The sequence below is a fragment of the Sciurus vulgaris genome (assembly GCF_902686455.1).
Source record: "Sciurus vulgaris genome assembly, chromosome: 16".
Classification (NCBI taxonomy): domain Eukaryota; kingdom Metazoa; phylum Chordata; class Mammalia; order Rodentia; family Sciuridae; genus Sciurus; species Sciurus vulgaris.
Window position 1 is genome coordinate 7,691,942 of NC_136477.1, and position 144,179 is coordinate 7,836,120.

Consider the following 144,179-nt stretch of genomic DNA (forward strand, 5'->3'; position numbering starts at 1 on the left):
ATGAATCAAACATCATTAGTCTATGTAAATGTATGAATATGCAAATGTTATGCTCTTACTCCATGTACAAACAGAAACAATATGTATTCCATTTGTTTACAATAAAAAGAAACTTTAAAAAAAGTGAAGAGAATGTATGAGGAGGTGGAGTTGGGCAGCAGAGTCCAGGGACCTGCTTCTCCTCATCCTCTGCCTGTACTTCCCTCACTGCTTCCCTGGGAGGAAACTGGAGCAGAGCCCCTGTCCTGTGTCCAAAGCCTTAACCAAGGGACTTTGAGCTCCCTGGCTGGCTTCCCAGGGAATGACCCAGTGCCTCACCTGGACATGGAGGCAGAAGTGTGTCTCAGGGTGGAAAACACACTCTGAGCCTGTGGACTCCAGCTCAGGAAGACCATCTCTGGTTGAAGGCACAGCTGCTGCTTCCTGGTTTCCTGGGCTTCTGATGAGGTTCTCACTAGCTGACGCCTCCAGTCTCTCTGTCCCTTGGGGCTCAATACCCACAGTTCCTCCTTATACCAGAAATGATACATCCTTCTAATCCCAGGAGTGCATGTCCTAAAAGACCAAATATGTAGAGCAGAGGAAGTCAGGGTGGCTGGTCTCCAGACCTGGGAGGCCAGGTTTACCTCACCCAGTTCTCTGCATTCTTTCTGCTCACCTCCATTTTATTACCTAGTATGAACACATTGAGCTTCAAAATAAACACCCATCTTCCATTTTATGTGTTTATAACCATTTTATCATATCAGGAAACATAACTGAATTTTACATGTGAAAACTTAGCTTACCTGTATACAAACATACATAATAGAACAGTAAATTTATCTAAGACATTATAAAAATACAATCAAGGATATCTCCTCCTAAGTGTATTAACATTTCTCAGACCTTAATTTTGATTTTAATTTTTAGTCTCTCTTCTGTATCATAACTACAAGTGAATGACAACATTCTTCCCTCTGCTTCTATTTCCTTCCACCCTTTCCTCCCATGCCCTCACCTGAACTGACTTATTCAGCTCAGTGAACATTAAGCCGTTAGTTGGGCCCATTTTGTGCCAAGTGCAGAAGGTAATTAACCAACATGGCTCTTTTCTTTCAGAACTGTTCCACACCTTCAAACAAACAGAAATATTATAATAAACTCACTAGGTTACTCTGGGTCTTACAGAGGATCTTTCCCTTAGGTGTTGGTTGGCATATGACTTAGAATGAAATAATCACCACCAAAAAACACAACTGAATGTAAGAAGAAGATAAAAGCATAGGATCCAGAAATGATGCTTCAGATTTCATCAATCAATCTCTTGGTGCTCAGGAGACAGAGACATAGAAGATAATGTAGCACCAGGTGTCTCACAGGAACATCCCTGTGGAACATGGATCTCCCTCCTCTGAGAGGCACAGCAGGGAGTCCTTTGGGGTAATTCCCAGGCTCACACATGCTGAATTGAATTCTGCCCTGGCTTTGTCAATGGAAAAAGATGATTTTACTATTTTACTCTATGGCAGGGACTTTCATAAAACTCATGAGGTTGTTGAAATGGTGAGAAATGGATGGACCAGAATCCATTGGCACAATGCTCAAAGGTTTGGACCCACTCAGTGACATTTCCTATTGATTTATTATTCATTTCATGAAAAAATGTACAGGAATTTTCAGACAAGGAAAGAAGTTCTTTGTGGTGCAAAATGAGAAACGAAAACAGTAAGAGAGACCACCACTAGCATTGTAACTGCAGATTTCCTGGGCAGTGAATTTCACGTGCTCACCCTCCTCATGGGAAACTTGGGTCATGTAGAGAGGAAAGGAAAGAAATCTCAGTGACATCACTGTTCATCTATCATGGACACTACAATTAACATGAGTTAGCTGTTAAACAAAGGAATATGAATCAGTACAAGAATTGAAAACCTAAATCATGTGACCTAAAGGGTATTCTGTGAGAAACATTTAAACATCTATTCCAACCCCCATGTGATGGTCTGTTCATTATGTGATGGGCTGACAGATCTGACTCCATGAGAATGTTATAGGCCAGACTGTAAGGAAATGACTAAACAGATTCCATTTTGCTCTGAGACTCCATGTTATGTAGGAAATAAGCTTCTCCCATGGGAACACCCAGCCTCTGTACCCATCCTCAGTTACTTAGTGTGACATGTTTAGCAATACACAATGACAATTCTTATGTAATAAAAATTGCTCTCTTTTGATCCCTATTGCTCCTAACCAATGTACCATGTAAACGGTAATTGTGTGGATGTTAGTAACCATTCTTTAGTTTGTACCTAGGTGACACAATTCCCCCTCTGTTGGTGATCTCATGATGTTAGTTTGTAATTTTGAATCATATCAACAGACACTTATGATTGATGTGATTTTTGGTATAAGAACCCCTACAACCCTTTGGTTGGGGCTCTTCTCCCAATAGCCATGTTTTGGGGCATTGTGTGAGGCAGTCAGCCGGCCGGCTTAATAAAGGCTCTCAAATTTGGACTTCTCAGTGGTGATTGGTCTGTTCTTAAGTTGTGCCCCATAACAATCATATGAATCATTCAAACATATCAAAAGCACAGCTGATAACAAGAGGCTGAGTTCTCACCACCCAGCATTAGCAAATCAGCAACATCACAATTCTGACTCCAGTCACTATGATTTCAGCAAATAATACACATATGCCCAAAGACATGCTCGTTGTATGACCTTGTTTCTTCTCATTTCCTCAGGGTATCAGGACACTAATGTGAAAAATATAAATACCCTGTAGTTTTTATAGTTTTTGGTATTATTCTTCTTAAATAATTGCTTTTTCCATTTTAAAAAGAAGCTGCATATAAACAGGATTATACCGTGCATGCCATTTCATTTGAACTTTCTATGTAACATAGATTTAATTCATGCTTACCTTAATTTCTTTTTAGCTGTTTTTAATTACCACAGTGATGAGCTGTATTATTATAGCATAATGCATTTCTCCATTTTTATTTAAACAATATGATGGTGTTATCCTTCCTCCATTTGTGTACAAAGGAATCTGTGGTGATGTGAACTGAGGCACTGGGCAACATTCCCTGATCCTGCCTCTGAGAAGGGAAGGAGGGGAATGGGGATGTGAGGGCTCCTTCTGCACCTGTGCTGCTTGTGCAGGAAGTAGGACTTGAACCTGTTACCACACAACGTGGATGCTTGTAATTCTGGAACAGGGTTAATGGTGCTATTTGGAAAACTATTATTATTATATTTTGGTACTGAGCATTGAACTTGGGGTGCTAACCACAGAGTCACATCCCCACACTTTTATGTACTTTTGTTTTGACATAAGTCCTCTGTGAGTTGCTCAGGGTCTTGCTAGGCTGCTGAGGCTGGATTTGAACATGCAATCTTCCTGCCTCAATTTTCCAAGCCACTGGGATTATTGGCGTGCACCACCATGCTCAGCTGGAAAATTATTATCACACTCTTTCTGCTGTTGTTACAACTTAAAATATTTTGTAGTTTTAGAAAGGAGGACAATATGTGAGGCATGTCATCTCCTGGGTCTTCACTTCCTCCCCAGGATCCTCAGTCAGCTACCAGAGATGACACCTAGCTCATCTCAATGAAGATCTGGGGGAGATAACAGAAAGCGAGGTGGATCTGAGTGATGTGTCTCCCTTCTGCCTCCACAAGGTGCAAGGCAATGACGGACGGTGTTGTGACACACATCCTGTTTGCAAAGAGAGGATTTATGCTCAAGAGGAAAATGGTGGCTGCCACCATGCACCGAGAGCAGAAGGCCAGCTGCAGGACAGCTGCACTGAGAGGGTTTTCAAAGCTCCCCAAAAACATGGCTCAGTGATGATGGACAGGCAGGAGGAGCCCTGGGGGCTTGGGGTCCACCATCTTCTGCATGAGTTCTCCTGACAGCTTCCATGGGATGTAACGGTGGGGGACTCCAGATTCATGTCCAAAGCAGGTTCTAGGAGACTTGAATTACTGGACAGGCATCATTGTGGAAAGATGCTGGTCACTTCCTCTGGGTGTTGGATGGACACATAGGACTGTCCTCTTAAGGGTAGAGGGACCTAGTGGGGCACTGAGCTCTGTGGCAAAGTCAGTCTCTGAAGGACCCTTGCTGTTATTTTCTGACTGTGTGCAGTTCCTGTGTCCCTGGGGGCTCAGACTCCAACACCGTTCATTAGCAAACATTGATCTTGCTCTTTGACCCTAAGACAGCTCTAAGTCCTTAGGGACCAAGCCTCTAGAGAGACCAGTCAGGTGGCCCAGGCCCTTACTCTGCAGAGCCAAATTGCACATCCTCTGTCCCCGTCCTTCCTTCCCCATGCTTCATCTATCTTGCACACATGCATGAGCCACCCTTCTCTACCTGGGATCCAGCCTTCCTTTAGCTACAACAATGAAAGTTCTGGAGTCTGATTCTAGCTTCATGTTGGAAGAATAGATTTTTTTTGCTGTGGGTAAATGAAGCATATTTTTAATATAACTAATACATTGCAAAATGCATTTGATGCATTTAGAAGACTTTCACTCTGAGAGTCACAGAAAGTTGCCTGAAGCTTAATCTTTATGTGTTTAATTCAGTAGATTCTAGTCTATAATTTACAATTAGTTATGACTGATCAATAGAGACATAGTCATCAATCCCTTTTTAGAGTTTTATAGTTGCAGTTTCAAATATGATCAAGTATGGTTCCGGGGTATATTTTTCTCCGTATGAGGGGATCTTGGGCTGAAATTATGATTGATTCTTAATAGACTCTTGAGAAATTGCCTCATTGGCAAATAGTGCTGTGCTGGTTTATTGATCCTCCCAGGAGTCACAGTGAGATTTCAACCACAATGAATAGGTGGAGACAGTGTCTGGGTTAGTGGCTAATTACAGACATTTTATCATTAGTGAACTGAATATTTTCATGTGTTCATCAATATATTTCACTGAATCTTAACTCATTTGGCATGAACTTTTCTTTTAAATCCATAGTGATTTTGTACATTATTTTATATCAATGAATCAAGATGGCATTGTTACTTCATCCTACCATGCTTTATTCCCAGTAAGTTCAAACATATGAAATAACAGAAATATGAAAACACATGAATGATTGTAGAAAATTGCAAATAATCAGACAAAAGAAATGTTAGCTCTGGACAGGGTACCTTTGTGATGGTAACTCAAAACTTTCATTTCTATAAGAAATGTACTTTAACTGACTTGTGAGGTACTATCTCTAAGACAGATGATATTAGGGCAAAGATAGAAACAGCAGTTATTGTGTTTAGAAAAAAGAAGACAGAAAACATGAACCCACAAGGGTGTTGCTTCTTTATTTCCAAATTGGCTTTATAGCAAATGGTTAGTGGATTTAAAATGTGTTAAGTAATGAAATGATTTTGATAACTTTCTCACATAAAAGGCAAAAACAAATCTCATTTGGAACCAGCTTCCATTGGGAAAGGCAATATTGTGAATCCTAATGATCCTCCAAAATAGAGGTTTCAGTGTCCAAACAATTGAGAGGGACTGTGAGGGTGAAACGGAGTCATTAAATGACATGATAATGCAAACATTTGAGGACATCTTCTAAATACCACGAAACATGTGCCAAAGGTTAATCGTGAATGAAGAATTAATTTACAACTTTTATAAGAAAGAATGACATTACAATCATATAAAGCCCTATTAGATGTTTGGAAATGTGAAATATTTAAAACACACATGTTTCAGAAAAGAGAAAACAAAGATTGATATTATATGAAATGACTCTGAAATTCATAAGAGAAATGTAAAGTAAGTGAGTTCTACTTCACAGACTTTAGTTGGTCAGGGTATGTGAAAAGGTGTGGGGATGATGTGGAACACCAGAAACATGTACTGGAAAGGTACAAGGGAGGAGTGGGAATTACATCTCTTTGGAGCTTCCCAAGTAGGAAGTTACCTTGCTATAGCCAGTGATTCCACCCCAAGTGTGTAACTAAATTTTATTTCTTTCCAAAGAATATTCAAAAAATATTCAATTCACAATAACAGATAAGGATACCAGTATAGCATCAACATCAGAAATGCTTTTTATTTTTAATATCACAATATATAATTTAAAAATCTGGAGTTTGAAATTGAATAATTCCTGAGCACAACATAATTGATACTGAAGGATGTCATGAGAATAACACTAACACATGGAATTTCCTTATAAAATTTAAATTTTTCCAAAGAAGTAAAAAAGAAATACATTTATGTAATATATAACCCTACAGAGTAAATAAAATACACTGTAGTCTTATAAAATGGCAGTTTCTTAGGACAATGAAGATCAAATATTGGGTGCATCAATGAGATTTCTATCTCCATGGTTACTACATATCCTCTTCTCTAGTGTCTTCTTCAAATCCTCCTCTCTCATGAAGCATGTGATTACATTCAATTCCCACCCAGGAAAAACACCTCAGCAGATCCTCATTTCTCAAACAATTAATATTCATGCATTTATAGAATAAGTTAATCAGAAGTTCTTGGGACAGAATCTGGACATACTTTGAGGCCACTCTTTAGGCCACTACAGAGATGCAGTCTGATAGATTCATGGAAAAGCTAGATGTCCATTGACCTAAGAAAGGGCACTCAGTTTTCTATCTGCAGCATCAAGTCCAGGAACAATACCTGTGGCTTGGTAGGCAGCTAGCCCTAAGAAAAAAGTCACCTCATGGAGGACAGGTACAATCTGACTGGGGTGTACACAGTTTTTATCTCAGAAGATTACGTTTTGCAAAGAACTGGTCTTTCAATTTCTTCCAATGTTATGACAGTCCATCACTCAGTCAGACAACAGGGGCATATGAAGATGAAATTCTCATGGCTTCAATCAAAGAATAAGCTGGAAACTATTAGCTAATGTCAGCACAGATTTGCTTAAATACCTTCCTGTCCCATTCACCTTCACCTTTTGTAAGAGTGAACCTGAACCAAGTTTGCTAAAACTAGTACCCCTCCCTTAGGCACATTCTGTGAAATCCAGGAAAGAAACTGTTTCAACAAGGAAATAATGGGTCCAAACCAAAGAGCTACAAAAAAAGCAAAGTCAGATTTCATGTTACGTTAAAACATGCATTGTCATTACATTGTTTCATGATTTAAGATGAAGGTTGGGCCAGAGTATCAGACATTCATGGCTCGATAGGAATCCTGTCACTTCAGCTTACTCTAGAAATCACCTACAAAGCAAATGACTAACTATAAAAGAGAAGCTAGCCTACTGATGAGCTTCCTCAAGGCCTCCTTCGTGTCTCTGTTCCTCAGGCTGTAGATGAAGGGGTTCAGCATTGAAGGGACCACAGTGTACATCACTGAGGCCACTGCAGTCTTCCTGGAGGAGTCAATCACTGCAGAGCTAATGTACACACCTGCACCTGTCCCATAGAACAAGGAGACAACAGACAGGTGGGACCCACAGGTGGAAAAGGCTTTATGTTTCCCTTCTGATGAGGGCATTCTCAAGACAGAGGATACAATGTGAATGTAAGAGAAAATGATCCCAGAGAGAGGAAAGCCACCAAATATGCAAGTTTCAACAAATATCAGTTTGTTATCAATGAGGGTATCAGAACAGGCCAGGTTGATAACCTGAGCAAGTTCACAGAAGAAGGTGGGGATCTCCAGGGCTGTGCAGAAGGACAGCCGCAGCAGCATCAGGGTGTTGAACAGGGCATCCACAATGCCAATGGAGAGAGATATCAGAAGCAGCAGGACACAGACGGTGGGGGTGATGATAGTTGTATAACTCAGGGGGTGACAAATGGCCACATAACGGTCATAGGCCATAACTGCAAGGAGAAAATTTTCCAAGACTACAAAAACTATAACAAAGCAGACCTGGGAGAGGCAGCCTGTGTAAGTAATGCTCTGGTCCTGTGTTTGGATATTTAGCAGCATCTTTGGGATGGTGCTTGTAATGAAGCAGATGTCATTAAAGGACAGGCTGCAGAGGAAGAAGTACATGGGGGTGTGGAGGTGGGGGTCAGAGCTGATGGCCAGGATGATGAGCAGGTTTGCCAGGATGGTAACCAGGTACATGGACAGGAAGAGGCTGAAGATGAGGGGCTGCAGTGCTGGGTCCTCTGTCAGTCCCAGAAGGAGGAATACTGAAATAGCTGTATCATTTCTGGATTCCATGTTGCTGATGAAGATTCTGATGGAAGGAATGGGGTGAAAAGATAATAAAATATTTGGATAGCTGCAGTCTCATTTGAGTTAATGATAGGAATGCAAGTATGGAGGAAGGAAGTACTGTATAGAGGGTAAAGACGGGTGGGAGGGGTGGGGGGAAGGGAAAAAATAACAGAATGAATCAAACAACATTACTCTATGTAAATTTATGATTACACAAATGGTATGCCTTTACGCCATGTACAAACAGAGAAACAACATGTATCCCATTTGTTTACAATAAAAAAAAAAGAAAGAAAGAAAGAAAGAAAGAAATGCAGATTCTTGATCCTTAATTGAGAGGAAAAAGTGGGGTGGACGACCAGTGGTCTCTGCCTCAGCAAGTCCTCTGGATGGCTCTGATGTATGCTGTGTTGAAAACCCATCCATTATACACAAAACATCCCTTGTGATTGGTTGTGGAATCAAGTGAATATTCGGATCTTTTCCTCTGTTTCTTTTTCCCCAGTCCTTCTCCACTCACATTCCCTTTGCTTCCCCTCCTTTTATATAAAATATTTCCGGTGAATGCAAAATCTGTTTCATGTGCTGTGCTAAGTGCTTACATGGAAACAATTTCAAAGACATACAATTCAGTCAGAATCATCCCCTGACTTAAAAAATTCGTGAATGCAGGTTTGAAATCTGTCTTTTTCTAAAGCAATGGCTCCCTAACTTTGGTTTCCTTCAGAATCACAGTCTTTCCAAATTGCGTATGTGCTTGTTCCTATGATCATCCCCATTTACTCATGAGGACACCTAGGTAAGGTGAGGTTATGCCATGGGTGTGAGCTCTGCAGTGAGTACTTGGCCCAGTCAGGGTTTGAGCCCTGATATTCTCAATGTTACCTTGATTCTGAACCAAGCTCTCTAAATACCTCTGAATAGCACAGAACTAGCACTGTTTTATGATCACTCAGATCTCATAATACCCCTTTGTAATAGTAATATTGTCTTTCTGACCAAAGCTTCTAGTCTTTCCCTGCCCTTCAAAGTGTGTCCCTTTCAGCCTGACCAGCAGAGCAAGACCCAGTCTCAAACACTCATGTTTCTTAACTATATTTTTAAAAAATGCCTTCATCCCTACTCATGAAATTTCTTGTAGCAGATGGACTGCATCCATTACGGTGGATCTGAGAAAACACCAGAGGGCTTCCTCCATGCTTGAAGATGAACAGACCTGCCTATGGAGGTTAAGTCCTCCTGTAGAGCAATGGATTCTGAGGGAAGCTTGCAACTCTGCATGTGACGTTCTCTTTCAACCTCGGGAGTTCTTCCCTTAAGATGGCAGGTGGCATTACTGATTTGTAAAGAAAAAAAAATTGACTCAATAAGAGGAAAAAGTGAAATATATAGACTTCGAAGAAAACATGAAAATAGAAACATTTTCCTCATCTTCATCAAATATGTACTTATAAGAAAACACACCCACCCTTACAAGACAGGGTCCTGCTAGGAGTGTCCCTGTAGTACAGTGGCCTTTGTCACAGGGAGAGACAGAAGATGCTGTGACAGAATTCACCTCTTGGTGGGATACTGGTGTCAAGCACCCTTAATCTCTTCCAGACTCCACCACATGCTTTGTGAAAGGAACAAATATCTAGTTCAAGAGAAGCCTGGATGTTCTATTTCTACCACTGGAACTACAGGATTAATATTTTAACTAACACAATTGGGGTTTTCACTTGGTAATATACACATAGATCCCACCATCACATTGAGCACTTTGAATATATGTGGATTTCATTCAATTTCAAATCAGTGAACTTGAGAATACTTAGAGACATTTCATGTTGAGAAGTGTATAAAACAAAGATACCCATCACAGAGCTGGTCTATGGGACCCTAATTTTCTGTCTCTCTTTACTGTCATGGACTGTGACATGTAGCCCTATCCATTCCTCTAAAAGAAAGAATATACCAGGGCAACTTAGGAAAGACAAAGAAAGAACACAAATATCAAGGAACTGTTGAGTACAGAGAAACAACTTCTCGAAACAATGGTTATGTAGAAAAATAAGGGAATATCAGTGTGACCAATATTCTTCTGGTTTGGGCATGTGATAAAACATACCAGAATTAAATTGAATTCAATAACAAAGTAATAATAAATGAATTAGGTTTATATATAAGTAACACTTGCAGTATGCTAATATGGACTTTAGTTTACCTGATTGGATTTAAGAGGACTGTTATTCAACATCTCACTAGGATATTGAAGATGGAAGATGTGGTCTCAGGAAATGCAGGCAGACTGAATGAGTCAGAGGAACCTGGTCAGGAAGGCTCATCACAGAGAGGAGGCCCACGTGCTGCTTCCTGGCTGGGGCAGGGCTGCTGAGTGAGGTGGTCCCAGGCTGACTCTTGCAGTCTCTGTGTCCCTGGGGCTCAATATCCAGAGCTCCTCATTAGATCAGCTATTTTACTACCATTCTGACTCCAGAGTGCACGTCCTTGAAGACCAACTCTTCAGAAGTGAGGGATCCAGAGTGGCTGATTCCTGACCCCTGAGGCCATGTCTGCACCACTCAGTTCTCTGCATGTCTCTGCTCAGCTGCACTGCATGGGCCCTGCTCACACAACAGGGGACACTTCTAATAAATTGCAGTGTTCCTTTTAAGTTATAAACAAAGCCATCTCTTTTTAGTCAACAATTTTAGGAAGACTGATTTAATTTTAAATGTGAATTTTGTCCTATATATATGGGTATAAAAACACAATTTTTAAAATATTATCTAAGATATCATGTTAATCATCTCTCTGTTGGTGCAACCAATACTTTATAGAGGTTCATTTTGGTTCATGATTTCAAAGGTTTCATTCCAAGGCATTCCAAGGTCACTTGGCTAGTTGCTTTCACTCAGTGACAGCACAATCCATCATAGAAGGAGAACATGGCAGAGCGGTCCTGTCCACTCACAGCAGCCAGGATGTAAAAAGAGGGAAAGAAGAGGGGCCAGAACCCCATTATTATCATTATTATTATTATTATTATTATTATTATTTAAATTTGCACATGATATTTGTATAAAACGTTTTTGCAGATGTATATTCATACATGGGTATAGCATAATTTGGTAGATTTTGTTCTTTAGTTTTTCCCATGCCTTCCTCTTCCTTCCCTCTCAATTCCGTTATTCTACCCTGTTTGTTTCCTTTCTATTTTCATGGGATCACGATTTTATTTCTTCCTTTTTCTGCTCCACATTCTACATATGACAGAAAACATTCAATCTTGAGTTTCTGCACCTGTATTATTTCACTTAGCATGATCTTCTCCAGTTCCATTCATTTACAAGAAAATTACATTATTTCATTCTTCTTTATATCTGAGTAAAACTCCACTGCATATAAATATATATTGCTTTCTTTATTCTTTCTTCTGTTGATGGACACGTGGACTGGTCCCATAACTTAGCTACTGTGAATTACACAGCTGTGAACATTGGTATGCATGTATTACTATACTAACTAAGCTGATTTCAGTTCTTTCCGATAAACTTCATGATGTGGAAGAGCTGGGTCCTATGGTGGTTCCATTCCAAGTCTTTTGAGAAATCTCCATTCTGGTTTCCAAAGTGGTTGTACTAATTTGCAGTTCCACCAACAATGTGTGATATATCTTTTTCTTCACATTCTCACCAGCAATCATTGCTATTTGTATTGTTTATGACTGTCATTCTATCTGAAGTGAAATTAAATGTCAGTACAGTCTTGATTTGCATCTCCCTGGCTGTTAAGGAATTTGAACATTCCCGTGTATCTGTTGGTTACTTGTATTTCTTCATTTGGGAACTGTCTGTTTAGTTCCTTTCCCCATTTATGGATTGGGTTATTTGTTTTCTAGTGTTAAGTCTTTTGAGTTCTTTACAAATTCCAGATATTAATCCCCTGTTGGAAAAGTAGTTGGAAAAGGTCTTTGTCACTCTCTTGTTTAATTTGCTATCCAGAAATGTCATTTTATTATTGAGATTTAGGAATCTTATTAAGGGCATATGCCTGCACCAATATGTTGGAGTATTGGGACATTTTCAGCCTTTCTGGTCTAATTCTTGAGTCTTCAATTCATCATGAGCAGATTTTTGGTGCAGTGTGAGAGATATATCTAGTTTCATTCTTCTAAATATAGAAATCCAGTTTTCCCAGTACCGTTTGTTAAAAAGATTATCTTTTCTCCAAAATACATTTTTATCACCTTTGTCAAAGACCTTATGACTGTGCCGATGTGGATTTGTTGTATTCTATTCCAGTGGCCTTCATGTCTGCTTTTATGCTAGCTCCATGCTGTTTTTGTTAACACAGCTCTGCAGTATAATTTGAGATTAGGTATTGTGATTCCTTCAACTTTCTCTAATTGCATTGGCTCTTCTGAGTCTTTTAATCTTTCATATGAATTTTAGGAAAGTTTTTTCTAGTTCTGTGAAGAATGTCATTCATATTTTGATGCATATTGCATTGAATCTATAAAAAAGTTTTGGTAGTATGGACATTTTAACATCTCATTTAAAAAAGAAGAAACAGAATTTTATCTCATGGTCCCCTAATAAGAATGAAAAGTCTCCTTTGAATTATTGTAATGCAATTGGAAAAGGTTTTTGCAAAGCAGTAATATGGAATAACATTCTCACTGGTCAGCCTCTTAGTCTCCTTTGATTACAGGACACCACAAAGACTTTGGAGGTGAACCTGAGTGATGGAGAACTTTGCTTTGGCTGATTTTGTCACCTAGAGAAACCCAGTAGATGCCTACTTTTCACTCACATACATTTCAAATATCTCCTTCATTTCAGCCCCTATCATTTCTTTAATCAAGTCTCTTCTTCCTTTGGGATTTTTTGGTAGTGCTTTTATTGGTGCATTGTAGTTATACTTAATGGTGGGGTTCATTTTGACACAATCATGCATGGATGGAATACAATTTGATCCACTTCAGTCCCCAGTACTCTGTTGTTCTTCCTTCTACTTATTTATTTATTGTTTTTAATTGATGCTTTAAAGCAACTCAAGCCTAACAAAAACATCAGAAAGACAGACTCCATCTAAATGTGTAACTGTAGTTCTTTACATTACCACTACAAATACATGTGAAAATATAAGAAATGCATTGTAACAAGTCAAACACCGAGGGTTAATTCTACAAATGGCTGGAGAAACACTGATTCTTATTCTGATTGTGCATATTACATTTAATGTTCACTAATATTTTCAAATAATCAAATGCAAAAAGGAAATTTGTTATTGTTAACAGCTCTTTGGAGGCATAATTGACATAAAGTAAGCAGAACCTCTTTAAATTCTGCAATTTTCATTGTTTGGGAAAAAAGTAAAAGGTGAATGATTAGTATGTTTGAAAATATATCCACATTATTTCCTTATATATATGAATATATACATGAAGAATATATAGGTTATGATTTCTAATTGATTTTAATGCATCTAAGTAAATTTCATTGAATAATTTATGTAATTGAAAACTTGGGATTTAATGGATTGGTAGATGGAATTTAAACAACTAAAATTGAGTTAAGACCTTGCATATTCCTTATGTGTGTATTTATATGTTCCTTTTGCTCTTGGAATGTTAAACCATGATTCTCAGACTTCAGTTATCATCAGGAACCCACAGAGTCAATTGTCCCTTAGACATCTCTCCAAACATGAAAGTCAATAGTTCTTGCATAGGATCAAAGGACCTGCACCAGGAACAGTGGTCTCAAGTGACTTGTCTCTGCAGGTGCTCTGTGGACACCAATGGAGGAAGCTCTGCTCTAGAAGACACCATGGGGTCAGCAGGGAGCAATACACCGATTGTGGGTCTGAACACAGTCAATATCTCCTGCTCAAATGATGATCACACCCATTTCTCCTGTGAATATTTCATTGTTCCCACTTCCACACCTGGAGAGACGATTCTGACTTAGGGACAGTCTTTCCTCTCCTGCTGTTGTAAAGTGATACCCCTTAGTCCTGCCTGCTCTCTTCTTCTCTCTCCCACAAAAGTATAGTATTTCTAAACAGACAAATGCTCTTCCTCATAAAGACACTTTAAAAAGCTTTACTTGAGGGCCCAGAACAGTCACTTGCAAGAATTCTAATACCTTCCTTAAATACGTTGATAATCACAGTTTATATGCTGTGCTGGATCATCGCTCGGTCCCAGAAGGAGGAATTCTGAAACAGCTGGTTGGTTATGGGGTTCCATGGTAGTGATGAATCTCATGGAAAAGACAGAGTGAGAAGACCATCAGATGTGTGGACAGCAGCTGGCAGTACTGGGAGGATGTGAGAAATGCAGATCCTTGGTCCCCACTCCAGAGAGACTCCTAATGCACCCTGGGGATGAGTCCTGTGCATCAGCAACTGCTCTGGATGACTTTAGTGTGTGCTGAGTTTTGAGAAAAGTTCAATAAAAACCAAACCTGGGTACTGTGAACTCAAATGAATATTCAGATAACTTCCTCTGCTAATTTTCCTCTTTCCATCCTCCCTAGTTCTTTCCTTTTTCCTTCCAACCCCCTTATGGAATTAATTTTAACTGAATGGTCATTCAGTTCCATTCATTGTGCTAAGAGGTGAGCAATAAATATCTTTTCAATAAGAGTTATTCTGTCATTAAAAAAAAAAAAGCAGAATGAAGTTTTGAAATGTTTTGCCTATTGTGTGTGGGGCCCTGGTTGGATCCCTAGCATAGCCAAAAAAATAAAAAATAAAATAAAATAAGGAAAAAGAAAGAACAAATTGCCTGTCTGGACTTGGCACTTCCTTCTTCCTACAGTCACTTTTTCTCCTCCTTTACAGCAAAACCTCTGAGTAGAACTCTCTACAGTTGCATCCCCAATTCTTCTCCCTTCATATTTTCTAGAGGGCAAGCCCCTGAGGTTCTGGCCTGATTTCTCAACTGGCAAGCTCACGGTTGTTCTTATCCATCACCAGTTTGGTCTCTATCATTGAATTTAGCTTACTGATTTCTGCTGCTCCCTGATGTGGAAAGTATCACAAATCCATGCACCAAGCCATCAGCAGACTTGGCTAAGTTCTTCCCTGGAGATGTCCTGAGCCTTTAAGGTGTTGTACTTCCCACCTCCTGGGTCCAGACAGTGCTCAGTCTTGAGTTCAACAATGTTGCTCAAGTAAGCAGGCTCTACTTCCGCCCTCAGCCACTATCTCCCAGAGTCCTACATCTTAGTCACTGGAAGGTGGAAGTATGTTCTTGCTCATGGAGCTGAATCCATTCAGTCTCTTGGTATCAGCTCTCTCACCCTATCATCTGAGTCCCCTCTCTGGAACAAGGTAAAGCTTATCTTCCTTTTAAATGTTACTGGTCTCTTTCTGTGGAATATGGTACCTTGCTTATAGTCCCGAATATTTCTTTGTAGTTTCACCATTGTTCCTCTTTTTAAAGAGAATATGGTTAACATGCTGAAGAAAGTCATTATGATGCTATCTTCCCATATATTTCAAATGATTGTCTTATAAATAACAAATTCATATGGAAAGAATTTGTACATTGCATTATTATTCATATAATACATGTTTGAATAGTGAATTTGGAAGTATTTTTTTCTCTTCTAGATTTATTTGCACAGGACTTATGAGCATTGGGAGTAAAACCTTAAATTGGAAAAATCAATATCCATTCCCAATCTATTAGAAATGTTAAGAGAATTTAGAACCCTTGCCAGCAAAAAGAAAAATCTACAAAAGTGAATAGCATTGTCCTATGTATGCCAGCCACAACTCACTGGAAAATCTAATTTTAAAAGGAAGAAAGCATTCACAAGGGCAAGAAAGCCACAGCAGGTTTAAAAATTAGAAGGAGCAAAAACACATAAGATCTTTATGAAGAAATCTTAAAACCTCTATTAAAGATCTAGGCGTGGTGGCACACACCTGTACTCCCAGTAGTCAGAGAGGCTGAGGCAGGAGGATTGCAAGTTCAAGGCAAGCCTCAACAACTTATTGAGATCCTAAGCAACTTGGTGAGATCCTGTCTCTAAAGAAATATAAAAAAGGACTGGGGATGTGGCTCAGTGGTTAAGTGCCCCTGGGTTTAATCCCTAGTATCAAACAAAAACAGTAACAACAACAAAATGTTTCCTCTATGAAAGTACACAGAAGATGCTCAGGTAAAGGGGAGAAATTCCATGTTCTTGGACTGAAACATGCATATTAACCTCATTCATGAATACACGCATAGACATTCTAAGGAAATATAATCAGAAAATACACTTAAAATTACACCAGGAACAACACTATTCCAGGCATGTAAGGCAATTTCAATGTGCTTCCTTGTATTCATACATCAAAGAAGAAAATAGGATGTTGAACATTGATTATTGACACTAACTTAAAAGAAAGGCATAGTAAAATAGACAGATGGCTAATGTCCAAAAATGATATTAGACTAATCACCAGCTAGTCATTCTCACCATCAAAGCATTAAAAGAGATCCTACTAAGATCAAGGAAAAAATAAGCATGACCACTAGCATCATTTTTTAATAACTTTCTGGAAGAACTAGCCATTACAGCTGGATAATAAAAGCAATAAGAGCACAAAATCTGCAAATAAGGAGGCAAAACTATATTATTTATAGTCAATATGGCTGTACACATAGACAGAGGTCTCATGAAACCATCTTCTTCTTTTTTTTTTTTTTTTTCAGTTTAAAAGAGTTCTGGAAATCCTGGTTCAGTCCACTGATAGGATCTGAAAGTGACCTAAGAAATTCAAAGCCAGCTGCCTCTGCCTGAGTCAATTATTGGAAAGGCCAGTGTTTAAAGGACTTTTTACATAGAAGGGAGACCAGCAGAGTAGAGGAAAAGTCCTAGAGGAAAAGCCCTAGTGGAGGGAGGTGGGACAGAAAGAGGAGGTACTAGAGAATGACATTGACCAAATGAAGATGTTACATTGTGTGCAAGTGGAAATATGTAACAGCAATCCCACTGTTACCTATAATTAAAATGCACCTAAGAAAATATGGGAAAAATAAATCTAAAAATAAATAAGTAAAAAATAATTAAATAGAAAAGTAAAGTGCCTTTTCCAAAATAAAAATTTATATGTTTCAAATTATTCAGTCAATTTAAATGCTAAAGCCTTAAAAACTAAAAGAGTTTAAAATGAACACTAACCTGGAAGGCCAACTCCACCAATTACATGAGGGATGAAATCTAACCCAATGTACTGAGTGTCTAAAACATCTCTATAGCCCGCAGTCTCATTGATTTTGTAATTGAAGTATCAGTTAAAAACAAACAAACAAACAAACAAAAAAAAAAACCCACAACTTGACCTCAAGGTTCCCTAATACAAAGCAAAACATAATGAAAATGTTATGATGGAATTGAAATGGTGCTTATTATAATCTATGCAGGAAGTAACAGCTCTGTCTACATTTTGATAATTGGCAGTGATCAATGAGAATATGTTAGAATCTTTGCAAAATATGGGAAAAATATTATAGTTCAACAAGTATTAACAATGATTCACACACACATTAAGTATATCCCCTTGTTACAGGAAATAACTTTACACCTAAAACTGAATCAGGCATCCTGAAATCATTAATTAAAGGGTGGTGGCTTCGTTTCTAGTTTAAAGAAGCCCTGTAATTCTTTAGAGAAATGCCACCTGTTGTGTGAGCAGGGCCCTTGCAGTGCAGCTGAGCAGAGACATGCAGAACACTGAGTGGTGCAGACATGGCCTCAGCGGTCAGGAATCAGCCACCCTGAATCCCTCACTCCTGCAGAGCTGGTCTTCAAGGACGTGCACTTTAGGGTTAGAATGGTAATAAAATAACTGTTCTAATGAGGAGCTCTGGATATTGAGCCCCAGGGACACAGAGGCTATAGAAGTCAGCGTGGGGCACCTCACTCAGCATCCCTGCCCCAGCCAGAAAGCAGCACCTGAGTCCCCTCCCAGAACTGAGCCTTCCTGACCAGGATTCATTGGCTCATTCAGTCTGCCTGCATTTCCTGTGCACACATCTTCCATCTTCAATAGCCAAGTAAGATGTCAAACCGCATTCATACAAAAGCCAAACAGGTATCTAAAGTCTCTTCATGCTTTGGGAGAGTAATCCATCTTTCAGTTCATTCAGTATTTACTTCTTAATACCTGTACATTTAATCACATTCCAGCACCAAACGAATATTGGTCTCATTCGTGTTTCCTTCTCCTTTTGTAACTTGACAATAATTCCCAAAGGGAGTTTTAGAACACTAAATAATTCCCTGATATTTTCATTTGTCATTCTCTTTTCTATTTCTTCATTCACCTTAACACATTGCTTCTTTTTTTATTACATTCCATTTGCTAGAACTCTTAAGCTCTGCTTTTATATAAATGAAACGGTTACTTATTGTGTACATAGGAACGCATCTTTCAAATTTTTCTTTGATTTCTTGTTAGCATCTTCCAGTAATACATAAATAATACACTGAAACCATGACACAAAGTTTAGGTAGATATGTAGATACATATGTGGTCATGTGCTTTTAAAAAAATAAGAAATGATAATTTTTTTTCCTGGTGTTTTTCATTCTTTGCTGTTTTGCTTTTTGTACCTTTTGTACCTGGGATTTAACCCAGGAGTACTTTTCATAATTTTTTTTTTTTTTTGAGACAGAATCTCACTAAACTGCTTAGGGCCTCACTAAGTTGCTGAGACTGGCTTTTAACCTGTGATTCTCCTGCCTCAGCTTCCAAAGTCCCTGGGATGATAGGTGTGTTCCACCATACCTGGCTTCTTTCTGAGGAATGAGGAACACCACTGGTGATAGTTCATTACAGTATAAAAAGAACCAAGAGGAAACGTGAGCATGAGAGTCCCCTAAGATGAGCAGCATGCTGGGTGCTTTTGCTCTAGTCTTCTCTCTTCATGAACTCTCCCCACTATTGTCCTTGTAGCTTCATTGTAGTGCAATTGAAAAAAAATAATATACATGTGAGGTGGACAAGTCATGGTTAGACATATTTATACCCTGGAATGGATGATTGAAAGTGAATTGATTAACACTTCCACCGTGCAGGTTCCAGGGTACAGCTAGAACCTCCAGGGGGTCCACGTGGTCGATGATCGCTACTCCTCACCAAGGACATTCTAGAGCCTCAGTGACATTGAGAGTGTGCGAATGCATTATTGTTCCAAGTGGTAAGTGCTGGCAGGCCCAGTCTCCTCCACATCCTGCAGGCAGAGACTGCTGTACAGGGACATTCCTGGTAAGATCTTTAACAAATGTGTGTTATCTTATGAGTTTCTGAATTCTGAATATCAGGAAATATATTTTATTTTTGCTTATTATATGTCTATGCATTTTACTTTTTCTCTAAAAATGATGTGACTCCTCTCCCTTAATGAGACAGAGAATCTCAAACATAGAGTTCCCCAACGTCCTTAGAATTAATTGCTAAAGGAGATGGCATCTATTTCTGTGGGGAGTCTTCAGAACTTCAGTTGCAGAGGAAACATTTTCTACCCTTGACTCAGGTCCACAGAGTGGCTGCCATCCACCTGCTGTAACTAATATCATGGATACTGATTGACATACTTTAAAAGCAAGGGAAAGACCAAAGCCTTTGGTAAGGAAGAAATAATTAAAATGGCGCAGGAGAATCATGAGATCAGTGAGGAATTCTAGTTCTGAGACATTGCCTAGAATCAACCTGCCGGTCAGAATATCTGAGCTCCAACACAGTTTTGGCCAGCATGCACTGTAAATCTCACATCTGGGATATAACCTAACCTCACCTAAGTGTCCTCATGGGTAAATGAAGATGATAGCAAGAATTAACACATCCTTGGTTTGAAAATATTTTTAGATGATTCTGAAGTAAGACAAAACTAGGGAACCATTGCCTTAGAAAGATTTCAAAAATTCTTTCTTATTTTTACTTCTACTGTCATGGAATAATTTTGAAAACCTACGCCTTCTACATTGGTTCATTCTCTGCACTTGGCACCATGTATGAAACATTTGGTATTCAGTACATTTTATTTCAATAGGGGATGAAGAGAGAAAAAGAGGAATGAATAAGGATACAAGAAGGGAAACACTTTCAGAGGGAGCTATCAAAATAATCACTTTAATTCAAATTGCCCATGAGAAAGTTTTTTAAAATTGGATTTCAAAATTCAACATGCATAAACCATTCATAGAGATTGCTGGTGGTCCTCATCCCTGGAGTGTATAAGCAGTAAGTTTGGAGTGGACAAAGTATCTCTGTTTCTATAATCTTCCCATGTGCTGCTGCTGTCCATAAATTTATTATTTCTCACACATCTATTCAATCAGATTCAACAACTACATGGAACCCAGAAACCAAACAGCTGTTTCAGAATTCCTTCTCCTGGGACTGACAGAGGACCCAGCACTGCAGCCCCTCGTCTTTAGCCTCTTCCTGTCTGTGTACCTGGTCACCATCCTGGGGAACCTGATCATCATCTTGGCCGTCAGCTCTGACTTCCACCTCCACACCCCCATGTACTTCTTCCTATCGAACCTGTCCTTCACTGACATCTGTTTAAGCACAAGCACGATCCCCAAGATGCTGTTGAACATCCTAACACAGAGTCAGAGCATCACCTACACAGGCTGCCTCAGCCAGGTCTGCTTTGTCATAGATTTTGTAGTCTTGGAAAATTTTCTCCTTGCAGTGATGGCCTATGACCACTGTGTGGCCATTTGTCACCCTCTGAGGTACACAGTCATCATGAACCCCTGCCTCTGTGTCCTACTGGTTCTGGTCTCTTTGTTCATTAGTACCATGGATGCCCTATCCCACACTCTGCTGTTGCTGCAGCTGTCCTTCTGCACAGATATAGCAATCCCCCAATTCCTCTGTGAACTTGCTCAGGTCCTCAAGCTCTCCTGTACCAACACCCTCATTGATAACATTCTGATATATGTTTCATCATTCATATTTGGTGGTATCCCCTTCTCTGGGATCATTTTCTCTTATGTTCACATTGTGTCCTTTGTCTTGAGATTGTCCTCATCCAGAAGGGAAGCATAAAGCCTTTTCCACCTGTGGGTCTCAAAGTCTGTCATCTCCTTGTCTATGGGACAGCATTTGGGGTGTACATTAGCTCTGCAGTGACTGACTCCCCCAGGAAGGCTGCAGTGGCTTCAGTGATGTACACTGTGGTCCCTCAGATGCTGAACCACTTTATCTACATTCTGAGGAACAGGGACATGAAGGAGGCCTTGAGGAAGCTCATGGGTAGGACAGCTTCTTTTCTGTGATGTGTCCATGCTTTGGACTTGGGTTTATAGAGTAAATCAATGTGACAGAATTTCTGGTGATCCAGAATGCCTGGCTTTTCCATCACTACTCTGTTTTACTAAAACAATAAGACACAATTATGACCACAGGTGTTTTAAACTACCTTGAAACTTGAATTTTCTTTTTATCTATCTCTACGATGTGTGGCACAAGATTTCAATTACCTGAACACACTTTTTCCTTTTGGGTTTCACATAAACAGAGCCTGAAAGGGAGGTCCTGGATTTTTCAGATTTAGTTGTGGTACACACTTAGAAAAGGGTCATGAGGCTGGAGGTCATGAATGGGTTGGGAAATGATGAAGTGGCCTTGTGGTTGGAGATAGAGTCCACTTCCCCAGATCATGTGGACATGAGGATAATAGGTAAGTGCATTTCTACTTGGACTTCAAACTCGTCTTGGGATTTTATGTAGTTCTGTGATTTTCCAACATGATTCAGCCTCTAACTTCCACATCCTTCCTTTGACTCCATCCAGCAGAGACTGAGTTGGAAGTTTTCTTTTTGTGATATTTTATGGATCAGTCTCAGTGAGCAGAGAGTTGTAGAAGGTGGACAGGGTGGGGAAGGTTTACAGGAGGTCAAGGTCATGTCTGGAGACTGTCTTCAACCTGATCCCATGGATAGGACTGCATGTGTTGCATCTCACAGATAGAGCAAATGTGAGGTAGAGAATTGAACTTTCATAGCCAATTATATCATGACTGAGGCATCCAGGTGAGGTGCTGGGTCATGATCACAGAAGCCAAGAGAACTCAATGTCCCTTAGTTAATATTTGGACAAGAGGTCAGGTGTTTGCTCCAGTTTCCTCCTGGGGAAGCAGTGAGGAAAGTACAGGCAGAGGATGAGGAGAAGCAAGTTCCAGGAGACTGCTGCCTGACTGACACATTCTCTTCACAGTTTCCCCAACATCCAGGCAGCTCCCATTCTGCTGGGCACCTGCTCTCTCTGGACAGCTGCAGGGACCATTTTCCTGTAAAGTGAAATCTGTTCCTTCTCTAATATGATGGCTCTTTAAACAATGTTTTTACTCTTTAATTCTTTTGGTGTGGTCTGTGGGTTTTTGTCTGTATACCAGTTTGCTAGGGCTGCCATAAGAAAGTGCCACAGACTGGGTGGGTGAACAAGAGAGATTTATTTTCTCACAGTTGTGGAAACTAGAAGTTTGAAGATCAGGGTGTCAGCAGGGTTGGTTCCTCCTGAGGCTTCTCTCCTCACCTTGTCGCTGGCTGTCTTCTCCCTGTTTCTGCAAGTGTCTGTGTCCTAATCTGTTAGGAACACACAGGTCATATTGGATTAGGCCCACCATGATGACCTCAGGTTAACTTTTATTTTCAATGAATTTTCTCCAAATATGGTCACATCTTCTCTAAGTGGGGATGAAGATTTCAACATTTGAATTTTAAGGATGCAAAATTCAGCCCCTAGCAATTCATTCCTCCTTTATTCTCTTTGCCGGTTCTTCAATGCACAGAACCTTTGTTCTATCATTCTAGTGGAGCTGTTAGGGCTCTGGGGTCTGAGGTGTAGACACAGAGGGGCTCACCAAGAGGTTTTCTAGTCCTCATGTTCACTTTTGGGAGCTACCAAGAATTTTGAATTAGAATAGCAGAGAGAGTTCAATTAACAACTCCATAAACACGACCACTCCTTTTTCCACAAAAGTCCAATGTCAACATTATGTTCTGTCATCTCATGTCTTTTAAAAAATGAAATAATATAATAAATGTACTGAATTCACCACCTTGGTCCCCACCTTCCTGAGGAGTGCCATCTTCAATGTGGTCATGTCCACCATGCATGGCCTCACAATATACGTGTAGTCATAAATAAAAGGTAGTAACCATACACCTATCAGTTAAGAATGTAGAAGTAAGATCACATTGCAAAATAGAGTGGAATGCTTTGGTAGTTAAAATTAAGGAAAGAGATCTACACAAATCAGCCTTACTCTGGAATTGCCTAAGGACCCCAGTTGTCAATGGTATGCATAGAGAGGGCTCTGGGTATACAAGAATCTTAAATGTAACATAATACAGTTGTTATTTGGCAGAATAGATAAAGCATAATGAAAAGTAGGGGAGAATAATCTATCTCAAATTAATGTGGTGGTTCCCCTGTGGAAGGAAAAATTTTTGCAAAATCACATGAAATGGACTAAATATGCCTTGATTATTCTTGTAACAAAAATATGCAAAGCAAGAGTAGTGAACTATGTGAGTTTTTTATTGTGCACTGACGGGTGCCAACCCTTAACGATACTCTATATTTTCTATCATTCGCTAATAACCCATGATAAAAATTTACATGCCTGCATAGTTTCAAGTAAATTAAAAATTTTATCATGGTGTAGAATTTATTCCTATAAGTTTTACCTATTTGGGTATTCATAATTTTTGACCATGTATGTGTCTAAACCCTTTATTGTTTAATTCATTTCATTACAATAGATGTTGTAATATATCCATGCCAAATGAATATGGGTATCATCAATGCTTCTTTCCTTACATTTAGTTATGTGTAAAGATTCCCAGAGGTAGCATCAGCACACACACTCTTTATTCAAACTAACATTCGCTGTGCTAAAGATTTTCTGTTTCCATCTCCTTCCTCAACTACGCCTACCCCATCAATTCCTTCCCATTGGTAAAACCCACCATGTTCTGATATTTATGGAATTCCTGTGCACATATGCACACACAGACACACACGCACAGGATTGGAGATGTCAGTATGAGAGTCCCACCTGCCCAGAACTGTGCTGGCAGTTTTTTCTCAGTTCATTTCTCATTCTTGAGACATATCCATGAGTTTTTTAGCCCCCAGATCCTTTGAGGTATAAAATTGTAAGATTTAAGGTGTGGAAGGTCATATTTGGAGAAATACACACTGTCAATGACTACTGCAATGTAGTTAATGAGCACATCCATGAAGCAGTTCCCATCATACAAATGAGGATAGCCAGCTCCTCATCCAGTTGAATATTTTCCCCCACTCACAGAGTCACTGCTGGAATCAAATTCTGAGTGTAAGTCTAACATTACACCAGTAGACTGTTGCTGTCACAGCTGCTTTTCTCTTTCCCGGACAGGAAGACCGTTGCTCTCCAGGGACACTCCTCCTATTAGGATGCCTGATCCTCCAAGTCTGTTATATTGTAAGTCTCTGTCTTTTGAAGAGCAAGAAAATGTTTTTACTTCCATCTGTTTTCATAGGAGCCACTGAATTTCATTCTCTCCTTTAACTATTTTTGTTTGCTTGCTTATTTCAGATGGCAACACAGTATGTAACTCCTTAGGGGAAGAAGTTCCCTTAGGTGAGGCAGAGAATGTCAGCAACATGCTCAGCTTCTCTGAGAATTAATTGCTCAATCACACTTGCTTGTAATTCCAGTGGAGAGTCTCACAAGCTCCAAGTTCAGAGGCAACATTTTCTCATTTTTTCTCATGTCCACCTGGATGGACATCCTCTACCCGCTAAAATTAACAATGTGAACAAAATGACACACCTTGAAAGGAAGGATGCTTGGACTTTTATCAACAAGAAATAACTATAATTCTAAAGAATATTTGTGAGACCTGAGTGAGAAATTTGGAATGCTAATCCTATACTGTCCAGGATCACCAGAGAGACTATTTAAGAGCAATCAAATGATTTGAACGCTGAGCCAGTTCCTGTCAAATGTTGTGTACTTTTACATGTCCTCACAGACCCATGGGGCTGAAGCATGAACTAATTCACCTGTAATTTGGTGAGCTGTTTGGATGATTCTGAGGCATGCCCAAGTTAGGGATCATGGCTCTAGAAGATGGACTTGATGTTTATCCTCATCTTCCTTTTTGATTCAATGCATGGACTAATTCTGAAGGAACAACCACGTATTATGGTTGGTTACACTCTTGGCGCTTGGCACATGTGTGAAAAAGTGTTTGTGTTTACTTACGAATGTAGATATTAGAGGAGAAGATGGATGAGGAATGGAGGTAGAAGGAGAACAGAGGAAATCTCAATATCCATGTAGGTTCACAATGTAAATCAGAATTATTTTCTTTACTTTTAAGGCACTGTTTTTTTTTTTTTATTTTTATAGATTGCATTCTGATTCATTGTAACAAATGGGTACACTTTTCCCTATCTATGGTTGTATACAATGTAGATTCATACCATTCATGTAATCATACATGTACATAGAGTAATGATGTCTGTCTCATTCCACCATTTTTCATACTCCCACCCCTTCCTCCCTCTCATTTCCCTCTATGTAATCTAAATTTCCTACATTCTTCTCTCACCCCTACCTCCCCACCCCCATCATATATCATCATCTACTTAAAAACATTTAGAAATATCAAATTCTTCTACAGTATGTGATAAGACAAAAACTATTTCTCATCATTCCCAGATCTTTTCAAACATTATCTCCAGAGTGGCATTGAGAATCTTCATTTCTATCATTTCTATCAGTTCTACCATTTGCCTGGTGGTACCATTTCTGCTCATCCAGAAACTATTCATTTATTCTCACTCATCTTTTCCTTAAGATACATCCCCAACATGGAACCCACAAACCAAACAGTTGTTTCAGAATTCTTTCTCCTGGGACTCACAAATGACCCAGCCCTGCAGCCTATCATCTTCAGCCAGTTCCTGTCCATGTACCTGGTCACCATCCTGGGGAACCTGCTCATCATCCTGGCTGTCAGATCTGACCCCCACCTCCACACCCCCATGTACTTCTTCCTCTCCAACCTGTCCTAAGCTGACATCTGTATAAGCACAACAACCATCCCCAAGATCCTTGTGAACATTCAAACACAGGATCAGAGCATCAGTTACACAGGCTGTCTCTCCCAGGTCTGCTTTGTCTTGATTTTTGGTGGTTTAGAAAACTGTGTCCTTGCAGTAATGGCCTATGACCGCTATGTGGCCATTTGTCACCCCCTGAGGTACATGGCCATCATGAACCCTTACCTCTGTGTCCTGCTGGTTCTAGTCTCCCTGCTCACTAGCATTACATTTGAGCTAGTACACACCCTGATGATACTGCAGCTGTCCTTCTGCACAGCCTTGGAGATTCCCCACTTCTTCTGTGATCTTGTTCAAGTCATTGATCTCGCCTCTTCTGATTCTCTGGTCAATAACCTCCTGATATATTCAGTGGGTAACATATTTTTTGGTGTCCCTCTCTCAGGGATTATTTTCTCTTATTCTCAAATTGTCTCCTCTATCTTGAGGATGCCATCAGGGGGTGGAAGATCTAAAGTTTTTTTCCACCTGTGGGTCTCACCTCTCAGTTGTGTCCTTATTCTATGGGACAGGTTTTGGAGTTTACCTCAGCTCTGCAATTACTGATGCTTCCATTAAGAATGTAGTGGCTTCAATGATGTACAGTGTGGTCCCTCAAATGCTGAACCCTTTTATCTACAGTTTGAGGAACAGGGAAATGAAGGGAGCCCTGAGACATCTCATTACTGGGATACCTTTGCTGTGACTTTGTCATTGGCTTTGGGTTTAGGACTCTAGAATGTGTTAAAGTGACAGGAATACTGTTGAGGCAGTAGTGAGGCAGTATCCTTCCACTACTGCATTCTTCCATGATGACTAGAAAATGCAATGTGTAAGTTCATTTCAACTTGAACTTTGAACCTGACTGATTTTTGTCCGCTTATGTGATTTTGTCAAATGATTTCCATCTCAAGGTTCCATTTTGCTGCTGTGACTTCATAGAAGCCAAGTCCAAGTCTGTGGTTCAATATTAGTTATTTCTGAGGATCAGTCTCATAAAAAAGAATGCCGGAGTAGGTGGGTGGGGCAGGGGTGGGTTTAAGGAAGTCTGTGTTAGTATCTGCAGACTAGCTTCTGCATGAGCTCATGGTCAGGGCCAGGTGGGCCTCATCCCACATGTAGACCTACAGTGTGGCAAAGAACTGACATTTCACACTCTATTAAATAACAACTGAGGCTTGCCCTGGAAAACTGTCTTTTTGATGTAGGGTTACCAGCCTCCCTACTCAGCTTCATTATTTATACAACCAACACAGTTAGGTTATATCAGCGTTTTGAGGTAATTGAGATTTTGGACACTATCTGCCAGTTTACCTTCTGTTGTCATAAGAAAGTGAAACCCTCACTCTCATAAGGTCAGACCATGAAGAGAATTGCTCTTCATTGCAATGACTCCAGATGCAGGGAATGCATCATGTCAGGGATTAGGCCTTCATTGAGTTCTACACGAGGTAGACATTCCCTAGGACTGATCTCCTCAGAGTCACCAGCTGCTATAATTTTGATTCAAAGTGTGCTCCATGGCACATGTAATAAAGGCTTGATCTCCAGACAATGATGCTTTTAGGTGAGCCAGAAACTTTAAGAGGTGGAACCCAGTTGGAAGAAGTTGGGTCACTTAGGTGTGCTCTTGAAGGGAATAGTGGGATGCTACACCTTTTTTCTTTTTGGACTCTTTGTGGACTCCCATGAGGCATGAACACCTTTGCTTTAGCAGATGCTCCCAACATGATGTACAGCCTCACCACAGGTCTGCTTTGTTTTAAATTTTGCTGACTTGGAAAATTGTGTCCTTGCAGTGATGGCCTGTGACTGCCACATGGTCATGTGTCATCCCCTTAGGTACACAGTCATCATGAACACCTATCTATGTGTCCTGCTGGTTCTCACTATCCATCAGCATTGTGGATGCCCTGCTGCACAGTCTGATGGTGCTACAGCTGTCTTTCTGCACAGACCTGGAGATTCTCCACTTCTGTGAACTGCCTCAGGTCATGAAACTGGCCTGTTCTGACACCCTCATTAATAACACCCTGATACATGTTTCATCTTGTGTATTTATTGGCATTCCCCTCTTTGGGATCATCTTATCTTAGATTCACATTGTGTCCTCTGTCTTAAGAATGTTATCAGAGAAGAAACACATATGGCCTTTTACAACTGTGGGTCTCACCTGTCTGTTGTCTCATTGTTCTGTGGAGCAGGTTTTTTTGAGGTTTCATAGCTCTGCAGTGACTGACTCCCCAGGAAGACTGCAGTGGCTTCAGTGATGTGCACTCTGGTCTATCAAACGTCAAATCCCTTTATCTATGGCCTGAGGAACAGGGACATGAAGGAAGCCTTGGAGAAACACATCAGAAGAATTGTTTCTCTTCTGTGATATGCCATTTGTTGGTTTGTAAAAGAAATCCAACGACAAGGTTCCTGATAACCAGAATGTCTGAGTTTTCTTAATGCATTCTTTTAAAATGTTAAGGTAACATAATAACCAGCTTCATTTTAACTTGACTTGAACCCTGGCTTTTCTCTTTATCTCATTTTGTGAAATTAGATGCAAAATTTTAACTATCTAAACATAACTTCTTTCACAGAAGTTTGTCAGCTCTCACAGAAAGGATACCTGCAAAAGGGGTTCTAATTTTAGCAGATATTATATTTTTGCCCTCTTAGAATAAAGAAAGTTGGAGGAGAAGGGCCAGGAAAATACTGAAGCAGAGCTGTGTTCCCATTTAGGGAAGAGACACCATGTGACCATGTGCTTGGGGTTGTGTTCATTAACTCCTAGTTTTAGTCCTATTGTGAAGCAAAAGGGTGGCCATTTCCAGCCTTCAAAACAATTCTGAGACCTCTTCAACTGTTACCTTCTGAGGCAAAAATATCACGTTCATTATCATCTTCTACAAACTCAGCATACGTAGATGATCTCAATGGCTTGAGACCATCATGAAATAGTTGAAATCAACCAATGAAGGTTCCTTCAGTCCTCATCCAAAAAGGGAAGTCTAAGATTAGTGTGCTCTGATGATAAATAAAGTTATTTTTCTTTACAGAGACTTCTGAGGTACGGAATGTACCCAAAGAATTTACGACTTCCATCACTACTCCATGAGTTGGTCTTTTCCTAGGCTTACTACTCTTTCAGGTCAACAACTGGTAGCAGGAAATTCAGGTGTTACACCTGAACCTGATTCTAGAAATAGCAAACCAAGTGCTCTTCCTTGGATCCATGGATGAGTAACATTGCTATTGACCAACCATACTGCATCTTTGCAGGGAACTGAATGTTGACCTTCAAAATATGTTCAGATTCTGTCCTAACAATTCATAATTAACTTATATGATAATGGGCTGAACAGTACTTGTTTGAGAAAAGAAGATTTACTGAGAAGTTTCTCCTGTATTATCTGGATGGGCATTAAGACAGAAGTGGAGAGAACGTGAGCAGAGGGGAGGCATGGTCACCATGGAATTGCATCAGTGCACCCAGGACTCAATTGCTGGGATTAATCACTATTACTCTCTATACTGACATTTGCACAGTTCATTTTGTCACCCCTATAGATCTCCTGGTACAATTTATTACATAAATGTGCTTCTCTTTGACCTTATTAAAGTTCAAATGTATTCCATGTCTACTGTTACTCTCAGAAAATTATATTTAGTATTTATTCATTTTTAAGCACCATATTTTGAGTTATGTATTGTGACATTGAAAATAAGAAGCACGTCTTGTGTTGAGGAAGTTTGGGTAGCTTTTCTAAATTTATTTATTTTTTGCTACAGTGAATCAAGCTGTTTAAATATTCCCCTGTTTGTCTTCTGAAGGAAAGGGAGTTATATACTTGATATGGAATTACTGATGATAGCAGAGTAACTATTCACTTTCATTCAGGTCCAAAGTGGTTGAACCGTTTTACCTTAGAAGTAGTATTTCTGGTGTTCCACATTATCCCCACAACTTTGTCCCTTTTCCTTACCATCTAATGGGTATGCAACGAAACAATTAATTTTCATTTCTCTTTTGATGAAGTTCAGAGTCCCTTTACATTGAAGAGGTCATGTTTCTCCCTTATGAAAACATGCATGTGCATTATTTTTCCACTGAACTTCTTATCCATCTTAAAATTGCTCATGTTTCTTTTATAATTGTAATTATAGTCATTTTTATTTGTATTTATTGAAAATTTATTCTTCATGTACATGTCTCTTTTTGCATGTGTATAGTACATGCTTACAAATGCTTAAATTTATTTCAGGTTCCCAGATACACTGCACATTCACTATTCAGTTTGCCACTCGGAATTAATTTTAATTCTGTTTGTGATGTTAATAATACCATGCATACCATCAATCCAGCCAAGAAGCCAGCACAGGCTTGGCTCCATTGCTTCTGGGTGGCTTTTCTGAAACTTTCAGCTCTTCTAAGTCCACATACCTGAGTCCAGGCAATGTCTATCATCTCTGTTCACCCAAACTTCCCTAATCTTGAAGCAACACTTTGCCTTTAAGCACCTAAGTTCTTCTAGTACTTTTAGCCTTTATTGCCTTAACATGGTAATTTCTTCCTAATGGACATAAATCTGTTGAACTCCTTGGTTTCAACTCAAGCACCCTTTATGTTACAGTTAGTTTTGTGGTATGTAGGAAAATGTATCTTACTTTATAGAAGGAACTTTTACATTTGTCTTATCATGCATTTGGTATCAATGGGGGCAAGACAGTGTAGACTGACATAATAATAGCATTTTGACTCAATTGTTGTGAGATTTATATATATATATATATATATAATATATATATATAAACTATTGAATAACAAATTTCTTATATAAAGATTTAGCTTGCAGTGAAATATAACTATAAATGTTAGATGATATAGAATTCATTTAAGATAAAAATTTTAACTAAGTATTAGCACACAGTACTGCCTTCACTTATTACTTATGATTGAAATCTCATTATGTTGACTGGGAGGAAGGACAAAAGTAGCATACAACTGCCTGGTCAGTGTTGTCATAATTTTTCATAACTACATTGAAAATCTAGTCATAAGTTAAGCTCATGCTCTCTTGATATGAAGAACAACTTTTTTCTGAAACAATTGTGTTGAAATTTGAAAAGGTGGTGATGAAACTCTAAACAGGAACAATGCACATATCTCTATTGATCACTGTCAGGACTGACTACAGAGAGTACACTAGAATCTGCTTCACTAAATACACAGAATGAAGATAAATTATCAGGAAACATTCAGTAACTTATAGGGAGAAATTCCACTGAGTGTTGGAATTTTTACAACCTTCACTGTATTTGTAAATACATTTGCATACCTGCATACAAGACTGTGCTGGTCCATCTGAAGACAGTTTCAGGCTTCAGATATGCCATTTGTAAGGGAATTTCCAGGAAATCATGCTGGACATGGGAAATCACATAAGGGAATTTATTAAGCAAACAGTGTCTCCCTGCAGGGTAAGAGAGAAAATGAGAGGAAAAGAGAAAGGAAAAGAAAGGGTGCACGCTAGAGGGAGTGGAAAGCCAGGAGGATAGAGAAAAGTGTGTAGGATAGACAGAAGAATGTGAAAAAGATGGCGGGGAGCTGCAGTAAAACAGTTGAATTCTGCTGGGCTAACAGGGACCAATATTGGAGAAGGATACTTGCAAGCTCACTGATGAACCAATAGCTAGCCAGGATGTTCACAGATTGACAAGTGGTTGGGAGGCAGGGAAAATTACTGCACCTGATGGGCGAGGGAGCAGCTTTATACATTACGTTCCCCCATTTCTGTTTTTATAAGAAAATCTTTTGTTCTCCAGTTCTTTCTGAAAACTTCTCTCTCCTTCCTGCCTAAGTGACTGGGGCTGGTTTTGCAGGTGAGATGTAAAAAGTCCATTCTCCTTCCAGACTTCCAAAGGCAGATGGTTTTCATGGTCTTCATTTCCTCGATTTGACTGATCCCTTATTTCTACACTAACTGCCTGTCCCCAATTCTGACTTCATTTACCCCTCTGATTCTAGGAACTCCTTCACTGCTGTAGGGAAAGGGGGTGATAACCGATCTGGCTTCTTTGAGCTGGAAGGGGACAGCATGGGGCAAGCAGTTTGGAGTACCCTTTTTAGAAATCAGGTCAATTGAGGGGTTCATGGTAGAAGTCCAGTTGGGAAGAGCAGGTTGTACAGGCATCTGGGGATGGGTGCTTCTATGAGAGAAGAACAAAAAGACATGAGAACTGTAATGAGATTGATAGAATATAAATGTTGCAGAATCTGGAACATGCCAATGAATATCATAAAGATGACAGAAGCCAATAATTCCTCACCAGGGGGTGGAAGAACTGAGAAGTCATTCACATAACAAGGCCTAGCAAAGGCTGGAGAGGATAAGGCCTTTATTTGGGAACTTTAACATTGTCCAGGTTATCAGGAATGTAAACACAACATTTAGTAGAGATCTCTGTACTTCTGTTACTAGCAACATAGATTAAGCCTACTTGTGTCTGTAGGCTTCGAACTGACTAAATCTTTTGACTCTGGCAGTTTCTCTTGATAGTTATCAGGAATATTTGCTTAAGAATCTCTTTTGTAGCTTTTAGTCTTTATTCTAGTGGGCAGACACAAATGTACATCTTAAGTTACATTTAAGTATTATTTCTTTTAAATGCCCAAGAATGGCTATATTTTGGTTTTAACTGTTTTGCTACATGTTTAAGATCAAGTTGGTGAACGTGACCTGTTCCTGTCTGTTAAAGAGTCAGCTGAGTTCCCACAGGGGTCACTCATAGAACTTAAGAGCAGCTTCTTAGCTCCATTAGTGCCATTGGTTAGGCAGGGTCTTCTCGATGAAGTGGCTCCCTTGGAAGCATTAGGGGTGTCTCCCTTTTTCCATGACCCTCCTCTGCAGTAGGTGCACTGAGTGACTTTTCCTCTAATGGCCTCATCAATCTCCTTGGTCAGGAGTTTGTGTGACTCAGAGTTGCAAAGCTCCTTGGAGAAGTCCTCTTGTTCCCTGGGTTCAGGCTGACTTTGAGGGCAAGACCCAAATATGGACTTTTCGTGACCTCTGTATTTAATCTCAATCTCTAAATTTGATCTTAACCGTCAAGCAAGTCAGTCTCACCAGTCATAAAGCAAGAGTACTGGGCTTTAACTTCAATGTCTATGACTTTACAGTTATTTACCTCCTTTTATATAATTGGGGTTTAGATTATCTGTCCTATAGTTGATGGCTTACTATTCCAAGTTAATTTACGGTGTTCTCTCTTGAAGCAGTACTTCTGCAAAATATTGATCAGGCAACAATTAGAGTTTACAAGGAAAATACAAAATGGAATCATCAACAATAAAACATTCAGTTTGTACAATAGCTATCTTGAATTTTGGCTGAGTTCCCATTTGAGATCACAGTAATCTTTACAACAAACATCAGACTTTTGAACACAACTTTAAACGACTTAAAGTCTGGCTTACTTTGGAGCCATTCTGACATGTAGCAGAGTTATGAGGCAGAGCCTTATCTCAGGTAAGGCGGGGCTTTTCCTAAAGCTAATTTTTCCTCTTTTGCTATGACCAGCATGACCAAATTCTCAAGTCAGTAAGGGCCAAAGGAATATTAGAAAATAAAGGTTTATAAACACCCTATTGATGTCAGGTCCTATAATAGAACATTAAATGATAGGTTTACCATTACAGACGAGTTTAATTTGGACAATAGCAGCTTGATAAATTTTCTGCTTTAAAGGCTTGTATACCTGGAAAATATGAACACATTTAATATACAAAGAATAATGTTTTTAAGTATGTTACTCCATGGAATAACTTTATAAATTAATTAGATGTCTCTAACAAACACATTTGAGTAATTCCATACATATTGACTCTAATTCACTCATTTTATTGTGGAAAAACCAAGATATTAGACAAGTGTACCAACAGTATTTGCTGTCTCTTTCCTGTTGAAGAAAAGTCCTAGAAAAACTGATGTTAGACATTTTTATAAACATTAATATTTTGTTAGTGTGACCACCTAGAGACTTGTGAGTTAATTTTAAAGACATTTTACTTCTATTAGTTTACCCAATTTAAATTGAACCTCTTTAAATCACATGAATTAAAAATATTTGGATAAATTTTTAAAATTTTATTTTTATGCATGCTTATATTTAACACAAAAGTAAAGGCCCTGTAGTATTTATCTCCATTGCAATGTAACAGATGTTCAAAAATAACTCTAGAGTTGGATAAAAAGAACTGATCAAAAATTATTAACCTAGGTATGTAGGATCAAAATTGTGAGCTCAAAAATACAGCCTTTAAGAAAAACAAAAGTCCTAGAAGAAAAATGATAATGGTCATTAGCATGAGAAACTGAGAAGGAAAGAAAAGGTGAAAGGGAGAAAAGTATTCTGAGTTGTAGCCCAGGAGAAATTTAAAATGGACACTTTTTTCCCCTTGGGCTTGAGACCGGTTTCCCACAGCGCCTTCCTCCATTTACATTTCAATGTAAGCCTTGACTGAGATCTGATTCTGAAAGTGGCTAAATGTTCTAGCAGAAACTTGATTCTTAGGTCCTTTTAATTCTTTTTCCTGGTTAGTAATTAATATAGGTTTGGACACAGAGGATTGTTAAACAATTATCTCCCACTACTTGGTGAATGGGGCTCCTTATATTACATGGGGGAACAGGGGAAGATGGAGAAGCAGGGTCTGGAGGCACTTGAGCCTGCAGGAAGAGCCAAGAAACAAGAAAGAAGAGACTTGAAGATAAGGAATTCCTTTCCATCTGCCCACTCACTCATGGAAGCTGTGTGCCATTACACAGAAGGATTTTGATGGCTTTAAGTACTGGGGGTTGGGCGAAGCGTTCCCAGGGTGGAATCTGCCAGATTGGAGGACCTAGATTTCATGCTAGGTACTGATACAGCCGAGTCTGTGCCCTGGCATCCTGAGGCCACAGAGTAGTCGACTGGAGACGAGAAGGCGGCTCATAGATGGTGTAGTCACACAAACATCCATGTGGGCCAGGCAAAAGCCGAGAAGGGTTTGAGGACCTGATATCAGGGTTTTTCAGTGTGAATGCGAGTGTGAGATGAGCCTCAACCCTGAGAGGGAATCTCCATCATAAATTCAGGAATCCATCCGGCAGAAAAGATGGACTATAGGGGCCTGCCATAATTATAAATAGGCTTAGGGGAACTGGCCTACTCACCAACCTGAAGTCCGGTGATAAAGGCAGAGCAGAGTGACTGGGCAGAATGGAAGGTGGAGATGTGTCTGGGGGCACTGGGACATCAGATGGGGTTCCAATCTCTTAAAAGACAGTGGAAGATCCCATCCTGAGTCACGGCACCATTGTAAGGGAATTTCCACGAAACCACGCCAGACACGGGACATCACATAAGGAAATTTATTAAGCAAACAGTGTCTCCCTGCAGGGTAAGAGAGGAAAAGAGAAAGGAAAAGAAAGGGTGCACGCTAGAGAGAGTGGAAAGCCAGGAGGATAGAGAAAAGTGTGTAGGATAGACAGAGGAATGTGAAAAAGATGGCGGGGAAGTTACAGTAAAACAGTTGAATTCCGCCGGGCTAACAGGGGACCAATATCGGAGAAGGATACTTGCAAGCTGACTGATGAACCAATAGCTATCCGGGATGATCACAGATTGACAAGTGGTTGGAAGGTGGGGAAAATTACTGCACTTGATGGGCGGGGGAGAAGCTTTATACATTACACCACTGCTTGTATCTAAAACTGATCTCTGTAATCCAGTGAGAGAAGGGAGGACATGTGTGTGTGTGTGAGGGGCAAGAAATGGAAGCCAATAGATAGGTGCAAAGAGGTAGATGAGTCTCCTGGCTTGGCAAAGCAAGGGATCAGCCATCCTAAATTTCCCTTCTAGATTACTGGCCTTGAAGGATTTGCATTTCCTTAGGATCCAAATAAAAGTAACAACAGTTGCCTGACAAGGGGTTTTGGAAATTGAGGACCCAGGGACAAAGGAACTACAGGTACTATGTGCATGACCGGTCAGAAAACAATAGCTGAGTGTCCCTCAGTGATTATGTCTGCAACACAGAGCTCAGCGCTGTACTGTCCCTTTGCCTTTGAGAGGATAGATCTTATGTGTCCATCCAGCATTTAGGGGAGATGGCAGACATCTTCCCACAATGACACCAGGCAGGTAACCCAAGGTCTCTTAGACTAGGCTTTGGAGATGAGGCAAGAGTCCACTACAGTTTCATCCTGGTGAAGCTGTGAGGAAAAGCCACACAGAAGGAGCTGGAAACTGAGTCCCCATAGGGCCCTTTCCCAGCTGCCATCAATGAGACAGCTTATTTGGATCCATCATGAAATTCCTCAGTGAAACTCTGATTAAGCTAGTCTCCTCCCTCTGTATAAGGGCAGCAAACTTTTTGTACTTGAGCAAGAATTCTGCCTCTCTCAAACAGAATTACAATTGTGGTGGCAGAGGGGACAGGTGTGGGTGGGTTTCCCCTTTTCTCTCCTCCTATACCTGCCTGCAGGACTTTGATGTCCTCTCTGTGTGCTGGTGATGAGGGACCTAGTGGAAGGATGCACAGGCCAGGCTGACCCAGCAGTCTTCCTTCTTCATCTTAACAGTTCCTCTTTATGAAAACACAGAATATTTTGAATTAAAACTACAGCACAGAGACTATAAAAATGATTATGATCACTTACTCTTTCCCTGTTTAACCAATTTGAGGTTTTACTACTCAGCTTCATGTATCTTTATGCTATGTGTACATGTTTTGAAGGTACGATTACACATTTCCCCTCACTCCTCTCCTTCACTTCTCTAATGTCAGATCAACCTGATGGATTTCCCTGTACAAGGTTTCCTATAGTATATGTATCTATTTGTGTATGAAGTCTATAAAGGGGAAATGGCAAACACCATTAATATCAATCAGATAGAAAATGGATACATTTAGAGCATTGTGTAACAGTCTTTGGTAGTTAACATTAATGAAGTAAAGAAAACAATCAAAAGAAAATACATATGAAGTAAAAAAAACTACAGTTAAATAAAGTGAACATATGATAGTGTTTATTTGAAGTTTTAACATGAAATATGCGATTACTTTAGAAAGAATAATACCAAAGCCAATGAAAGTCATGGACACCAAGTTGATGCCTTGGTTCTCCTGTGGAGTGGCAAGAAGCAAAATGGTTAAAAAAAAAAAAAAAGAGAGACTTCAGGTCTGCATCTACATCTATTATTGATTTCAACAGCCATACTTAAAGTGAGGATGATGAAGTTGTAAATTTAATAATTTGGTGGGTACCCAGCCAGTCCATATTACTTTCTTTCCTTTCTTATGCCTGAGCAATCCATAATAGACACAGAATACTTGAGCAAGTTTCCTATATACTTAAAAAACACTTCTCAGAAATATAATTTATGTAATTAATTGGTTTCTTCTGTAGATTTTCAACACTTGCAGAGGTGCCTATGCTTAATTTTGTCACAAGACATCCACTGCCCCTTAAAATCTACAGTTCTAATCCTATAGTACTTTTCTCTTTCTTTCCCATTTCTGTTTGCTCCAATGACCACTTCTCTCCTAGTCAGGACACAGAAATTCCCAACAGGAAATGTCACCATGAGGTCCCCAGATGTCCAGCACTGTGCTGGCTGATTGGGTCTGTACATTTCTTTTTTTTTTTTTTTTTTTTTTTTTTGCTTTCAACATACATCTTTTTTTTTTTATTGTAAACAAATGGGATACATGTTGTTTCTCTGTTTGTACATGGCGTAAAGGCATACCATTTGTGTAATCATAAATTTACATAGAGCAATGTTGTTTGATTCATTCTGTTATTTTTTCCCTTCCCCCCACCCCTCCCACCCCTCTTTACCCTGTGACCAGCTTCCTTCCACTGTTTTGATTATCACACCATATTCATGATATATGAATATATGATAGCGATGAATATATGATATATATGATAGCGATGAATATGGTGTGATAATCAAAACAGTGGAAGGAAGCTGGTCACAGGGCACCTGCCCTTGAAGGGGGCATTGAGATTAATTTCTTCTCTTTCCCTCATTTCATGTTCAGGCTGACATGAGTGAACCTCTGCTATGCTCTCTCTCCATGATGTACCATTGTCACTGGCTGAAAGCAACAGGCCAAGTCATCATAAAACAACACCTCTGAAGCCATCAGACAAAATAAACTTCTCAGGTATGTGTTCCAGCAACAGAAAGCTAACTACCACAGTACTCCAGATAATAAAGTGTATTATTTATGCCCTTGTATACAGGACATACCTTCAGGTTTAAAATTGAAGCAAAATTGTCCAAACGTCTTTAGTTAAAAAGTGACAGCTTCGTTTAGAACTTGAAAAGAGCGCTGAAATTTACCAGAAGCATAGTAGATTAGTGAACAAGTCCCAGCAAAGCACCTGGGCAGGAAAAGTGGTGCAAACGTGGCCTCAGGGGTCAGGAATCAGCCACCATGAATCCCTCACTTCTGCAGAGTGGGTCTTCAAGGGCGTGCACTCTTGGGATCCGAAAGTCAGTACAAATAGCTGGTCTAATGAGGAGCTTTGGATATTGAACCCCAGGGACACAAAGACTGCAGGAGTCAGCCTGGGACCACCTCACCCAGCAGCCTGGCCCCAGTCAGGAAGCTACACCTGGCCTCCTCCCAGAGACAAACCTTCCTGAGTAGGAGCTACTGACCCATGACGTCTGCCTACAATTCCTGAAGATGCACCTTCTGTCTTCGATATCCAGCTGAGCTGTTGAACAACAGTCTTCTTGAATCCAGCTAGGTAAATAAGTCCCATATTTAATGCTTTGCATGTGTCATGTATCTATTGAATTCATTTGTAATGAGTTCTATTATTCTGATGTTTTCAAAATATGCCTCGCAAAGAAAATTAGTTTCCTTCCTATTTTTTCACATGACCATCATTCCCAGTGGTCATTTCAGCAAAAGAAACACTACTCAGGTGTTTGCATTAATCACACTCAGAAGGTTCTCTTTCTTTTGTCTTTCCTCAATTGCCCTGACACATCCTTTCCTATCAAGGAATAAATAGTGCTACCTGTGATAATCCACGAGAGTAAAACAAGAGACAAATATTAGGGTCCCACAGGCCAGCGGTGTAACCGGTGTCTTTGTTTTATACAGTTCTCAACATGAAACATCCCCCAAGTTCTTTCCAGGTATCTTGAAGTGTAATTCAAAAAACCCATACAGATTCAAAGTGTTCAATCTGCTGGTGGGATCTATGTAGACATTACCAAATGAAAACTCCAATCATGTTAGTTAAAACATCAATCGTATAGCTCCAACTATAGAAATACAACATTCACACTTCTCTTGAATTGAAGATTTGTTCCATTTGCAAAGCATTTGGTGGAGTCTGGATCAAATTAAGAGTGCTTGACACCAGTATCCCACCAAGAGATAAATTTTGTCACAGCATCTTCTGTCTCTCCCCATGGCAAAGGACACTATACTACAGGGACACTCCTAGCAGGACCCTGTCTTGTAAGTGTGTGTTTCTTCTAAGTTTACATTTTATGAAGATGAGGAAAATGTTTCCATTTTCATGTTTTCTTAGATGTCTGCATATTTCATTTTTTCCTCCTATTTAGCCAAATATTTTTCTTTAAAAATCAGTAATGCCACCTGCCATCTTAAGGGAAGAACTCCTGAGCATGAGAGACAACGCCACAAGCAGAGTTGCAAGCCTCCCTCAGAATCCATTACTCTACAGGAGGACTTAATCTCCATAGGCAGTTCTGTTCATCTTCAAGCATGGAGGAAGGACTTTGGGGTTTTCAGGTCCACCATAATGAATGCAGTCCGTCTGCTAAAGAAATGTCATGATTAGGGATTAAGGCATTTTTTAAAATATATTTAAGAAACATGAGTGCTTGAGACTGGGTCTTGCTGTGCTGGTCATGCTGGCTTCTAGGCTGCAAGCCTCCTGCCCTACCCTGCCACGTAGCCTGGGTCACAAGCAGCTGACACTGCAGCTGGATGAGAGGGTACGAAAGAGTAGAGGCTTTAGTCAGAAATAAAATATTACTACTACAAAGGGGTTTTATGTGATCTGAGTGGTCATTTAACAGTGTTAGTTCTGTAGTATCCAGAGATATTGAGAAAGCTTTGTTCAGAGTGAACTCAGCACTCAGAAAATAGGAGGTCAAACCTCGTCTGGACAAAGCACTCACTGTAGACCTCACATCCATGACATAACCTCACCTTACCTAGGTGTCCTCATGAGTCAATGGGGATGATCATAGGAACTAACACTTCTGCAGTTTGAAAAGATTCCTGGTGATTCTGAAGCAATCTAAGGTTAAGGAACCATTGCATTAGACAAAGATTTCAAAACTGCATTCATGACATTTTTAAAGGCAGAGGATGATTCTGACTGAATGGCATGTCTTTGATCTTGTTTCTTTCTAAGCACTCAGAATAGCAAATGAAACATAGCACATGAAAAATATTTTATATAAAGAGAGTAGAGGCAAAATCGGTGTAAATGAACAAGGACTGAGTAAGACAGTAACAGAGAGAAAGTCTGAAGATTCACTGGATTCTACTACCAGCCACAGAAAAGGTTTGGTGTATAATGAACAGGTTCTCAACACTCAGCGCACATAAGGGTCATTCGGAGGGCTTGCTGAAGCACAGACTGCTGGACCATCACCCAAAGTTTCTCTTCATTTCTATCATTAATGCAAATGAGGTTGCAACAATCCAAACATTTTATTATCTTTTCAACCCCAACATTTCTATTAGACTCTTCAACACCATGGAAATAAGGAACCAAACAGAATTCCTCCTTCTGGGACTGACAGAGGAGCCAGAACTGCAACCCCTAATCTTCAGCCTGTTCCTGTCTATGTACCTGGTCACCATCCTGGGAAACCTGCTCATCATCCTGGCTGTCAGCTCTGACCCCCAACTCCACACCCCCATGTACTTCTTCCTCTGCAATCTCTCCTTAAATGACATCTGCTTCAGTACAAGCACAATCCCAAAGATGCTGCTAAATATCCAAACACAGGTCCAGAGCATCACTTACACAGGCTGCCTCTCCCAGGTCTGCTTTGTCATAATTTTTGCTGTCTTGGAAAATTTTCTCCTTGCAGTTATGGCCTATGACCGCTATGTGGCCATTTGTCACCCCCTGAGTTATACAACCATCATGAACCTCTGCCTCTGTGTCCTTCTGGTCCTGACATCTCTGTCCATAAGCACTGTTGATGCCCTGTTTGACACTCTGATGATACTGAGGCTGTCCTTCTGCACAGACCTGGAGATCCCTAACTTCTTCTGTGAACTACCTCAGATCATCAAACTGGCCTGTTCTGATACTCTCATTGATAACATCTTGATATATGTTGAAACTTGCATATTTGGTGGTCTTCCTCTTTCTGGAATCATTTTCTCTTATATTTACATTGTGTCCTCTATCTTGAGCATTCCATCATCAGAAGGGAAGAAGAAAGCCTTTTCCACCTGTGGGTCTCACCTGTCTGTTGTCTCCTTGTTCTACGGGACAGCTTTTGGGGTGTACATTAGCTCTGCAGTGACTGAATCTCCAGGGAAGACTGTAGTGGCCTCAGTGATGTACACTGTGGTCCCTCCAATGCTGAACCCCTTCATCTACAGCCTGAGGAACAGGGATATGAAGGAGGCCTTGAGGAAACTCATCAGTAGGCTAGCTTCTCTTTTATGATTCATCATTTGCTTTGTATTTTGGATTCTAGAATAAGCTGAAATCTCAGGATTCCTAGGGAGCCATGAATGCCTGATACTCTGGCCCAGGCTTCATCTAAAATTGTGAAACAATGTAATGACAAGGTACATTTTAAGGTGACTGGAAACCCAGTTTTCCTTTTTGTGTAGCTCTTTGGTTTGGACCCATGATTTCCATTGCTAAAACAAGTCCTTTCCTGGAGATTCACAGAAGTAGAACCTGTAGGAGGGATACAGGTTTTAGGAAAGTTTGTTCTGGTACACACTTAGAAAAGCTGGTGATGGATGAAAGGGCCAGAAAAATATTTAATCAAATCTATGGTGATATTAGCTACTAGTTTCCATCTAACTCCTTGATTGAAGCCATGAGAATTTCATCTTTATGGTAGTCTTACTGATGGACTTGCAAAGCCTCAGAAGTATATACAAAGACCAATTCCTTGAAAATCACCTTCCTCTGAGATAAAAACAGTGTCCACCACACTCAGATTCACTGCCTATAAACTTCACATAATTAGATAATATCAGTCTTTTTAGATGATTGGGAGAGAGTTGACACTTATCAGTGAAGATATCATTCAGTCCTACTACAATAAGTACAGTCTAACACTAATGTGATCTCACTTCAAAGAGTCTTACCTTTTCTTACAAGGACTTCTAAGATAGGAAATATAAAGAGCAGAGTAGGACTTGTATATGTCTTCCTCTTTCTATGTGTCCACAGGTGGCCTCCTCCTCGAACTACTTGCCTTCCAAGACACCAGGTGGTAGCAATAAATTCAGGTATTGTTCCTAAACTTGATGTAGAATACAGAAGACTCAGTGTACTTCCTGTTTGTCTGTTGACAAATAGACACGTACCTTTTTCATGAATCTACCAGACATGCATCTCTGTAGTTGGTAAATAGTGGCCTCAAAGTATGTCCAGAATCTGTCCCAAGAACTTATGATTAGCTTATTCTATAAATGCAGGAATATTAATCACTTGAGAAATGAGGATCTTTTCTTGGATGTGTGGGTGGGAATTCAGTGTAATTACAAGCTTCCTGTGAGAGAAGGAATTGGAGAAGGCAGGAGAAAAGGAGAAGGCGTAGTAACCATGGAGATAGAAATCCCATTGATGTACCCAGTATTTCATCATCATTTCCCTAGAAATCTGCCATTTTACAGGACTGTGGTGTATTTTTATCACTCTGTGTGGTTATATATTCCATAAGTGTATTTTCTATAATTCTTTGGAAATTTTTAAATTTTGTAAGGGAATTCCACTTGTAATGTAATTCTCACGTCATACTTCAAATCTGTTCTGTTGTGTTCAGCAATTATTTATTCAATTTAAAACTCCATATTTTAAATTGTGTTTTGCAGCACCAAAAGTAAGCATTTGTGACATTGATGAGATATCAGTATCTTTATCTGATGTTTAAATTGAATATTTTTCTGAATATTCTCTGTGTCTTTGGAAAGAAATGAAATTTAGTCACACACTTGGGGTGGAATCACTGGCTATAGCAGGGTAACTTCCTACCTTGGGGAGCTCCAGAGAGTTATTTCCTAAGTGTCTCCTCCCTTGTACCTTCCCAGTGGCATGTTCCTGTTGTTCCACGTCATCCCCACACGTTTCACTTACCTGACCATCCAAGGCTGTAAAGCATCACTCACTTACTTTACAACTCTCTTAGAAGCTTCAGAGTCATTTCACATAATATTGATCATTTATTTTCTCTTGACTGAAACATTTGTGTTCAAAATATTTCATATTTCCAAACATCTAGTAGCTCTTTATATGATCATAATATCAGTCTTTTTGTATAGATTGTAAATTAATTCTTCATTCATGTTTCTGCTTTATTCACGGATTCTGTGATATTTAAAAGATGCTCTCAAATGTTTGACTTTTCTTATTTTTTAATGACTCCATACCATCACAGTCCTCAATAATTTTTGACACTGCAATCTCAACTTTGCCTCAGTAGGACTGATATAACTTTGGCTTTCCCAGCTGAAGCTGGTTCCACATGAGATTTGTTTTTCCTGTGATGTGAGAATGGGATCAAAATCTTTTTCAGTACTTTGCACATTTTTAAACAAACTATCCATTTAGCTTATTGCCAATTTGGAAATAAAGAAGCAGCTCACTTATGGGTTCTTGTTTTATACACTTTTTCCAGACATTAGAACTATCCTGTCTATCTTTGCACTAATATCATCAGTCTTAGAGATGGTACCTCACAAGTCAGTTAAAGTACATTCCTTGAAGGAATGAAGATTTTTAGTTACAATTCCAAAGGTACCCTGTTCATAGGCTCACTTTTTTCCTGACTATTTGTAATTTTCTGCAATCATCCATGCCTTTTCATATTTTCTTTATTATTTCACATGCTTGAAATTAATGGAGGTAAAGCAGTATAGTAAAATACCACAATGCTACCTTGATTCATGGCTATGAAATAATATATAAAATTGTGATGGTTTTAAGAAAACAAGTTCATGCAGAAGGAGTTAAGATTGAGTGAATGATATTGATGAACATGTGAAAATATTCAATTCAGTAGTGATAAAATGTCTGTAATCAGCCACTAACACAGACACTGTCTCCACGTATTCATTGTGGTTGAAATCTCACTGTGACTCTTGTGAGGATCAATGAACCAGCACAGCACTGTTTACCAGGAAGGCAATCTCTCAAAGCCCTGTTAATAATTAATCATAATTTCAACCCATGATACCCTCTTATGGTGTAAAATGTACCCTGGAACTTTGGTGATATTTGAAATAGCAATCATGGAACTCTTGAAAAAGGATTGATGTATATGTCTCTATTCATCAGTCATAACTAATTGTAAATTACAAATGAGAATCTAATGAGCTACGTACATAGAATAAAGATTAAGATTGATGCAACATTCAGTGACTTTCAGAGTAAAACTGCTCTAAATGCATTTTGGCAATGTATTAGTTATATTAATAAATATTTCACTACAGACAGCAAAAACAAATCTATGATTCAAATATAAAGCTATAATCAGACTCTGGAAGAGCCATTGTTGTAGCTGAAGGAAGGCTGGATCCCAGGTACAGAAGGGTGGCTCATGCATGTGTGCATGATAGGTGAAGCATGGGGAAACAAAATGGGGACACAGGATGTGCAACTTGGCTCTGTAGAGTAAGGGCCTGGGCCTACTGACTGGTCTCTCTAGAGGCTTGGTCCCTAAGTCCTTACAGCTGTATTAGGGTCAAAGAGCAAGATCAATGTTGAATAACAACAGAGAAATGAATTATGATATAATAATACAGCTCATCCTCATTGTGGTAATTAAAATTAGCTAAATGGAAATGAAGCTGAACATGAATTAAATCTATATTACACAGAAAGTTCCAATAAAATGATATGCACAGTATAATGCTGTTTATTAGATATAGATTTTTACATTTGAAAAAGCAATTGTTTGTAGAGGAATAAGCCCTAATACAATAAAAACCACAGGGTAATAATATTTAATCTCATTAGTGTCCTGATTAAGCTGCGGCATGGAAAGAAAGAAGATCATACAACAAACTTGGCTTCAGGTGCATGAGTATCATTTGCTGCAATGACAGTAACTAAAGTCAGGATTGTGAAATTGGGAATTTGATAATGTTGAATGGGGTACCCAGCCCCTCATGTTTGTTTTCTGTAATTTTGTTATGCTTGGATGATCCATAATGAACACAACACAATGTGTGGGTTTGAATATGTATTTAAATGTTTTTCTCAAAATATCGTTTAGATGTCAGAGAATTTATATATCCCATTGTTTTAAGAGATTCGCAAAACCACCTAATAGTACAGGCAGCATTAAGCAAAGTATCTGCACATCTAACTACATAGGCAGAGTTGTTTGCTCAGACACTTATGCTTCCTTATTCTTTCTTCTTTTTAATTTTTATTATTTCATTAGGTTACAATAATGCCCTACAGTGCTGATTACATAACTTGGAACAACCACTTTGGACAACTGGCAAAAAATTCTAAATATACATATGACTAGACACCTAACAGAAATAAATGCTAATGTCCATCAAAAAATGCACATGAGATACATAAAAGACAAGAGTTAGAAACACCTCATGTGCCCATCTCATGTGTATTTAAAGGAGTCAGATACTTTTCAGGGGCTCATAGCAACAAAAAGGCAGAAACAAAATTTAAGCCCAGGTTTGTCAAAAACTATTCATACTGTCCACTGTACTAGAAGGAAATCATGTAATTGGGCAGTAGCATTGGGCTATGCTCAGAGACCCAAGCAGTACACAGACTTTCTCCTCTACTTGTAACAAAATTTCCAAATAAAAAAAGATATTAAAACAACAGAGCAAAATGATCAAGTGGGGTTCACCCTGGGTATGCAAGGTTAGTCGACATAGGAAATCAATAAACATGATTTATCATATCAGTAGACTTAAAGACAAGAAGCATATGATCATCTCAATAGATGCAGAAAAATCACTGGACAGAACACAGCACCCCTTCATGCACAAAACAGTAGAAAATCTAGGGATAGTATGAACATATCTCAACATTATAAAAGTGATATTTGCTAAACCCAAGGCCAGCATCATTATAAATGGAGAAAAATAGAAAGCATTCCCTCTAAGAACTGGAAGAAGACAAGGATGCCCTCTTTCAACACCTTTAATCAACATCTTCCTTGAAACATTAGCCAGAGGAATTAGACAGAAGAAAGAATTAAAGGGAAATTAATAGGAAAAGAACAGCTCATGCTATTTGCTAATGATATGATTCTATATTTTGAATAACCAAGAATTCCACCAGAAAATTTCTAGAACTAATAAATGAATTCAGCAAAACAGCAGGATAAAAAATCAATATCTAAAAATCAAATGCATTTCTGTACTTAAATGATGAATCCACTGCAAGAGAAATTAGGAAAATAACCCCATTCACAGTAACCTAAAAAAAAGTGAAATACTGGGAATCAATCTAACAGAAGAGGTGAAAGACGACTACAATGAAACCTACAGAATACTAAAGAAAGAAATTGAAGAAGACCTTAGAAGATGGAAAGATCTCCCATACTCTTGGATAGGCAGAATTAACATTGTCAAAATGTTCATTCTACCAAAAGTGTTATACAGATTTACTGTAATCCCTATTAAAATCCCAATGACATTTTTCATAGAAATAGGAAAACCAATCATGAAATTCATTTCGAAAAATAAGAGACTCAGCCTCAGCAATCCTTAGCAAAAAAAGTGAAGCAGGAGGAATCACAACACCAGACCTCAAACTACACTACAGACCTATAGTAATAAAACAGCATGGTATTGTCATCAAAACAGACACATAGACCCCTGGTACAGAAGAGCAGACACAGAGAAAAAACACAAAAATACAGTTATGTCTTACTAGACAAAGGCACCAAAAACATATATTGGAGAAAAGATAGCCTGTTCAACAAATGGTGCTGGGTAAACTGGAAATCCATATGTAGCAAAATGAAATTAAACTCCTATCTCTCACCCTGCACAAAAGTCAACTCCAAGTGGATCTAGGACCTAGGAATTAGACCAGACACCGGAAGCCTACTAGAAGAGAAAGTAGGCCCAAATCTTCACCATGTCAGCATAGGAACTGACTTACTTAACAAGGCCCTTAAAGCTCAAGAAGTTAAATTAAGACTCAATAAAGGGGATGGATTCAAAGTAAAGAGCTTCTACTCAGCTAAAGAAACAATCAATAACATGAAGAGGTAGCCTACAAAGTGGGAGAAAATCTTTACATGTACTAAAGTAACACAGTCACATCAATGTTTATAGCAGCACAATTCACAATAGTTAAGCTATGGAACCAACATAGATGCCCTTTGACAAATGGATGGATAAAGAAAATGTGGTATATATACACAACAGAATATTGCTAAGCCTTAAAGAAAAGTGAAATGATGGTATTTGCAGGTAAATGGATGGAGTTGGAGAATATTATGATAAGCAAAATAAGTCAAACCCAAATTACCAAAGACTAAATATTTTCTTTGATGTGCAGATGCTAATTCACAATAAGGAGTTGGTGGCTAGGGAAGAATAGAGATACTTTGGATTAGTCAGAGGGGAGTTAAGGGAGAGATGGGGATATGGGGATAAGAGGATAGTAGAATTAATAGGACATTATTACCCTATTCACATATATGATTACACAACCAGTGTAACTCTACACCATATACAATCAGAAGAAGGAGAGGTTATATTCCATTTATGTATGATGTGTCAAAATACATTCTACTGTGATGTATAACTAATTAGAACAAATAAAATTTATTAAAATATAATTTAATTAGTCCTGTTTCCTGATATGATAAAGTGGGTAGAAACACATAAAATGAAGGTAGGTGTTTATTTGTAAGTTGAATGTGTTTTATGTACCAGGTGATAAATGGAGGTGAGCAGAATCATTGGAGTGTCCTGGGTGAAGTAGGGCTGGCCTCATGGGTCAGGAGACTAGCCACCCTGATTTCCTCTGTTCTACAGATTTGGTCTTTATGGACATGCACTCCTGGGATCAGGATGACAGGAACATTTCTGGTATAATGAGGAGCCGTGGGTATTGAGCCCAGAGGGTCACAGAGAAGGGAGGTGTCAGCTAGTGAGAACCTCATCAGAAGCCCAGGAAACCAGGAAGCAGCAGCTGTACCTTCAACCAGAGATGGTCCTTCCTGAGCTGGAGCCCACAATGTTGCCACCTGCAGCAACGAGACCACAGAAATCGGAGGCAGACTGGGAATGAACAACTTCTTTATTTTTCTCAGGGGTGCTTCCTTGCTTACTTCCTTGCTTGCTTCCTTGCTTGCCTCTCTCCCCAAGTGGACACCTTGGTGCCAAAACAAGCTCTGTCTGACACCATGAGAAGAGAGAAAACAGCAAGCCGCCACCGTTAGGAGTGGAAGCAAGGCGAGGGCGGCATGCTTAGAGCGGTGCCCCCAAGTGCCCGTCCTTCCTGCACGCTCTGTCATAGATGCCTCACCCGAGAGGTTGCTGGGGCCACGGTGCAAGTGCAGCAGGGGGACTCGCACGCATAAGGGCAGGGGAGGAGGCATCCCGAGCCAGCAGGTGGGCGGGTCCTCCCGCCTGCGCACGCGTGGTCTCTTCCTCAAACAGCTGTAAGCATGTGTCTACCCACAGGCTCAGAGTGTGTCTTCTGCCCTGAGATGTGTTTCTGCCTCCACATCCAGGTGAGGTGCTGGGTCATTCCCTGGGAAGCCAGCCAGGGAGCTCAAAGTCCCTTGGTTAAGGTTTTGGACACAGGGCAGGGGCTCTGCTCCAGTTTCCTCCCAGGGAAGCAGTGAGGGAAGTGCAGGCAGAGGATGTAGAGAAGCGGGTTCATGGACTCCGCTTCCCGACTCCACCTCCTGACACATTCTCTTCACATTTCTGACAACTTTCAATCATCAGTCATAATACTGGACACCTGCTCTCTCTGGACAGCTGCAGGAAACTAATCGCCTCCTAACAGTGGAATTTAAAATAAAGGAAAAACTGCATATAACAATATTAATCAATAAAATGAAGTGCCTCAGCATGTACAAATATGGTACAATGAATCCTAATGGTAAATGTAATTACAGTGCAGCAATAAAAATATGAAAAAATGAATAAAGTACTTAAGAATGCCTCTTGTAAATACCGTGTACAGTAGGTTTCTTTTTACATAAAGTTTTAAAGATGCAATATGAAACAACTGTTATCTTCTGGAAAAATATTACCAGACTTAATGAAAATTCTTGGAGAATAATGTCTATAAAGATTATGTGATTATTTGTTTCCATAGGGAAAGAAACAAACTAAGTGTGAGCAAGTACATTAAGGGAGGGAATTCAGTTTGCCTCTATCATTTACTGATTTGCTACAATAGAAATACAAAAAAGCAAGCGTAAAATGTATTTACTGCTGAGTAATGGGTGCAATCCCTTCTTGATTCATTATATTTTAAATCATTCATCATACTTTAAATATGATGAATACTTAGTACCTTTATAGGTTATGAAAATTTTAATTTTTGCATATTGTAGAATTTATGTAAATAATATTTTTCTACTTTAGAAATTCATGGTTTTGTGAACCAAGTGTTTGATTTACGTATTACTATTTTCTTTTCATTGCTACATATATCAATCTGTGACCAGGGCAAATGAATACTTGTATCATGGATGCTTCTTTCCTTTCTTACTTTTATACATAATCGAGATTCTTAAAGGTCATTTCAGCACACAAACTGTTCCCTGAAATGTGCATTTGTTGAGCTAAAAATGCTCTCTTTCTTTCTTCTACACCCAAGTACCCCAACCCATGTCCTTGTATGGGATGAAGAGTATTGTGGGATCTGTATCCTGTAAGCCACACACTCACACACACAATGGGAAGGGTCAGTGTGAGCCACACCTCCCAGCATTGTGTGGGTTGTTTGGCTCCATTCATTTCTCTTCATTCAAACTGTTCAATGATACTTCCCTCTACCTTTATTGAGATATAACTGTGCAAACAGCAATTGTACATATTTTGTGTATGCAATGTGATGGTTGGAACATGTACACTATGAAAGTCATACTATGCTACAACTAATGAAAACATCAACCAGACAGCTCCATCATATAAAACACCCAGGCTCCTCATCCAGTTGAACATGGTTTGCCACCATAACACTAATGCAGGGCACTGAATTAAATTCAGATGTGTGAGTATTTATGTATGTATACATATGTTTGTCTGTTTATCTACATATATGTACATAAACACACATACATACATATACACATGCATATATATGCATATATATACACATATATGTGCACTATGCATATACATACATATAGATAGATAGATAGATAGATACATACATACATACATACATATATATACTGGAGATTGAATCCAGGGCATAGCACCTGTTAGACAAGTGTTCTGTCACCAAGCTACAAACCCTACCATCCATTTTTTTATATTGAGACAGGTTCTTGCTCCGTTGCCCAACCTGGCCTCGATATTGCTACCCTTCTGCGTCACTCTCCCAAGTTGCTACAATTAGAGGCAAGTGCCACCATACCAGCTGCTAGTCTTATATTGTACCAAACAATCACCGTTGACATCACAGCTTCTCTCTTTCCCATGAGAGGGAAGTCTGTTCCCTTAAGGGACATCCCTGTTGGGAAATCAGATGATCTAAGCCTGTTTTTCTTATGTGAAGATCAAACAATTACTACTTTCCCATCTGTTTTTGAAGAAATCCATGCTTCTTTTTTTGCCACTTGTATTTTCTTTTTGCTCACTATTTGATTTAATGATCTGCTACTTACCACCCTGAGGGAAGAAATTTCCTTAGAATGAGATAAAGAATGTCTCAAAAAGAGTTACTGAGTTTCTTGCAGAATTAACTTCTAAGGCAGATTGCTTGGGTTTCCAGGGACACTCTCACTAAACTTCAGGTTTAAAATCAATACTTACTAATGCTTACTCATGACTACCTGACTGGGGGCTTATCACCAGCTACAGTTAACTTAATGCGTAGAAGGGAGCATACATTGAGAGCTATGGAAAACCCGGGGATTTGTTCAGTAAAAAAACTATTTCAGATGAGATACAATATGGCCCACTAGAGGGAGGCTATGTTCCTTGTCACTCTGTAACTCTGGTTTCAAGCAGAGGATATCTGTTTCTTGGTGAGGCAGATTTTGCTGCTTATCGATCCCCTGGTGTTTACCCCATTTGTCTGCTGTGATGACCTACAGTCTGCCAGCATATCGATGCCTTTTTTAAGTGCAGATTGCTCACTGTCAGGCATCTATCATCCACCATTTGCCTGCCTCTAGCTGGTCCATTGCCTGCCTTACACCTATCTATCATGCAATGCACAAGGTTCACCTCCTGATTATCCGACAACAGTCAGCAAAGGGATTGCCGACTGCCAGTGGAGCACCAACTACCAACTGTTGCCTAGAAGTTCACTGTTACAGTACCTGCAGATTTGATTTCATGTGGCTGCCGCCATTTTGAGACAACAGCCAGGCCCCGTAGGACCTCTGGCAGGACTGACTGAGCACCATCACCAGGATCCCTCAGCCCGAAAGATCACTCCTTGTCTCTGGGGCCCTCACATGGACTGACAGATCCCTGCCACCAGGATCCCCAGACCAACTGACTGCGCCCTATCACTGGGACCCCAGACTGCCTAATTGCACCCAGCCTGCAGGATCCCGTAACCACACCAAACACACCGAACTTCCAGGACCCATGACAGACCAACTGCATTCTGCCTCCAGGACCTCCAGCTGACCATGGCCACACCCTGAGCTGCAGCTCCTCATTTGCCAACACATTTCGAAGCCAGAGCGGCCATCTTGGATAAAACTGGAAGCCATAGCTCCGATCTTTGGGTGGGGCAAATCCCATCCTGAGACGCCTGCAAGAGGCTTGAAGCTCATTGATGGGTACCTCTCATGCATTAGGCTAATGAACACTGAGAGATTTAATTAGTATATGAATGTTATACTGTAGATTTTCTTTTTTCTCCTTTCTAAAAAAATTAAGTTTTTATTTCTTTTTTTTTTTTTTTTTTTTTATTGTAAACAAATGGGATACATGTTGTTTCTCTGATTGTACATGGCGTAAAGGCATACCATTTGTGTAATCATAAATTTACATAGAGCAATGTTGTTTGATTCATTCTGTTATTTTTTTCCCTTCCCCCCACCCCTCCCACCCCTCTTTACCCTCTATACAGTAGTTCCTTCCTCCATACTTGCCCCCCTCCCTAACCCTAACTCTAACCCTTCCCTCCCCCCCCATTATGTGTCAACCTCCACTTATTAGCGATATCATTCGTCCTTGGCTTTTTGAGATTGGCTTATCTCACTTAGCATGATATTCTCCAATTTCATCCATTTGCCTGCAAATGTCATAATTTTATCATTCTTTATGGCTGAGTAATATTCCATAGTATATATATACCACAGTTTCTTTATCCACTCATCAATTGAAGGGCATCTAGGTTGGTTCCACAGTCTGGCTATTGTGAATTGAACAGCTATGAACATTGATGTGGCTGTATTTCTGTAGTATGCAGATTTTAAGTCCTTTGGGTATAGGCCAAGGAGTGGGATAGCTGGGTCAATGGTGGTTCCATTCCAAGTTTTCTAAGGAATCTCCACACTGCTTTCCAGAGTGGCTGCACTAATTTGCAGCCCCACCAGCAGTGTATGAGTGTACCTTTCTCCCCACATCCTCGCCAACACCTGTTGTTGCTCGTATTCTTGATAATCGCCATTCTAATTGGGGTGAGATGGAACCTTAGGGTGGTTTTGATTTGCATTTCTCTTATTACTAGAGATGTTGAACATTTTTCCATATGTTTGTTGATTGCTTGTAGATCTTCTTCTGTGAAGTGTCTATTCATTTCCTTAGCCCATTTGTTGACTGGACTGTTTGAATTCTTGGAGTAGAGTTTTTGAGTTCTTTATAGATTCTGGAGATTAGTGCTCTATCTGAAGTATGATTGGCAAAGATATTCTCCCACTCTGTAGGCTCTTTCTTCGCATTGCTGATAGTTTCCTTTGCTGAGAGAAAGCTTTTTAGTTTGAATCTATCCCAGTGGTTGATTCTAGCTTTTATTTCTTGTGCTATGGGAGTCCTGTTAAGGAAGTCTGGTCCTAGACCAACAAGATGAAGATTTGGACCTACTTTTTCTTCTATAATCTGCAGGGTCTCTGGTCTGATTCCGAGGTCCTTAATCCATTTTGAGTTTAGTTTCGTGCATGGTGAGAGATATGGGTTTAGTTTCATTCTGTTGCATATGGATTTCCAATTCTCCCAGCACCATTTGTTGAAGAGGCTATCTTTTCTCCATTGCATATTTTTGGCCCCTTAGTCTAGTATGAGAAAATTGTATTTATTTGGGTTTGTGTCCGTGTCCTCTATTCTGTACCATTGATCTACCTTTCTATTTTGGTACCAATACCATGCCGTTTTTGTTACTATTGCTTTGTAGTAGAGTTGAAGATCTGGTATTGCAATACCCCCTGTTTCACTCTTCCTGCTAAGGATTGCTTTAGCTATTCTGGGTTTCTTATTCTTCCAGATGAATCTCATAATTGCCTGCTCTATTTCTGTAAGGTACGTCATTGGGATTTTAATTGGAATTGCATTGAATTTGTATAGCACTTTAGGTAGTATGGCCATTTTGACAATATTAATTCTTCCTATCCAAGAACATGGAAGATCTTTCCATCTTCTAAGGTGTTCTTTAATTTCTTTCTTTAGTGTTGTATAGTTCTCATTGTAGAGGTCTTTCACCTCTTTTGTGAGATTGATTCCCAAGTATTTTATTTTTTTCGAGGCTATTGTGAATGGGGTAGTTTTCCTAATTTCTCTTTCTGAAGATTCATCACTTATGTATAAAAATGCGTTGGATTATGGGCATTGATCTTGTAACCTGCTACTTTACTGAAATCACTTATGAGTTCTAAGAGTTTTCTGGTGGAATTTCCAGGTTCCTCTAAATATATAATCATGTCATCAGCGAACAGGGATAGTTTGAGTTCTTCTTTTCCAATTCGTATCCCTTTAATTTCTTTGGTTTGTCTAATTGCTCTGGCCAGAGTCTCAAGAACGATGTTGAATAGAAGTGGTGAAAGAGGGCATCCCTGCCTTGTTCCAGTTTTTAGGGGGAATGCTTTCAGTTTTTCACCATTTAGAATGATATTAGCCATGGGCTTAGCATAAATGGCCTTTACAATATTAAGGAATGTTCCCACTATCCCTATTTTTTCTAGTGTTTTAAGCATGAAGGGGTGCTGTATTTTATCAAATGCTTTTTCTGCATCTATTGAAATAATCATGTGATTCTTGACTTTAAGTCTATTAATATGGTGAATTACGTTTATTGATTTCCTGATGTTGAACCAACCTTGCATCCCTGGGATGAAACCCACTTGATCATGGTGCACTATCTTTTTAATATGTTTTTGTATGCGATTTGCTAAAATTTTGTTGAGAATTTTTGCGTCGATGTTCATTAAGGATATTGTTCTGAAATTTTCTTTCCTTGATGAGTCTCTGTCTGGTTTAGGTATCAGTGTGATATTGGCTTCATAGAATGAGTTTGGGAGGGTTCCCTCCTCTTCTATTTTATGGAATACTTTGAGAAGTATTGGAATGAGCTCTTCCTTAAAGGTTTTGTAGAACTTGGCTGAGAACCCATCTGGTCCCGGAGTTTTCTTTGTTGGTAGGCTTTTGATGACTTCTTCTATTTCAGTACTTGAAATTGGTCTATTTAAATTGTTTATGTCCTCCTCATTCAGTTTAGGCAATTCATATGTCTCTAGAAACCTGTTGATGTCTTCGAAATTTTCTATTTTGTTGGAGTATAGATTTTCAAAATAGCTTCTAATTATGTTTTGTATTTCCATCCTGTCTGTTGTGATATTTCCTTGTTCATTCCGAATTTTAGTGATTTGGGTTTTCTCTCGTCTTCTCTTTGTTAGTGTGGCTAAAGGTTTATCAATTTTGTTTATTTTTTCGAAGAACCAACTATTTATTTTGTCAATTTTTTGTATTGTTTCTTTTGTTTCAATTTCATTGATTTCAGCTCTGAGTTTAACAATTTCCTGTCTTCTACTACTTTTGGTGCTGTTCTGTTCTTCTTTTTCTAAGGCTTTGAGCTGTAGTGTTAGGTTATTTATTTGTTGAGTTTTACTTCTTTTATTAAATGCGCTCCATGAAATAAATTTCCCTCTAAGTACTGCTTTCATAGTGTCCCAGAGGTTTTGATATGATGTTTCTTTGTTCTCATTTACCTCTAAGAATTTTTTAATTTCCTTCCTAATATCTTCTGTTATCCATTCATCATATAATAGCATATTGTTTAATCTCCAGATGTTGGAATAGTTTCTGTGTTTTACTCTTTCATTTATTTCTAACTTCAATCCATTATGATCTGATAGAATACATGCTAGTGTCTCTATCTTCTTGTATTTGCTAACATTAGCTTTGTGGCATAATATATGGTCTATTTTAGAGAAGGATCCCTGTGCTGCTGAGAAGAAAGTGTATTCACTCTTGGTTGGATGGAATATTCTATAAATGTCCGTTAAGTCTAAATTATTGATTGTGTTGTTGAGATCTATGGTTTCTTTGCTCAATTTTTGTCTGGAAGATCTGTCCAGTGGTGAGAGAGGCGTGTTAAAATCACCTAGTATTATTGTGTTGTGGTCTATTTGGTTTCTGAAATTGAGAAGGATTTGTTTGACATACATAGATGAGCCACTGTTTGGGGCATAGATGTTTATGATTGTTATATCTTGCTGATTTATGCTTCCCTTAAGCAGTATGAAATGACCTTCTTTATCCCTACTGACTAACTTTGGCTTGAAGGCCACATTATCGGAAATGAGGATGGATACTCCAGCTTTTTTGCTGAGTCCATGTGCATGGTATGTTTTTCCCCATCCTTTCACCTTTAATCTATGGGTATCTTTTTCTATGAGGTGAGTCTCTTGCAGGCAACATATTGTTGGATCTTTCTTTTTAATCCAGTCTGCCAGTCTATGTCTTTTGATTGATGAATTCAGGCCATTAACGTTCAGGGTTATTATAGAGAAATGATTTGGTTTCCCGGTCATTTGGTTCATTTTTAAAATTTTGTTTATTTATTTGTTTGACACAACTTGTTTCCTCCTTTATTTGACAATTCCTTTAGGATAATTCCTCCCTTTGCTGATTTGCTTCTTTGTTTTTCATCTCTTCCTCATGGAATATTTTGTTGAGAATGTTCTGTAATGCTGGCTTTCTTTTTGTAAATTCTTTTAGCTTTTGTTTATCATGGAAGGATTTTATTTCATCGTCAAATTTGAAGGTAAGTTTTGCTGGGTATAAGATTCTTGGTTGGCATCCATTTTCTTTCAGGGCTTGAAAAATGTTGTTCCAGGACCTTCTAGCTTTTAGGGTCTGGATTGAAAAATCTGCTGATATGCGTATCGGTTTCCCCCTTAATGTAATTTGGTTCTTTTCTCTCACAGCCTTTAAAATTCTGTCTTTATTTTGTATGTTAGGTATTTTCATTATAATGTGCCTTGGTGTGGGTCTGTTGTAATTTTGTGTATTTGGAGTCCTGTAAGCCTCTTGAACTTGATTTTCCATTTCATTCTTCAGATTTGGGAAATTTTCTGATATTATTTCATTGAATAGGTTGTTCATTCCTTTGGCTTGTTTCTCTAGGCCTTCCTCAATCCCAATAATTCTTAAATTTGGCCTTTTCATGATATCCCATAGTTCTTGTAGATTCTGTTCATGATTTCTTACCATCTTCTCTGTTTGTTCAGCTTTGTTTTCAAGGTTAAATATTTTGTCTTCAATGTCTGAGGTTCTGTCTTCCAGGTGTTCTATCCTATTGGATATGCTTTCTATGGAGTTCTTAATTTGGTTTATTGTTTCCTTCATGTCAAGGATTTCTGTTTGGTTTTTTTTTCAATATCTCTAACTCTTTATTGAAATGATCTTTTGCTTCCTGTATTTGCTCTTTTAACTGTCGATTGGTTCGATCAATCAATGCTTGCATTTGCTCTTTCATCTCATCATTCAATGCTTGCATTTGCTCTTTCATCTCCTCGTTTGCTTCCCTGATCATTTTAATTATGTACATTCTGAACTCCTTTTCTGTCATTTCTTCTGCCATGCTGTCATTGGGTTTTATTGATGTAACATCTAGATTTGTTTGCAGCATTTTCTTTCCTTGTTTTCTCATGTTGTTCAGATATCAGTGGACCGCTGAGATATTGCAGATTTCCTCTGTTGATTTACAATGACCCTGAAGATTTCTATATATATCCCCTCTTAGCCTTCAGTAGGCTGAAGTCTTGGAGGAGGTTGATAATGCGGTGCTCCACAAGGAAGCTGCCTCTCTAGGAGTGGTGGCCTTCAGGTGGGGTATATTCCCTGCTAGTGGGCAGAGGTGCCTCCACTTGTTGACCAATGGTCATCCAAAGGGGACCTAGGCTGTGGGCTGAGGCAAGGCCTGTTTGGGCCTGAGCCTCTGGTTTTACCGTCCTTGTGGGAAACCTCACCCAGCAGGGAAGACTCACCCGGTGGGGAGGTCTCGCTGGTCAGTTTCCTCCTAGAGGTTCCCCTCAATTTACAGCTACTGCCTGGGCTGGGCTGCCTTCCTCTGCAAAGTTTCCAGGGGCCCGGCCCTACCTCCTGGGCCTGGGAGCCTCACCCTTCGCAGATGAATCTCCTTAGGCTGCCCCTCCTCAGAGAATTTGCCCATAGGCCTGGAACCTTCGCTCCGCCCTAAGCCTGTCTCTGTGCGGCTCTTCCACCCAGAAGCCTCCTAGATCCTGGGACCCTGTTCTGCACCTAATCGCCTGGCTGCGTGGCCCCTCCTCTGAGCAGCCACCTGTGGCCCCGAACAATCGCTCTGAGTCCCAGAGACCCGCCACAGGCCTCTTCCTCCAGACAGCCGCCCCAGTATGCCGGTGCGGTCACTAGGAGTCCAAGAAACTCACTTCGTGCCTCCTCCTCCCACCAACCACCCGTAGCCCGGGGCAATCAATCACTCCGAGTCGAAGTGACCCTGCCCGTTCCTCCTCCTTCTCCAGATAACCCCCCGGGTGTTCAGGAGCAGTCCCTCTGAGTGGCTCTGAATCCACGTGACCCGCTGCACGGGTCCTCTGGGCAACCGCCCGGAGCTCTGGTGTGGCCCCTCAAGACCAAGCGTCCCACCACGCTTCTCCTCCAGGCAGCCCCCCTGTGTTCAGGAGCTGTCACTTTAAGACCAAACAACTCACCACTCACCTTCTCCTCTGAACAGCCGCCTGGAGCGCTAATGCAGTCACTGCGAGTCCAAAGGACCCGCCGCGCTCCTTCTCCTCCTTCTCCTACTCCTCTGGGCAGGCCCCGGGGTTCAGAAGTGGTCAGGGTCCAAACAGCTCGCCACGCAGCCCCTTCTCTGGCAACCGCCTGTAGTTCCCGTGTAGTCACCCGAATCCAAGCGGCTGCTCCTCTTCCTCCTTGTCCTCAGGGCAGGCCCCTGTGTTCAGAAGCGTCGTTCTGATTCCAAACAGCTCGCCGCGCGGCTTCTCCTCTGGCAACCGCCTGCAGCTCTGGCGCAGTCTCTCTGAATCCAAGTGGCCACGCTCCTCTCCTCCTCCTCAGGGCAGGCCCCGGTGTCCTGAGTCCACACAGTTCTCCCCGCCACTCCTCCCCCGGGCAGCCGCCGGAGCCCCAGTGGCAGCTCCGAGTCCCAGCGCTGTGCCGAGCTGCCTCCTCTATGGCGCTCCAGCGGGGGGAGGGGCGTCTCGCCGGCAGTTCTACTTCACAAAGTTTCCTGCGTTCCGGGACCCCCGTCCCATCCGGGATGCCCCCCCAGGGGGTGAGAGTCACCCGGCTACTTTGAGTTGGTCCCAAGCGTCTCAATATCTCCTCTCTTGAATCCTGAGTTCTGGAGCAACACGTAATGCAGCCACCCTCTAGGCCGCCATCTTGAAAACCTCCAAGTTTTTATTTCTTTACTTCTCTTGCTCTCTTTTCCTTTTGTTTACCTGTACCTTCAGAGTCTCTTTCTCCCTTTTTTGCATACTAATATCCAATTTCTTTTGATTACACTCTCATCCTTTCTATTTGCTAGAACTTCTGTATATTTTTTTATCTCATTAACAGCCACATTCTACATCCCTCTGAATCCTCTTTGTCCTCCATTAGAAACTGCAGACCTTATTGCAAAACTGTGTGTTTTACCAAAGATAATATTTGAACTCATTCTGTTTACTATGATAATTTTGATATTGTCCTTACAGGGGCTATTTGGTCTAGGACTGCATAGTGTCTGAATTGGGCAGTGATATTATTGATCTCCCCGTAAAGAAAGGGTTTTGGAAACCTATAGGACTACTATAAGCTTAAAGGGGGAAATCTGCAATACCCCAGTATGGCACTGCTAGAGGGGAAGATACCTGAACAACATGAAAAAACAAGGGAAGAAAATGATCGAAACAAATCCAGATTCTATATTAATAGAATACAATGACAGTATGTTAGAAGAAATGTCAGAAAAAAACTTCAAATTATACATGATTAAGATGATTAGTGAAGCAAGGGAAGAGATTAGAGAACAAATGCAGGCAATGAATGATAATACCAATAAGCTGAAAGAGCACCTGCAGGAAGCAAAAGATCATTTCAACAAAGAGATAGAGATTCTCAAAAAAAAAAAAAAAAAAAAAAACCAAATCAAAATCCTTGAAATGAAGAAACAATAAACCAAATAAAAAACTCAATGGAAAGCATCACCAAAAGACTAGACCACTTGGAAGACAGAGTCTCATACAATGAAGACAAAATATTTAATCTTGAAAATAAAGTTGTCCAAACAGAGAAAATGGTAAGAAATCATGAACAGAATCTCTGAGAACTATGGGACATCATGAAAAGACCAAATTTAAGAATTATTGGGATTAAAGAAGGCACAGAGATAAAAAAACAAAGGAATGAAAAACCTATTCAATGAAATAATATCAGAAAATTCCCAACACCTGAAGAATGAAATAGAAACTCAAATACAAGAGGCTTACAGAACACCAAATGTACAAAATCAGAACAGATCCACACCAATGCACACTATAATGAAAATGCCTAATATTCAAAATAAAGATAGGATTTTGAAAGCCACGAGACAAAAACAACAGATTACATATAGGGGGAGAACAATACAGATAGCACCAGACATCTCAACCCAGATGCTCAAAGCTAGAAGGGCCTGAAAGAACATGTTTCAAGCTCTGAAAGAACATGATTGCCAACCAAGAATCCTATACCCACCAAAACTATCCTTCAGATTTGAAGATGAAATAAAATCCTTCCATGATAAACAAAAGTTAAAAGAATTTACAAATAGAAAGCCTGCACTACAGAATGTTCTCAACAAAATATTCCATGAGAAGGAAATGAAAAACAAGAATGTATGTCAGCAAAGGGAGGAACTACCTTAGAGAAAAACCACTCAAAGGAGAAACCAAGCCAAGTTAAAAACCAAAAAGAAGGCAAATGTTGGGAATACAAATCATATCTCAATAATAACCCTGAACGTTAATGGCCAAAAAACTCATCAATCAAAAGACATAGACTGGCAGATTGGATTAAAAAGAAAGACCCAACAATATGCTGCCTGCAAGAGACTCATCTCATAGAAAAAGACATCCACAGACTAATGGTGAAAGGATGGGAATAAATCTACCACACACATGGACTCAGTAAAAAAGTGGGGGTTTCCTTCCTTATATCAGATAAAGTGGACTTCAAGCCAAAGTTAGTCAGAAGGGATAAAGAAGGGCATTTCATACTGCTTCAGGGAACCATAAATCAGTAAGACATAACGATAGTAAATATTTAGGCCCCAAACAAAGGTGCATCCCCGTACATCAAAAAAATCCTTCTCAAATTCAGGAATCACATAGAATGAAACATAATAACTCTGGGTGACTTTAATGCACTGCTGTCACCACTAGATAGATCTTCCAAACAAAATCCAACCAAAGAAACCATAGAACTCAATAACACAATCAATAACCTAGACTTAGTAGACATATATAGAATATTCCATCCATCAACGAGTGGTTTCATTTTTTTCTCAGCAGCACATGGAACCATCTCAAAAATAGACCATATGTTATGCCACAAAGCAGCCCTTAGGAAATGCAAAAAATAGAGATACTGCCTTGTGTTCTATCAGATCATAATGGACTGAGAGTAGAAACCAAAGACAAAATAAAAACCAGAAATTACTCCAACACCTGGAGAGTAAATAATATGCTATTGAATGAAACATGGATAACAAAAAACATCAGAGAGGAGATGAAAAAATTCTTAGAGGTCAATGAGAACGACAATACAACATATCAAAATTTCTGGGACACTATGAAAGTGGTATTAAGAGGAAAATTCATTGCATGGAGAGCATTCCAGGAAAGAAAGAAAAGTCAACAACTAAATGACCTAACATTACAGCTCAAAGCCCTAGAAAAAGAAGAACAGAATAACACCAAAAGTAGTAGAAGATAGGAAATAATTAAAATCAGAGCTGAAATCAATGAAATTGAAACAAAAGAAACAAAGCAAAAAATTGACAAAACAAAAAGTTGGTTCTTTGAGAAAGTAAACAAAATACATAAACCCTTAGCCACCCTAACAAAGAGAAGGAGAGAGAAGACTCAAATTACCAAAATACATGATGTAAAAGGAAATATCATGACAGACACCACTGAAATACAGAACATAATGAGAAGCTACTATGAAAACCTGTATTCCAACAAAATAGAAACTCTCGAAGACATTGACAAATTTCTAGAGACATATGCTCCTCCTAAACTGAACCAGGAGGACATACACAATTTAAACAGATCAATATCAAGCAATGAAATAGAAAGAAGCCCTTAAAAATCTACCATCCAAGAAAAGCCCAGGACCAGACAGATTCTCATCCAAATTCTACAAGATCTTCAAAGAAGAACTCATTCCAATACCTCTCAAAGTATTCCAGGAAATAGAAAAGGAGGGTACCCTACCAAACTCATTCTATGAAGCTAATATCACCCTCATACCCAAACCAGGAAAAGACACATTAAGGATAGAAAATTTTAGACCAATATCCTTAATGATTATAGATGCAAATATCCTAAATAAAATCTTAGCAAACCGTATCCAAAAATTGTGCACCACGATCAAGTGGGGTTCATCCCTGGAATGCAAAGATGGTTCAACACTCATAAATCAATAAATGTAATCCATCATGTCAATAGACTTAAGGATAAGAATCATATGGTTATTTCAATTGATACAGAAAAAGCGTTCGACAAAATACAACACCCCTTCATGCTCTAAACACTAGAAAAAATAGGAATAGTAGGAAAATACGTGAACATTATAAAGGCTATTTATGCTAAGCCAACAGTTTTTCTCCAGTTTTAATGGAGAAAAACTGTAACCATTCCCTTTAAAAATGGGAACAAGACAGGGATGTCCTCTTTCACCACTTCTATTCAACATTGTCCTCAAAACTCTAGTCAGAGGAATTAGGCAGACCAAAGAAATTAAAGGGATACGAATAGGAAGAGAGGAACTTAAGCTGTCACTATTTGCAGATGACATGATTCTATATTTAGAGGATCCACAAACCTCCTCCAGAAAACTTCTAGACCTCATCAATGAATTCAGCAAAATAGCAGGCTATAAAATCAACACACATAAATCTAAAGCATTTTTATACACAAGCGACAAAACAGCTGAAAGGGAAATGAGGAAAACAACGTCATTAGCAATAGCCTCAAAAAAAAAAAAATACTCGGGAATCAATCTCACAAAAGAGATAAAAGATCTCTACAATGAAAACTACAAAACATTGAAGAAAGAAATTGAGGAAGACCTTAGAAGATGGAAAGATCTCCCATGTTCTTGGATAGGCAGAATTTATATTGTCAAAATGGCCATACTACCAAAAGTGCTATACAGATTCAATGCAATTCCAATTAAAATCCCAATGATGTACCTTACAGATATAGAGCAAGTAATCATGTAATTCATCTGGAAGAATAAGAAACTCAGTATAGCTATAGCAATCCTCAGCAGGAAGAATGAAACAGGGGGTATTGCAATACCAGAACTTCAACTATACTACAAAGCAATAGTAACAAAAATGGCATTGTATTGGCACCAAAATAGACAGGTAGATCAATGGTACAGAATAAAGGACACGGACACAAACACAAATAAATACAATTTTCTAATACTAGACAAAGGTGCCAAAAATATGCAATGGGAAAAGGTAGCCTCTTCAACAAATGGTGCTGGTATAACTAGAAATCCATATGCAACAGAATGAAAATAAACCCCTATCTCTCACCCTGCACAAAAATCAACTCACAGTTGATCAAGGACCTTGAAATCAGACCAGAGACTCTGCATCTTATAGAAGAATAAGTAGGTCCAAATCTTCAACTTGTTGTTTTAGGATCAGACTTCCTCAACAGGACTCCCATACCAAGAAATAAAAGCAATAGTCAATAACTGGGATAAATTCAAACTAAATAGCTTTATCTCAGCAAAGGAAACTACCAGCAATGCGAAGAGAGAACCTACAGAGTGGGAGAATATCTTTTCCACTCATACTTCAGATAGAGCACTTATTTCCAGAATGTATAAAGAACACAAAAAACTTCACACGAAGAATACAAATAACCCAATCAACAAATGGCTAAAGATATGAACAGACACTTCACAGAAGAAGATCTACAAGCAATCAACAAACATATGAAAAAGTGTTCACCATCTTTAGTAATAAGAGAAATTCAAATCAAAACTACACTAAGATTCCATCTCACCCCAATGAGAATGGCAATTATCAAGAATACGAACAACAACAGGTGTTGGAGTGGATGTGGGGAAAAAAGTAGACTCATACATTGCTGGTGGGGCTGCAAATTACTGCAGCCACTCTGGAAAGCAGTGTGGAGATTCCTTAGAAAACTTGGAATGGACCTACTATTTGACCCATCTATCCCACTCCTTGGCCTATACCCAAAGGACTTAAAATCAGCATACTACAGAGTTACAGCCACATCAATGTTCATAGCTTCTCATTTCACAATAGCCAGACTGTGGAACAAAACTATATGCCCTTCGATTGATGAATGGATAAAGAAACTGTGGTATATATATATACAATGGAATATTACTCAGCTATAAAGAATAATAAAATTATGGCATTTGCAGGCAAATGGATGAAATTGGAGAATATCATGTTAAGTGAGTTAAGTCAATCTCAAAAATCCAAAAGATGAATGATCTCACTGATAACCGGATGATGACACATAATGAGGGCTGGGCAGGGGGCAAGAATGGAGGAAGAAAGGACTATGTAGAGGGAAAAGAGTGGTGGGAGGGGTGGGGGAAGGAAAATATAACGGAATGAATGAAACACCATTACCCTATGTAAATGTGTGATTATGCATATGGTATGCTGTTACTCCATGTACAAACAGAAAGAGCATGTATCCCATTTGTTTACAATAAAAAGAAACAAAAAAAAGAAACTATGTCAGTAATAAAAGGAAAGGATGAAACATGAGAGGTTGTTTATAAATGACACTTCTGAGCTATCCAGAGGCATTCCCAGAGACTGGTCATGACAGCCAACCCAATAGTCAGACAGACCTGTCTCTGCCAAACTCCAACTGTGCATATTGTGTCCATGACAAGTCCTCCTGGGTCCATGGGGCTGACAGGTCCATGAACTACCTCATCAGGAGTTTGATGATCCTTCTCATGATGGTGAGCATACAGTGTTAGAGCGAAGCTCTAGAATATGGATATGCTATGTTCATTCTCCTCTTACTTTCTTTGTGTACAAAGCATGGAATAATTCTAAAGGAACTGTTGTGATCTCATGTGTGAGAAACTGTCCACGAAAGGGAGTTGTGGTTACCAGAAGATGTAAAGAGGAATGGAGGGAGACAATAAGTCAGGGATGCATTATATTATCCTTAGTGCAAATCGCATGAGACAGAGATTTACAATTTTGTTGTTGTTGTTGTTGTTCTTTTTCCTTTTTTTATAAAGCACAAGGTTATAACGTTTAGAGTTATCAAATTCATCTAGATTGATAGTTAGAATACTCTTGCAGTTCCTCATACTCAGAGCTTATCATCATCATAAGTGAACTCTATAGTGGACTTTCCTTTGCATCTAGCTCTGTACTAATGACACTTGATTTTGATTCTCTAAAATCAGTTTTTTCCCTTGAGTTTCATAGAAGCAGAGACTGCGAGATTGATTCTTGCTTTGGGAAATTTAGTTCTGGCACACTCTTAGAAAACAGCAAGCTGGAGAAGTTGAGCAGGTGGAAAACATTTAATCATCATTGGATTCTTGCACAGGGTACAGATTTCCCGTGGTCCTAGGGTTGTGAGGTCATGCTAGCTAAGTGCATTTCTGCTGGAACTTCACGTTGGTCTTTGGTTTTGCACAGTTCTGTGATGTTTGACAAATGATGGAATCTCTAACCTTCACCTCATTGCTTTGGTTTCAGGTTCTATTTTAGTGATCAGTTATGGATAAATCTCAGAAAGGAGAATTGTATAAGGTGGACAGGGGAAGGGCAGTTTTATGCAAGTTCAAGTTCATATGTGGAGTCTATGCTCAATCCAATTCCATGGTCAGAGCTTATGTCTTGCATCTCAGAGGTAGACAAACTGAGAACTGTGTCAGAAAGCTGAAATGTCTTACTTGACTAGGACATAAATGAGTAATTCCCTAGAAAACTGTTTCCATATGAGGTCCCATTAGAATTCACTCTTTTCTCTTTCGCTATTCATAAAATTCACATAATTAGATATCTGAGTGGGGGAGATGGTTCTGTGATATTGAAACCAACTCAAGAGATTATGAAACTAGGTCTCAAGGAAAAGGAATGCCTCAGTTTAACATATTGATGCAAAAAGCATCATTACAAGGATTCAGAAGTGGGGGTGCTTAGTTCTGGGGATTAAGACTTTATGACTTCCTACTTGGGGTGGTCCTCTTCCAAGGACCTGTTCTCCTCAGAGTCCCCACGGATTTGCAGCAGGATCAGGTGCTGTTTCTGGATATATGATGCCAGAGACAGTCAACTGAGTCCCCTTGCTTGGTCTCTCTATGGTCACCCCTCTGTGGAGACACACAGAAGACAGCTGTGCCATGAGTTGAGCTGAGACCGTGGATATCATATTATATCCTAATCCCTTCACTTTTTAATGTGAGCATATATGAAAAGGGTGAATATTATTCATTTTACAAGAGGACTTTTGCCTAGGATAACCTTATCCCTGATAACCTGTATGGCCAAACTGTAATTGCATAACCTCTGAGAATACACAAAGACAGAAAGTTTATGAATTCAAGTAGTACCTGTTTGCATATATTTCCATATTTTTCTTACAAAATATTATTTTGGAGGACTCCAATGAATATTTACCCACCCTCCAATAAATGCCTTCAATTTATTACATCAGTTTACTTCATTTCTACTTTGACATGTTTTCGAGGCTGCAACTGATCTCTGGGTGCTCCTTGTCATTTCATCACTGATCATCTGAGATTCCATCCTGCTGTTTGGTTTAGCAGGAGCTCATTCATTTTCAGTCCTATTTTTACATGACCTCAGGTAACAATGAATCACAGGGTGTCTTTCTGATGTTGATAAAAGTTGGGTAGTTATTCTGTTATTGTGAATAAAGATGATGGTCTAGCCTGTTTCATGATTGCTGGAAGAATTGTAAGGTAGTTTCAATCTTGTGGTGGGTTCACTGGCTACAAGGGTGTCAATAACCTCTTTTGTGTGGTTCCATCAAACTTACCTGCCCATTAGGTGATTCTGATGCTCCAAATTGTCACAATACATTTTCATCTATGCAGTCTGATGCTGGGAGTTAATGTTTTGCTAATTTATATTTCTCTTTTACTGAGGTGGTGTCCTTCACATCTATTATACAAGTCACTTCCTTTTCTTCTCTTTGGGAAATGAGTGTTTGAGATATTTCCATTGAGGTGTTTGTCTTTTTATCAATGTATAACAGCTCTTTATTTATCTGGAAATTCAATCCTTTATAATAAAGACCAAATCATTACAGAACATGTTGACATCAGAAGCCTATTCACCCTTGTTAAGCCCCACACAAAAAATCACATGTGGTATGATTCAATTTACACAAAGTCCAACAGTAGGCAAAACTTACCTATCTAAGAGGAGTCAGCATATGGTTTTTGTCAAGAGGGAGAAATGACTGGTAGGTGGTAAGTAATAGATTCTGGGTTAGAGTAGACTCTATTTCTTTGTCCAGTTGGTGAATATATGGGTGATTTGCTTTGTTAAATTTCATCAATATGTGTGAATATTGACAATATGGGTGCTTTTTATGTATATATGCTGTACTTCAATTTAAGCTTATAAAAAGATAAACCCATAAAAAGAAGCCATCTTGAACCTGAACACGTGTGCATCCACTAAACACTATAAAGCTGATTAAAAAAATAGGCCAAACACACCAAAAGTGAATTGTCATAAATAAAACCTTTTTTATTTTAATTTCAGTGGCATCAAACCTACTGTATTTACTTAGAATTTGAAATGATTCAGAAATCTACATTTCTTTTGACCTCAAATTCAGGAATAAATTAAGTCCTCATTGTGTCAAGAGTTTTCTGGACTGTCTCCTCTGAACAGCTGGTTTTTGCATCTCTCCCTGAGCTAATATCTTATGTCTTCATTAATGAATCAAAATGACTCCTAAAATCTATTTTCTTGTGTTAACAATCTCCAAGCCCTCCTTTCATGAACCATATGTGTATTACATTCTTCTTCCATGGTGGTGCAGAAATTTTAGAAACAGGTAATTTTTTTTAAATGATCACCATTCACTGAATCATACCTAGAATTATCTTTTTGGCTTTTTGGGGGCAGGTATTCTCTGTTTTATCACCTTTTTATACAGGAAATAGAGAGTTTCATAAAATGAAATTTATCTTACTTTTGTTCTCACATGGTTTGTTTCTGATATTACTTCTTAGGATAAGATCACCTTCAAAGTAGCTGGCCTGAGATATGGTGAATGCAGTAGAGAGGAAGGGTGTGTCTCTGTGGGATGGGCTGTTAAGTTAGGTATGGGAAGAAAAAGGGAGAAGGAAAAGGTGGCACTCTCAGGGTGTCTCAGTGAGAGCAAAGCCAATGCCAGATTGGGGAAGGAGAGGAGTTGTCAGACTAGCCATTTCCTCAGACAATGGTCCTGATCAAGAGGACAAGAAGCTCACTGCACAGGAGTCCCTGCTGAGCTAGCTGTGCTGATGGGATGCTGGATCCCTCCATGTGAGGTTCACCCAGGCACCCAGGTGACATAGCTCAGTGTCCCCTGTTTTCCTAGTAGGACTCCTGCCCTTCCTCCTTCTTCTTCTCCTCCTCCTCCTCCTCCTCCTCCTCCTTCAGCAGCTGCACAAGCAATCAGGAAAGTGGGGCTGGGACATAGTGTGTCTCTTACCCTAAGATGCAGCTTAGGACTCACTCACAATCTGCAGATGGTTTCTTTTCTTTTTTCAAGTCCCTGCACACATCATCTTTCCTCTAATTCCTCTGTTTGGGAAATAACATGTAGAGCATTGCACATTAATGACTGTGATCTAACCATAAAGTTACAGTTGTTAAGACTGCCTTATCAAAATAATGGTCAACAACTGAGATTTCAGGAAGCCCACTCTCTGCTCCTGATGTGGCCCCTATTTTGATGCTGCCTCTAGTCTTACACCACCTATGTGGATGGAGAATTGAAGACCTTGATAGCCAAGGGGTCTCTGTGGCAGCCCTCTGGTAGAAGGTTCAGTGGGCTTGTAATGTAATCCTGCTGGCACTTCAGGGTTCCTATCATGGTGCTGGTTGTCACATGTAACCTCGTGTGATAGCAGATGGCACCTTCCAAGTTCTGACATCCCAGGTTCAAATGTACAAGAATTCCCTTGTAGAAATGCCCCCGTGGGGCTGTGGTAGAGCAGAGTTAGAGTGCTTGCCTAGCATGTGCAGTCCTGGATTCAAACCCAGCACTGAAAGGGTGGTGGGGTGGGGATCTCTCTCCCTGAACCACCGAGTTTCCACATTTTTTCAATCCTATAGTTTGGATATCTGTCCTGCCATGCCCCATGCACTGAAACCTGGTTGCCAGCCTGCAACATGATAGGAGGGGATGGCACCAGTCAGAGGGGCTGCAGTGCAAGGCCGGTAAAGGGAGGGTGGGACCCCAGAGTCTCCTCTCTCTCTTTCTCTTCCCTTTTCCTCTACCACATGCTCCCTCCATGAGGTACTGCCCTGTTACAGTCCAGAGTGACAGAGGAAGAAACAGTGAAGGGAAACATCCAAAGTCCTCAGCCAAAACAAACCTTTCCACTTTTAAGTAGCTTCACCTAACATACTTGTTATAGCAAGAGAAATCTGACTAACACAAGATCTTTGCTAATATATATTTATTTGATGTACTCTCACATCTACAGGACATAGGATTACCCAAAAACTAGAATCAGGCTTCCTGAAGCAGTTAGTTAAATGCCAGGCCTTTGTTTGGAGATGAAAAGGAGCCCCATATTTCTTTAGAGAGTTGCCATGTGTTGCATGGGCAGGGCTCATGCAGTGCAGCTGAGCAGGGACATGCAGAGAACTGAGTGGTGCAGACATGGCCTCAGGGGTCAGGAACCTGCCACCCTGAATCCTTCACTTCTACAGAGTTGGTCTTCAAGGACATGCACTCTTGGGATCAGAAGGTTAGTACAATAGCTGATCTAATGAGGAGCTCTGGGTATTGAGCCCCAGGGACACAGAGACTGCAGAAGTCACCCTGGGAACACCTCACTCAGCAGCCCTGCCCCAGCCAGGAAGCAGACCTGGGCCCTCTTCCAGAGATGAGCCTTAATCAGCATCCTCAGACTCACTAAGTCTGCCTCTATTTCCTGAGGACACACCTTATTTCTTCAATATCAGGTTGCGATTGAACCAGATTCCTCTTAAAGTCAACCAGGTTATTAAAGTTCTTTAATCTTATCCTAAAGTCTATTGACATGGATTATTTTTATTGATTTATGGATGTTAAAACATCCTTGCATCCCAGGGATGAAACCCACTTGATCATGATGCATGATTTTCTTAATATATTTTTGGATACGGTTTGCCAATATTTTGTTAAGGATCTTTGCATGTATATTCATCAAGGATATTGGTCTAAACTTTTCTTTCCTTGATGTGTCTTTGCCTGGTTTGGGTATGAGGGTGATATTAGCTTCATAGAATGGGTTTGGCAGGGTACCCACTTTTTCTATTTCCTGGAATACTTTGAGATGTATTGGAGTGAGTTCTTCATTGAAGGTCTTGTAGAACTCGGCTGAGAATTCGTCTGGCCAGGCTTTCCTTGGATGATAGGTTTTTAATGCCTTCTTCTATTTCATTGCATGATATTGATCTGTTTAAATTGTGTATGTCCCCCTGGTTCAGTTTGGGAGGAGCATATATGTCTAGAAATTTGTGAATGTCTTCAGTAGATTCTATTTTGTTGGATAGAGATTTTCAAAGTAGCTTCTCATTATGTTCTGTATCTCAGTGCTGTCTGTCTTGATATTTCCTTTTTCATTATGTATTTAAGTAATTTGAATCTTCTCTCTCCTTCTCTTTGTTAGTGTGGCTCTGGGTTTGTCTATTTTCTTTACTTTCTCAAAGAAACATCTTTTTGTTTTGTCAATTTATTTATTTATTTATTTATTTATTTTAATTAAAAAACATAGATTTACATAGGGCAATGTTGTTTGATTCATTCTGTTATTTTTTCCCTTCCCCCCCACCTCTCCCACCCCTCTTTTCCCTCTATACAGTCCTTCCCTCCTCCATTCTTACCACCCTCCTTATCCCTAACCCTAAACCTAACCCTAACCCTAACGCTAACCTCTCCTACCCCCTCTTATATGTCCTGATCCGCTTATCTGCGAGATCATTCATCCTTTAGTTTTTTGAGATTGGCTTATCTCACTTAGCATGATATCTTCCAATTTCATCCATTTGCCTGCAAATGCCATAATTTTATCATTCTTCATGGCGGAGTAATATTCCATTGTGTATATATATGTATATATATATATATGCCACAGTTTCTTTATCCATTCATCAACTGTAGGGCATCTATGTTGGTTGCACAATCTGGCTATAGTGAATTGAGCAGCTATGAACATTGATGTGGCTGTATCTCTGTAGTATGCTGACTTTAAGTCATTTGGGTATAGGCCAAGGAGTGGGATAGCTGGGTCAAATGGTGGTTCCATTCCAAGCTTTCTGAGGAATCTCCATACTGCTTTCCAGAGTGGCTGCACTAATTTGCAACCCCACCAGCAATGTATGAGTGTACATGTTTCCCCACATCCTCGCCAACACCTATTATTGCTTGTGTTCTTGATAATCGCCGTTCTACTTGGGGTGAGATGAAATTTTAGGGTAGTTTTGATTTGCATTTCTCTTCTTACTAGAAATGTTGAACATTTTTTCATATATCTGTTGATTGCTTGTACATCTTCTTCTGTGAAGTGTCTATTCATTTCCTTAGCCCATTTGTTGATTGGATTATTTGTATTCTTGGTGCAGAGTTTTTTGAGTTCTTTATAGATTCTGAAAATTAGTGCTCTCTCTGAAGTATGTGTGGCAAAGATTTTCTCCCACTCTTTAGGCTGTCTCTTCACATTACTGATGTAAGTGATGAATCTACAGAAAGAGAAATTAGGAAAACTACCCCATTCACAATAGCATCCAAAGAAATGAAATACTTGGGAATCAATGTCACAAAAGAGGTGAAAGACCTCTACAATGAGAACTACAGAACACTAAAGAAAGAAATCAAAGAAAACCTTAGAAGATGGAAAGATCTCCCATGTTCTTGGATAGACCGAATTAATATTGTCAAAATGGCCATACTACCAAAAGTGCTATACAGATTCAATGCAATTCCAATTAAAATCCCAATGGTGTACCTTACAGAAATAGAGCAAGCAATTATGAAATTCATCTGGAAGAATAAGAAACCCAGAAGAGCTAAAGCAATCCTCAGTATGAAGAGCGAAGCAGGGGGTATCGCAATACCAGATCTTCAACTGTATTACAAATTAATAGTAACAAAAACGGCATGGTATTGGTACCAAAATAGACAGGTAGATCAATGGTACAGAATAGAAGACATGGACACAAACCCAAATAAATACAATTTTCTAGTACTAGACAAAGGTGCCAAAAATATGCAATGGAGAAAAGATAGCCTCTTCAAAAATGGTGCTGGGAAAACTGGAAATCCACATGCAACAGATTGAAACTAAACCCCTATCTCTCACCCTGCACAAAACTCAACTCAAAATGGATCAAGGACCTCGGAATCAGACCAGAGACCCTGCATCTTATAGAAGAAAAAGTAGGTCCAAACCTTCAACTTGTTGGCTTAGGATCAGACTTCCTTAACAGCAAGCACTCCCATAGCACAAGAAATAAAAGCTAGAATCGACCACTGGGATAGATTCAAACTAAAACGTTTTGTCAATTTTTTGAATTGTTTTTTTTGTTTCAATTTCATGGATTTCAGTTCTGTTTTTAATTATTTCCTATCTTCTACTACTTTTGCTGTTATTCTGTTCTTCTTTTTCTAGGGCTTTGAGCTGTAATGTTAGGTCATTTAGTTGTTGACTTTGCATTCTTTTCTTGAATGTGCTCCATATAAGGAATTTTCCTCTTACTACTGCTTTCATAGTGTCCCAGAGATTTTGATATGTAGTATTGTCATTCTCATTGACTTCTAAGAATTTTTTTATCTCCTCCCTGATGTTTTCTGTTATCCATGTTTCATTCAATAGCATATTATTTACTCTCCAGGTGTTGGCGTAATTTCTGTTTTTCATTTTGTCATTGATTTCTACTCTTATTCCATTGTGATCTGATAGAACACAAAGCAGTATCTCATTTTTTTGGCATTTCCTAAGGGCTGCTTTGTGGCATAACATATGGTGTATTTTCGAGAAAGTTCCATGTGCTGCTGAGAGGAAAGTGAATCCGCTAGTTGATGGATGGAATATTCTATATATGTCTATTAATTCTAGGTTATTGATTTTGTTATTGAGTTCTGTGGTTTCTTTGTTTGGTTTTTGTTTGGAAGATCTATCTAGTGGTGACAGCGGTGTGTTAAAGTCACCAAGAATTATTGTGTTGTGGTGTATGTAATTCCTGAAATTGAGAAGGGTTTGTTTGATGTTAAGGAATGCACCATTTTTTGGGGCATGAACATTTACTATGGTTTTGTCTTCCTGATTTATGGTTCCCTTAAGTAGTAGAAAATGTCCTTCTTTATCCCTTCTGACTAACTTTGCCTTGAACTCCTCTTTAACTCATATAAGGTTGGGAACTCCCACTTTTTTCTGATTCCATGTGCATGGTAGGTTTATCCACATCCTTTTACCTTTAGTCTGTGGATGTCTTTTTCTATGAGATGAGTCACTTGCAGGCAGCATATTGTTGGGTCTTTCTTTTTAATCCATTCTGCCAGTCTATGTCTTTTGATTGATGAGTTTAGGCCATTAACATTCACGGTTATTATTTAGATATGATTTGTATTTCCAGTTATTTCGCTTATTTTTGATTTTTAAGTTGCCTTGGTTTCTCCTTTGAGTGCTTTTTCTCTAAGGTAATTCCTCCCTTTGCTGACATACATTGTTGTTTCTAATTTCCTCCTCATGGAATACTTTGTTGGGAACGTTCTGCAGTGCAGGCTTTCTATTTGTAAATTCTTTTAACTTTTGTTTATCATGGAAGCATTTTATTTCATCTTCAAATCTGAAGGTTATTTTTGCTGGGTATATGATTCTTGGTTGACAACCATGTTCTTTCAGAGCTTGAAATATATTGTTCTAGGCCCTTCTATCTTTTAGAGTATGGGTTGAGAAGTCAGCTGCTATCCATATTGGTCTCGTCCTATATGTAATCTGATGCTTTTCCCTTGTGGCGATCAAAATCCTATCTTTATCTTATATATTAGGCATTTTCATTATAATGTGACTTGGTGTGGATCTGTTGTGATTTTTTGCATTTGGTGTTGTGTAAGCCTCTTGTATTTGATTTTCCATTTCATTCTTCACGTTTGGAAAATTTTCTGATGTTATTTCTTTGAATACATTGTTCATTCCTTTGATGTGTATGTCTGTGCCTTCCTCAATCCCAATAATTCTTAAATTTGGTCTTTCCATGATGTCCCATAGTTCTTGGAGATTCTGTTCACACTTTCTTACCATCTTCTCTGTTTGAGCAACTTTATTTTCAAGTTTAAATATTTTGTGTTTATTGTCTGAGGCTCTGTCTTCCAAGTGGTCTAGTCTTTTTGTGATGCTTTCCATTGAGTTTTTTATTTGATTTATTATTTCCTTCATTTCAAGAATTTCCATTTGGTTTTTTTTGAGAATCACTATCTCTTTGTTGAAATGATCTTTTGCTTCCTTCAGGTGCGCTTTCAGCTTATTGGTATTATCATTCATTGCTTGCATTTTCTCTCTTATCTCATCCTTTGCTTCGCGAGTCATCTTAATCATGTATAATCTGAAGTCCTTTTCTGACATTTCTTCTACCATACTGTCATTGTATTCTATTAATATAGAATTTAGATTTGTTTTGGTCATTTTCTTCCCTTGTTTTTTCATGCTTTTCATATATCTTCCCCACTAGCAGTGCAGATCTTGGGTATTGCAGATGTCCCCCTATAGGCTTTTAGTGGCCCTATAGGTTTACAAAACCCTTTCTTTAAGGGGAGATGTGTATTAGCAATGCCCAATTCAGACACTATGCAACCCTCGACCAAATAGCCCCTATGAAGACAATAACAAAATTGTCATAATAAACAGAACGAGTTCAAATATTATATTCAGTAAAACAAACAGATTTGCAATAAGGTCTCTTTTTCTAATGGAGGACAAAGAGGATGCAGAGGGATGCAGAATGTGACTGTTAATGGGATAAGGAAAGAATATACAGAAGTTCTAGATAATAAAAGGGTGAGAGTGTAATCAAAAGAAATTGGATGATAGCATGCAAAAAAGGGAGACAGAGACTCTGAGGGAACAGGTAAACAAAAGGAAAAGAGAGCAAGAAAAGTAAAGAAATAACAGTCATATAATAATGAAACATCCCAGAGTTCAGTAACCTGATGCATGAGAGGTACCTGACAATGAGCTTCAAGCCTCCAGCAGGCATCTCAGGATGGCATTTTTCCCACCTAAAGATTGGAGCTACAGTTTCTAGAATTATCCATGATGACCGCTCTGGCTTCGAAATGTGTTGACAAATGGGGAGCTGCAGCTCAGGGTGTGGCCGTGGTTAGCTGGAGGTCCTGGAGGCAGGATGCAGTTCTTCAGGCAGGAGTCCTGGAGGTCCAGAGTGTTTGGTATGGTTGTGGGATCCTGGAGGCTGGGTGCAATCAGTCAGTCTGGGGTCCTGGTGATAGGGCACCTTTAGTTGGTCTGGGGGTCCTGGCAGCAGGGAGCAGTCAGTGGATATGAGGGCCCCAGAGGCAGGGAGTGATCAGTCGGGTTGAGGGATCCTGGAGACGGGGCTCAGTCAGTCCAGCCAGGGGTCCTATGGGGCCGGGCTGTTGTCTCAAAATGGCGGTAGCCACGAGTAATCATCCCAGCAGGTACTGTGACAGAGATATTCCAGGCAGCAGCAGGCAGCTGGTGCTATACATGATCACTTTTCTGACTGTTTGTGGATGATCGGGAGGTGAACCTCCTGTGTTGGGTGATGGATTGGTGTAAGGCAGGTGATGGACAGATGAGAGGTAGGCAAATGGCGGATGATAGATGCCTGACAGTAAGCAATCTGCACTCATAATGGCATTCATATGCTGGCAGACTGCAGGTCATCACAGCAGATAAATGGGTTAAACATCAGGGGATTGATAAGCAGCAAAAACTGCCTCACCAAGAAACAGATATCCTCTGCTTGAAAGTGGAGTTATGGGGTGACAAGGAATGCAGCCTCCCTCTAGTCCGCCATCTTGTGAGCCCTTTTGAATTTATTTTTAATTCATATATATTTTCTCATATCAACTGGCCAAACAAATATTGATATAATTGGTGATTCCTTCGTGATTTCCTACCTATCCATTCCACAGGGAAATTCAGCATATTACACACATAAACCTGATGATTGCATTTATGATGCTGGGGATGCTTTTCTTGGTCCTCATTCCTCAATTGCCCTGACACATTCTTCTTTCTGTGGAGTAAAGAATGCTCTGTGAAGGTGCATGGCAGTAAAAACATAAATGGCAGGGAAAGTGAATTTCAGGCCCCTATCTCACCCCACATGGGGTGCTTTGATTCTACTCATTTCTCACCATGAAGCATCCCCACAATCTTTCCCATGTTCATTGGGGATAGTTTAATAAAAGCTGTAAGTGCTCCAGGTGTGCAGTGTGATGGTGGGATGTGGATATACATTGCAATGTGGTTATCATGATGGCATGAATTGACACATCTCCCTGCACATCCCTTTGTAGAAATGCAACATCCAGGCTGCTCTCAGAGTTGAGGGCTTCCTTTTCACAAAGCATGTTCTAGAACCTCTGCGACCTTCAGTCTGTGTGGATTCAACATCACCCCAAATGCTGAAAGCTGCCCCAGGCACTTCTGCCTTCCTCTGACTAGAAAGAACACTGCTCCAACAGACATGCCTGGTAAACCCTGCCTATCTTATAATTGTGCTATCTTGTGTTTGTTGTGTTAATTTTCATCATATTCAGATTTTTCTGTGTATTTCACTGATATTTCTGTCATGTATCAGAATATTTTTTCAAATATGGTGTCCAAATAACCAACTAAATAGAGTAGCTACCTTAAGAGGAGACACAGAATCTCATGTGTTATGTTGATGTTAATTAATTACTTAAGGAGATGGGTGATGTTTCTGTGGGGGGGTCCTCTGAGCTTCAAGTGTAGAAGCAACATTTAATAGACTTTGCTCAGGTCCACCTGGATGGATGACATCCAGCTGCTGATGCTAATTTCATGGATACAAGTGGACACACTTGGAAGGCAAGGGTGAAACTAGAGATTTTGATCAGGAAGAAAATATTAATGCACAGGAAAAACATGAGACCTAAGTGATCATCTAGGAATGTGCTATTTAGACACATTAACAGAGACTAATTGTGAATCAGTTCAGCTGTCCACATATCTGAGCTAAAACCCAGTCTTGACCAAGCCTTCTGTGTGGATCTCAAATTCATGATATAACCTCACCTTACCTAAGTGTCCTTATGCACAAATGTGCATGACGGTGAAAAATAACACACATGCACTTTGATTCCTCTGTCAGGTGACTCTGAACAAAGCCAAAATGAGGGAATTTTTGCTGTATAAGAAACATTTCAAAAATTTATTCTCCTCTATTTTATAACATCTTGGAATATAGCTGATTGAAAATATATGCCTTTGGCTTTGTTTATTTCTCATATTTAGCACAAAAAGTGGAACAAAGTCAGTGTTCCATATAAATTTATTCAAATCAAGGGCGTGGAGGTAAAAAGGAATGAATGAAAATGGATCTGAGAAAATAGCAGAGAAAATTGTCTGAATATTCACTGGAGTTCACAGTGCCCTGGGGGATATTTTCTGTTCCATAAACTTTCTCAAAATTCAGCATGCACTGAAGTTACCTGTAGCACTTGAAGCAGACGTGGGGTCCTCGTCCCCACTGCTGGTGGTTCAGCAGTCTGCCTGGAGTGGCGACCAAGGATCTGCATATGTAACATCTCCCAGCACTGCAGCTGCTGTCCACACATCGTAAGGTCTTCTCACCCTGTCTTTTCCACCAGATTCTTCACCAACATGGAACCCCATAACCAAACAGCCATTTCACAACTCCTACTCCTGGGACTTTCAGATGACCCAGCACTGCAGCCAGTGATCTTCAGCCTGTTCCTGTCAATGTACCTGGTCACCATCCTGGGAAACCTGCTCATGATGCTCATGGTCAGCTCTGACTCCCACCTCCACACTCCCATGTACTTCTTTCTTTGCAATCTCTCCTTTATCGATATCTGTTTAAGTACTTGCACAATCCCCAGGATGCTGATGAACCTTCAAACACAGAATCAGAGAATCACTTACACAGGCTACCTCTCCCAGGTCTGTTTTATTGTATTTTTTGCATTTGTGGAAAAGTTTCTCCTTGCAGTGATGGCCTATGACCACTATGTGGCCATTTGTCACCCCATGAATTACACAGTCATCATGAATCCCTGCCTTTGTGTTCTACTTGTTCTGTTCTGTCTTCTCATTAGCCTTCTGATTGCTCTCCTCCACACACTGATGTTGCTGTGGGTGACCTTCTGCACAGAACTTGAGATCCCCCACTTCTTCTGTGAACTTGCTCAGGTCATTGAGCTCTCCTGTTCTGATTCCTTCATTGATAATATCCTGATTTATGTTTCATCTTGCATATTTGGTGGTCTTCCTCTTTCTGGAATCATTTTCTCTTATGTTCATGTCATGTCCTCTGTCTTGAGAAGGCCCTCATCAGAAGGAAAGTTTAAAGCCTTTTCCAGCTGTGTGTCTCACCTGTCTGTGGTCTCCTTGTTCTATGGGACAGATTTTGGGGTGTATATTAGTTCTGCTATCTCTGACTCTTTAAGAGAGTCTGCAGTAGCTTCAGTGATGTAATCTGTGGTTCCTCAAATGCTGAACCCCTTTATCTACTGTGTGACAAATGGGGACATGAAGGGGACCTTGAGAAAACTTGTCAGTAGGACAGCGTCTCTTTTATAAAGCTTCAGTTGCTTTGAACTTGGGTTTCTAGAGTAAGTCACAGTGACAGGATCCCTAAAACCTCGATCTTCTGTCCATGTATTCTCCAAAAATGATGATATAATATAATGACTAGGTGCATTTTACCTCTGATTTAATTATTATTATTATTATTTTTGCCTATTCCCTTGACGTTAGACAAATAATTTCAATAATATAAACACAATTTTTTATATGCCCTCACAGGATCCATGCCTGGGGTAAGGGACTCTAATTTTAGAGATACTTGTGATGCTTTCTTAGAAAAAGGCAAGTTTGATTCCGGTGCAGTGGTGTACACCTGTAATCCCAGTGACTTAGGAGGCTGAGGCAGGAGGATCACAATTTCAAGATCAGACTCAGCATTTCAGCGTGGTACCATTTATATCCCACAAACAAATATGGAACCATTTCACTAGCCAGGTACAACTTTCTAAGATCATAATGGCATCGACCATGTCCAGTGTCATTGTCATATTATTTGAAATTGCCACAATTAGTTGACATCAGTGGTCTGAGATGGTTATGAGAACATTCAAACTCATCAGTAAAGATGTCTTTTGTCCTAATAAGAAAAGCAAAATCTGACATTAATATGTTGCTGTAACAAGACACTTCCCATGCATTACCAAGACTACTGAGGCAGGGGATGTACCCCAGTGGAGTAGGATTTTCATCTGGCCTCCATGTGGTGGGCTGGTTTCCTCCGAAGTCACCAGGTGAGAGCAGGAAATTCAAGTGTGATACCTTGACGTGATGGTAGAGGAAGAAAGTTGAGTGCTATTCCTGGTCAATGGATAGGTGACTTGTCCATGGATCAATTAAAATGAATCTTTTAGAGAATTTAACAGTGACCCTCAGCATAGGCCCAGAACCTTTCCAGCTAATTTTTTTTTTATTTACTTATATAACAATGGCTAATATTGCTTGTTTGAGGGAAGAGGACTTGCTGAAAAGACTTTCTCGTGTGGGTCTTCAGTGTGATCACATGTTTCATTATAAGAGAGTCTGACATGTAGAAGAAATGGAGAGAAGGAAGTCTGGCAACCGCAAAGACAGAAATCAGAATGATACAGCTAATGTTTGAGTCTTTGTTCCAGTGAATACTGTCATTTGTATAAGGCTTCAATGAAATGTTATCACCTCTGTCAATATCCCTATACAATTTATTACATAAATATTCTTCTTTTTTGAACTTGCCAGAGTTCAAATTAAGTAAATTTATTCCAAGTCTTATCATTAGTATCTTCTTGCTTTGGGGGATCATTCATGTGGAGTACAGCAGTTACTCTCTCATTTCCCTTTTTCACTGAAAAGATTTTGTTTAATTATAGTCAAAAATATTTTGAAAATTTCATCATCAGTTTTTGAAAATTCAAGGTTAGACACAGTTCCAATCTTGGGGATGTTAGAGAAGGTGAATAACTAGAAGAAAGCATCCCAACAAAGCCATCATATATAGAGTCGATAACTTCTACCTGATCATGTTGTTAGAGCCACTAGAATTTGATTCTGACCTACCAGCACTGAGAGACGAAGATGTGGCACTCATGCGCCACAGAGTGAATCCTGAGACCCGCTCCTGGAAAACCACATTCTTCCCATGCAGTAATGCCATGCACCATTCTCAGGTTCAGTGTCTACAAAATTGGTATAATTAGGTGATATCAGTGTTCTGACAGTATTGGGACATTTTAGAAAATTCTCAGTAAATATGTCCTCAGTTTAAGAAGAAGAAGAAACTCTAATACTAATACACTCAAACCAGAAGAGCCGCCGTTTGTTTCAATGACTCAGAGGCCTGGGCTGTGCTGGAACAGAGCAGGGCTTCCTTCAGTCCTCCAGGACATGGATCCTGCCTGGGCTGACTCTCCTCCAGGTCAGCAGTGACTGCACACCCTGACTTGATGGCAGAGGTAGAAAACCCTCCCTTTGGTCCATTAAGCTCACTTTTCCTGGATCCAGCAGACTGCATCTCCACAGAGGACTGAATGGTGGTCTTCAAACTGTGTCCAGATCCTCTCCCCAAAACAGGTAGATTTTTCTGTGATACATGGGTGAAAGTTGTCTGTTGAGGACAAGGTAGGTGCAGAGGAAGGGCTAATCCTGGATGATCCGGGAGCATCCAAGGTGCAACCATGTTTCCTTATAATTCACACTGAGGACACTGAGGAGAGGAGGTGGCATTGTGATCATGCAGGTAGAATCTGGGTTGACAGTGTGTCTGATAGCTGATACATCATAAATTCCACCCTTTGAAATGCATTTTCACAGGACTCTAAAGTGTTTTTATCACTCTGGAGTGATCCTCATACAGTTATCACATAACCGTGCTGCTTTTTATGTTGTTGAAATTCATAGTTTATGAATGAACTCCACGTCTTCTGTTCTTCTGATCCCTGTGCTTCAGGATCAATCACGTCTCCTTTGTTTGAGCAGGTATTCTTTTAGTTTTAAGGTCTTGTATTTTAAAAGTGTGTGTGGTGACATTACAAGTAAGGGACATTTCTGATGTTGGTGAAATCTTGGTAGCTTTATTTCTGCTATTGTGATAAAACTGTTTGCAAATCTCCCTCATGTCTCCTGAAGGAAATACAAGGTGGTTTTTTTCCTTGAATGGAATTACTGGCTCACAGAACAGTTTGCCAAGTTGGTGACTTTCAGAATTTTCCTCAGTGGTTGAATGACTTGCCTTACCATTAGACACCATGGGGATACCCAGCCTCCTACCAACACTTTCATTAATGCTGACGATCAAATGTGTGTAAAACAGCTTGCAGTGAATGAATTTTCTCTTGTTATGAGTTTGAGAGCCCGCATCTTCTCATGACATCTCACTTTAGTTGTTTATCTCATTTATAAGTGGACTCAGAATAGCTTTTCAGGTACTTGGTCTGGCAGTCTTTAAATTTTATTCATGCTAATAGTTATTTTCTCATGTGTCTCCATTTGCACACACTTCCTAGTATTGAGCATCGCCCACACATAGGCGCACAGGTTTCACATGGTTCAGTTTGTTTGTATTTCCCCTCATGGTGTGTGTTCAGTAGGTCTCGACACTGAAAACCTTACCAAAGAGTTTTTCATTTTTTTATTTGTTCTACTTAGTTGTACATGACAGTAGAATGCATTTATGCATTTGGGTAGATCATACATAAATGGAGGGTATCTCTCAATTTTCTGAAGGTACACATATTGCAGGATCACATCGATCATGGGATGATAATGTCTGCTTGACTCTACTATCATTCCTTCCCCCCTACCCCTTCCCCTTCCTTCACTCCCCTATACCTAATATAAAGTAACTCTATTCTTCCCTAACCCTTCCTGCTTATTGTGAATTAGCATCTGTATATCAGAGAAAACATTTGGTCTTTGGTTTTTTTGGGGTTTGGTTTATTTAGCTTAGCATGATATTCTCCAACTCCATTCATTTACCAGCAAATGCCAAAATTCATTCTTCTTTAAAGTTGAGTAATATTCCATGTGGTATATACAAATATCACATTTTCTTTATCCATTCGTCTGTTGAAGGGCACCAAGGTTGGTTCCTTAGTTTAGTTATTGTGAGTTGAGCTGCCATAAACATCGATGTGGCTGCATCACTGTAGTATGCTGATTTAAGGCCTTTGGGTATAAACTGAGGAATGGGAAAAATGGATGGTTTCATTCCAACTTTTCTGAGGAATCTCCATACTGCTTTCCATAATGGTTGCAACAATTTGTGTTCCCACCAGCAATGTATGAGTATACCTTTTCCCCCACATCCTCACCAACATTTATTATTGCTTGTATTCTTGTTCATTGCCATTCTGATTGGAGTGAGATGAAATCTTAGAGTAGTTTTGATTTGCATTTCTCTAATTGCTAGAGATGTTGAACATTTTTTCAGGTATTTGTTGATCAATTGTATATCTTCTTCTGTGAAGTGTCTGTTCAGTTCCTTAGCCCATTACTTTATTAGGTTACTTGGTTTTTTGGTGTTAGGTTTTTTTAGTTCTTTATGTATCCTAGAGATTAATTCTTTATCTTAGGTGCAAATCAATAATAATTTTGCCCCATCTGTAGGCACTCCCTTCACATTATTATTTCTTTTGCTGAGAAAAATCTCCTTAGTTCAAATCCATCCCGTTTCTTGATTACTGATTTAATTTTTTGTGCTTTAAGGGCCTTGTTAAGGAACTCAGGTGTCAAAAACATTCACTGGAGAAAAGATAGCCTATTGAACAAATGGTGCTGGGAAAAATGGAAAGCCACATGTAACAACATGAAATTAAACTTTATCTCTCACCCTGCATGAAACTCAACTCAGAGTGGATCAAAGACTTAGGCACTAGAACAGAGAACCTGCAACTACTAGATGAAAAAGAGTTTTACTCTTCCTTTTGCAAAACGGAGATCACATGAAATTTATTTTTACCTTGGATGTGAGACAGAAATCAAATTCATGTTTGTTTCTTAGCACTTTTTTGATAGCCCATTCATTCTTTGTAAAGATAATTCAGAAATAAAGAAATGGTTCATCTATGTGTTGCTGGTTCTCTGGACTCTCATTTCTGAACAATAGGATTTTTGTGCCTTTCCTGCTCCAATATTCCAGGTTTTGATGATTATGGCCCAGCAACAGGATAAAGTTAAGGTTGTTGTGGAATAAACAAGACCTAAATTTTTAAAGTTCACAACCACAAAATTCTCTACATCACAAGTTATCAGCTTTCCTGATAATTTTCCATTTCTCCCAAACACAGTGGTATTGGGAGGAGGACATGTGCAGGCAATTAGGTTATTTGAGGTCATACAGATGGACATCTAAGGATGGGATCAGTACCCTGGGAAGGAGAGCGGAGATGCCAGAGCTCACTCTCTCTGCCAAGGGAAAACACATCCACGAGGTGTCCACCTGCAAACTACCAAGAGGGTCATCACTATGGACTAGATTTCTGGCACCATGGCACCATGATCTAGACTTTGCACGTCCAGCCTGTCAGAAATAGACTGCATTTTTCCACATACCCAGCCTGTGCTGAGACAGCAGCCCTGTTGACTGAGGTTTACATTCATCCATGAGTAGAGAACAACACAGCCAATGAGGGAAATTAGTATGCAGAACTCATGGTTTGGATATGAACATCTCCCAATGGCTCCCTTGGTAGATGTTTTTCAGTTGTTTGTTTTGTTACTTTTTTCTTATTCTTTTTCTTTTTTTAATTAATTAATTTATCGTGATACATTGTAAACAAATGGGATGCAACTTGTTTCTCTGATTCTACATGAAGTATAGTCATATCATTTGTGTAATCATACATATACATAGAGTGATGATGTTTGTCTCATTTTATTTTCCTTCCCCGCACCCCTCCCACCCCTCTCATTCCTCTGTACAATCCATCCTTCCTCCATTCTTGCCTCCCTCCCACCCCCCATTATGTTTCATCATCTGCTTATCAGACAGATCATTTAGCATTTGATTTTTTGGGATTAGTTTATCTCACTTAGCATGATATTCTCCAACTACATTCATTTGCCTGCAAATGCCATAATTTTATTCTTCTTTATGCCAAGTAATATTTCATTGTGTACACATACAACAGTTTCTTTATCCATTCATCAATTGAAGGGCATCTAGGTTGGTTCCACAACCAGTTCACTGGCTACAGTGAATTGAGCAGCTATGAACATTGATGTGGCTGCATCACTGTAGTACACTGATTTTAAGTCCTTTGGGTATAGGCCAAGGATTGGGATAGCTGGGTCAAATGGTGGATCCATTCCAAGTTTTCTAAGGAGTCTCCACACTGTTTGAGTATACCTTTTACCCCACATCCTCACCAACACCAGTTGCTTCTTGTATTCTTGATTATCACCATACTAATTGGGGTGAGATGAAATCTTAGGGTAGTTTTGATTTGCATTTCTCTTATTACTAGAGATGTTGAACATTTTTTCATATATCTGTTGATTGCTTATAGATCTTCTTCTGTGAAGTGTCTGCTTATTTCCTTAGCTCATTTGTTGATTGGGTTATTTGTATTCTTCATATAAAGTTTTTTTTTTTTAATTCTTTATAGATTCTGGAGACTAGTGCTCTATCTGAAGTACGTGTGGCAAAGATTTTCTCCCACTCTGTAGGCTCTCCCTTCACTTTGCTGATAGTTTCCTTTGCTGAGAAAAAGCTTTTTAGTTTGAATCTATCCAAATTATTTATTCCTGCTTTTATTTAAAAATTTTAAAATTTGTTCTAATTTGTTGTACATGATGGTAGAATACATTTATGCATTTTTGATACATCATACATAATTATAACTGCACTATAGCCATACCTAATAGTGGATAATAGTGGTATTCATCTTGATGTGTTTATAATGCATGTAATGTTTTTTCCATTTCAATCCTCAGTACTTCCCTTTCCTCCTTCTTCTCCCTTCTTTTGATCCCCTTCCTCTACTCCACTGCTACCTTCTATTTACTTATTGTTTTTAATTTATGATTTATAGTTACACCTTTCAGGGAATTCATTTCAATGTGCACCTAGCACGTTTTCATCAATTTTTTTTTAATTTCAAGTAAATACAAAACTGTACATGAAAGGAGAATATAACGAGCTCCCATTTCTTATCAAACAGCTTCAGCAATTGCTAACTCATTACTAATCTTATTTCCTCCATTCCTCCTTCCTCCTTTCACAATTATTTAGAAGTAAATTCTATATCCTTTCATCTATAAATATTATAGAATGTATCTTTAAAATACCAGAACTCCTATTTAAGATATAACCACAATGACATCACATACAAAAATAAAACAATAATCTTTTAATAAAATAGGTAGTATTCATATTTCCCTCTGCCTCTTTTATTTTCTGTGCCTCTTTTCCCCCCTCAATATATTTTTGTTTAATAAACAGAGTCACTGGCCTGCAGTCCCTACAGTCCAGATTTATCTACCTGTACTGTTTTGGTGGTGGGTAAGAAGCACCTGTCAGGTATGATCTAGACACGTAATCCGACTCAGGTTCGATTTGTTGGGCAAGGCTACTTCACAGCAGTGAAGCGGCTTTCCTCAAGGGGGAGGACTTCCTTTCTTTTTGAGACCTGTACAGCTATTGAATGATCACTGCAGGGATAAACTAAGGATTGTAAAATGGTGATGATTCTAATTGACACATCTTCTTCTTTTATTAGTTCTTTAATGACTCTGAAAAAATTTTTTTTTTCACCAGCCACTTTGTTACTTTAAGGTACAATTTGTATAGAGTGGCTAGGAAAAAATGCTTGAAATTTTTCTGATTTCAAAATAATAAGTTGGTTCCCTAAAGTCATCCAAAAGTAACAAAAAAAACCCCTATTTTGAATTCACATATGTGTCCATATTTGATATTGTTAAATTCACCGAAGTCACTTATTGGTGCTCAAACAATTTCATCCTTTTTTGATCTGTGGGAACCTATTCAAGTTGGCTCTTGAACCCTTTGGCATGACCCTACTAGTCTTTAAAAACTTCAACTTCCCTACTTTCTGGTATGGCAAGAAGTTCCTGACTTATTTTTTGTTTCCTTACCAAGACCTGGAATCCCTGTTTCTCTAAGTCAGTGGTTCTCAAAGTATGTTGTGGGGAGTCCCTGGAGTACCTGTGATCCTGTTATTGGAGCTATGAGGTCAAAATTATTTTCATGAAAATACAGAGATGCTAGTTTCCTGTTTAAACCCTCATTCTCTCACAAATTTTCAAGGAATATTCCAGATGCTACATAGTGTATGATATTATGACTGAATACAGAAGTAGTTACAGAAATTATGCTGTAATTTATTGATAGACATTAAAAGCATTTACAAAAATGTGAAACAACCAAATTCCTCTTACTAAATAACTTTTACTGGGCACATTGTTATTTTAAAATGGTTTAACTTAATACAGCATTAGATATAATCCACATAAATAAAAGTTCTTTGGAGTTTTCAACGATGTTTAAGAGTCTGGAGCAACACATTTGTGAACTGCAGGTTCAGAGTCTTTTCTTTTGGATAGTAAATGGTAACACTGGGGGTGGAGCTCTTCCCCTTTCCTGTGGTGGGCAAGACCCGGGGCCCAGGGTTACGCGACGTGCATCTAAAGATGGCGACTGGCAGAGAGCAAACGGCATCCTGATTATGCCTGGAGAAAGGCAGGAAGCGTTTACAATTGGCTGTGTGATAATCAGTTCAGCCGCCTAGCACGTGGACAGATATAATTTACATGTATGCTTGAGTGAGTGATCGCTTGACCTTTAACAGGATTGGATGGACATATCTGGTTACAATTGCTTATGCATGAGACTGCTTATATATTGAGGGTGTTATCTGAATAAATGGGAAACTGCTTCATGAACTTCTGAAGAGTATATGTCTTTTGTCACGCTGGTCAGGCCGAAAGAGCAAGAAGCGGCGGTGAGCCGCTTGAAGCAAACTGGGCTAAGAAGTGGCGGTTTTCCGTACGTGGTGGCCCGGATCGGGATCAGAAGAGGATCGGACTGGGAATTGGTGAGCGCTCAGGTAAATAAAAGACAGTTTTGCTAGTGTAATTAACAAGGTTTCCCTATTTGAGGAAACGGTTACCTTAAGGTCTTAACTGAAGATTCCCCTAGAGAGGGAATATTAACAGAAGATTCTCCTAGAGAGGGAATATATTGAAAGGCTGTCCCAAGAGACAGCGAAGGACATCCTATAACAAATATGTGTAAGTTATTTGTGTTACCTTTCCTTGTTTGGTTTCTGTTTGTTGTTGTTGTAGCAATGTGTACATTAGTTCATTTTTGTCTGACTTCTAGAAAACCAAAATCTCAAAAACAGTTAATAGAAAGGAAAAAGATATTAGAAACTGTAAAAAAAGAACAATGAAGTCAAGCTTCTGAAAGAGAAAGTAGATGTTCAGACCTCTGTGCCTCCGCCAGAGCAGTATTAACTCCAGAGATGGGAGTACAACCAATACCAACTTCGGCTGTCGGTCCATTACGTAAAGCAACAGTGGGACTAGTTCTGGGGAAGAGTTCTTCTGCTTTAAAAGGATTAAATATTGTCCCTGGAGTTATAGACCCTGATTTTACAGGAGAAATAAAAATCCTTGCTTCTTCACCAAGAGGTGTAGTAATAATAGCTCAGGGTGATCGCATAGCACAATTGTTGGTCTTACCCAGCTGCCGTGATCAGTATCCATCAAAGAATATTATTAGGGAAAATAAATAATTAGGTTCTACTGGCCAAAATATGGTCATGTTAACATGGGGTTTAAAAGATAGGCCTATGACAAAGTTAGTGATAGAAGGCAAAAGTTTTGAGGGCTTATTAGATACTGGGGCTGACAAAAGTATTATCAAAATTACACAATGGCCAAAAGCCTGGCCACTTCAACAGGCAGATCAGATTTTAAGGATTGGGTGTGGCTTCCAATCCTTAAAAAAGCACAGCCATATTAAAATGGAAGGTGGCTGACCAGGAGTTATGTTCTGATACTGTCTGACATAATGCAGTTGCGGGCAATCCTCAGTGGAATCTAAACATGCTGACAGGCCAAGGACCATATGAAAGGCAAGGTAATCAGATTAATTTCCACCCCAGTGTGTGTCAACAAATTAACCCTCAACTTTTAATCTATCATTATATGGATGATATTTTGCTAGCTCATAAGGAAAAACCTGTCTTAGAGCAATGTTATAATTCCTTACTAAAGTCACTGGAAAGATGGGGCTTACACATTGCCATTAATAAAGTACAAATCACAGACACCAAAAACTTCCTGGGATCTATCATAAATCAAACTATGGTTAAACCCATAAAAATTACCATTCAGGTGGATGAGCTTAGAACTTTAAATGATTTTCAAAATCTTTTGGGTGATATTAATTGGATTAGACCTTACCTTCATTTACCCACCTCAAGTTTGGGCCCCCTGTTTGATATTCTTAAAGGTGATTCTGAACCTCTTTCTAAGCGAGTGCTTACCCCTAAGGCTCGAACAGCTCTCAAGCTTATTGAAACAACTATGGAAAAGGCTCATCTTGATTGTATTGACCTAACTAAGCCTTTATCATTCGTTGTCTTGGCCACAAATAAGTTACCCACAGGAGTGTTTTGGCAAAAGGGTCCTATTCTATGGGTTCACATGAATTATGCCCCTAACAAGGTCTTAGCCTTGTTTACTGAATCTGTGGCAGAATTAATCCTTAAGGCGTTAAAAGTATCCCTTTCCACCTTTGGTATTCAACATGTTGCAGGAATTCCCTATAATCTGGAGAAAACATTGTTGAGTGTGCCCATTTAATGCTTAAAAATATGTTTTATAAACAAAAAGGGGGAATAGGGGAATCATACAGATCCCCAAAAGACAAATTGTCTGTTGTCTTGTTCATTTTAAATTTTTTTAAATCTTGATTCTGAGGGCCGATCAGTTGCTGACCGTCATTCAAAGCCTAATAAAAAGCATCTACCTCAAGTGCTCTGGAAGGACATTTTATCAGGACAATGGAAAGGCCCAGATCGGTATTAATCTGGACCCGAGGATCTGTTTGTGTTTTCCCCCAGGATGCACAATTTGGGTGCCGGAGAGATTGGTCAAGGCCTCAACAGAGACCCAAAAACAGGAAGAAGATGAGGAGGCTTCTCCCACTGATGGTGCTGGCAATTTCTCGCCAAGTTAATGGAGGAGACTCACGTGAACTATGGGGGATAGTGAAGATGTGGGCCTATCCTGTACCCCTTACCAACTCCTCTATTCTATATCCTCCTATTTTTACAACAATTGGCCACATTTCTGCTGTCTGCTGTTCTATGGGGAAAAGAATAGTTTGAGTTTTTGTCCAGGGGAGGTCATTTGTGTGTTGTATCTGTCCTGTGCATATACAAAATGCATATACATCCATGCAGAGAAACAGCCATTATTCGCCAAGTTCTCATCACAATTGATGCTGGCTCATCCCCCCAAGTCTGGTTAAAAATGCTGGACCAGTAGTCAAAGACAGGTAAGATTCATGGAGAGCTCATACCAACCTAAGACAGGAAATGAGGGCTAGAGCCTCATTGTCCAATGATGGGTAAGGATGTTGCTCTGCCACGGACAACCTAAGACAGGCACGGACCCTTTTATAAACAGAAAGGGGGAGTTGTGGCAGGCGAGACCCAGGTTACGCGACGTGCATCTAATGATGGCGACTGGCAGAGAGCAAACGGCATCCTGATTATGCCTGGAGAAAGGCAGAAAGCGTTTACAATTGGCTGTGTGATAATCAGTTCAGCCGCCTAGCACGTGGACAGATATAATTTACATGTATGTTTGAGTGAGTGATCACTTGACCTTTAACAGGATTGGATGGACATATCTGGTTACAATTGCTTATGCATGAGACTGCTTATATATTGAGGGTGTTATCTGAATAAATGGGAAGCTGCTTCATGAACTTTTGAAGAGTATGTGTCTTTCGTCCTGCTGGTCGGGCCGAAAGAGGAAGAAGCAGTGGCGAGCTGCTTGAAACAACCATGGCTATGATGCGGCATTTTTCGGTACTTTCCCATCCTGCCTCTCTCCCGCTTGATTCCCTTCCTTTTCTCCAGTTTTTTCCTTTGTATTTGAATTCTTAATTTGAATTGACTTTTGGGAACTATAGGAGGTGTGACCCAGGTGAAGGGAGTGGGTACTTGGGGTCATGCCCTTGGGGACCATATTGTCTCTAGTCCCTTGCTCTTTATCTTACTCTGCTTCCTGTGTACCATGAGGTGAATAGTTTCCTCTGCCACATTCTTCCACCATGATGTTTCTTTCTGGCTACAGGTTTAAACAATGGAACCATCTGACCATGAACTGAAACATCTCAGACTATGAGTAAAAATAAGTCTTTTCTCCTCTAAGTTGATTTTCTCAGGTATTTTGTTGTAGCCTTGAAAATCTGCTAACATAGTAGCACTGTATTGTGCTCTTGTATATGAGAGGAGAATTTGACAGTTGAGCCCAGACCTGATAAGAGTTCAGAGGTAAAAGTTATGGTTCTATAGAGAATCAACCAACCCCGAATTCCTGGAGCAAAAATATATAAATTGGATATATATCTTATCCCTCATTATTTCTTATCAGATATAGTTTTCTGGAAGTCTTTCTCCAATTTTTCAGGATTGTGGGTACCTTGATTTATTACTTTATGGAGTTAATTTTGTGTGATTTAGGTATCTATGCTCTAGTAGCCTTGGAAATGGGTTAGAGAAGGACTGGTTCTTAGTTCCAAGACAGATCACTTGCCTAGCAAGTGTGAGGCACTGGATTCAAACACTAGTAGCATGAAAAAATGAACTAGATGATATTCCGTATCTATGTTTCTGAAAATTTTGTTTGATCTTTCCACTCATTCTGAAAAAGTTATTTGTAGAACTTCTATATAAAACTGCCTGGTAGATTGTGATATTACTGATGACTTGAGAACTCTTCAAGACACTTTACTGTCTTTATCTTATTTTTTTTTTTCTGAACAAAACAGAAGATTATTACCATCTTCAAGCACTTATCTCCACTTGTGCAGAGAGCTTGTTCATTTTTGCCAAGTGTAGGACGAAGCTCTGGAGAGTCTCTCACCTTTTTTCTCCATGATCAATTTTTTCATTTTATTAGCATCTTCACAACAGCATCCTGTGTATATCTATTTCTTTTTAAAAACCCTCTCTGCTCCTCTTGTCTTGCTTCAGCTATAGTCCAATTTCTCCCACTCCTTTCTGAGATTAACCCAATCAGTGATAAAGACAGAGAGTTGTCTTTCACTTGTTTATTCTAAAATTGCTCTTCTAACATGGAGATTAACTCTTTCTTGAATGCTTGAAAGAAACTGTGTATAAACCTGGTGAGTTCAGGTTGGGCTTCCTGGCAAGGTATTTCTTTCAAAAATTCCTTGCCTTATGTTTTTGGGAGAGTTGTTCCCTGTTTCTCCTTGAGAAGAAAGGAATAGTTCATTTCTGCCCCTAATCAACAAGGACACTTCCTCCTGCAGTAGGACTAGAAGACGCTGCCTACCTCAGGACTGGGGTCTGGTTATGCCCTGATCCTCCCCATATCGTCCCCCCCTTTGATTAGTTGTTTTCAACAGCACCCAGAGATCTCCTTCTACCCTACACTGCCTATAGGGTGGCAAAAGCCATCTTCTTCCTCTTGCAAATAAATCATCCCCCTTTCAAACAGGATGACAGTGGTCAAATTCTGACCTATCCTTGCATCCTCGCGGGGTGGAGGGAAAAGGTGTTCATCAGTTCCACCTTCTCTTTCCATTGCCTCCCCTTGTGTGTCTGTGCAGAACTTTGGTGGCACTCCTTTCTATTAGTTCCGAGGACTCTGGGGGAGGAAGTATAAACCCAGAGAGACCTAGTGTCTTGCCATCTTGTCTAACAATTCTTCTATATAAAGTAAGAATATTTTAAACTGTAACAACATCAGAGATATTGTGATGATAACCTTTATAAAACACCCCTATTTACTCTTGGCCAGAATGACTGAATGTTGTTGTTCTACTCTGCCAACTTCACACCTTCTATTTAAATATCAATATATACTGAATACGTATTCCCCAGAATTTCTTTCTTTCCCTTCTCAGAAGCAGGACTATTATAATAATTTCCCCTGTGTGTGGTTTCATATTGTACGTGTATTGATCCATGTGTGAAGGATAGAAAGCAAACACCATGATATCAGTCGGAGAGAAAATGGAGGAACCAAAGGGGATGTAACAATATTATGTAAATATCTAGTAGTAAAGTAGAAATGAAATCACTAGTATTACTAAAACATGTCAAGGAAAAAATGGTAATGAAATGACATGCACAATATGATTCTGCTTGTATACAGCATTTTTAAATAAAATGCAGTCATTGTAGAAGAATGATACCAAAGACAACACAAACCACAGAGGACTAATGTACATCAAGTTAATGCTGCAGCTATTCTGGGGAATAGGCAAAAACAAAACGGTCTAAAACATGGCTTCAAATGTGTGCTCTCTATTGCAATGACAGTACCAGAGAGGAGGGTATTTAAGATGTGAATTTGATAATGTTGAGTGTTGGTACCTGTTATAAGACAAGGAAATAATAGGAATTGCTATTGTTATGTGTTACATAGTAATAATAAGCTGTATTTTGTATTTGCCTGGACTTGTTAAACTAAAATAATAAAGGTGCCTACTGACAAACTTGCTGTGTGGCAGGATGACACTCCTTAACAATGCCCATATGAACCTTTATCTATGATTTGAGTGGTGGCTCCTAGTCTAGTCATATTCTGGTCTTTATCAATGAAGACCAGAGCATGACTGGGCTGCAAATGACTACTTAAACCCCGGGACTTTTGGAGCAAACTGTCAGCAGCACCATGACCAGAGAACTCCATGTTGCTCTGTCTCTTAACTGCCCCGGTTGCTGTCCACACTATTGCTGATTGCTGTGTGACCATTGTCACCAAGATCAGATGACTGACCACCTCTCCACGACCATGACTGCCATCCAGCCTCCAGCTTATCAGACTCCCAAGGACATCTAAAGACATCCGAGGTGCTGAGAGAGGCTATGACTGAGAAGATTCCCCTTGGTCTTGCTGACTGATTTCTTGGCTAAGAGACGTTGCATCATATAAGTCTACAGGGATTAGACTCTAGGTGAACAAGGGAGTGATCCTCAATGTATTTGTGACTTGCTAACATTAGGAATGTTAAGTTGAGTGCGTGTTGCATGAATAAAATCCACTTGTTGGAACCAAACTTGATTCCTCTCTTACTCACTGCTCAAGACACTACCCGGACCTTAACTGTTACTTTCTATACTTTTTGTTGTATTTGAGTAATCCATAAGAAATATCACCACACAAGTATACATTTGGTGAATATTTAAAAATCTCTTATGACATGCCCTCAATCACACAATGTTTTCTTTCATGGTTTCAATGCCTGCATGGATTCACATGTTACTTTATTTGGTCATTGGGATCATTTTAATTGCAGTGTGTCCATGCAAAAAGCATATTGATGTCTTCCATACTTCCTTCCTTTCCTCTGCAAATGACCTCCAGGTCCCAAGGGAAATTTGAGAATATGAAGTTCACTGTGCCTAAATTTGGCATTTGCACTGCTAGGGACATTCTCTCTTCTTTTCTCATTTTCCCCTCTACCCACTCCCCTGGGAGGATGAAGCCTGCCAGGTGCCTTTGTCTTGAGAAATGCCCCTGATGGGAAATGCCCCTGTGAGGCCCAGGGGCCCGGCACTGTGCTGCCTAGTTTCTACCTGCTCATTCCTCATCATTACAGCAACCTCCAGGAGTTATAAAGAGGGGGACCTTGTGGCTGCCCACACAGTGGAAGAGCCTTCCTGTGGTTCAAAAAAGAACATTTATAGATCAACAAAAGATAAACCGAAGTGGGTAAAGTTAAACACACTTGACAAAGGGGGAGAAGTAAGAGCTAACGTCACATGTCAAAAGACTCCATCTCATGAAAAGAGAATTATAAAGTAGCAGAACAATGTCTCAACCCAGATGATCATCTGGGCAAAGGCAAATATTCTTACCATCAGCCCATGTGTTCACCAGGCCACTTAGGCAAAGTGCGATAACACCATACATGTCCGATCCACAGTGTGTGCTTGGCCCAAACTGAGTTTGGGGCTCAGATGTTCTGAGTGCCAGGCTGACTCACGGACAATCTCTTAATGCCTCTGGGTACACGGAATTGGCATTCCTAAGTGATCACTCAGATCTCGAGATTTTCCTGTGCAACCTGGTTATTTTCTTCCGGGCCAAAGCCTCTAGACTTTTCTGTGCCTTCCAAGTGTGTCCATCTCTACTCATGAAATTAGTTACAGTGGTTCCGAGGCATCCCTCCACCCGGGCCTGAGCAAAGTCAGAAAATGTTGCCTCTATGCTTGAAGCATCTGTACTTGAAGCTCAGGAGAATTCCCCACAGAAACATAAGCCACCTCCTTCAGCCATTAATTCTAAGGGAGGTTGGGAAACTCAGATTATCTGTCTCATCTTAAGGGAGTATTTCGATGAAGGTGGTAGGTGGCATATTAATTTTTAAACAAACATCAGCTAAATGAAAAAAATGTCAAGTGTGTAGACATTTAAGAAAGGTGACAAAAATTTCCTGATATTTGGAAAATGGAAATTCATGAGACAATGCAAAGTCACAAGCTAACAGTGGTCCCATCAGCAGGGTCCCTGTGGAGGGTAGCACTTTCCGTTCAGGGGGAGAAAGAGCTGGCCATGACGCTACACCACGTTTTGTCTCTCACACACACACACACACACACACACACACACACACACACACACACACATGCACACTCACTGTGCCTGAACGTTTGAAGTTTAGAGATTGAAATCATTTACCAAATATCACAGATCTGAACAAACAGCAAATAAGAGTTTGAATCCCATAGAAATGGGCTAAGCCACTGTATTCTCACAGTCCCAGGAACAAGGGGAAGCTACAGTAGATGTCCCACCACAAATTTACTTAAATATTTTCTCTGGTCCACTCATCACCCCAAATTGCCCTTTTGCAAGAAAAACAGTATCACAAGAAAATTTGCTAAGGAAAAACCTCTCCTTGAGACTTTGCTTCTGTGAATCAAGGAAACAAAATTGTATTTAGGGAATGTAAATTGTGCGTTAAACATCGCAAAGCTAGACAAAAGGCAACAGGAGGTTTCGAGACAAGTTAAAATGCACCTGGTCATTAAGTTTTACCATTCTGTGAGCAGAACATAGGGAGAGAGGCAGACATTCTTGCTACCAGGAATCCTGTCACTTTTACTTACACTATAAAACCTGCTTCAAAGTACATGACACTTCATAGTAGAGAAACTGTCTCTGTAAGCTTCCTCAAGGTCTCCTTCATGTCCCTGTTCCTCAGGCTGTAGATAAAGGGGTTCAGCATTTGAAGGACTAGAGTGTACATCACTGAAGTCACTGCAGCATTCCTGATGAGTCAGTCACTGCAGAGCTAATGTACACCCCAAATCCCATCCCATAGAACAAGGAGACAACAGACAGGTGAGACCCACAGGTGGAAAAGGCTTTATGCTTCCCTCCTGATGAGGGCATTCTCAAGACAGAGGACACAATGTGAACATAAGAGAAAATGATCCCAGAGAGAGGAAGACCAGCAAACATGGAAGCTGCAATATATATCAGGATGTTGTCAGTGAGGGTGTCAGAACAGGTAGCTTGAGGACCTGAGCAAGTTCACAGAAGAAGTGGGGATCCCCAGGGCTGAGCAGAAGGACAGCCTCAGCAACAGCAGAGTGCGGAGGAGGGCTTCCCAAAGGCTAATGAGCAAAGAGACCAGAACCAGCAGAACACAGAGGCGGGACTTCACAATGACTGTGTACTGGAGTGGGTGACAAATGGCCACATAGCAGTCATAGGCCATCACTGCCAGGAGAAAGTTTTCCAAGAATCCAAGAACTATAACAAAGCAGACCTGGGTGAGGCAGCCTGTATAAGAGATGCGTTGGTCCTGTATTTGAATATTCAGCAACATCTTTGGGACTGTGCAAGTGCTTAGGCAGATGTCAGTGGAGGGCAGGTTGGACAGGAAGAAGTACATGGGAGTGTGGAGGTGGGGGTCAGAGCTGACAGCCAGGATGATGAGCAGGTTCCCCAGGATGGTGACCAGGTACATGGACAGGAACAGGCTGAAGATGAGGGTCTGCAGTGCTGGGTCATCTGTCAGTCCCAGAAGGAGGAATTTTGAAATGGCTCTTTGGTTTTCGGGCTCCATGTCACTAGTAAATGTTACAGAAAAGATTGTAAGGAAATAAAATAGAATGAGTGGTCTCTGGAACAGCACAAGTGTCACAGTGGAACTTTGCAGGAATGATTCTTGGTACCTTTATGGACTTCTCTGATGATAAACTCTGGGATAAGGACCAGCAGTGTATATTTTAACAAGCAATCTAGATCACTTTGGTATTTCTAAATAGGAAGAAGTGGTGTTTTTGTTTCTTAAAAAAAAACTCTCTTCATATGTATCATGCACTAAAGAGAATATTAAAATCCATGCTTTGCTTACTGTCACCCTCCAGCTCTCTTCTCTACAGCTTCCAATAACTTCTACTCCTTCTCTTGGACATGAACACTTTTCCACATGTGACCAAGTGATGAGACTTGGGACAAAGTACATGACATTGATTTTCCTTCAGAATTTTTCCATGCAAGGAAACAGAAAGTAAGAAGAAATTCACCTATCAAATCTGTCTTATAGATCCATGTTCTCCACTTTTGGTGTGAGTCATCATGAGAAGGGATCATCAAAACTCAGGTGAGGCAGTTTGTGGCCTCTCAGCCCTGCAGACTCAGATGGACGTATCATAGACACAACACACAGTTAATGGTTGGCCTAGACTGGGTCAGTCCATTGTCTGACTGACTCCTAGAGTCAATCTCTGCTAAGGCTTCAGGACAGCAAAGAGTTAATATTTCTAAATGACCCCTGATGCGTCATCATTTCCTTTTACAATTGGAATAGATTTTCCTGAAAAAGCATCCAATTTCTCCTTGCTTTATAGTTATGCCTAATTGGAGTTGACAAAGAAAGCCCATTCAGATGGTGAAGAGCAAAGATTCCAGGGCTGTGGAGATAGATAGCTCAGTTGGTAGAGAGCTTGCCTTGTAAGTACAAGGCCCTGGGTTCGATCCCCAGCACCAAAAAAAAAAAAAAAAAAAAAAGGAGCAAAGATTCGAGAGTGGTACCTCTAAGTTCAAGCCTCATGCAGGTGTGCACATCTGTAATTCCAACACCTGGAAGCTGAGGCAGGAGCATCATGAGTTTGAGTCCAGTCTCTGAAACTTAGCAAGACCCAGTCTCAAAATAAAATATAAATGGACTGGGATTTAACTCAGTTCAAGTTCCTAGGCTCAATCCTCAGTTCCAAAACAAAAACAAACAAGCAAACAAGCAAACAAAACACACCCCAAACAAAAACAAAAACAAAATTAACTTGAAGTTCTTAAGACTCTCCTTGGGAACTGAAGCAGTCTGCTTGAGCAATTAATTCTAAGAGAAACTGGGTAACAATGTTGATGACATTCTCTTTTTCATCATAAGGAAACTCCTTCCCTTAATGTGATAGGTGTCAGTTTGTTAAATTAAACAAACAAAAATAGTTAAATGAGAGAAAAAAATGAAATCATTTCTGACGACAGATGGAAATTAAAAGTTTTTTTTAATTTTAATTGCAGATGACAAACACAAGAATTCACAGACTTAGATGATGAGACTGCTTAATAGTTGTGTCCCTGGAGAGCAATGGTCTTCCTCTCAGGGGGAAGAGAGACCCTGTGATGTCAGCAATTAGCACTTGGTATGTTAGACTTGCACATCTGAATCTAATTCAGCATTAGCTTTATGGATGGAAAGGGTTTTCAACTGAAAGAGAAGCCTGGTTATCCTCTTCTGTAGAATGGGAACTGAGTAGTGAACATGTCCAGAAGCTGCAGTGTAGTGAGCATTTCACAATGTACACTTCCCTAGTGCGCACATCTTAAAAATGGACAGATTTTAATTGTGCTATTACATCGCAGTAAAGTGGTGAAAGTCACAAGGAGATGTTTCAGTGAGGAACAATTGGGACAAAAACTAGCAGAGTACTGAGCTTGAGAGACTCATGTTGACCTTTCCTACCCTGGGGTGCAGGTATGTTGTGTTTGCGTGTGTGGGGGTGGCTGTGCACATGAGTCTTCCATGAGCAGGAATGCATGACATTTCTCATCCCTCAGAGAGAGTGATGGGTGTGGGCAGTTGATTGAAGAAGAAAGAAGAGAGGCCATCATTAGCTTGAAGAATGAAGAAATAAAGACTTCTGTATTTGAAATGACCTCTGGGAATCATGATTATGTAGGGAAGGAAGGAAGGAAGGAAACATCGACAATAAAATAATCACTTGGCCTAGCCATATGATAGTGTATATAATGTAATATAACATAATATATATGTACAGAGTGTATGCAATAAAAAGGAAGCAAACAATACATAAATTAAACACATATTCACAAAATTATGCATACCTAATTCAGGAAGAAATTATATGAATAAACACTGTGCCAGGCAACCTGCAGGGATAAATAACAGTTTGGTCATGGATGATGTGGTCTGAGGGAAAGCACAGAGAATCCTGAAGGGCTGGCAGCCATCAGGCTGCATTTAATAATGACACACTTCGGCATCCCTGCTTCAGGTATCTTAAGGCAGTAACAATAAAGGCACAGCTGAAGCACCCACACCATGTGTGCATGTAGGGCAAACACTTCAGGCTGCTTCCTTCCCCAGAGGAATGCACACCAACTTCATAGGTATCACTCTTCACACCTTTCCTTAGGTCGGTATTATTTTTTCTGTATTCTCTTGCACTTTAAAAGCTTTACACAAACAGAATCCTACTGTATGTACCATTTATAATGGGTTTTCTTAGGTGTGTGATTTCATTGATTGAAGTTTATACAGTTGGTCTGTTTTCTTTAATCTCAATTACCAGAGGACTCCACTATACTTTCAGAAGGCAATTTATTTCTACTTTCCCTAACTGATACGTGTTCCAGTTACTGCCTCTTATTTACAACTATATGTACAATCCAGAGTCAAGCGTACTACGCTTCATACGGCTCGCCTGCTCCGCATGCTTCAGGACTATCAGCTTGAGGGTGTGTGGCATGCCTGGGGAGGGAAGAAGAGGAGTGGAGGGGAATATCGCAGTGATGAATTCCATATACATCTTATTGTTACTTCATTTAAAAATAGAAGCAGAGCAAATGTCACTGTCTCTTAGCTTTGGGAAGAGGAGATAGCTGTCCATGGGTTGCTGCAGTTGTTAACTATGGTCTCTGAAGCTCCTGTTTGAAATCTGGTAATTTTAGGAATTAAAACATGGGGTCTGGGAAGCTGCCAGGTGAGCCTTTCTGCATGTTCACCTACTTCCCCTGAGTCCTCACAGACCTCCCAGGGGAAGGACAATGACTTGCTGTAGAATAATGGGTAAAGATCCAGCAAAGATATAAAAGAGGAACAGATGGTCATGGGCTGAATTCCATACCCTCAGAATGTTTGTGTTAGCACCTTAATCCCCAGTACTGAAGACCATGAGGGAATCTGAAGGTGGTTCTTTACAAGGTGATCTTCAGTTTCCCTATGTACATATGTGAATATACCACAGTGAATTTCACCTTTATGTATATCTACAAAGCACCAATTAAAAACAAATAAATAGAATAAAGTCCAATAGAGTAAAGAAGGGGAACAGGGGGAAGAAAAGAAGGGAAAGAGGAAGTTTCTGACACCAAAATGGAATAAGTCACATTCCACGCATGCACATTATATCAGAATGAACAAGAGCATTATGTATAAATATCATGCACTAATAAAAACAAAAATTCCAAAAGGCAATTCCTCTAGAATGGTGTCATTACAGTGAGTCAGAATCCAATATGGTGGGAATTCTTATATTACAAGGAGAGAAAACTAAAGCTGGACAAAATGTTTTGCACCTGTGTTCCCAGACACTTGGGAGGCTGAAGTGGAATAATCACTTGAGCCCAGAAGTTTGAAAACAGCATGGGCAACATGGAAAGAAAGAAATGGGAGAAAAAAAAGGAAGGAAAGAAATACACCGAGAAAAGACCATGGGAAAGCCCTGGGAGAAGACAACCATCTACAAGGTTAGAAGAGAGGCTTCAGAAGGAACAACTCCGGCCAACACCCTGATCATTCAAACTCTAGCCTTCAGGACTGGGAGGAAATGAACTTCTGTTATTAACCCACTGGATCCATAGCACTTTGTTATAGCAGCCTTTGAAAACTTTTACACTGATCAAAAGTCTCCCAGCATCAACAACAGAATTGAAGTCATTGTCATAATACTTAATAAGGTCCATTATGAAGTATAAATTTCCCTCCACTAGGAGGAAATGGCCCTTACAGCTGTTCAGAGAGAGCAGGTACCCAACAGAAATGGAAGCTGCTTGAATATTGTAGAACATGTAAAAAGATTTGTGTGGAGGAATGTGGAGTCAGGCAGCAGAGTCATGGGGAACTGTGCCTCATCCTCTGCCTACACTTTCCACTGATTTCCTGGGAGGAAACTGGAGCAAAACACCTGCCCTCACATCAAAATCATGACCTAAGGGACATTGAGCTCCTTGGCTGACTTCCCTGGGTATGACCCAGCACCTCACCTGGATGTGGAGACAGAAACACGTTCTCAGGATGGAAGACACACTCAGAGCCTATGAACTCCAGCTCAGGAAGGGCCATCTCTGGTTGAAGGCACAGCTGCTGTTTCCTGGTTTCCTGGGCTTCTGAGTGAGGTTCTCACTAGCTGACACTTCCATTTCTGTTCCTTGGAGTTCAATACCCACGACTCCTCATTATACCAGAAATGTTACTGTCATTCTGATTCCACGAGTACATGTCCTTAAAGCTGTCTGCACCACAAGAAATAGAGAGAGAGAGAGAGAGAGAGAGAGAGAGAGAGAGAGAAATGTGTTAGATTCCAACCATAGTTTCATAGAGATGGTAATCAATGTTACTCTTTATTTTAAAATCTTCTATAATTAAGGATTTCAATAATTTCAACTTACTTCAATGTTTGTCAACTTACTTTACAAATGCTAACTCTGCTGGTCATTTAATCTATCCTTTGCTAGACACATTACTTAAAACTCCATTTATAACATCATGGAAGCATAATGTCTTTTATCACCATTTCACCCCATTAACTTTTAAAACCATGAATGATAGGTGGCATATAAAAAGACACCCATGGAATTGTTTAAAAAGTCAATTTTTCCAATTGCCACACAAAAGGAATAGTAAAATGCAAAATTAAGTTATAAAAGAAAAAAAAACACTCAGGAATAGCTTGGTGAATTATTAGAAGTCAAGGGTCCCTATGGATTTATCCCTATGACCAAGAAATTACTCATTCCCAGGCAACAAGGACTTGATATCCTGGTAGAAGTTTAGTTGCTATGGTAGAGGTAGAAATGTGGGAGGACTCACGAGCTGAGCACTGCCTAGTCTTCTGCTCCTGGAATTTGAATTCCTTCAAGGAAAAAAGAAAAGAGGTCATTGTTGGCTTATTGCATGGATGCCTAAATCAGACAAGATTAACATAATAAAGTCATAAAAAGCTTACCCTGACACTTCAGAATTTTGCAAAATAAAATCCATCCAGGCACAGTGGTAGGTGCCTGTAAGACCAGTTACCCTAGGAACTAAGGCAGGAGTGTTATGAGTTTGAGGTCAACCTGGCAACTTAGGGAGACCCTGTCAAAGAGAAAGAAAGAGAGGAAGGAAAGAGAAAAGGAGGGGCAAGGAGAGGTAACGAGAGAAGTGAAGTCCAGTGAGAAATATGAATGGTTGTCATGCTCTACCATATTTGGTTTTGCTCCAGGAATGCAAGGTTGGTTCATAATCTGTAGAACCACTTCATTCTCTCCTGAACCCTTTTAAGATATGTGTTCAAATGTTGATTTGTCAATGAAGTGTCCTAACCTACCACTACAATTGTATGCTTTAACATTTTCTCACTCTATGTATTGCTAATTATTCTCCATCGCTTTTATCAGAATCTTTCAGCCTGTACTTTTCTATTAGCATCCAATTGAGCTACCTGGAAAGACAAGGAGGCATTGGTATGCACAGTTATTAGGGTGGTCATATGGGGTCAGACACTGTGGATAAATGAGATAGAAACAAAATTAGAATAGGGGAAAACTGACTTGTGACGCTTTCCCCATTTTGGAGTCCATCAACCTGGTGAGGCGTTATGGAGCTTGACTGTGCTTTCAGAATTGTCCCAAGCTGTGTCCAGTGTGGACTAGCTATTGAAATTCTGCATTGATCAGTCATAAGTTAAGACTGTGGGAAAGGAGCATGACCCTGAGTACAGTGATTATTCTCCTGAGATAATCAGAGAAAAGGGGAGAGAATGAAAGAGTGTCTTCCTGTAGCACTCCAAGCAACTGGGGAAACAGCTCCACCCTCCCTGACATCAGCTCCAGGGAGCTCATCATAGTGCCCACCACACATCTTCCTTGAGTGACACCTACTTCTCTCAATAGTAAGAATGGGATAAGGACTTCCATCAGTCTATATACAGATACATGCTCAGCATCTGGAATAGAGCATGGCCATATGTGCTCTCAGCTTCTGTTGTATCAGTAAATAGAAGGAAAGATTGGTGCTAGGCTGATCATCTTCTCTTGTGACTGGAGTTGCATAGAATGCACACTGTTTTCCACTTGTGTCCTTCTTGTTGATGGCTACTTACTTTGATCATGCACAAAGGTACTTTGGAGTCAGGTCACTATAACAGATCAGTGTGGATTGGCAGGTTGAACAACAGATGCTCGTTAGAGTCAGAGGATTGAGACTCCAATGATATTTCTCTTTGTGGTTTTCTGCATCTTCCCTTAGAAAGATAGGAAACTCTGGGGTATCTTTCTTACCTTACAGAAGCAACAATTCCATGGGGCTCCTAAATCTCATAAACCTGATTAACTCAAAATTCCCACTTTATACTACCATTAAATGTGGTTTCAATCTATAAATTTGGGAGAGATATAAGCATTCACTCCATAACAATGGTCCCAAGCAGAGTTTCCATCCTTTTGTTTAGCACCTAGAACATGGTCTGGCAATACATGCTTTCTGCTCATTTTTAATGAAATGACAGTCTCAGAATAACTTATCCCTTTGTTTAGTTTTTACACTTAGTGCATTTTATATGGCTCATTTTATTGTCATCGTAGTTATTAAACCCTCTTAACTGTACAAATTAATGGGTTTTATCTGATATTTGCATATATGCATCTATTGTAGATTGATCGAATAATATGTTCTTTGTATTGTTCTGGTAACAGCAAAGTAAAAATCAATAGTGCTAAGCATGGTGGCACATGCTTGTAATTCCAGTGACTCAGGAGGCTGAGGCAGGAGAACTGCTGTTTGAGGTTAGCCTTAGCAAATAAGTGATGCCCTAAGCAACTTAGCAAGACCCTGTGTCAAAATAAAATAAAGTAAAAATTTTAAAGGCCTGGGGATGTGGCTCAGAGTGTAAGCAGTCCTGGGTTCAGCATGCCAGACACACAAACACACAAAAAAAATTAATAATACATGTAGAAAAGATAAAAATAAGGAGTCAAATTATGTCACTAGAGAAAATCTCTTGTGACTGAAGTTCCGTAGAATACATAAAGCAAGACAGCAAGGCAGGAAGAAAAGGAGGAAAAAAATCTATGAAACAATCAGAAAATGAATTGAAAGTGTGTCTTTCTGAAAAATTACCCAATGTTGCTGGTCTGGGGATCACTATTGGAGGTCCACTATTCAAAACACAGATATTTTGTGGCATAATTAATGAATTGTCCCACAGTTTGGGGCAGAACCAGGGAAGTTTCTGAGAGGTGACCCAGCTCTTCAGTGATTTACAGAGACAACTGGGAGGGTTTCCAAGACCATGAGTCTGGTTAACCTCTTCAGTAACTGCCAGCCCTCCAAAGCTGTCCTCAGGTAGCCCGTCTGGATCCACAATTCCATGATTCAGAGCTTCATCCCTTGACCTAATTTTGATAACGAATGTTCATGGAACTACAAGTCATCATAATAAATGTAAGGAGAATATAGACTGCTGTCACCAGCAGTGTGAATGCCATGGGCTCTAGGACTAGGCACGCACAGTTCTCAGTACTTTACTAATATGAACTTTCAAACAGCTTAGGAACAGTTAGCTATGTCTGTGAGCCTTATTTCGCCCATGACCTCATGTAAGGATATGTTGATTGAGTTGTGGACACAGGGATGCATTCACACACAGTACTCTGCTTTGTGTCGGGTAGGGAAGGGACTGGAAGCCAGGAGACCAGGATGGAGAGATGAACACCTATCAGCAGCACATGAGGTGACCTCAAGTCTTAGGCATCCTGGAACATCACTGTGATCCTATCATGTGACGTTTGAAAAGTACCATTGTGTTAAAGTCACAGGGATTTCCTTCTTTTTCAAGGTCTACACTTCTTTGAAAATACAGACATTGCAGAGCAAGTGAGATTCAAAATGGGGTCTCCATTCGGGACTTGAGAATGTGCCTCAAAACTTCTCCAGCCACAATGGCTATTGCTTTTACGAGATGATATTTCTATCCAATTACTCAAAGATGAAACATGACTAATCTGATATGATATGCAACACATATCTACAAAATTTTTTAAATAGAAAAGGATGAATTGCAAATTGCATGGGCTTTTCATAAAACTGAAGGTGAAAAAAAATTTTGTTGGCATGTCCTAAAAAGACTGAGAATAAATAGATTTAGTCTCCCAACAATAGTCTTTGGACCATCAGAGCAGACACAGGAGGAAGAGAAGGGAGACTGAAATGAGAGGAAAAAATGAGCAAAGTGGATCTGGACAGTTCAATAGCTGCTGTACTTGAGGAATGCTAGATATTTAACCAACATAAGAGCTTAGCAGAGAACTCACATGAGGAGCCTCTGGCCTTGTTCTGTAAGGTGAGTGGCTTAACTGGTGCAGGAAATGAGGTACTAAGCTGGGGAACTCCTGACCTTTCCTACCTTGGTGTTGGCTGATCCCTTATCCCAACCTCCCTGGCTACATAGTCCTCTTCCCTCCACCTCCTTCTGCTCGTGTCCATCACAAGGACTTTCACACAGGAAGGACACTCCTTCCTGCTCTACTGGACTCCTTCCTCTCTCCTAGGTGTCTTTAGAGTCACAGATATCCTTACACACAGTATCATCACCTTTAATCTTAAAGTATCAGGTGGATGTGGGTAGACGGATATGTATTAATATGATATATTCAAAAATTACAGTCAATGTACCAAAATGTAACCTCTTAGGGTGAATTGTATGCATGGTTCCATGAAACTTGAAGCTATTATTGCATGCTATATAGAGAAATTTCCAGTATATTCTCTGTATTTGCAATGTACTAAATGTTACAAAAATTTGTATAGGATTCTACTCCCGAGTGTTCAAAGAAGTAGCATTATATATAATACACACACGCACACACATACACACATATATACATATAAATCACATGTGTATATGTGTGTGTATAGCTATACACATGCAAGCACACACATTGCAGGTCATAGATTAAGACTGTAGAGCTTCCTTAAAAATATTGCTGCAGAAAATTCAAATCAGGAAAGCTGCTCATCTGAAGTAGAAGGTACTTTTGAGATTGTAAGTAAAAATGTTTTAGAGCTTGTTATTGCAAGAAATGCAGTTTTAGCTGACTGAGTTATTGCCATCATTAAGGCTTGGAAAATTATTGCAGGAGAAGATATAACACTCCTATTGTTCAGAAAAGAGTCCAGAAAGATATCAACACAAAATATACAGTTGTTATAATTTTTTATTCAGTTTGTTCTAATTAGTGTACATGACAGTAGAATGCATTTTTACATTTCGATAGATCATTCATAAATAGAGTATAATCTCCCATTTTTCTGATTACACATGTTGCAGGATCACATTGATCATGCAATCATACATGTACATGAGGTAACAATGTCCGTTTTACTCTGCTATTATTCCTTCCCTCATACCTCTTCACCTCCCTTCACTCCCCTCTACCTAATATAAAGTAACCCTATTCTTCCCTATCCCCCACACCCCCCTATTGTGAATTAACTTCTGCATATCAGAGAAAACATTAGATCTTTGGTTTTTTGGGTTTAGCTTATTTCACTTAGCATGATAATCTCTAACTTCATCCATCTACCAGCAAATGACAGAACTTCGTTCTTCTTTAAAACACAGTAACATTCCATCGTATGTGTATAGCACATTTTCTTTATCCATTCATCTGTTGAAGGGCATCTAGGTTGGTTCTTTAGTTTAGCCATAGTGAATGAGCTGCTATAAATATTGATATGACTGTGTCACTGTAGTATGCTGATTTTAAGTCCTTTGGATATAAACGAAGGAGTGGATAACTGGGTCAAATGGTGGTGCCATTCCAAGTTTTCTGAGGAACCTCCATAATGCTTTCAATAATGGTTTCACCAATCTGCAGTCCCACCAGCATTTTATGAATGTATCTCTTTCCCCACACCCTTGCCAACATTTATTGTTACTTGTATTCTTGATAATTGCCATTATGATTGGAGTGAGATGAAATTTTAGTTTTGATTTACGATTCTCTAATTGCTAGAGATGTTGAACATCATGTATTTGTTGTTTGATTGTGTATCTTCTTCTGTGAAGTGTCTGTTCAGTTCCTTAGCTCATTTATTGATTGGGTTGTTTGTTTTATTGATGTTCAGTTTTTTGAGTTCTTTATATATCCTAGAGATTAATGCTTTATCTGGGGTGCATGTGGTAAAGATTTTCTCCCTATCCATAGGCTCTTTCTTAATATTATTGATTCTTTCTTTTGCTGGAAAGAAACTTTTTAGTTTGAGTCCATCCCATTTACAGAATCATCTCAAACCATTGACATTATCTAATTATGAAAATTTTATAAGTAATGACCCTAAGTATGGTGAATGCTACTACTGTCTTGAAGGATATGAATGAGAGTAGCAGGTCCCAGTCATTGTTACACAGAATATGAATACTCAGACTTTTGCATATTTTTCCTCACAATAGGGTTAAGTCTAGGATGTCATTCACATGATCCCAACTGCAGGAACAGGGGGAATCTTTTCTATATGTGACTGTGGTTTTGTTTAAATATTATAACTGCCCTTTCTGCCTTTTCAACTTGCTTTCTTCTGAGTATGCACCATAAAACATTTCTTTCACACTGATTCTGTGGGCACTGAGAAAAATATTGTGTTTAAATCGTTGAAATCATGGTGAAGCTGGGCATGGGGGCACATGCCTGTAATTCCTGTGACTTGGGAGCAGGAGGATTGTGAGTTCAAGGCCAACCTCAACAACATAGAAAGGTTCTAAGTCATTTATTGAGATTCTTCCTTAAATGAAATAAATAAGTAAATAATAAATAGGACTGGAGATGTTGCTTTGTGATGAGTGTCCTTGGATTTAGTCCTTACAACAACCACAGCAACAACAACAACAAAACTCATGTATGAAACTCACAGAGACAAAAAATTATCAGGATTAAAATCAAATTCAATAAACCTGGTCATTTTGTCATTTAGCAAATTTAGAAAGACATAGTGACAGCAAAATAGGCATTCTGGCTTACCAACAATCCTGTTGTTTTGGTGTACTGTAGAAACAAAGTCCAAAGAACATGACAACATGGAGGAGAAGCTGTCCTACTGATGAACTTCTAATCCAGGTGCAATCTTGTAATAAATTTCTCTCCAGCAGCAGCTCCTTCAAAGCTTCCTTTCAGTGCTGTTGAGAGACTAGGGATTGCCACCTTGCTCCACTAGGCCATCCTGTATACATTCTACAACACTTGACATGTTATCTTTTGTCTTTTTCATAATGGCTATCCTCACTGAGGTGATAGGGTATCTCATGTGGTTTTAATTTGCGTTTCCTTGTGCTTCATGATACTGAGTATTTTTTTCTGTGTTTTATATTTGTATGTCTTCTTTTGAGAAATATCTGTTCAGATCTTTAGACTTACTCTTTAATTGGGGTGACTTACAATTTGTTATTCAGTTATGTGTGTTCTTTATTTATTGTGAATATTAACTTTCTCAGGTCTATAGTTTGTAAATATCTCCTTCAATTCTGTAGTTTGTCTCTAGGCTCTGTTTATTTCTTTCTTTGGTGTACAAAGCTTTTACGCTTGATGTAGTACAACTTATCCATCATTATTTTTTGCAAACTCTGTCTTGGGGTAATTTCAAAATCATTGCACAGGCTAATGTGCTGAAGCAATTTCCCTGTGTTTTCTTCTATATCAATGAACCCTGTATTAAATCTTGAATGCATTCTGCATTGATGTATGTAGCTGGTGATGTTAAGGGATCTATTTTAATTCTCCTGCATAGAGCTTCATTACTAGAGGTATGTGGGTGAACTCAAGAACTGAGAACTGTCTAGACTAATGGCTATGGACTTAGAATATCTGAAAGTTTCAGATAAACCTTCAAGGAAGAATTTGTCTAAGATCACTGCTGGCTTTGTGGGTGGATTTGTGGCCTCGATATCAGCAAGCAGGAAGTTACCATTCTGTATTTAGGAGTCAAGACCTTACTGTTGATAGGTGAGCAACTGTGAATCTGCAGAATGTGTAACCAGACTGAAGCAGGATTGGATTGAACTCAGACACATGCAGGAGAATTAGGTACTGTGAGTATAATTAAACTTCATAAGGAGATTAGCTGTCAATGCAGAAGAGAATGAAACAAAACCCAAAGAAAGATGAGAGGTCTTGAAAGGATTTCTTCATATAGGATATGAAAACTCATAGAGATTTGAATTCAGGATGTTTGAGTTCAAACTTCAAAAACATTAGCTAAGGGACTATAGTTACCTGGTTACCTTCAAGAAGAACATGGTGAAATGCCTCACCTTATTATCAAAGATAAATATTGATAAATAAAGTTCATGCCAAAGTCCTGCACTAAAAACTAAATACTAATACAAGCAACTTTCAAAGATCACTATTGCAAATTCATAAAAACATTATGAATACTTTTTTAAAAAAATCAGTGAGTAGCTTTATGGAACTATCACAAATTCATATAACACAAGAAAATTAAATGGCACAAAAATAAGGAATGATTCTCAATGCCCATAGGAGTTGATACACTGCAATGTGAATGAGTTGAACAATATTTGAGGCACATTAGATTGTCAGTGTAAAAGAAAATGTTTTGAGGATCATGTGGAATCAATATCTAACAGGAAGGTAATGTGGTTAAATTTCTTAGCAAAACTCTTTGGAAATAGCAAAATGCAATACTCTACTCCATGAAATCCATAATTCCACACCCAGTATAAAAATACCATTTATTTTTGCATAAGGCTGAAAAATTATTTAAATAGCTTTATTCACAGTAGCTGAAAAATGGTTTATCCAAATTTCATCAACATTAGAAATCATCATTATTCTTAATGTGCCCAGGCAGGATGAATGATATGTAGCATTTACAAAAAATGAACAAGAAAAGAAAAAGAGAGAGAGAGAGAAAGAAAGAAATGAACCACTTCTGAGCACAGCACAAGACTCTGAGGCAATGATGAGAATAGCAAAGAGATGAGTAATTCACTCATTAACCTTGAATTACCCAAGGTCAAAAAGAAGCACATTTATGTAGTATATTGTACAGTGATATCTCCAGGGTGACAAAAATAAATTAATGTACTATGAAAATGGAAATTATGTAGGAAAACATGATAAAAGTTCTGGCCATTAAATACCACAAAAATCAATCGGAAATCGGTGTCCAAGGCTAAAATGCCTTCTTTCCTCCTCCCCCAATACCCTCTACTCTTTTGTCTGCCTTATGGTGACAATGCTGACATTTATGGCTCCCACAGACAATCTCCTCCTCTGCACATACTCTTTCCCAAACAAGTAACAATGACCCATGGATCTATATGATAACCACCAGTCAGTGGGACAGGACTGGACACATGTTAAAGGCCACTGTTCAGTCCACTCCAGAGATGCAGCCAGTGTGATCCAGAGAGATGGTAAATGTCCATAGGCACAGGAAAGGCACTCAGGATGTGACACCTGACATCTGCATTTTCTTCAGTCACTTGGTGACCTGCAGGAGAATGAGTCCTGGCTGATCCAACTCATGGAGAACTGAAGGAAGCCCTGCTCTCTGTTTGAGCACATTCCCTGCCTCCATGTGATGAAATGTACCCCCCTTTATTGTTTGAGTGTATTGACGTTGGTGTGTCTTCTTCTGATTAGGATGGAAGGTTTCTTCACTGATCAGGTTCAAAGAATCACAGAATCTTCTGAAACCACTGACGTCATCCAATTATGAACCTTATAGATAATGACCCTAGGATGGTGGGGATGGATTAACAGTAACAGTTTGCAGGCATTGCTTCACAGGGCATGGATACTCAGGCTTTTGCAATTTACCCCACAGTAGGATCAAGTCTAAGATGAAATGAACAAAGTCCCAGTCATAGAACAGGTGGAAATTTCTACGTATACAAACATAATTTTGTTTCAATACTTTCCGTGATGTGTCTGCCTTCTCAACCTACCTCCTTGTGAGAATGTACTGCAATACATTTGCTTCAGATGAATCCTGTTGGACCTGAAAAAAGGCATTGTGTTTAGCTCTTTGAAATCATGTATAAACCTTCACAGAGGTATTCATGAAATAATGTCCAGATTTGAACAAAGTTCAAAGCATATGCTCATTACACTGCTTAGGCATTTTAGGAAAAAGCTGTGATGGAAGTCCCAGGCATTCTGGGTCACTAGTAATTCTATTCCTTTATGTATATTAGAAACAATTCCAAAGAAAATGTTCACCCATTATAGAGGACAAGTTGTTCTATCTATGAGGTTCCTCAAAGCTTCCTTCATGTCCCTGTTCCTCAGGCTGTAGATAAAGGGATTCAGCATCTGAGGGACCACAGAGTACATCACTGAAGCCACTGCCGTCTTCCTGGGGGAATCAGTCACTTCAGAGCTAATGTACACCCCAAAACCTGTCCCATAGTACAAGATAACAACCAAAAGGTGAGACCCACAAGTGGAAAAGGCTTTATACTTTCCTTCTGATGAGGGTATTTTCAAGACAGAGGAGACAATGCAAATGTAAGAGAAGATGATTCCACAGAGAGGAACAGCAGCAAATATATCCATCACCAAATATACCAGCAGGTTATTGATGAGGGTATCAGAACAGGCCACTTTTATGATCTGAGCAAGTTCACAGAAGAAGTGGGGAATCTCTGGGTTTGTGCAGAAGGACAGACGCAGTGCCATCAGAGTGTGGAGGAGGGCATCCACTGTGCTGAGGAGCACAGAGATCAGAACTAACAGGACGCACAGTCGGGGATTCATGATGATTGTGTACCTCAGGGGGTAACAAATGGCCACATAGCGGTCATAGGCCATCACTGCAAGGAGGCAATTTTCTAAACCACCAAAAATGAAGACAAAGCAGACCTGGGAGAGGCAGGCTGTGTATGTGGAGCTTTGAACTTCTGTTAGGATGTTGACCAGCATCTTTGGAATTGTAGTTGAGCTGAAACAGATGTCATTAAAGGATAGATTAGAGAGGAAGAAATACATGGGCATGCGGAGATGGAAGTCAGAGCTAATGGCCAGAATGATGAGCAGGTTTCCCAGGATGGTGACCAAGTACATGGTCAGGAACAGGCTGAAGATGAGGGGCTGCAATGCTGGGTCATCTGTCAGTCCCAGGAGAAGGAATTCTGAAACAGCTGTTTGGTTTCTTCTTTCCATGTTGTTAAGGAATCTCACATACATTGGGTGAAGAGGAAATGTTCAGTCTACAGCAGTACAGCTGTTGGATAACCACACCTGAGGACTTCTTAGGAATTCCAAACTTGAGAACTGTAAGAAAGTAAGATTCTGTTGTGATGCCACCTAATTTATGGTACTTGATTATGGCAGCCCTACCATCTAAGACACTCACAAAGTTCCCTCTGAAACATGCCTTCAAGTATTCAAATAAATTTCAGAACATTTTATAACCAGTATCATTATAGCACAAAAACGTTTAAGACCAACAAAATGGTAACTTCATGCATGTAGGTACAAATGTATGGGAATGTGTCCAGAGGATGACAGACAGCTGATAGGAAAGTCATGGGTTAATTGTTTCCCTCTCCCTTTTTACTTATTTCCTTCATTTCTTCTCAGGATGAAATTCTAGTGACATCCTTGCCCTCAAGTACAAAGAATTTGCTGAGGGACTCTGTTGCCTGGTTGACTTCAAGAGGAATGACTTCAACATCTCACCTGGATATTGAAGATGGAAGGACTGTCCTCAGGAAATGTAGACAGGCTCAATGAGGCAGCAGGCTCCTCTTCAGGAGGAATCATCTCTGGTAAGAGGCCCCAGTGTTGTGTTCTGACTGATATGAGCTGCTGAGTGAGTGGTTCACAGGATGATTCCTATATTGTCTGTTTCCCTGGGGCTCAATTTCCACAGCTCCTCATTAGACCAGTTGCTTGACTGTCATTCAGATCCCAGGAGTGTATAACTTTAAAGATGAAAGGCATAGAAGAGAGTAATTCAGGATGGCTCAGTCCCTGACCTTGGAGACAACATGTGCACAATTTGGTTCTCCACATCCTTCACGTTCATCTGCATTTCATGGTCATGGTGCTCCGTGCATCTCAACAAATCCCATTATTCCTTTTAAATTATAAACAAAGGAATCTATATAATTACTAATGTCAGAAATACTGACTCCTACTATAGATATGAAAATATGCCTTCTATATGTGGAGATAAAGAATGTAATTGCTAATATCAACTAAGATATGATGAAAATACATACAAGTATCTTTTCCTGTATCACATGTTGTACACTGGATAGTATTATTTTTTTGTTTGCTTGCACAAAAGACTAATCAGTTTGTTTGACCAGTGTTGACTGTAAAAATAAAGACAGAACCATAAATCCCAGGTTAGAATTTCATAAGTATTTTTTGCAATATTGGTATAATAGTCTCAGTAATACTCTTTAGAAATGGAGATTTTGAGTAGAAATCATGATTCTTCATTTTTAATCCAGGAGATAATTCAATTCCAAAGCCATCAAAAGGTGGTACAATTGAGGCACGTCCATGTGCTCAGCATGTTTGGTCAGATTTCAACCATTACTTAGTAGGTAGACATGGTCCTCAACCAATGTTATTGTTCATTTTAAATCTTTGTAATTAAGGATGTCAGCATCTCCTGTGCTTTCAACACATTTTACACCATGTTAACCCATTCTGTAGGATTGAGTAATTGTCACGATTTGAAATTGTCAATATTTGAAGTTCATGACAAAATGACATTGTGATGTCTTTCTCACCATCTTAAACAAATTCATTTTTTAAAATTTCCCTTTACCTATTATGAATTGAGTTGCTATAAGCATTGATGTGACTGTTTCACTGTAGAATACTGATTTTAAGTCCTTTATGTATAAACTAAGGAGGGGACAACTGGGTCAAATGGTGGCTCCATTCCAAGTGTCCTTTCTTTCTTTCATTTTTTAATTTGCTCTTTTAAATTTTCTCCTTTTTTTGTATTTTCACAGACTACATTTTGATTCTTTGTACACAAATGGGGTCCAAATTTTCATTTCTATGGTTGTACACTATGTAGATTCACACGATTTGTGTAATCATTCAGTTACTTAGGGTAATGATGTCTGTCTCATTCCACCTCTTTCATACCCCTGCCCCCTCTCCCTTCTCATTTCCCTCTACATAACCAACTAGATGCCCTTCAACAGATGAATGCACAAAGAAAATGTGGTACATATATCCACTAAAATATTACTAAGCCTTAAAGAAGAATGAACTTATGGCATTTTATGGTAAATGGATAGAACTGGAGACTGTCACACTAAGTGAAATAAGCCAATCCCAGAAAACCAAAGGCCAAATGTTCTGTCTGACATGTGGATGCTAACACACAATGCAGGAGTGGGATGAGAATAGATAAGTGGATTAGACAAAGGGGACTGGAGGGGGATGGGTATAGTAAAGACAGTAGAACTAATTGAACATCACTTTCCTATGTTTGTGTTTGAACACATGACCAGTGAAACTCCATATCATGTACAACCACAAGAATGGGATCCTAATTAGAATAAGTTATACTCTACGTGTATATAATATGTCAAGAAAAACTCTACTGTCATGGATATCTAGAAAGAACAATTAAAAAAAAACAGAAAAATAAATAAAAATAAATAAATAAATAACATTCCCCTTCACCTCCCTATTCCTGTTCTCTTTGCTCCCTTTCACTCTTCTTCTGTTCTTATAGGTTTTTAACTAATGCATCATAGATACATAAATAAAGGAGAATTGGTAGATGTACACAGGAGAGTTTGGTAGGTTTAGTTCAACTTTTCCATTCTTACAACATTCTTCCTCCCTCCCCCCAACCCCCTTTCTCTCTGCACTCATCTCTCTTCTATAAACCCATCCATATTTTTTTTTTTTTTTGCAGTGCTGTGGATTGAACTCAGGACCTTGTGCATGTCAGGGAAGCACTCTACCATCTGAGTTATATCCCCAGGCCCTAAACTCATTCACTTTTTAAAAGAGAAATAAAAGGTGTATAGAAAGTCATCAATGGGATCATAAAATAAGATCAACTTCTCTATCAACCACAACAGTACATGAAAAATAAGGTAAAATGCTTCTGCTTCCCCAAAACAATGCTAACATGATATATTGAGTGGGATGAAGCCAAAGGTCTCTTTGGATTTATCTCCACAACCAAGAATGTTCTTCCTTCTTCTTTCCAGAGTCCTAGAGGATATTGGTTGCCAAGGAAAGTTGTAGAGCTTTGTTTTTCACAAGTGTTCATTCGTTTATTTGTGTTTGAAAGACCTATATGTGTACGTATTTAGGAAGAATACAGTGTAGTTCCGATTCCTGGGTCCATTGGGTAGAGATCAAGTCAGGGTCATTAGCACATGCATCTCTTCCAAGTTTTATCATTTGTTGTGGTGATGACATTCAGATTTCTCTATGGCATGATATGCAATTCATTTCTGCTTATTATGTTTACAGAACACCAAAGATTATTACTTTTCTCCAAAAATAATGTTTTAGCCATTATTGGACCACCCTTCCACACTGTAACTTTCTAATATCTCTTTTTTTGTTTTAGTCCTTGTCTTAAATTCCCATTTGGAAATGATCCTTATGAAAATTTTGAATTAAGGCAAATTATTCCTTTTGAGTAAGATGAAATATTTGATGATTTTTATGGTATTTTAACCTAAATGCAGCCACATTTTGTTTCACACTTTGCATATAGAATTACACCTGTTAGAATTTCAACTCTGAGTAAACTTGCCCTCAACTTTCAATGGGTTCCCCACTACCCATTATCCACAGAGCCTCTTCTTGCACTAGGCATATTGATATTCAATGGAGGAGACCCTGGAGGATCCCATTGCAGAGCCTGCCACTAAACCACAGGTTGACTTTAATTTATGTTTTGTTTTTTTGTGTTTCTTTTCTTTCCAGGATAAAGCTGTTTATCCTGCCAATTTCCCCATGCATTTAGTTTGATGGGATGCTGTTGTTGCCAAAAGCTCAATCCTTGTCCCTGATACCAATCCAGTAATGAGGACATGGTTTTGAGAGAAAGGAAAAAGGTTTATTGCTTTGCTCATGAAGAAGAAACCCAGGGGCCTCCTGTCCCAAAGGCTGTGATTCTCTCCATCAGCAGGAACAGGGGGCTGTTTAAGTGGTGACTCAAAGGCTGCATTCCAGTGTTCCCTGTCTGGAGTTGTGATTCACTTCTTAATTTGGGAGGCAGACATTTCTGAGATCTTCTGGTGCCATCCCCAAACTCTGGATTACTTTGTTCCCTTGATGGGAAATGCTCAGCCTGCCTAGGATGGGGAAGAAAGGTAACCCTGTTTCCCCTGAGTTTAGGGAGGGGGGAAGATTAGGGAGAAGCAGGGAGAGAGGAAGAAGAGAAAGAAACATGTTTCTTTAAAATATAACATGAAGTGGCAAAGCAGCAAGGGCTGTGTTCAGAACATAAAATGGACCACATGTTACACCAACCATTTTTGTTCATATTAGGAAACTCAGACTATGGGTTTAACTTTGACAGATTAACATTGCAAAGAGAGCACAGAGAGGGCTGTCACCAAAGCACAGAAGGACAGGAACTCAGCTTTCTGCCTCTGGCCCCCTGTCCAGGCACAGCATCTGCATCTATTGCAACCACCTGGGACTGTTGAGGAGCTGACTTCCTGGGAGTGATACTGCCGTTCACTGGTGACAAGTTCTGCTCCCTCTATTTTTGAAGATTGAACACAAGATAAGCACACCAAGGCAAGCATATTAAACAGATTTTATTTAAAGGAAATAATATAGTCTTCTCCCAGGAGGGAGAAGGGGGACATGGCTGATGTTCTAAACTCCCAAGAAGTGAGTGGATCCTACATCTTTTTTAGTTAAGGTCTCTTTTGTTCTCCAGTTCTCTCCCCTCTTATCATTCCTTCCTGCCTACACGACTAAGCCTAGTTTTGCAGGTGAGATGTAAAAAGTGAAAAGCGGATGGGGCAGGGGGAGGGCCAAGGTGATTCAGGCAGGTATGGGTCATGGGGGCATTAATTAGCATCTCCTTGCCTGTAGTCCCTGACAAGGGAGGGTAAATTTGGTAATCAATGGGCTCTGCAGGTCCTTGACATTTGATTCTTCCAGGGACAGTCTCCAACTTCCAGAGGCAGATGGCTTTCATGACCTCCATTTCCTGGATTTGACTGAATCCCCTATTTCTACACTAACTGCCTTTCCCCAGTTCTGGCTTCATTTTCCCTTTTGCTTTAGGAACTCCTTACTACTGTAAGGAAAGGGGGTGATGACCACTCTGGCTGCTTTGGAGCTGGAAGGAGGCAAGGAGGGGAAGCAGTTTGGAGTTCCCTTTTAAAAATTGGGTCAATTGAGAGGTCCAAGGTAGAAGCCTGGTTGGGGAAGAGTAGGTTGTTAAGTCATCTGGGGGTGGGTGCTTCTATAAGAGAAGAACAAAAAGACATGAGTACTGAAATGAGATTAGTACAAGGTAAATGTTTCAGAATCTGGAACATGCCAATGAATATTGTGAAGATGGCAGAAGTCAATCTCTCACCAGGAGTTGGAAAAACTGAGATATTTTTCCCATAAAAGGCCTAACAAAGGCTCGAGAGGACAAGACCTTTATATGGTAACTTTAACTTTGTCCAGTTATCAGGAATGTAAACACAACATTTAACTTTTAATGTCATTGATGTCCCCAGAAAATATATTTAAGCTACTAATGTCATCTGCTTTTTGTACTATATCCCTTTATTAATATAACCTGTGTTTAGTACTTAGGGCTCTGTTCTGTTACTTAGGGCTAGATAATCATACTAGCAAACAGATTAAGCCTACCTGTGTCTGTAGGCCCTAAACTGACTAAAAACTTCCGACTCTGGCAGTTTCTCTTAATAGTTATCAGGCACATTTGCCTAAGAATCTCTTTTGTTACTTTTAGTCTTTATTCTAGTGGGCTAACACAAGTGTACATCTTAAATTATATTTAACTATTATTTCTTTTAAATGTCCAAGAATGGCTATATTTTGGTTTTAACTGTTTTGCTAGGTGTCTAAGATCAAGCTGGTCAAATTAACCTGTTCCTGTCTGTTAAAGAGTCACCGAGTTCCCACAGGGGACACTTGTACAGAACTTGGGAAGAGCATCTTCTTAGCTCCATCAGTGTCATTTGTTAGACAGGGTCTCCTCAATGAGGTAGCTTCCCTTGGAATCATCAAGGGATGTGTCCCTTTTTCCATGACTCTCCTCTGCAGCAGGTGCACTGATTGGCTTTTCATCCTCCTGTGGTCTCATCAATGTTGATCAGGAGGTTGTGTGACCCACACAGAGTTGCAAAGCTCCTTAGAGAAGTCCTCTTGTTCCCTGGATTCAAGCTGACTGAGGACAAGATCAAAATACCAGTCTATCTTGGCCTCTGTATTTAATCTCAATTTCTAAGTTTGATTTTAACCATCTGGCAAGCCTCACCAGTCATAAAGTAAGAGTACTGGGATTTAATTTCAATGTCTATAACTTTACAGTTATTTTTTATTTAACTGGAGTCTGTATTAGTACTGGAAGTTACCACTCTCCGTTCTATAGGTGATGGCCTGGCTTATTGTCATTAATTACCTAGTTTGTGTGTTCTTGAAGCAGCTACTTCTGCAAAACAGTAACAGATAACTGTTTTACAAAATGAAATTAGCAAGAGTAAAAATATATTTAGTTTGTATAATAGCTCTATTCAATTTGGCTGAGCTATACATTTATCCCCTGTTTTAGATCATAGTAATTTTAAAACAAGAACCAATTTTTTGAATATAACTTTAAAGAAGCTGGAGTTTGACTTATTTTGTAGCCACTCTAACATTCAGTAAGGTGGGAGGCAAAGCTATATCTCAGATAAGATGTGGCTCTTTACAAATCTTAAGTGAAGAGTTCAAATTCAAATTCTTTTTTTGTTTGTTTGTTTTTGGTTTTGGTTTTTTTTTTTTTTTTTTTTTTTTGGCGGTTCTGGGGATCAAACTCAAGGCCTTGTGCTTGCAAGGCATGTACTCTACCAGCTGAGCTATCTCCCCAGCCCGAAGTGTTCAAATTCTGATGGTGATATTTGCTTCTTTCTTAAATATCATTTTAAGAAGTTTACATATATTGATTCCTGAGTCTATATGAACATTAGTTAACACAATTTAACATTATATCAAAAACATGAATTAAAGAAAGACTGAGAGAGTCTTTAATTTTCCTTATGTGTGGCAAAGTGGCAGAATGCTTTTATGTTTCATTATATTAACCTTTTGTTGTTAAACAAATCAGGCTCTCATTAACTTTTAGAAAAACATTTACATTTAAAATATTTCATCTCAGTGTAAAAAGTAACAAATTTTACATATACCCTATTGAGAACAGGTCCTATAATAGAATATTAAATGACAGAAATAAATTCCCAATAAAATTTACTCTTTATAAGTTTAAAATTACCATTACAGACAAGTTTAGTTTGGAAAATAGCAGCTTGATAAATTTCCTGCTTTAAAAACTTGTATACCTGGAAAATATGAACACATTTAATATACAAAGAGTGACCATTTTACAATTACCTTGACAATTTTATATTACCAAATTCAGTTTTTTTAAAGAAAAATTTAGACTTTGTAACATAGTACAATACTCTAACAGTTGTTTAACCATAATTGTATAAACCCCAATTTTTAAGACTATTTGTTCTAAAGAATAAAACTTAATAGACACAAAATCAAGAGTAAATTAGTGTTTCTAAGAAATCCTTGTCATTTTAACATATAGGTTAAACTTTGGTTTATATCAGTACAATAGTATTTGACCTTAGGAAAAACCTTAAATAGCTTTAACTGACTGTCTCACATACATGTAACCAACTTAGTTACATGCAAACTTGTTGAAATTTGCCCTTTGCTTACACAGACTTTCTTAGCACTTACTTAGATGCTCATGTATTTTGTTACATAAAATCTTTCTTCCCCAGATTTTGTTCTTCACTAAATATATTTCCATATCTAGAACCTTTTATTTTCTCTTTCCTATCTGTTGACCCCCTTTTTTTTTTCACATTCTGAGACAACTCTTAAGAAATTACTGAACTTAGATAAATTACTCCATTTTAATAAGATTAAATATTTTGTTATTTATAGTACCCTAGTTGAAACACAGTTGAAACATTTGGAACCCTTTGTATATAGAATTGTACCTGTTGGGACATAACTCTTAGTAATCTTGTTTTTAGTTTAGTGATGACACAAAGAAATTTTAAACCCTTTTTATTTACCAACCTATGAAACACCAATAACGTTTTTTACCCCATGGAATTTAAGGAGTTAAGAGTACACGATATTATTTAAGGATTAGCATTTTAACTTTGTAAATTAATCAGATGTCTCTACAAATACATTTGAGTAATCTCATACATGTTAACTCTAATTTACTTATTTTTGTAAAAACCAAGATATCAGACAAGTGTCCTGAACAGTATTTGCCATCTCTTTCCTGTTGAAGAAAATTCCTAGAAACAATTGATATTAGAATTTTTATTAACATCAACATTTTATTAGTTTGACTATCTAGAGACTTGTGAATTATTTTTAAAGACATTTTACTTTTTATTAGTTTATCAAATTTAAATTTAACCTTTTTAAATCATGTGAATTAAAAGTATCTGGATCCATTTTTTTATTTTAATTATAGAAGTGTTCAATTTTGATACAGACAAAACATGACGTCAGACAGCATGACATACAAATAACACAAAATCAAAGGACTTATAACTTTACAGGTGAATCTCCATTGCAATGTAAAAGCTGTTTAAAAACTCTAGTTGAATAAAAAATAGAACGATAAAAAAAATCATGAGCTCAAAAAAAAATTTTAAATTAAAAAATATATAGAGTCCTGGAAAAATGATACGGCCATTAATTAGTAAAGTACCATAAAATTTACTTTTGCTGGAGATTAGGTAAGACTCTTTTTACTTTTTTTGTCTTGGGTTTGAGACTGGTCTCCTGAGTCTTCAGGCTTCCTCTATTTACATTTCAATGTAAGCCTTGACTGAGATCTGGAAGGAGCTAACAGGTTTTAGCAGAAACAGACATCTCTGAATTTTGTTAAGTCCTTAGCTAGGGTTTGTCCAGAACAGGTGAGGGGAACAGGTGAGGGCCATCTCTAAATCCTGAGGCAACACTGTCTATGTTAGTTGAGATACATTATCTGGTTCCCAAAGGCAAACAGAAATTGCTATTCAGAGTGTAGTGTATACAGGAAAAGCCATCTTTTAAATCTAACTTAGTAAACCAAACAGCAGCTGGAATTTCAGATAACAGAGTAAGAACTACAGGGTGGGGTAATTACTGCTTAATTTTTCTAAGGTTTTGGACTAGACAGTTTGCTTTTTACCTCCTAAAATGGGTGAATTGCATGGGCTTTTGCAAGGCATTAAAAGTTTCTATCAATTTAAATGATCTTTAATAAGATCTTTTTTTTTTTTTTTTTTTTTGTCTTTATGCTCCCTTTTCTTTCTTTTTGATCTCTATGAAAAATGGAAGATGCAAGCTGGAGAAGATCTGATCAGGCCCTCGTGCCAATTGTTGTAATTTCCTCTAAATGTTTGGGGCTGGTTGAATGATAAATTTATACTTTAAAGTAGGTGGCCCTCTATGGATTCAGGATTCAGAGTGGTGTGTTTTCTTATTGCCTTCCAATGTCTCTCCATGAAAATAGCAGGACTTTCCTGAAGGCCTCATAATAGATTTTTAGGCCTCCTACTCATTATTGGAATCCCAGTTAGGATGGTTTCTGGGAACTGCCGGTGCTCTAGATGGTTAATAGCATAATTTTTCAGGTGACTTAAGTTTTGAAACATCTCAATATTTATTAGGATCCTCCAAAAACCTCCCTAAATTTATTTTTGTCTGTCTTAAGTTGGGAGGGTCCCTTGATTTTCCTCCGTTAGTAGGTGATTCCTCAAGGATTTCTCCTCTCATGGTAGATATTGATGGCAAGCATTGCCGGGGTCCAGGCCTAGCAGGAGTCCATGGGTTCCACACAGGTAAATGGGGCGCAGAGAGACAGCATCAGCGATGGAGGGAGAATGAAAGACACAGACTCTAGTTCTGGTGCAATCACTCCCACTTTATTCTGGGGAAGGCTGGGTTTATATACATTATTCTTCAGGCTATAATGGCAGTCTTGTGGTTAATGAAATTAAAGAAGTTTCCAAAGCATAGGCAGAAAACAGTAACCTTACAGATTATCCTTACCTAATCACAATTGTTTTAAGAATATCTAACTACCTCAATGAGCTAATACAATGATTATTTCCTTAATTTATAAACTCTATTTGACCTAAGACTATTCTTATTACTCTCGCGGTTAAAGCGATAGACAGTAATCTCATGTGACCATCTCTACTAGATCCTTCTGGTTAATATCTAAATTGCTGAGTTAAGGGCTACAGGAGGGCAGTGGTCTCAGTGGTTCTTGTGGCCAAGATTTTTTACTGAATAGATTACATTGTCTTATGCAGCTCTTTTTTTCCAGAACAGGTCATTGTGCACCAACATTTATTATAGGGGTGACCTATTCTTTGTAGGAAGGAAGGAATGTTGTGAAACCTTATTCTCTTACCCCACCACCACACATAAACAAAACGATCTTAGGATTTAAGCAGCCTGTTGGAGACAAAGGCAGATCTATATCTATTTTCTCCAGAAGGTTTCAGGGACTCATTGCATGGTTGCAAAATTGTTTTTGACTTGTTAGTGGTAAAGACCCATTGTCTTTCAGATTGTAGGTAATATTTTCTGGAATTTTTGTTTTATTCCCCTTGTCCCCTTAAGCAATCCGTTCAGACTGAAATGAGTAATATATTATCAGAAAAACACAGCAGAAAAAACACCATGCTCCAGAGCAAAATATCCAGCAATTCCCTTTAGGATGAGCCTTTGCAAACATGCTCCAGAGGATCTTTGTCAAGCACTGGATGGAATTCCGGATGCCCCCACAAAGCATGGTAATATATGAAAGTCACTTTTCATGATCATTTGTAATTTAGCAGTATGCAGGATAGTGGTGAACATGGCAATACTGTTGAGAGAGAAGCTCCCTTCTGATTTAGAAGTATTAGGGAAATTTCCCTAACTGAGCTTTCTTATGGTCCAGAAAACCCGTCTCTCACTACCTGGCATTGCCAAAGTTATTTCTGGCCTTCTTAGGCAAAGTGCTAGGGTCCTAGTTTGCACTGTCCTACAGACCCTGGGAGGTTTCAGACTTAAGGGCCTTACTGCTTTCCTCCCTGCCACTATAAACTCCTAACTGTGAAAAAAAAAAATGATGACAAAAGTAAAAAGTGTGCCTTTTGCCTATGTTTTTGCCCTGTAGACTAAAGAATCTCTGGAGGGTGAGGGATAGATATCTTGGTTCTTAGGCCTAGGTTGATTTTAAATGCCTCCCTCTTGCAGCTTAAAGAGAACACAGTGAGCACATTTAAGCACAGGAACAGTAATGGGGAGACTCTAAATAGACTATGCGAACAAAGGGAACCTGGGCATTTTCATGCTAATCATCCCAGGTCTTAATCCTACAGTTTGAATTCCTAGTGTCTGACCAGCAAGGGAAGGAGAGCATCCAGGAGGGAATGGATATGCAGGAATGTTGTGCATCCCATACAGAGGCAAAGGTTATTGGCGCTTTCCCTCAGTGCCATTCATCTACCAACCACCCTGGTTACCCCTTAGAGTGGTAAGAAGGGGGAGTCTGGAGAAGGAACATTTGGGGTTCACCTGAGAGTAGCCCGGGACAGAGAACCCTGCGGTTATTCCAACCCTTCCTCTGCCTCCATGCAGCCTGGGTAGATCAGGACTAGGGACACTGTGTACTGATGGGAATTGTGCTCTGGGCCTGGAGAGAAAAGTAGGAAATGGTTTTGGCACAGTCCAACATGCCTGGTCTGCACAGAGCAGGTGCTTGGAAACTGCCTGGGCCAGGAACCTCTCACCCGAGTCTTGAAGAATGGCGGCTGCGTTTAAATAGCCGACGGGTGCCCATTTTACCCTCCAAAAATAAAGACACAGAAAGATGCACCTCAAACAGATGTGGGTGCGTGGAGAGAGAAGCTCACTTACCTAGGCACAAATCTCAGTGGGACCACCAAATCTGACACTGTCATTTAACGGCGACAAATTTTTCTCCCTCGAATGTTGAAGACTGAACACTAGAGAAGCATGCCGAGGCAAGCATATTAAGCAGGTTTCATTTAAAGGTAATAATACAGACTTCTCCCAGGAGGGAGAAGGGGGCCATGGCTGATGTTCTAAAGTCCCCAGAAGTTAGTGCACCCTACATCTTTTATAGGTTAAGGTCTCTTTTGTTCTCCAGTTCTCTCTCACCTTATCCTTCCTTCCTGCCTACATGACTAGGCCTGGTTTTGCAGGTGAGATGTAAAAAGTGAGAAGGGGATGGGGCAGGGGAGGGCCAAGATGATTCAGGCAGGTAAGGGCCCAGGGGACACTAATTAGCATCTCCTTGCCTCTAGTCCCTGACAATCAAATTTGGTAATCAATGGGCTCTGCAGGTCCTTGACATTCCATTCTTCCAGGGGCAGTCTCCAACTTTCAGAGGCAGATGGCTTTCATGACCTCCATTTCCTGGATTTGATCAGATCCCCTATTTCTACACTAACTGCCTGTCCCCAATTCTGGCTTCAGAGGAGGTCACCCCATGCAGGGCTCAGTGAAGCCCCAAAACCTGAAACTGCACACTTAGTTGTGAAGTCACTGTAATGAACAAGGATTCTCTTTACTGACTTGATGCACTAGAAGTAGATTTTTCTTTCCTTGGAGAACTGAGGGCATCTTCACAGATAAAATTCCAATATTTCAAAATGATCTGAAGCCTCTGAGATAATCTAATTGTGTAAATCTTATGAATAACGAGACTGTGCAGGATGGGTGGTAATGTGACTGCATAAGGAAACAGCTATCCAGGAACAGCCTCATTTCCCTGGTTAATTGATGATGAAAATTCAGTCCCCATGCCTCACAGGAAGCCCTCCTGTGGGAGGGGCATGTGTGCCCTTATGTGGGATCTGGATGAAGAGTCTATGAGCAAACTCATGGAAGCAGGGACAGACCTCAAAAGATCAGAGAAGCTTGCTTTATTCAGCTGGGAATGGCATGTTTCTAGGAAATGGGTCTGATTTTTATAGGGTTAGTGAGGGTTCATCATAGCAAAATATTCAGTGTGACTTCATCATCAGAGACTGAATTATACCAGAATGTGTCAATTGGGCAGTCAGGAAAACGGTTGCACAAGAGGAAACTGTGAGAGTTCAGATGTCACTGTCCTCCTTTCTCCCTTTGGGTCATTGTTTCCACATCCTTCAGTCTCCTTGTCCTGAACTTGACTCTCTAAGAGTGCACCACATCACAGTCTGCTGAAGCTAGGAATGCTCCTGCAGTTTCTGCTTCTCTGAAACCCAAAGAAAGAAAACTTTAAAGAACTTAAATTATATGACAACTATCTCAAGTTGAATAAAAGTAATACTCAGGCTTCACACTAATTTAAAATGCACATGGCCATTATTTTGTTTCATTCTTTAAGAAAAATGTAGTGATGAAAAAATAAGGTATTCTGGTGAGCCAGGAGTCCTGTCGCTGTGACTCACCAGCTGTGGAAGCCCAAATCCAAATCAAATCATACATGCTAGAGGAGAAACTGTCCTTCCTATGAGCTTCCTCAAGGCCTCCTTCATGTCCCTGTTCCTCAGGCTGTAGATAAAGGGGTTGAGCATTTGTGGGACCACAGTGTACATCACTGAAGCCACAGCAGAATTCCTGGGGGAGTCAGTCACTGCAGAGCTGATGTACACCCCAAATCCTGTCCCATAGAACAAGGAGACCACAGACAGGTGAGACGCACAGGTGGAAAAGGCTTTATGCTTCCCTTCTGATGAGGGCATTCTCAAGACAGAGGACATTATGTGAGAATAAGAGAAAATGATCCCAGAGATGGCAGTAACAGCAAGCAGACCAATCACCAAATATACCAGGATGTTGTTGACAAGGGTGTCAGAACAGGCCAGCTTGAAGACCTGAGCAAGTTCACAGAAGAATTGGGGGATCTCCAGGTCTGTGCAGAAGGACAGCCGCAGCACCATCAGAGTGTGGAGGAGGGCGTGCACAACACTAATGAGCAGGGAGAGTAGAAGCAGGAGGATGCAGAAGATTGGGTTCATGATGACCGTGTACCTCAGGGTGTGACAAATGGCCACATAGCGATCATAGGCCATCGCTACAAGGAGACAATTTTCTAAACCACCAAAAATCAAGACAGAACAGACCTGAGAGAAGTAGCCTGTGTAGGTGATGCTCTGATCCTGTGCTTGGATGTTGGCCAGCATCTTGAGGATGGTGGTTGTGCTAAAACAGATGTCAGTGAAGGACAGGTTGGAGAGGAAGAAGTACATGGGGGTGTGGAGGTGGGGGTCAGAGCTGACGGCCAAGATGATGAGCAGGTTCCCAAGCACTGTGACCAGGTACATGGACAGGAACAGGCTGAAGATGAGGGGCTGCAGTGCTGGGTCCTCTGTCAGTCCCAAAAGCAGGAATTCCAAAACAGCTGTGTGGTTTCTAGTTGCCATGTTGAAGAATCTGAGGGAAGTGCTGGGTGAACAGAAAATGAATGGATAGAAGCAGAAACACTCTTTAAATCCACACCTGCAGACACCGTGGTCTTATGATTCCTGGACCTAAGATCTGTGAGAAAATGAAGTTCTGCTTTTATGACCCCCTATCTCTGGTACTTGGTTATGGCAGTCCTACCAACTAGTACACTCACAAGGAGACCTCCTCAGCATCTGTACAATTAGTCAAGTGAATTTCAGAATATTTTCTAACATCACCATCACCGTCCAGAGTTCAAGATGAATGTCACACAGAATGGGAACTTGTTGCAGACCGTTTATTGGAGAGGTACCAGGACCCATCCCTCTCTCCCTTGTTCCTATTCCCCTCACTGCTTCCAAGGATGAAATTCTAGTAACATTCTTGCCCTCAAGTCCAAAGCATTTCTTCACAGACTCTGTGTTACCTGGAGGGCTTCAAGGGGAATGGTTTCAGCATCTGACCCAGATACTAGAGAGAAGATTCATCCTCAGAAACACAGAGAAGGTAACTGAGTCAACAGGTTCCTGTTCACAAGGAATCATCACTGGGAAGAGGCCCAGGTGTTGTGTCTTCATGTATCAGGGCTGCAGAGTGAGGTGGTCACAAACTGACTCCTATCTTCTCTCTTCCCCTGGGGTTCAATATTCAAAGCTCCTCATTAGACCAGTTATTTTAGAATCATTCAGATCCCAGGAGTGCATATCTTTAAAGACCAAGAGTATATAAAACAGGAATTTGGAATGGCTGATTTCCTGACCCTGGAGGACACATGTACCCAATTCAGTTGTCCACTTTTTTTTTCCTACTCATCTCCATGTTATGCACCTGGCTGTCCACGCTCATTAATTCCCAGTATTCCTTTTAACTTACAAACAAAAAAATCCACATAATTACTAATATCAGGAACACTGATTCCTATTGTAGATGTAATCATATGCTTTAGATGTATGGGCAAAAATAATGTAATTATAGCTGGGTAAGGTGGTGCATGCCTGCAATCCCAGTGGCCAGGAGGTTGAGTCAGAAGGATCATGAGTTCAAACCCAGTCTCAGCAATGGCGAGGCACGAAGCAACTCAATGCTACCCTGCCTTTAAATAAATAATGCAAAATAGCACTGGGAATGTGACTCATTGGTCAAGTGCTCCTAAGTTCAAATCCCAATACCTTCACAGTCCAAAAAAGAATATAATTATATTCACTAAGATAAAGTGAAAATACAAACATTCAAGAGTGTTTTTACGTATGTCACATTGATATTTAATGAATCTTAGTATTTGTTTTTATGCTTGCAGAGAACATAATGAATCCCAGCATATTGATTCTAATTATTGTATTGATCCTAACCAATGTTGATTGACAAAAATATGGGAAGGGCAACAAATTTCTGAGTATAATTCTATAAATACTTTTAAAAATATTGTTGCAATAGTTACAATAATTTTCTTCACAATTGGAGAAATTTTGAGTTGGAATCATAGTCCTTCATGTTTAATTTGAGTGTTAATTTAGGTATAAAGTCATCAAAAGGTAGTTCAGTGCAGATATGTCCCACACACTCTGAACATTTGTGCTCATTTTAGAACCTCTTATACTTAAGGGCTTCAACATTTCCTGAGTTTATCAATATAGTTTATAAACACAGCGTCCACTCATGTTAAAAATGCTTCAAAAACTAATGATAGAAAGAACTTGCCTCAACAGAGAAAACAAACAAGAGCTTGAAGAGAGAGTCTAAGGCATGGGAGAAGACTTTTGCAACCCATCTGAGACATTAATATCCAGAATATATAAAAAGCTCAAAAACATAACAGGGAAAAAACAAAGAATCCAATTAATAAGCAGGGGGGAAATAACTAAACAGAGGAAGAAATTCACAGGACCAAGAAGTATATGAAAAAATGTTCAATAGTGTTAGCAGTTAGAGAAATGCAGATGAAACCTACTTGGAGATTTCATCTCATTCCAGGCAGAAGGGCAATTCACAAGAACACAAATAATTCTTAAGGGTGGGTGAGGACTTGAGGGAAAAGTACACTCACATATTGTTGGTGGGAACAAATCAGTGCAATCCCTCTTGAACACAGTATGGAGGTTCCTCATAACACGAGAAGTGGAACCACCATAGGACCCAGCTGTCCCACTCCTTGGCACAGGTCCCAAAGACCTGAAATCAGCAGGCTACAGAGGTGCAGCTGCATCTCTGCCCATGCCATGCCCCTGAGCTGCCCCCAGCCCCACATCTGCTACTTTGATGAGACATACTCCACCATTACTTCCTGAAGATTAAATCAAAATTGTGGGCTGATGGATTGTAATTATTTTCTGTCAAAACATAAGAATGAAAGAAAAGATAGACTATGCAAGGTGATTAAAAAAAGAAAAGAAAAAAAGGAGTAATGTATTAATATGTCCTAAACTGAATCCTAGGATGATAATGACATAACCTCTTAAATTTAGTGTCCAGCAGCCTGAAGATCTGCAGGACTAGGAAGATTGACAGGGCAAAAGTGAACCCTGTGCAACACACCAGAACAGACTGAGGCAGGAGGGGTGTGAGGTAAAGCCAGCTCAGTTGTTCTATTTGAGGGAACTAAAATGTCTGCTCAATACAAGAGGCTTGGCAGGGAACTGGGATGGTGAATGCCCTCTTCTTGCTCTGTGAGATGAACATGATTCATGGCTGAGGACATGAGCTGGAATTTGCTAAGCTCCTTAAGTCTGCAACTTGGTTGATTGTGGGGGCGCCTGGCTCTCCTTGCAGTGCTTGACAGAGTTCCACAGAAGGATGATTGCAAAGACTCATCCTAAAAGGATTGCATGCCAGATGTATGCCTCCCTAGCTTGGATGTTATTCTGTGGAGTTTTCCTAATAATATATTACTCACTTCAGTCTGGGGATCTTGCTAGAGGTGATGGGAATAATTCTACAAATTTCCAGAAAAAATCATGTTAAAACCCTGTGATGTTAACCTCACTACAGAAGAATGTTTTTATTATGTTAAAAACCAAACACTGCATTTACTGGCACAGCCAGAACCTGTTGGGGCACAATGTTTCCCCAAGTTCTAAGCACAAAGCACCTCCCACAGTAGCTATGGACCAGCTTATTTTATCAATGCCAAACCCTGGTACCCCCCTAAAGGCAAGCCCTTAGAGAAGGTAGATATAGATCTCCCCCTGTCTCCTACAGGGTGGTTTAATCCAGATGATGGTTTTGTTTATGTGTGGTGGTAAGGTAAAAGAATAAGGTTTCACAACATTCCTTCCTTTCTACAAGGAATATGTTACCCCTATATTAAACATTGGTACATAATAACCATTGGGACCGCTGCCCTCCTGTAGCCCTTAACTCAGCAATTTAGATATTAACCAGAAGGACCTAGTAGAGATGGTAACATGACATTATTTGTCTATTGCTTTACTGCAAAAGTAATAAGAATAGTCTTAGTCATATAGAGTTTAGATATTAAGGAAATAAACATTGTATTAGCTCATTGATATAGTTAGATATTCTTAAAACAATTGTGATTAGGTAAGGATAATCTGTAAGGTTACTGTTTTCCCATAATCTTTCGGTAAATACAATTTCTGCCTATACTTTGGAAACTTCTTTGATTTTATTAACCACAAGCCTGATATCAAAGCCTGAAGAAAAATGTATATAAACCCAGCTTTCCCCAGAATAAAGTGGGAATGATTGCACCAGATCTAGAGTCTGTGTCTTTCATTCTCCATCCATTGCGGATGCTGTCTCCCCGCGCCCCATTACCAGTGTGGAACCCATGGACTCCTGCTATGGCTTGACCCCGGCAGTTGAGGAAACCATACCATGTGGCCTATAATTCCACAGGGGATGTGGCATGGCTGTAGTTATCTTGGACTCCTGGGAACTCATGGTGGAATAGTTTTAAAGTGATTAAGAATCTAAAAAGGAATAATAATCCTCAACTATCTTGGATTGTGTAGTAAGGGTGAAAGGGGATTTACCTGAGTCTGGGGTAGTCCTGATGGAGTGTAAATTCCTGCACTGTGTAGAAATAACAGGTGAACATGACAAGGGCTTTTAGGATAATTGGGAAGTTAAAGTAAAATGCAAAAAAATCATGTCAGACAATAGCTAGATTGTGGAACCAACTAGATGCCCTTCAACAGGAATGGATAAAGAAACTGTGGTATATATACACAATGGAATACTATTCAGCCATAAAGAAGAATATTATGGCATTTGCTGGTAAGTGGTTGGAGTTAGAGAATATCATGCTAAGCGAAATAAGCCAATCCCCCAAAACCAAAAGCCGAATGTTTTCCCTGATAAGTGGATGATGATATGTAATGGGGGTAGGGGGTGTGGAGTGAGAAGAGAATGGAGGGACTTTAAATTAGGTAAAAGGAAATGAGAGGGAGGGAGCATATGAAAAATCATGGAATGAGACAGACATCATTACCCTATGTACATTCATACACGAATGGTATGAATCTACATCGTGCACAACCATAGAAATGAAATGATGTACCACATTTGTGTACAAGGAATCAGAATGCAGTCTGTAAAAAAGTAAAATAAGTAAATAAATGATGAAACAAACAAACAAACCAAAAAATCATGTCAGAGTCATTTTGTCAACTGACAATCCACCTTAAATTCACTCTAGTTGATTAGCACTGACATAGGGGATGGCTGAGAGGAGATTTGTGTTCCTATATCCCTCAGAAGGATATTCTTCCTCGTGCCAAGATACAGCCTATGAATGTTGCTGCTGTGACTGCAAAGAGGGGTAGAATAATATTTTATGTTTCAGTAAAGATATAGAATCCACAGTAAAGACCTGTGCTTACATGGAGGAATAAGCCGATAAAGAAGACAGAAGTACCCTTCACACACAAGAAACACAAGAGTTGTCTGTGGTTAACCTCTCAACAAAGGTGTAACAGAAGAAAATGCTGTTATTGAGTCTGATGTATAGTGTATAGGTAGGAAAGCTCTGGTAAGAAGATGATTAGGGATACTCCTAAAAGGGATCCAAAGTCTCCCCATACTGAGGTATGGGAGAGGAATGGAAAGTCAATGAGTGAGCTCTAAATTACTCCCATTAAAGTGTGGATTTTGCAGATGTTGGTCATTCTGGTTTGTGTAGTTGAATAACACAGATGATTTTCATGTCACTAGTTATTCTTCAATTCCATGTACAAATAATGTAAATGCTACATTTTCCTTAAGTATAGTTATTGTTCTAGGGCTTGTAGGATTTTCTTCAAAAGTGTCACATTTATGTCACTGTAACTTTACTGTGAGCAATAGACAGGGGGTGCTTTCTAATTTGATTACATCTAATAGAGTTGACACTGATTTTTGGCTTATAATTAAATTTAGATGGGGCAATAGTGAGTGTATAATAATTGGGAAATTAATATGGTGGCAAATTTAGCAAAATTTGAATAATATTAGGTTTTGAGATTTAAAGTTAATAGATTAAGATCTACTGTGATGATAATGTCTACAATGTCAGTCAAGGGGGCTGTTATCTTTAGAGGCAGTGGTATGGTTATGAGTGGGATATTTATAGGAGGGATGTTGACAGAATGGAGAAATCCTACAAAATGCTGCCAGTTGTAAGGTGTTTACTTGAATTAATTAATAAATATTTTTGCTAATACAGGTCAGTGTTGCACATTGTGGCTGTCATAGTAGAGCAAAGGAAATCCAGGCACATGCTGTAGACAGCAGTGAGGGACGTGGCAAAGAGGGTAATAAACGTTGGTACAGACCCCACCATTAGGCTTTCAGAGTAGAGACCTGCTAGAAGAGGCATTCCTGAGAGGCCAGGCTTCCACTGGTGAGTGAGGATGGGTAAATGGTAAGGCTTAAAATAGGCCTCTTCTTTTTCTCAAATGTCCTTTTCACCATTCATGCTGTGGATGATCAGTCCAGAGCAAGTGAATAGTATAGCTTTAAAAACGGCATGGGTGCGGGTATGCAGAAATGTGAGGTGAGGGTGATCAACATCTATGGCAACTGTTATTCATCCCAAGGGCCTGAAAGTGGAGAAGCCAGCCATTCTATTTAAAGTCCTTCTGTGGTATGGCACAGAGAGTGGTGAAAGTGTAGCAAGAGCTCCTAGGCATAGAGCCAGTGTTTGATTAGATTAATTGTAGGAGCAGAGCAAAGGAATGGAGCATAGAGATTAAAATCACTATCCAAGGTCACAGAGATGGCCAAATGCCAAGTCAGATCCAAAGTCCAGTTTGAGATGTAGGTAGCTTTCCATTATAACCATTGTGGAAGATGTGGGGTTTGAGAGTCAGGCTTTCTGGCTCATGAGCAGTTCTTTTATTTTATTTTTTTTTAAACATTTTACAGACTGTGTATTGATCCATTGTACAAAAATAGGGTACACCATTTTGTTTCTGTGGTTGTGCACGATGAATATTCATACCATTCATGTAATCATGCATGTATATAGGGTGAGAATGTCAGTCTCATTCCACCATCTTTCATACCCCGCTCCCTCTCATTTCCCTCTAAACTTCCTCCATTCTTCTCTCACTCCCCACTCACCTCCCCAATTATATATCAACATCCACTTATTAGGGAAAACATTCCACCTTTGGTTTTGGGGCTTGGATTTTTTCACTTAAAATGATATTCCCAATTCCATCCCTTTCTCTGCAAATGCCATAATATTATTATTCTTTAAGGCTGAATAATATTCCGTTGTGTATATATACCAGTGGTGCTGTCTTCTGATTTCCTGGTAGAGAAGGAAGCACACAGCAGGTGATAAAGTCACAGAGAAGAAGGTGACTGAACCTTCATCTTCTCAGAGAACAGACGTCCAAGGGCTCCCTTCATTTCTCTGTTCCTCAAGCTGTAGATGAAGGGGTTCAGCATTTGAGGGACCACCATGTACATCATTGAAGCCACTACACTCTTAATGGAAGAGTCACTTACTGCAGAACTTATATACACACCAAAACCTGTCCCATAGAATAAGGAAACAACTGAGAGGTGAGACCCACAGGTGGAAAAGGCTTTATACCTTCCACCCACTGATGGGATCCTCAAAATAGAGGAGACAATTTGAGCATAAGAGAAAATAATCCCAGAGAGAGGGATGCCAGCAAATAGGCTTGTTCCCCAAAATACCAGCAAATTATTAATTAGAGTGTCAGAACAGGCCAGTGTGATGACTTGAGTCAGTTCACAGAGGAAGTGGGGTATCTCCAGTGCTGTGCAGAAGGACAGCCTGAGCACCATCAGAGTGTGCAGGAGGGCATTCACAGTGGTGACCAGCAGGCAGAGTAGAACCAGCAGGACACAGAGGTGGGGGTTCATGATGACAGTGTATCTCAGGGGGTGGCAAATGGCCACATAGCGGTCATAGGCCATCACTGCAAGCAGACAACATTCTAAACCACCAAAAATCAAGACAAAGCACATCTGGGAGAGGCAGCCTGTGTAAGTGATGCTCTGATCCTGTGCTTGGATGTTGGCCAGCACCTTGGGGATGGTGGTTGTGCTTATACAGATGTCAGTGAAGGACAAGTTGGACAGGAAGAAGTACATGGGGGTGTGGAGGTGGGGGTCAGAGCTGATGACCAGGATGATGAGCAGGTTCCCCAGGATGGTGACCAGGTACAAGGACAGGAAGAAGCTGAAGATGAGGGGCTGCAGTGCTGGGTCCTCTGTCAGCCCCAGAAGAAGGAATTTTGGAATAGCTGTTTGGTTTCTGCCTTCCATGTTGCTGATGAATCAAACAGAAAAGATAGTATGTAAAAAGTGAATTAGATGGTTTCTACAAAAGTTGGAGCCTGCATCACCTGAGTGTGCACATACAGAATCTTGGTGCCACTTTGGGCTTACCTTCTACAGGGCTGGGAATGTTGACAGTGCTCTATGTTTAACACGCACTCTGGGTCACCTTTCAATCTCTGATCTTTGAGAACCAGTGCTTAAAAACAAAATTGCATTTATATTGTGAGCAATATAAATATTTAACAGCATTTGGGAACTCCCTTAACCACTTTTCTCCTCAGATCCTCTAACCTCCTTTCCTTGTACTGAGCACCAACACTTTTTCATGCTTTGCACCAAGTACTGAGACTGAAGCAAAATTAAGACACAGATTTCGTTTGAAAAAATTTCACTCCTTCAAAAAAAAAGAAAGTGAGAATAAATGTCTCAATCCCATTTTCAGTACAAGGGTCTCTGCCTTTGCCATGACTCAGAATCCCCAGAAGGGCTTATCTAAGTACAAATGAATCAGTTCATGCTCCCAGGCCCATGCATCCCAGAGAACAAGCCATGGACACAATGGACCAACTCAGTGTGATCAATGACTGGGTCAGATCTCAGGTCGCCTGACTCCTGAGGTGACTCTCTTGATCAATTTCTGCTAGCATCTCTGGAAATACAAAATTGGCACCACCCAATGACCATGAACATCTCAGAGTTTCCCTTTCTGATTTCTTTCTGAACATTTTTGGAGACCGCTGCCCTGTAGGACCCGCAGTGGTGGCTGGCCTCACCCTAAGATGGCGCTGAGAAGCCCAACTGCAAAGAAAAACAACTTTAAGGAAGTGCTTTCTATTGGCTGACTGATCTCCTCCGCGTCCGTGCTTAGCTCGTGATCAGTACATGTCCTCATTACCCACCATTAAGTCTCCACAAGCCAAACGCCTGACCCGTTAAGTTGATTGGCTGTTACATCCCATAAATACGCCGCTGCGTATTTTGTGCGGCGGAGAAGAGAAAGGCAAGGAGGGCAGGCAGCAGCTGTGGGACGAGAGAAGAGGAGAGGCGGCCACGGCGTGACGAGAGAGGAAGAAGAGAGAAGCAGCAGCTGCACAATAGAAGAAGGAGAGAGAGAGCTGCGTGACAAGAGAAGAAGAGGAAGAAGACGGCGGCGGTGGAGGAGGAGGAAGAACCAGGCACTCGGCTCAGAAGCTCTCCCATAAAAATAAAGACCTTAAAACTTCATTTGAGAGCCAAGTCTTCATTGTACTCGCTGGACGAGACAAGTGGTGCCGAAACCCGGGACCCCTCGCACCGCCACAAAAGAGGTAAGTAATATCCAGGTAAAACAGCTGTTAAAACGAAACAAGTCAAGTAAAATAAGTTAAGAAAGGGTAAAGCAGTATACAGGAAGCTGGGTAAAGTAACCCCCAGCGGAGCTGGGTCAAAAAGGGCCCAGGTATAGGGAGCTGGGTAAAGTAACCTCCAGCGGAGCTGGGTCGAAGAGGGCCCAGGTACAGGGAGCTGGGTAAAGTAACCCCCAGTGGACTGGCCAGGTATTAAAATAATAAGATTTTGTGTGCATGTTGTTTGTCAAGAGTTCATGTCTTTGGTTGTACTGTATTGTTGCAGAGCGCTACTCTTTTTGTTGTTTTAGTGTGACTTAGCATTGTAGTGTGGGTAGCATTTAAAGCTTTAGAAAATGGGTGGCGAAACATCACGGATCAGAATGGAGGGTCCGCTTAGAGACTTATTAAAAGCAAATGGAACACCTCTAAAAACAAGACTGTGAGGCTTTTCCTCAGAACAGTAGAGGAAGCTGCACCATGGTTTTTAGATGAGGGACTCTTAAATATGCCACAGTGGGATCACTTAGGAGAGGATCTAAGAAAGAGAGAGAAAGTAGAACCATTGCCAGTGGGCACGAGTGCAATTTGGAAGTTGATTCACGGGTGCTTAACTGACCCGAGGCCAACATTTAAAGATACACTAGAAAAAGGAGAAGATATTTTAGAGGAGATAAAAGAGGGATGATCCAGAACCTCTGAAAGATTATCAAAGAGGGAAAGTTCCTCGGATGAGGAAGAACTTTCAGAAGAGGAACTAGAGAGGATAGTTAAAAAAGAGGAACAGGAAAAAAGAAGAAAGTTTAAATTCAATATTGTACCAACAGCCCCCCCCCCCCACCTATAATCCGTATTATGACAATAGGGAAGAACATACAAAAAACGAAAGGGTAAATGAAGAGGATATATGGGAAAAGGACTGGAGTTCTATGTTTCCTGTTTTTGAGGATCCAGGGTCACAACAAAGATATCATCAGCCCTTGGATTTTAAAATAATAAAACAATTAAAAGAAGCAGTCGTGTCATATGGCCGACAAGCAGCATTTACGCTGTCGTTAATAGAATCAATAGGGGCCATGAACTTAACACCTGATGATTGGGGAAATGTGTCTAGAGCGACATTATCTGGGGGGCAATATTTAATATGGAAAACAGCATGGCAAGAATATTCTTCTGACACAGCTTGAAGAAATATGGCAGCAGGAAATCCACAATAGGATATAGAAATGTTAATGGGGACAGGTCAATATACAGGACAACAGGCACAATTGAATTACAATCCTGCTGTCTACATGCAGATAGCTGCTGCAGCGACTAAAGCATGGAAAACTGTACAAGGAAGTGGGGACCTGCAGGGCCAATTATCTAAGGTCTTGCAGGGAACCAATGAGCCTTATGCTGATTTTGTGGCTAGGTTACTACAAACAGCAGGACACATTTTTGGGGATGTAGATCAAGCAATTCCCCTTATAAAGCAACTGGCGTATGAACAGGCTAATAGATGGTGTAAAGAGGCAATAAGACCCTGGAAAAGCAAAGACCTCAGTGCCTATATTAAGGTATGTAGAGACATAAATGAAAGTGTCATCCAGGGACAAGTTATGGCTGCAGCTATTACACAAGGGATGCAAGGGCTAAACTTTGAGAGAGTAGGACCCCCAGGATCATGTTTCTATTGTAAACAACAAGGACACTTTAAAAAACAATGTCCCCAGTTAAAACAGCAAGACAGACCCCAGAGAAGGCCTAAACCTGGAGTCTGTCCAAGATGTAGAAAGGGATATCATTGGGCTAGTGAATGTAGATCTATGATAGATGTAGATGGTAACCCTATCCCTCCTCGTGGAAGCTCAAAAAATGAGGGATGGGGCCCATAACCCCAGGGCCTGGCACAAATGTATGGGGTGATTCAAAAAGTGGCCAGGACACATTATCCAGTGACAGACCAAGGAGAGCAACACCAGGAAGTGCAGGACTGGACCTCTGTTCTACCACCAGAGCAATACCAGAAATGGGAGTACAAGTCATACCTGTTGACTTTAAGGGTTCCCTACCTGAGAACACCATGGGACTATTATTAGGCAGAAGCTCCAGTGCACTTAAAGGATTAATGATAGTTCCAGGAGTTGTAGATCAAGATTATACAGGAGAAATTAAAGTGCTTGCTTCATCACCTCAGGGCATTATTTCCATTTCTCCGGGAGACCGAATAGCTCAGCTTTGTATACTACCTAGTCTTCATGGCTCATTCCCGTCACAACAACGTTTTAGGGGAGATAAGGGTATGGGATCTACAGGTATTGATTTGGCCTGCCTTACTATGGAACTAAAAAACAGACCTATGTTAGAATTAATTGTAAAAGGAAAAATTATAAATGGATTGTTAGACACGGGAGCAGACACAAGTATCATAGAAGAAAAAGACTGGCCAAAGGATTGGAAAACACAAAAGGAAAATCAAACATTGAGAGGATTAGGTATTGCCACAGAACCAAAAAAGATCTCCATGTGGCTACAATGGAAAAGCCACAAGGTCAAGAAGGACTTTTCCAACCATATGTCTTAGAACAAATCCCGGTGACATTATGGGGTAGAGATATTTTAAATCAAATGGGGATGAAAATAACCACAGAAGGAATATACAGAGAACAAGCACAAAACATAATGAAAAAACAAAAGCACAAGTGGGGAAAGGGCTTAGGAATCAATGAACAAGGCATAACGGAACCAATATCAATTAAACAAAAAGGTGATAGACAGAGATTGGGTTTTTCCTCGGGGCCACTGATGAAATAATTAAAATAAAATGGAATATAGAAAACCCAATCTGGGTCCCTCAGTGGCCCCTAAATACAAAAAAACTTAAAGCGGCCGAGGAATTAGTACAAGAACAATTAGAGGCAGGGCATATAAGGCCCTCCACATCACCTTGGAATACCCCCATATTTGTTATAAAAAAGAGATCAGGTAAATGGAGATTATTACATGACCTAAGAGCCATCAATGCCGTAATGCAATCCATGGGGCCAATTCAGTTGGGCCTACCAGTCTTATCAGCATTATCAAAGGACTGGAAATCAATAATATTAGATATAAAGGATTGTTTTTTCTCTATTCCTCTCCACCCTGATGACATAGAAAAGTTTGCTTTTACGGTCCCCTCCATTAATCATGGACAGCCTGATGCCAGATATGAATGGAAAGTCCTACCCCAAGGGATGGCCAATAGTCCAACCATACGTCAAATTTATGTAATAGTACTTTAATACCAATCACAAATAAGTACCCAGATATAATTATATACCATTATATGGATGATGTATTAATTTGCCACCCAGAACAAACAATACTAGATAAGGTATTTACTAATCTAATCAATCATTTAAAGATAAGAGGACTTATTATAGCACCTGAAAAGATATAAAGACAAGTTCAAGAATTTTTAGGCGCTAAAAAAAAACAGCACAATCATTACACCCCTAAAAACTTCTCTTAGACTTGACCATCTTAATACCTTAAACGATTTTCAAAGGTTATTAGGTGATATTAATTGGATAAGGCCTTACCTTAGATTAACTACTCAAGATTTAGGACCATTATTTAATATCTTAAAGGGAGATGCTCATCCTTCTTCACCCAGAAAACTTACAGAGGAGGCCAGAAGAACCCTAGATGTAGTACGAAAAAGACTAGACGAGGCACAGGTTGATCGTATAGATCTGTCGGCATCTCTATCACTCATAGTACTTCCAAATAAATTAGTCCCTACAAGAGTCCTCTGGCAACAAGGACCTTTAATGTGGATACATTTACCCTACTCTCCAGGAAAAACAATAGTTTCTTATCCTGAAGCAATGGCACAAATAATATTCAAGGCATTAAAATCAGCCATTATAGTATTTGGAAAAACTCCAGACAAGATAATAACCCCATATAATTCAGAACAAATTTCTTACTTAAGCAATAATAACAATGATTGGGCAATTCTTATGTTCACAACTGCTGCCCAATTTGACAATCATTATCCAAAACATCCATATATACAATTTTATCTAAGAAATCCTGTGATTCAAATAAAAATTACAAAATGGGAACCTATAACACAAGCAGTGGTAGTGTTTACTGATGGTTCCAATAATGGTACTGGAGCATATTTTCATAAAGACAAGGTACAAACATTTCTTTTTCCAAAGACTTCTGCACAGCAAATAGAATTATTAACAATAGAACAAACATTAAAAGATTTTCATAAAGTTCCTGTGAATATTCTGTCAGATAGCCATTATGCTGTTAATGCAGTTCAACAACTGGAAGACGCCTGTCTAATCAACAAAAATTCCACCATATCCAACATACTCTTAGCATTACAAAAACTCATTTGAAGTAGAACAAAGCCATTCTACATAGGACATTTAAGAGCTCACACAGATTTGCCAGGTCCGTTAACACGGGGCAATAATATAGCTGATCTAGCCACAAGGGATGCTCATGTTTTTTCTATAATAGAAGAAGCACAAAACTTCCATAGTAAATTTCATGTAAATTCTAAAACCTTACAAATAAAATTCAATATAACCAAAGAACAAGCCCGAACCATTGTAAAAAACTGTAATCATTGTGTAACATACATAAATTCACCTAATAATAGCATTAATCCAAAAGGCCTATTGCCCAACCATCTATGGCAGATGGATGTAACACATATTCCAGAGTTTGGAAATCTCAAATTTGTTCATGTAACTATTGATACCTACTCAGGGGTTATATTTGCTTCATTACATAGTGGAGAAAAAAATAAAAGACGTAATATCACATTGCTTACAGGCCTTTGCGACTTGGGGAAAGCCTAAACAATATAAGACAGACAATGGGCCTGCATATATTTCTGCATCATTTAAAAATTTCTTAAGTACCTTTGATATTTCCATTCCACTGGAGTTCCATACAATCCTATGGGACAAGGAATCATTGAAAGAGCCAATCAAACACTAAAGGCTGTTTTAAGTAAACAAAAAGGGGGAATAGGAGACACATACAGGTCTCCTAAAGATAAACTAAACATAGCATTATTTACTTTAAATTTTCTAAATTTGGACAAAGATGGAAAAACAGCCGCTGATAGACACGAAAATCCTACAGCGGCTCCAGAGGTCCTTGTACAATGGAAGGATGTACTCAATGGACAATGGAGAGGCCCGGATCCAGTGTTATTCTGGAGTCAAGGCTCCATATGTGTTTTCCCACAGGGTGAAAAAACACCAGTCTGGATCCCAGAGAGATTAACAAGACCCCCATCTAAGACGTCATCATCCTTTACCATTAACTAATACCTCTTCTATTCCTCCACCTATTTTTAGTACCAATGCTTCGACAGGATTGCCTGCAATTCCCTTTGATTCACAGACCGTTCTTTTAATGCTACATCTTTTTCTTTATCAGGATGATGTTCAGTTAGGAATGAAACATGTCAATCCTTATAACTGGCTTCTGCTTTCTAACACAAAAGGATATACTAATATACAGTCATTTTTCAGCTGTCTGGGAGTGGAACATAAATTGTGCCAGTGGAATTCCTCTAATTGGGACAATTCTTCTTTCCTATCTGCTACTCAGTCTCTTACCTGTAATGGAAGCATAACCTTTCCTCCCACTCCAGTTTGTGTATCACCCCCTTTCATGTTTCTATTAACTAACCATGGTACTACTGTCCTAAATTGTTCTGATGCTAATGTAACTGGTTTCCTTTCACAATGTTGGAATGCCTCCCAGTTTTCCGTTGCAGTAACCAGTCTCCATAACTGATGAAGAGCTGCCTATTATTTTGTCTAGAAACAAAAGAGACTTCAGCATTACAGAAGCAGTGGTTACAGCGGTGGCTGTGTCTGCTGCTGCAGCTGTGGTAGCAGCAACAGCATTAGCTACTACAATATACCAATAGCACAAGCTGTCAATAATATAGCTGAAAGAGCTGCCTCAGCTTTACAAACACAAAAGGTTATCAATGCCCACTTAAAAGCTGGCATAACTGGTCTTATACTCCTGATAACCTTACCACTCAATTAGGATTAGAGACTGAAACATGGGCAGAAATCATGGCTCTTGGAATACTTATGGTACTGGGATTTGGACTAATGATGCCTTATGCACATAAGACGCCAACAACAGGGAGAACGTCAGACCATCAAAATGGCACTTATGGCGCTTGAAACTGGCACATCTCCCCAGGTGTGGCTAAATATGCTGGATCGGTAGCCAATGACGGGTAAGCAAACAGAGACAGGTCCTCATCCCAAGATGGGTGAGATACCAATGACGGGTAAGAATCTGTTCTGCTGTTATGCAACCTAAGACAGGCATGATCCCAGGGATCCAGAGTCACAGATAGGCTCATGGGGGCCCATACCAACCTAAGACAGGGTTCTGACACCTGGAGGACAGAATTCCGATGATGGGTAAGGATGGTGCTCGCCACATGAGCTATCATGATGACCTAATCCTAAGCCATTAATAAAACAGAAAGGGGAAGATGTTGGAGACCGCTGCCCTGTAGGGCCCGCAGTGGTGGCTGGCCTCGCCCTAAGATGGCGCCGAGAAGCCCAACTGCAAAGAAAAACAACTTTAAGGAAGTGCTTTCTATTGGCTGACTGATCTCCTCCACATCCGTGCTTAGCTGGTGATCAGTACATGTCCTCATTACCCACCATTAAGTCTCCACGAGCCAAACGCCTGACCCGTCAAGGTGATTGGCTGTTACATCCCATAAAGCTTCGTATTTTGCGCGACGGAGAAGAGAAAGGCAAGGAGGGCAGGCAGCAGCTGCGGGACGAGAGAAGAGGAGAGGCGGCCGCGGTGCGACGAGAGAGGAAGAAGAGAGAAGCGGCAGCTGCATGAGAGAAGAAGGAGAGAGAGAGAGCTGCGCGACAAGAGAAGAAGAAGAAGAAGACGGCGGTGGTGGAGGAGGAGGAAGAATCAGGCACTCGGCTCAGAAACTCTCCCATAAAAATAAAGACCTTAAAACTACATTTGAGAGCCGAGTCTTCATTGTACTTGCTGGACAAGACAAACATAACCCCAAATTTCCTCCTTGAATTTTAGTTATCCTCACTTTTCTTCAATAACTTAATTGTGGCTGGTACAGAGCATTCACAGAAGTGGATGGGCAAAAATTAGAATAGGTTGCCTGTGAACCGAAAGTTCATAAGGCTCTTTCTGGAAGCTCAAGCAATAGGCTTTAATAACAGCTTCTAAAAGAAGCTAAGAACCACGACAATGACATTTTTTGTCTTATCCTAAGAGAATTTCTTCCCTTAGTGAGGTTGGTAGCATGTCATCAAATTCAATAAACCAGCAAACAGCAACATAACTAAATAAGAGAAAAAACTGAGGTGCAGTCTCCTGGAAAGAGACACAGCATGTTGGTCATTGAGACACAGACTTAAAACATTATAGACTTAGATAAATGGGTGTCCCAACAGGCGTGTCCCTATACAGCTATGCTCTTCCTCTCATGGGGCAAAGAATAGAAGTGGTGACAGTGATGGTCACTTAAAATAGTGGACACCACATTCTGAATTTAAGCCAGGCTGGGGCATTAGGTTTGTGAATGGGAACATCATCACCTGGATGAGAAGCCTGGTGTCCTCATTGCATAACGGGTGTGTCAGGTGTCTACAATGTGTAATCAATATGCAGTGTAGCTCCTCGTGCCATGGTGCATACCTGAAGT

At 39.7% G+C, this 144,179-nt stretch overlaps 4 protein-coding genes and 1 pseudogene across 6 annotated transcripts; 2 read left to right on the forward strand and 3 right to left on the reverse strand.

Moving 5' to 3' along the window:
- Window positions 1–7,231: 7,231 nt before the first annotated feature.
- Window positions 7,232–97,245, reverse strand: LOC306646128 (olfactory receptor 7G2-like; the record flags this gene model as incomplete). Of its 2 annotated transcripts, XM_079114590.1 has the most annotated exons (2): window positions 7,232–7,930; window positions 97,006–97,245. In XM_079114590.1, 2 exons carry the CDS (start codon window positions 97,243–97,245, stop codon window positions 7,232–7,234), a joined length of 939 nt encoding a protein of 312 aa, XP_078970716.1. The 2 variants fall into 2 exon arrangements, with proteins under 2 accessions (XP_078970716.1, XP_078970715.1); XM_079114589.1 differs by lacking the exon at window positions 97,006–97,245 and having other exon boundaries at window positions 7,232–8,170.
- On the forward strand, window positions 20,513–42,006 carry LOC306646374 (olfactory receptor 7D11-like; annotated as a pseudogene). The gene is made up of 3 exons: window positions 20,513–20,757; window positions 26,266–26,977; window positions 41,064–42,006. The product of its transcript is annotated as an olfactory receptor 7D11-like (transcript).
- Window positions 78,516–79,349, forward strand: LOC306646163 (olfactory receptor 7G2-like; the record flags this gene model as incomplete). Its single annotated transcript, XM_079114616.1, has 1 exon — window positions 78,516–79,349. One exon carries the CDS (start codon window positions 78,516–78,518, stop codon window positions 79,347–79,349), a length of 834 nt encoding a protein of 277 aa, XP_078970742.1.
- A 14,684-nt stretch (window positions 97,246–111,929) lies between the features above and the next one.
- On the reverse strand, window positions 111,930–112,868 carry LOC306646117 (olfactory receptor 7G2-like; the record flags this gene model as incomplete). The annotated part of the gene is made up of 1 exon (XM_079114583.1): window positions 111,930–112,868. One exon carries the CDS (start codon window positions 112,866–112,868, stop codon window positions 111,930–111,932), a length of 939 nt encoding a protein of 312 aa, XP_078970709.1.
- Window positions 112,869–126,397: 13,529 nt separating this feature from the next.
- On the reverse strand, window positions 126,398–135,113 carry LOC306646375 (olfactory receptor 1078-like; the record flags this gene model as incomplete). The annotated part of the gene is made up of 2 exons (XM_079115023.1): window positions 126,398–127,370; window positions 134,164–135,113. The coding sequence occupies 2 exons, from the start codon at window positions 135,111–135,113 to the stop codon at window positions 126,398–126,400; spliced, it is 1,923 nt and encodes a 640-aa protein (XP_078971149.1).
- Between the last annotated feature and the right edge of the window lie 9,066 nt (window positions 135,114–144,179).